General features: G+C 38.8%; 1 pseudogene; it reads left to right on the forward strand.

The window, feature by feature from the left end:
- Window positions 1–16,130: 16,130 nt before the first annotated feature.
- Window positions 16,131–19,630, forward strand: LOC123860235 (bifunctional methylenetetrahydrofolate dehydrogenase/cyclohydrolase, mitochondrial-like; annotated as a pseudogene).
- Window positions 19,631–144,179: the final 124,549 nt, after the last annotated feature.

A 144,179-nucleotide genomic window follows, 5' to 3' on the forward strand; every position in this document is an offset into this window, starting at 1 on the left:
GCTCAGCATAACACCCTCCAGTTCCATCCATGTCGTTGCAAATGGCAAGATTTCATTCCTTTTGATGGCTGCATAATATTCCATTGTATATATCTACCACATCTTCTTTATCCATTCATCTGTCGATGGACATCTTGGCTCTTTCCATAGTTTGGCTATTGAAACCCAAACATATCTTTGACAAGGGTGCCAAGAAGACATGATGGAGAAAAGATAACCTTTCTAACAAATGATATTGGGGAAACTGAGTATCCTTATCATATGAAAAAAAATGAAATTACACCATACACAAAAATTAACTCAAAATGGGTTAAAGACTTGGAGCACCTGAATGTCTCCATCACTTAAGCACCTGACTCTTGATTTTGGCCCAGGTCATGATGTCAGGGTTGTGAGATCATGCTCCACATCAGGCTCTGCACTAGATGTGGAGCCTACTTAAGATTCTCTCTCTCCCTCTCCATCTGCTTGCTCTCTCTCTCTCTCCTTCCCTCCCTCCCTAAAAAAAAGGGGGGGGGTTAAAAACTTAAATGTAAGACCTGATACCTTAAAACTCCTAAAAGAAAACATAGGTTAAAATCTTGACACTGGTTTTGGAAATGATTTTTTTGGATATGACACCAAAGCATAAGCAAAGAAAGAAAAAATAGGGGCGCCTGGGGCGCCTGGGTGGCTCAGATGGTTAAGCGTCTGCCTTCGGCTCAGGTCATGATCCCAGGGTCCTGGGATCAAGTCCCACATTGGGCTCCCTGCTCAGCGGGGAGCCTGCTTCTCCCTCTGCTTCTCTCTCTCTGTGTCTCTTATGAATAAATAAATAAAATCTTTAAAAAAAAAACAAAACAGGGGCGCCTGGGCAGCTCAGATGGTTAAGAGTCTGCCTTCACCTCAGGTCATGATCCCAGGGTCCTGGGATTGAGCCCCACATCAGGCTCCTGGCTCAGTAGGGAGCCTGCTTCTCCCGCTCCCACTGCCTCTCCCCCTGCTCATGCTCTCTCTCTCTCTCTCTCTCTCTGTATCTCTGTCTCAAATGAATAAATAAAATCTTTAAAAAAAAAAAAAAGAAACATGGGGGGTGGAGCAAGATGGTGGAGGAGTAGGAGACCTGGATTTCGTCTCCTCTCAGGAATTCAGCTGGATAGGGATCAAACCATTCTGAACACCTACAAACTCAACAGGAGATCGAAGAAAAGAAGAGCAACAACTCTCTCATCAGAAAAGTGGCCACTTTCTGGAAGATAGGACGTGTGGAGAAGTGAATCCGAGGTGATATTCGGGAGGATAGATGGCAGGGGAAGGGCCTCCGTTGGCCACTTCTGGCAAGTGATAGAGCCGTGGAGCACAAAATCGGAACTTTTAAAAGTCTGCCCCACTGAGGGACGTCACTCTGGTGGCTAAGCAGGGGGTGGAACCCTCCGGGACAGTGTGGTCTCAGGACCCTCGGGGTCACAGAAAGACCGGGGGTGCCTGAGTGTGGCAGAGCTCCCAGGTAACGGAGCAGGGAAGCTGGCTGCAGAGGCGGAGCCCAGGCGCGGGCTTTCAGCTCGGGGTTGCCATAAACCATGATCTGCGGCACAGTCAGGCCCCTGCTCCTCCAGCAGGGACCCAACAAGTGGCAGATCCGGGGAGACTCACCTTCCTCCCCGGGGAGGAGCCGCGCGGGAGTGCACCGCAGGGATCTGCTGGGTTTGGAGACTCCACCCAGGGTCGGGTGCCAGAGGTGGAGGCGCGCGGTCACAGGCCGGGTGAGCGCGGAGTGCCGCCGGAGACCAGGGAGACGGGAGTGACTGACGGCTTTTCTCTGGGGGCTCACTGAGGAGCGGGGCCCGAGTTCTTGGCTCCTCCAGGGCGGAGATTGGGAGGCCGCCATTTTCACTGTCCGCCTCCAAAGCTGTACGGGAAGCTCGCAGGGAACAAAAGCCCTGGAGAACAAACCCGAGGGGCTTAGCCGGGAGGGGGCAAGGGCGGGGCAATTCTGCCTCCGTCAAAGACATTTGGAAATCACGGCAACAGGCCCCTCCCCAGAAGATCAGCAAGAACAGCCAGCCAAGACCAAGCTTACCAATCAATGAGAATGGCAGAACTCCAGCGCTAGGGGAATACTGCGCATAGAATCCATGGCTTTTTTACCATGATTCTTTAGTCTTTCAAAGTTATTTTTTTTTTAACTGTCTTTTTTTCTTTTTTTTTCTTTTTGAATTTTTCTTTTTCCCTTTTTCAACCAACATCTTATCAATCCCTTTTTTTAAAAAAAACATTTTTATTTTTCATTTTTAGAGTCATAGTCTATCCCTTCATAGTAGTTACCCATATTTTTGGCTTATATATATATAAGTTGTTCTCTCTTTAAAATTTTGAGATAGTTTCTTCTAACAGATTAAAACATACCCTAAATCTCTAGTATATGGTGTTTTCTATTCCCCTGCCTGATCACATCCTCTCCCTTTTTTTTTTCTTTTTCTTTTTTCTTTTTCTAAATCCTCTTCTTTCTTTTTTCAAACAACTTCTTATCAATTCCTTTTATAAAATTTTTTGTAATTTCCATCTTTACAGTCGTATTCCATCCCTTCATCATATCAACCCTTATTTTTGTACATATATAAGTTTTTCTTCTTTAAAATTTTGGGAGGCACTTTCTTCTAAAAGACCAAAATACACCCCAAATCTAGTGTATGGCACTGATCTATATACCAGCCTGATCATATTTGATCACATTCTGGTTTTTTGTTGTTGTTGTTGTTTTCTTTTGTTTGTTTTTGTTTTTATCTTTATCTTTTTCTTTTTTTTCTTTTTCTTTTTTCTCTCTTTCCCTTTCTTTTCCCACTGCTTCAGGTCTTTTCTGATTTGTTTAGAGTATATTTTCTGGGGACATTGTTACTCTGCTAGCATTTTGTTCTCTCATTAATCTATTCTCCTCTGCACAAAATGACAAGATGGAAAAAATCACCTCAACAAAAAGAACAAGAGGTAGTACCGACTGCCAGTGACCTACTCAATACGGACATTAGTACAATGTCAGATCTAGAGTTCAGAATCATCACTTTAAAGATACTAGCTGGGCTTGAAAAAAATATGGAAGTTATTAGAGAAACCCTTTCTGGAGAAGTAAAAGAACTAAAATCCAACCAAGTAGAAATCAAAAAGGCTATTAATGAGGTGCAATCAAAAATGGGGGCGCTAACGGCTAGAATAAATGAGGCAGAAGAGAGAATCAGTAATATAGAAGATGAAATGATGGAAAATAAAGAAGCTGAGAAAAAGAGAGATAAACAACTACTGGATCACGAGGGCAGAATTCGAGAGATAAGCGATACGATAAGACGAAACAACATTAGAATAATTGGGATCCCAGAAGAAGAAGAAAGAGAGAGAGGGACAGAAGGTATAATGAGCAAATTATAGCAGAGAACTTCCCTAATTTGGGGAAGAAAACAGGCATGAAAATCCAGGAAGCACAGAGAACCCCTCTCAAAATCAATAAAAATAAATCAACACCCTGACATCTAATAGTAAAACTTACAAGTCTCATAGACAAAGAGAAAATCCTGAAAGCAGCTCGGGAGAAGAGATATGTAACCTACAAGGGTAGAAAAATTAGATTGCCAACAGACCTATCCACAGAGACCTGGCAGGCCAGAAAGGACTGGCAGGATATATTCAGAGCACTAAATGAGGAAAATAGGCAGCCAAGAATACTATATCCAGCTAGGCTGTCATGGAAAATTGAAGGAGAGATAAAAAGCTTCCAGGACAAACAAAAACTAAAGGAATTTGCAAACACAAAACCAGCCCTACAGGAAATCTTGAAAGGGGTCCTCTAAGCAAAGACAGACCCTAAAAGCAACATAGACCAGAAAGGAACACAGGCAATATATGGTAACACTCACCTTACAGGCAATACAATGGCACTAAATTCCTATCTTTCAATAGTTACCCTGAATGTAAATGGGCTCAATGCCCCAATCAAAAGACACAGGGTATCAGACTGGATTAAAAAACAAGACCCATCGATATGCTGTCTGCAAGAGACTCATTTTAGAGCCAAAGACACCCCCAGATTGAAAGTGAGGGGGTGGAAAACCATTTACCATGCTAATGGACACCAAAAGAAAGCTGAGGTGGCAATCCTTCTATCAGACAAATTAGATTTTAAACCAAAGACTGTAATAAGAGATGAGGAAGGACACTATATCCTACTTAAAGGCTCTATCCAACAAGAAGATCTAACAATTGTAAATATCTATGCCCCTAACAGGGGAGCAGCCAATTATATAAGGCAATTAATAACAAAAGCAAAGAAACACATCAACAACAATACAATAATAGTGGGGGACTTTAACACCCCCCTCACTGAAATGGACAGATCGTCTAAGCAAAAGATCAACAAGGAAATAAAGACTTCAAATGACACACTGGACCAAATGGACTTCACAGACCTATTCAGAACATTCCACCCCAAAGCAACAGAATACACATTCTTCTCTAGTGCCCATGGAACATTCTCCAGAATAGATCACATCCTAGGTCATAAATCAGGTCTCAACCAGTACCAAAAGATTGGGATCATTCCCTGCCTATTTTCAGACCACAATGCTTTGAAACTAGAACTCAATCACAAGAGGAAAGTCAGAAAGAACTCAAATACATGGAGGCTAAAGAGCATCCTACTGAAGAATGAATGGGTCAACCAGGAAATTAAAGAAGAATTTAAAAAAATCATGGAAACCAATGAAAATGAATACACAACTATTCAAAATCTTTGGGATGCAGCAAAGGCAGTCCTAAGAGGAAAGTATATAGCAATACAAGCCTTTCTCAAGAAACAAGAAAGGTCTCAAGTACACAACCTAACCCTACACCTAAAGGAGCTGGAGAAAGAACAGCAAATAAAGCCTAAACCCAGCAGGAGAAGAGAAATAATAAAGATCAGAGCAGAAATCAATGAAATAGAAACTAAAAGAACAGTAGAACAGATCAATGAAACTAGGAGCTGGTTCTTTGAAAGAATTAACAAGATTGATAAACCCCTGGCCAGACTTATCAAAAAGAGAAGAGAAATGACCCAAATCAACAAAATCATGAATGAAGGAGGCGAGATAACAACCAACACCAAAGAAATACAAACAATTATAAGAACATATTGTGAGCAACTCTATGCCAGCAAATTAGATAACCTGGAAGAAATGGATGCATTCCTAGAGATGTATCAACTACCAAAACTGAACCAGGATGAAATAGAAAACCTGAACAGACCTATAACCACTAAGGAAATTGAAGCAGTCATCAAAAATCTCCCAAAAAACAAAAGCCCAGGGCCAGATGTCTTCCCAGGGGAATTCTACCAAACATTTCAAGGAGAATTAATACCTATTCTTCTGAAACTGTTCCAAAAAATAGAAATGGAAGGAAAACTTCCAAACTCATTTTATGAGGCCAGCATTACCTTGATCCCCAAACCAGACAAAGACCCCATCAAAAAGGAGAATTCCAGACCAATATCCTTGATGAACATGGATGCAAAAATTCTCACCAAAATACTTGCCAATGGGATCCAACAGTACATTAAAAGGATTATTCACCACGACCAAGTGGGATTTATCCCTGGGCTGCAAGGTTGGTTCAACATCCGCACATCAATCAATGTGATACAATACATTAACAAAAAAAAGAACAAGAATCATATGATCCTCTCAATAGATGCAGAAAAGGCTTTTGACAAAGTACAGCATCCTTTCTTGATCAAAACTCTTCAGAGTATAGGGATAGAGGGTACATACCTCAATATCATAAAAGCCATCTATGAAAAACCTACAGCGAATATCATTCTCAATGGGGAAAAACTGAGAGCTTTCCCCCTAAGGTCAGGAATGTGGCAGGGATGTCCACTATCACCACTGCTATTCAACATAGTATTGGAAGTCCTAGCCCCAGCAATCAGACAACAAAAAGAAATCAAAGGCATCCAAATTGGCAAAGAAGAAGTCAAACTCTCACTCTTTGCAGATGATATGATACTTTATGTGGAAAACCCAAAAGACTCCACCCCAAAACTGCTAGAACTCACACAGGAATTCAGTAAAGTGGCAGGATATAAAATCAATACAAAGAAGTCAGCGGCATTCCTATACACCAACAACAAGTCAGAAGAAAGAGAAATTAAGGAGTCGATCCCATTTACAGTTGCACCCAAAACCATAAGATACCTAGGAATAAATCTAACCAAAGAGACAAAGGATCTGTACTCAGAAAACTATAAAATACTCAGGAAAGAAATTGAGGAAGACACAAAGAAATGGAAAAACGTTCCATGCTCATGGATTGGAAGAACAAATATTGTGAAGATGTCAATGCTACCTAGAGCAATTTACACATTCAATGCAATCCCCATCAAAATACCATCCACTTTTTTCAAAGAAATGGAACAAATAATCCTAAAATTTGTATGGAACCAGAAAAGACCCCGCATAGCCAGAGGAATGTTGAAAAAGAAAAGCAAAGCCGGCGGCATCACAATTCCGACTTCCAGCTCTATTACAAAGCTGTCATCATCAAGACAGCATGGTACTGGCACAAAAACAGACACATAGATCAATGGAACAGAATAGAGAGCCCAGAAATGGACCCTCAACTCTATGGTCAACTCATCTTTGACAAAGCAGGAAAGAATGTCCAATGGAACAAAGACAGTGTCTTCAACAAATGGTGTTGGGAAAATTGGACAGCCACATGCAGAAGATGAAACTGGACCATTTCCTTACACCACACACAAAAATAGACTCCAAATGGTTGAAAGACCTCAATGTGAGACAGGAGTCCATCAAAATCCTAAAGGAGAACACAGGCAGCAACCTCTTTGACCTCAGCCGAAGCAACTTCTTCCTAGAAACATCACGAAAGGCAAGGGAAGCAAGGGCAAAAAGGAACTATTGGGACTTCATCAAGATAAAAAGCTTTTGCAAAGCAAAGGAAACAGTCAACAAAACCAAAAGACAACCGACAGAATGGGAGAAGATATTTGCAAATGACATATCAGATAAAGGGCTAGTATCCAAAATCTATAAAGAACTCATCAAACTCAACACCCAAAGAACAAAGAATCCAATCAAGAAATGGGCAGAAGACATGAACAGACATTTTTCCAAAGAAGACATCCAAATGGCCAACAGACACATGAAAAAGTGCTCAATATCACTCGGCATCAGGGAAATCCAAATCAAAACCTCAATGAGATACCACCTCACACCAGTCAGAATGGCTAAAATTAACAAGTCAGGAAACAACAGATGTTGGCGGGGATGCGGAGAAAGGGGAACCCTCCTACACTGTTGGTGGGTTGCAAGCTGGTGCAGCCACTCTGGAAAACTGTATGGAGGTTCCTCAAAAAGTTGAAAATAGAGCTACCATATGATCCAGCAATTGCACTATTGGGTATTTACCCCAAAGATACAAAAGTAGGGATCCGAAGGGGTACGTGCACCCCGATGTTTATAGCAGCAATGTCCACAATAGCCAAACTGTGGAAAGAGCCAAGATGTCCATCGACAGATGAATGGATAAAGAAGATGTGGTATATATATACAATGGAATATTATGCAGCCATCAAAAGGAATGAGATCTTGCCATTTACAACAACGTGGATGGAACTGGAGGGTATTATGTTGAGTGAAATAAGTCAAACAGAGAAAGACATGTATCATATGATCTCACTGATATGAGGAATTCTTAATTGCAGGAAACAAACTGAGGGTTGCTGGAGTGGGGCATGTGGTGGGAGGGATGGGGTGACTGGGTGATAGACACTGGGGAGGGTATGTGCTCTGGTAAGCGCTGTGAATTGTGCAAGACTGTTGAATCTCAGATCTGTACCTCTGAAACAAATAATGCAATATATGTTAAGAAAAATAAAAGAAGAAGAAGAAGGTAGCGGGAGGGGAAGAATGAAGCGGGGGAAATCGGAGGGGTAGACGAACCATGAGAGATGATGGGCTGAAAAACAAACTAAGGGTTCTAGAGGGGAGGGGGGTGGGAGGATGGGTTAGCCTGGTGGTGGGTATTGAGGAGGGCACATTCTGCATGGAGCACTGGGTGTTGTGCACAAACAATGAATCATGGAACACTTCATCTAAAACTAATGATGTAATGTATGGGGATTAACATAAGAATAAAAATTAATTAATTAATTAATTAAAAAATAAATAAAAATAAAAAAATAAAATGGGGATTTGATTCAATTAAAAAAAAAAATGTTAGGACCACACCAAACTATAAACCTTCAAAGGAAACCACCAACAAAATGAAAAAGCAACCTACAGAATGATAGAAAATATTTGCAAACCAAATATCTGATAAAGACTTCATACCCCCAAATGAGTTGTACTCATACAACTCAACTGCAAAAAAAAAAAAAAAAAATTAAATAACCTGATTTTAAAATGAGCAAAGGTCTGAATAGACATTTTTCCAAAGAAGATATACTGATGGCCAATATGTATATGAAAATATGCTCAGCATCACTAATCATCAGGGAAATGGGCACATGGGTTCTCAACTGGTTAAGCGTCAGACTCTTGATTTTGGCTCAGGTCATGATCTCAGGGTGGTGAGATTAAACTCCACATTGGGCTCTATGCTGAGCGTGGAGCCTGCTTGGGATTCTCCCTCTCCTCCTGCCCCTTCACCCCTGCCCCTGTCTCTCTCCTTCTCTTAAAAAAAAAAAAAAGACAAAAGATAAGTACTAGCAAGGATGTGGGGAAATTTGAGAATTGAAATTGTGCAATTTGAGAATACAAACTGGTACAGCCACTATGGAAAACAATAAGGAGGTTTCTCAAAAAATCAGAAATAAAACTATGATCCAGCAATCACATTTCTGGATATAATGCCAAAGAAAAAGAAATCACTATCTCAAAGAAATAGCTGTACTTCCATGTTCATTGCAGCATCATTCACAATAACCAAGATAAGACAACCTATGTGCCCAGTAACAAATGAATTTATAACAATTGATTATGTTTTACAATCTGGTCACTTCCAGGTGACTGAAGGAAATTACTTCCTTGCCTGTAGTGGGTGGGACAATCTTTTACTCAAGACATGGGCACTTGGGACTCCTTATTTTCCTAAAATTCATAAAAGAATAAAAGGGAACTTCAATCTTGGACCTTCAGTAAATGGCATGTTGATTACCGAGAACCTGGCTAGCTTCCCATAGTCTCCATGGCCTTACTCTTCAGTTCCTCTGCTGTCTGTTCAAACAGCTAAAGCACCCATTGCAGTGCTTTCCCCCCACCCTCAGCACCAGCCTCTTGGCTTGGGCTTCACACCTTATACATTGTGTCTGGATAATTCCAGCCCATGATTCCAACTGCCAACTATATTGTTTCCTCTCTTCTTCCCTCCCAAATCTAGACCATTTTTCCTAAAATCCAGACAGCACAAATTCAAAATCAACATGTCCACAAACAAAATATAAATGCCCCATCTTTTCCTCCCCAAAACTGTCTACTGCAAGCCAGGTACATAATTTGCAGCACCCAGTAAAAAATGAGTGCAGACTACTGGGTATTTACCCCAAAGATACAAAAGTAGGGATCCGAAGGGGTACGTGCACCCCAATGTTTATAGCAGCAATGTCCACAATAGCCAAACTGTGGAAAGAGCCAAGATGTCCATCAACAAATGAATGGATAAAGAAGATGTGGTATATATATATATATATATATATATATACAATGGAATATTATGCAGCCATCAAAAGGAATGAGATCTTGCCATTTGCAACGACGTGGATGGAACTGGAGGGTATTATGTTGAGTGAAATAAGTCAAAAAGAGAAAGACATGTATCATATGATCTCACTGATATGAGGAATTCTTAATCGCAGGAATCAAACTGAGGGTTGTTGGAGTGGGGGGTGGGGTGGGAGGGATGGGGTGACTGGGTGATAGACACTGGGGAGGGTATGTGCTCTGGTAAGCGCTGTGAATTGTGCAAGACTGTTGAATCTCAGATCTGTACCTCTGAAACAAATAATGCAATATATGTTAAGAAAAAAAAAGAAGAAGAAGAAGAAGAAGGTAGCGGGAGGGGAAGAATGAAGCAGGGGAAATCGGAGGGGTAGACGAACCATGAGAGACGATGGACTCTGAAAAACAAACAGGGTTCTAGAGGGGAGGGGGGTGGGAGGATGGGTTAGCCTGGTGGTGGGTATTGAGGAGGGCACATTCTGCATGGAGCACTGGGTGTTGTGCACAAACAATGAATCATGGAACACTTCATCTAAAACTAATGATGTAATGTATGGGGATTAACATAAGAATAAAAAAAATCAAAAAAAAATGAGTGCAGAGGAAAGTGCCATTAAAGAAACCAAAATAAACAGTTTTTTCTTTTCTCCATAGTCACTCTCTCAACTTGTCATGTTGTTTATTTCCTATTTAAAGTTGTTCTAGGTTAACAAAAATCACAATTTTTAATTATTAGAATGAATTTTACTGCTCATCTTTATGTTATGGAATGCCAGTTTTAAATGCAAATACAGGAGCATTTAAGTCTTATGTGGAATCACAGAAATTACACCATTTGCATTTTGTAACTTGTATGTACACATGTATTTTATTCTTACCAAAACTGTGACAATACTACACAAAACAAACCGAACTGTTTTTATTTTTTTTTTAAGATTTTATTTATTTATTTGACAGAGAGCGACACAGCGAGAGAGGGAACACAAGCAGGGGGAGTGGGAGAGGCAGAAGCAGGCTTCCCGCGGAGCAGGGAGCCCGATGCGGGGCTTGATCCCAGGACCCTGGGATCATGACCTGAGCCAAAGGCACATGCTTAACAACTGAGCCACCCAGGCGCCCCAAACCGAACTGCTTTTAATTGTGCTTCTTGATATGTGCACATTCTACCAACACTCTACCTTACTGATGAATAAGGAAGGACTTTCTCTTTCCTTCAATACCATCATGTTCAGCAAAGACAGGGAAGAGCACAAGCAAGGGTCTGATAGAATTTCTTGGTCATTTGTGCTTCCTGGCACCTCATTGCCTTCATTCTGTGTTCTCAGCAAGTTCTGATTTATTCTGGGGCCTTGGGTCATAGACATAATGTGCTTATCATGTCCTCACTTTGAGTGGGTCCACTGAGATTCTGTATTCATAGGGCATCTCAAACACTGTATGCCAATGGGGCAGCAAGGAATAGCCCCAAACTCCTTTGCTCACAAGCACATTTCCATCATCCCATCAACAGAAAGCTATTAATTTCAGGATAATGCCAGCTTGGAGCCTGAACTCCTTCTGAAAGTGGGGCCATGTAGCCACCCTGACTTCTGTGTCTTGGTAAAGGGAAGCACTGAGCAGCCTGAGCCACCAATCTGAGGGTCACCTGACCCCTCCTCTGTCTGACCTCTCACCACACAGGAGCCCAAGCAAAGCCTGCCAGAAGTGTTTCCTCTCTTCTTCCTTCCCTTATAGTCTCTACTTTGGAGGCTCTATAACTTTCAGGTTCCCCAGTTCCACTTCTGCTCTCTGCCCATCTAGCCTCTCAACAGGAGCCAGAGATCCTTCTAAAATGCAAATTGTTGGGGCACCTGGGTGGCTCAGTAGGTTAAGCATCTGTCTTTAGCTCAGGTCATGATTGTGGGGTCCTGGGATAGAGCCCCATGTTGGGTTCCCTGCTCAGCGGAGAGTGCTTCTCCCTCTCCCTCTGTCCCTCCCCCCATTCATTCTCTCTTGTGCTCTCTCTCAAATAAATAAATAAAATCTTTAAACATAAATAAATAAATAAATAAATAAATAAATAAATAAATAAATAAATAAATAAAATGCAAATTGTTTCACATACACATACACACCAATGAAAATCCTCCATCTCCTCTAGGGTTCCATCCATACTCCTCAGGACACCTCACTCCCTCTTAGCCTCTAGCTCTTCCTGGCACATCCCTTGGTCTCTCCCTGCTGCCTCCACACCTCTGCCTCTCCTCTGCCCAAGTCATACCCCTTCTTTACCTGCCCAACTTTTCTCCAGCCTTCCAGGCTCCTGGTGACTCCAAACACACTCAGCTTTATTAAGTGGCCCTCCTCTGGACTAACAGCAATCACAGAGTTCATTAAACTGTATATCAATGATTTACTTCCTAATTTCTTCCCCAGGAAGCAATGAACAATTTGGGGACAGAGACAGCTATTTGCATGCTTTGTTTACAGCACCAAGCTTAAGGGACTTGCACAGAGCAACGCTCGTAAATGGTTTCACAGGGGAAGTGCCCAGACAACGTGGGAACCTGGGCAGGCAGGAAGGACCTCCTTTCCTCCAGGCTGCAGAAAGCTCACCCATGAAATCTTTCATTTTCACATTAAAAGTATTTTGATGTCAAAAAGACAATCATGAAAAACTTTTAATCAAAACATTTCATTTTACTTTTTCATGAGGACTTACCTAAAAGATTTGGATTGCCGAGTAGTGAAATGGGAAAAGGTACTTCTCTGAAGGTCAGGAGAAATGGGTCTGGTCTTGAGTTCTGCCATTAAATGCTGTGTGTTGTTGGGCAAATCACCTGAATTTTTTGGGCTTTGGTGCATTTATGTTTCAGATAAAAGGACTGTATTAACTGGTGATAATAATGCATGCACTCACTATAGCCACCTGCTACATTTCAGGCTTCATGCAACATATGATCTCATCCCCCCCACCACAACAACCCTATTTTCCAAACAACTAAAGTGAGACTCAAAGACGAAATATTTGTACCATCTGGTTCTGGTAAAGCAATGCTTAGGAAAGTGGCACACAGTGTTGTGCCTCACTCCTCTTCTCCGTACATCACTAAAATTCCATTTTAAAAAACTGCTGCTTTACCAATCTCCCCAAGGCTGTGAAGAGGTTGACAGTGCAGGTGTCAGCCCTCACTGGTCAAACTGCTCTGGGCTCCCTAGGTCAGTCTGACTCAGTTAATTCTGCTCCTTCCTCTCTACAACTCTGTCTAAAATGTTCTATTGTTCTTATATAACCCTTGAATAATTCTTATTCAGCCCTTTGCCCCACCCCTTCCCATTCTATCTCAAACCCCAGGATGGAGAGATGGAATGGTATGGGATGGCAATCTCCAATTTCCTGGAAACTGCACACCTCAAAAATAGCCTGAGCCAAGTGTGCATCCCAATTTTCCCAGGTGCAAGCCAGCCAGGAGGAATGGCTCAGCCTGAGAAGGAGCAAGATGAAGTGAAAATCCAACCTCCACAGCAAACTCTAAACTCTGGGGTTAAAGCAATGGTGCTATGTGAGGCAGGAGGCTTTTAGGTGGGCAAGGACAAGTGTTTGAACAAGCCTCTCCAACCTTCGAAGACCATGGTTTTGTTCTCACGCTGACCTCGATGCAAGGAAACAGAAGCTGCAGCCAGGGAAATGAAGCATCTTGGCACCCCCCATCACTGGTTTCTCAGAATTGCTGTGTCTTCTTCCAAATGAACCTCAGGAGAACCACAATTTTAAAACTTACTTCATCTGGGAAGTCAAAATTATTTTGGCAGTTCTCTGGAATGGGAAAGAAAAGACAACTAATCCCTTCCCTACTCCCTCCCCATGACAAAAAGAAAAGTTACAACATAAGGCATATTGGAGCCAGTTACAGAAATACATTTGAAGATTTGCAGGGTTGCACAATGTGCAAATTTGGAGAAGTAATTTTGAGGCTAAGTAAATGTCTGGAGACTTTATTTAAAATGTCCCTTTGTCTTTACCCAGCCAAACTGGCACCTCAGGGTCATAGAAGAGGCCTTTGTTTCCTCCATGACATTAGAATGCTCTGGGTGTAAAGAGAAACCATCAGGGAATCTTAGATGAGCAGATAGGTTATTTCTATTTTAGGGGCGTGAGGATGCACCTCTGCTCCCTGCAGTGTTAGAAGAACATTAAGCAGACTGTACCCTACAGGTTGCCTTAGTTAAATACATATATTCAGCATGATTAATATACAGGTTACTCCTTTGACAAGCCTCCCTATAATTTATCTGAAGCAACATCTCAAAGTTGCATAACATTATCATATATTTGCATCTCTAATGCCATTCATTTCATATTACTACACATTAAGAAAGGCATATCAAAACTGGAAATATCCCAAGGAAGTCAATTAAAGTGTTGGGAGGGACTTTCATATGAGAATAATTTGAAAAAATGATGACAGAGCACAAATGATTAAAATATGAAATATCACAAAGGGTAATAGGAGCCAAATGTGAACATGTTCACCAAGTTCCAGAATGCCTGGGCAGAGGGATGTACTGTGAACACCGAGGAGGTCATTTAGCATAAGTAAAAGAAGTAGATAACAAATACAGGATACACAAAGTTCAGAATCCTCAGACTGTGTTCAGACTGCTGGTCTTGCTCATTTACCTATTCATCTGTCTGTCCTTGTATTGAGTCAGCGAATATTTGTGGAGGGAGCACAGTCCCTGCCCTCAAGGAGTTCAGGATCTCAGGAGAAACAGAGTTCAAGTGAATTGTACAAACATTTGGTGGCACCTACTAACTGCCAGGAGCTCTACCAGGGAATGCCCATAGGAGAGGTGCTGTGACAGAGGTTAACACCGGGGTCATGCAAGCACATAGAAATGATCAACAGAGCCAGACGAGGTGTGCCGGGAGGGTCCAGAAGGTCTTCTGGGGGAGGGCATGTCTGAATGGAATTTCAAAGGATGATTAGAAAACAGTCCAGTGAGGGCGCAGGGAGGTGGAAGCTTCAATGGATGGAGCACTTCTGCTGACTGCTGTCCTACGACTAAACCCAGAGACTGAGCCACCCAGACTTCTCAACTACTCCCAGGAGCAAACCCTGAGTTGTGACTTTTCTCCCATCCTCCTAGACCATTGCTTCCAGCTTCTCCCCCAGTTGCACAAAGCACTCCTTACAATGAATCTTTTATTCCACATCATGGGTAGTGGGCCTGCATCTTTGATTGAACTCTGACTGACAGCAATTGTATATAATCTCTCACCTCGCCCTTCCTACCCAATGCACCCCAATAAGAATTTTGTTTTCATATCTCCATGGAAAAGCTTTTGAAGGTCACCTGCAGCCCCAAATTCTCAACCCCTGGCCTATTGTTTGTTTGCATAAAACTTGCTGTCTCAGAAGCATTTGAAACCATTGATGACTGCCCCTTCATGAAAGGTGATTTTTCTCTCAGTCTCTCCTGGCTTCTTCACTTCTTTATATTTGCTGTCCCCTCTTCTTCTGCCTAACGTCTAATTTTTTTAGTGCCCTAGGGCTTGGATCTTGGTTCTGATCCTTTCCCTGTGGACACTGTCTCCCCACCCAACCTAACCCAGTGTCCAGGCTATAAATGCCATGGTTACCAGGACCACCCAACATCTCCCATCCCCATCTCTTGCCTGAGCTCCAACTCAAATCTGGAGCCCTCTTCCTGATACCCCCAGGGTGATGTCTAATAAGCATTGGACCAACCCTTTACCCCTGCCTCTCTGCCCCTCAAAATGCACCCCTCTTCAGGTCCCCCACATCTCAGTGAACATTATTACCCACTTGCTCAGGTCACAATTCTGGGAGTTTTTCTTGGTTCTTCCTTTCCCTCACCCCACTACTCCTACATTGGGCAAGTCCTATATACTACACCCCAAAAATAACCTATGTAGAACTCCCCCCACCACATCTGATGCCTACATCCTAACCTGAATCTTCCTTTCCTCTTCAGATAACTGCACCATCCTCCTAACACCTAAAGAATCCTCACACTCAATCTCACCTCTAGCCATCCTTCATCTGTTCAAAACTCCAAATGTTTCCATTGCAGTCACCAAAATATTTACACTTCCATGCAAGTCACACCTTGTCTACCACCCCATTTCCTACCATAATAATGGGTTGCCAACCAAACATCTAGCCCCCACAGGTACTGGTTTGTTCCAATTCCCTTCTTGCCTGCTCAGGAAGGAGCACACAGCCTGGTATAGAGCCTTAGTCTGTTGAAGCTGCTATAACAAAATACCACAGACTGGGTGCCTTATAAACAGCAGAACGTTATTTCTCACAGTTCTAGAGGCTGCAAGTCCAAGATCTAGATGCCTTCTTCCAGGTCACATATTTCTTGCTGTATACTCACATGGTGCAGAAGGTGAGGGAGCTCTCTGGGATCTTTTGTAAGAACACTAATCTCATTCATGAAGGCTTCACCCTCATGACCTAATCACATCTCAAAGGCCCCCACCTCCTAATACTGGGTATTAGAATTTTAACATGCATTTGGGGAAACACATTTAGACCATGGCATATAGCAAGTGAGATTTGTGGGAAAGTCTGCTGGGGCTTTGAGAAATGTTTTCCTCAAGAGAGGTGTCCCAAGAAGATAAGCCCTCCCTTTTACCTCTGCATATTGTCATACCTGGATTTGACCCAGGTTGCTGTAACATTCATCTTGCTTCTGTCTCAGAATGAAGCAATCACCAAGGACAGCAACACAGGAAGAAAGATAGAAAGGCTCTGGATCCCTGATGATGTTGACTCTCAATCCCATGGCTTCAGAGCCCACCTATTTCTAGATTCCTAAAATAGTAAATCATAAGTTTCCTTATGGTTTATGCTGCTTGTTCTTACTTGGAGTGCTCTGTCCCTGCATACTCACCTACATTGGGATTTGTTCAAGTATCACCTAGTCAATGGGACCTCCCTGACCTCCTCATTAAAGTAGCACCCTCTTCCATACCCCAGACTCTTTCTGTTTCATTGTCCTGTTTTCTTTCTTCACAGCATTTATTACATTATATTATCTATTTGTCTACATGTTTATTTTCTGCTCCTCTGCCAGAATGTAAGCTCCATGAGGGTAGGAACATGGTCTTGTTCATTGTGCACCATGCAGATTAGAGCCTGGTTTAGTAACTGTAATTTTGTAAATGTGTTTGGAATAAATAAAATGTGGCATGAGAACATGGCAGATTAAAGAACCACAGGTATTTCTGTGTGCAATGTTGAGGGGGGTGACAAAGGTATAAAAGAGAGAACAGGATAGAATTAAAGATAGATGTGAGGTAGCTAAGCTTTGTGTTTTACCCTAAAATTAATGAAAAGCTATTTATTTTAAGAAGGAGCATAATAGGCTCCTGGCATGGACATCAGCACAGGTGATAGCTGCAGCTTCCGTTGTGTCCATGTTGGCCACCTGGCTGCTCCACCCACGCAGAGCTGCCACCTCTGTCATCACCCCTTCCACATCTCACTAGTTCAAAATGAAGCTGCTTTCATTTCTGGAAGGAAACTTGGCCAGCAGATCAAACAGGAAGTGCAGTAGGAGGTGTAAGAATGGGTGGCATGGGGCAATAAGTGGTCACACCTGGGTGTGGTTCTGGTTGCTGAGAATCCTTCAAGTCATTCCTATATCCTCAACAAAATCTGGCCAGTTGCAGAAGTGGGAATCAACAGTGAGACAACTGTGGAACCAGCTTCAATTTCAAAGGAAGAACTGTTGAATTTAATCAATAAACTAAGTAATGATGATATTACAAATTTGTGATCACCAAGAGAGCTTGGTATTGGCACAAAAACAGACACATAGATCAATGGAACAGAATAGAGAACCCAGAAATGGACCTTCAATTCTATGGTCAACTAATCTTTGACAAATCAGGAAAAAATATCCAGTGGAAAAAAGACAGTCTCTTCAATAAATGGTGCTGGGAAAATTGGACAGCTACACACAGAAGAAAGAAATACACAACTCAAAATGGATGAAAGACCTCCATGTGAGACAGGAATCCATCAAAATCCTAGAGGACAACATAGGCAGAAACTTCTTTGACCTTGGCCACAGCAGCTTCTTTCTAGACACATCTCCAAAGGCAAGGGAAACAAAGGCAAATATGAACTACTCAGACTTCATCAAGATAAAAAGCTTCTGCAAAGGAAACAGTCAACAAAACTAAGAGGCAATCCACAGAATGGGAGAAGATGTGTGCAAATGACACTACAGATAAAGGGCTGGTATCCAAGATCTATAAAGAACTTCTCTAAATCAACATCCCCCCCCCCCAAAAAAAAATAATCTAGTCAAGAAATGGGCAGCAGACATGAACAGACACTTCTCAAAAGAAGACATACAGATGGCTGACAGACATGTGAAAAAATGCTCAACATCACTAGCCATCAGGGAAATACAAATCAAAACCACATTGAGATACCACCTTACACCAGTAGAATGGCAAAAATTGACAAGACAGGAAACAACAAATGTTGGTGAGGATGTGGAGAAAGGGGAACCCTCTTATACTGTTGATGGAAATGCAAGTTGGTACAGCCAGCTTGGAAAACAGTGTGGAGGTTCCTCAAAAAGTTAAAAATAGAGCTACCCTATGACCCAGCAACTACACTGCTAGGTGTTTACCACAAAGATACAGATGTAGTGAAAAGAAGGGGCACATGCACCCCAATGTTCATAGCAACAATGTCCACAATAGTCAAACTGTGGAAGGAGCCGAGATGCCCTTCAACAGATGAATGGATAAAGAAGATGTGGTTCATATATACAACGGAATATTACTCAGCCGTCAGAAAGGATGAATACCCACGATTTGCGTCAACATGGATGGAACAGGAGGAGATTATGCTAAGTGAAATAAGTCAAGAAGAGAAAGACAATCATCATATGGTTTCACTTATTTGTGGAACATAAAGAATAGCACAGAGGACCATAGCTGGAGGGAGGGAAAATTGAAGGGGAAGAAATCAGAGAGGGAGACAAACCATGAGAGACTATGGACTCTGGGAAATAAACTGAGGGTTTCAGAAGGGAGGGGGGAGGGGGAGGGGGTAGCCAGGTGATGGGTATTAAGGAGGGCACATGTTATGATGAGCACTGGGTGTTATACACAGCCAATGAATCATTGGACATGACATCAAAAACTAATGATGTATTATATGTTGGCTAACTGAACATAATAAAAAAAATAATGATGATGATAAATAATGTAGATGGCCTTCTTGTTCAGCTGCCTCTTCCAGAGCACGTAAATGAGAGAAAGATCTGCAACTGTGTTTCTCCAAACAAAGATGTTGATGGCTTTATGTAACTAATGTAGAGTGACTGTGTTACCAGCAGTCTCACGGGATGTCTGGGAAACAATTAAGTGAACTGGCATTCCAACCCCAGGGGAAAATGTGGTTGTGGTTGTGAAGTCGAAAGATGTTGGAATGCCCATTGCAGTGCTACTACACACAGATGGGGCACATGAACACCCTGGAGGTGATGCCACTGTTACAATACACTCCCAAAGAGCAACTGAAGAAACATAGTTATTGCAGACATTGTGGTCTCTGCTACAGGCATTCCCAATCTGATCACAGCAGATGTGATCAAGGAGGGAGCTGCACTCATCAGTGCGAAAATAAAGAGTTCAAGATCCCATCATGGCTAAAGCCAAGTTGGTTGGAGATGTGGATTTTGAAAGAATCAGAGAGAAAGCTGGTTACATCACTCCAGTCCGTGGGGGTGTTGGTCCCATGACAGTGGTGATGTTAATGAAGAATACCACTATTGCTGCAAAAAAGGTGCTGAGGCTTGAAGAGCAGAAAGTATTGAAGCCTAAGGAGTGTGGAGTAGCAACTAATTAACTGCTGTGTCTTCTGTCATGAACAATACTCCAAGCCAGTTCAAGAGGCAAAGCAGGCCAAAAGAAATGCAATATTTTTTTATTTATTTTACTGAAATGGTTTAAAATGATGTTTTGTTGTATTTAAAGCTTAAATGGGTAGGTGTTTGTGCACATAACTCTGCAGAACCTCACCAGAGAGCATGCCAATATCATGCTGGGTCATGTGATCCAGCCAAGAGAAGCCATTAACCTAGTGATTAACATGGAGGACATTGTCCCATTGAGAAAAAATGCTTAACTTTGTCAAGTCACTTCATTTTTTTTAATAATTTTTTTATTATGTTATGTTAGTCACCATACAGTACACCATTAGTTTTTGATGTAGTGTTCCATGATTCATTATTTGTGTATAACACCCAGTGCTCCATGCAATACATGCCCTCCTTAATACCCATCACTCGGCTCACCCATCCCCTACCCCCCTCTAAAACCCTCAGTTTGTTTCCCAGAGTCCATAGTCTCTCATGGTTCATCTCCCCCTCTAATTCTTCCCCCTTCATTTTTCCCTTCCTTCTCCTAATGTCCTCCATGCTATTCCTTATGTTACACAAATAAGTGAAACCATATGATAATTGTCTTTCACTGTTTGACTCATTTCACTTAGTATAATCTCCTCCTGTTTCATCCATGTTGATGTAAATGGTGGGTATTCATCCTTTCTGACAGCTGAGTAATATTCCATTGTATATATGGACCACATCTTCTTTATCCATTCATCTGTTGAAGGGCATCTCAGCTCTTTCCACAGTTTGGCTATTGTGGACATTGCTGCTATGAATATTAGGGTTCATGTGCCCCTTCTTTTCACTACATCTGTATCTTTAGGGTAAATACATAGCAGTGTAATTGCTGGGTCATAAGGTAGCCTTATTTTTAACTTTTTGGGAACCTCCACACTGTTTTCCAAGCTGGCTGTACCAACTTGCATTCCCACCAACAGTGTAAGAGGGTTCCCCTTTCTCCACAACCTCTCCAACATTTGTTGTTTCCTGTCTTGTCAATTTTTGCCATTCTAACTGGCGTAAGGTGGTATTTCAATGTGGTTTTGATTTGTATTTCCCTGATGGCTAGTGATGTTGAGCATTTTTTCACGTGTCTGTTAGCCATCTGTATGTCTTCTTTTGAGAAGTGTCCGTTCGTGTCTTCTGCCCATTTCTTGACTGGATTATTTTTGGGGGCGGGGTGTTGAGTTAGAGTTCTTTATGGATCTTAGATACCAGCCCTTTGTCTGTAGTGTCATTTGCAAATATCTTCTCCCATTCCGTGTGTTGCCTCTTAGTTTTGTTGACTGTTTCCTTTGCTGTGCAGAAGCTTTTTCACTTTTGTTTCCCTTGCCTTTGGGGACATGTCAAGTCACTTCAGTTAAAATTTGCATTTTCTAGGGTTGCATTTCCCAAGTGCTATTCCAGTAAGAGTTGGTACTCACTTCAGTTTCCAAACCTTTTGCGTTCATCTGGTCAAACCAAAGGAAAAATGTTGCTAGAGAAATGGTAATTGAGTAGAAAAAAATTACTCTAATTTACATACATATTGTATGTGAAAACTAACTGTTAATGGTGTCCTGGGTTGTTGTTTTATGTCTTAGTTATTGGGAAAATATTTAGGATATTTCCACTTGCTGTTAGTCCTTGTTCCATGTGTGTTACACTTGTGAGGTTTCCCCATTTTTTCCTAGCATTGAAAGGCTTGTTTTATTTTATAGATTATTTGTTGTGTATTGTCATATTTGGCTTTTCCTTTACCCTTAAACTTCATTGTTACATCCTTGCACTGTTAGGGGTGTCTGCATGGTTTCCTTGGTATATATTGAAACTTTTTTTGAAAAACAAAATTTGAGTTTGATAATCATTAGGGAAGCTTGTATAACTATGTAACTTACATTTCCACCAAAGACTTGTCAGCAGTTGCCTGCTTTTCTTTGATGTACCTGTTGGCTTTCCCCAGTGGGTTTTTGAGAACTTGAGTTAATGTTTAATTTAATCAGACTTTCCAATTAAAAGGTTTTTCGTGTTTGTTTCACATTTTTTAAAATAAAACACTTCTGACTGGTGTGGGGAAAAAAGGAGCACAATACAACACTTACAATGTATTCAAGATAAACAAGAGGTGATGGGCATTAAGGAGGGCACTTGATGTAACGAGCACTGGGTGTTATATGCAACTGATGAATCATTAAACTCTACCTCTGAAACTAAGAGAAAGAGAAACAAGCCTGGAGGCAGAGTGATTGTTTAGAAAACTATTTCACTAGCCAAGCCCTAGAAATGTGGTCCAAACCAAGGCAATGACTTTAAGATTAGACAACACAGAATAGGTTTGGTTCATGAGACATTAGTAACAAAGACTTTGCAGGGCTTCATCTCCTACTGAGTATAAAATACAAAGTGAGAGCTTCCTGTTTTCTGAATGGACAGAAGGTGTTGCCAATCATGAAGATGGGGACTAGAGGAGGGAGGACTGATCTGGGTTTGGGAAAAATGAGTCTGATTCTGAATATGTTGAATTTGAGATGTTTATGACACCACATTGAGATGGCCAGTTGCAGCTGGAGGTATAGGTTTGGAGCTCAAAAGCACAGTTTGGGCTGGAAATATGGCATGTAGATTGGATTTAAAACACAAGAGTGAATGGGATCATGTGGGAAGACTATGAAGAACACAGAAAGTAGGAAAAGAAGTGGAAGACAAATCATAAAGAAAACTAACATCTAAGGAATAGGAAGAGAGTAACAGCAAAGAGACAGAAAACATAGCAGAGAAGTAGAAAGCCAGTATGTAGTTTCATGGAAGTTAAGAATGTTTCAAAAAAGAGAGTGGCAGACAATGATACTGCTTTAAAGTCAAGTGACAGAGAACTAACAAGTTCCCATTTAATTAAAGAGCCAGGAAGTTGTTGGCAATCTTAGCAAAACAGTTTCAGAGGATAGTGAGAACAAAATCCAGATCACAAGAGGTTGAGAAGATGAGGAAGGGAAGCAATTTCCTTTCTGTAATTCAGTAGGAACCAGCATTCTTTTTTTTTCTTAGTTTCTGAGGTAGAATTTAGTGATTCATCAGTTGCATATAACACCCAGTGATCATTACTTCAACTCCCCTCCTTAAAGCCCATCACCCAATTATCCCATCCCACCACACACCTCCTCCAGCAACCCTCAGTTTGTTTCCTAGAGTTCAGCATCTCTTATGGTTTGCCTCCCTCTCTATTTTCATCTTATTTTAGTTTTCTTTCCCTTCCTGTATGTTCCTCTTTTTTGTTTCTTAAATTCCACATATGAGTGAAATCATATGGTATTTGTCTTTCTCTGACTTATTTCACTTAGCATAATACCCTCTAGTTCTATCCATGTCATTGCAAATGGCAAGATTTCATTCTTTTTTATGACTGAATAATATTCCATTCCATATGTGTGTGTGTGTGTATATATATATATATATACATACTGTATCTTCTTTATTCATTCTTCTGTTGATGGATGTGGGCTCTTTCCATCTGCTGGCCATTGTGGACATTGCTGTTTTATGCAGTGGGGTGTATGTGCCCCTTTGAATCACTATGTTTGTATCATTTGAATAAATACCTCATAGTGCAATTAATGGGTCATAGTATAGTTCTATTCTAACTTTTTGAGGAACCTCCATACTGTTTTGCAGAGTGGTTGCACAAGCTTGCATTCCCACCAATAGTGTAAGAGGGTTCCCCTTTCTCCACATCCTCACCAACATCTGTTGTTTCCTGAGTTGTTCGTTTTAGCTAATCTGATCAGTGTGAGGTGGTATCTCATTGTGCTTTTGATTTGTATTTCCCTGGTGCCAAGTGATGTTGAGTATCTTTTCATGTGTCTGTTGGCCATGTGTAGGTGTTCTTTGGAGAAATGTCTATTCATGTCTTCTGCCCATTTCTTGACTGGATTTTTGTGGGTTTTTTTGAGTACTGATGTTGATAAGTTCTTTACAGATTTTGGATACTAGCCATTTATCTGATATGGCATTTGAAAATATCTTCTTCCATTCTATATATTGCCTTTTAGTTTTGTTGACTGTTTCCTTTGCAAAAGCTTTTTATCATGATGAGATCAAAATCATTCATTTTTGCTTTTGTTTCTCTTGACTTGGGAGACATGTCTAGCAAGAAGTTGCTGTGGCCAAGGTCAAAGAGGTTGCTGCCTGTGTTCTCCTCTAGGATTTTGATGGATTCCGGTCTCACATTTAGGTCTTTCATCGATTTTGAGTTTATTTTGTGTATGGTGTAAGAAAATGGTCCAGTTTCATTCTTCTGCATGTGGCTGTCCAATTTTCTAAACACATTTGTTGAGGAGACTGTCTTTTTTCCATCAGTTATTCTTTCCTGCTTTGTTGAAAAGTAGTTGATCAAAGAGTTGAGGGTCCATTTCTGGAATCTCTATTCTGTTCCATTGATCTATGTGTCTGTTTCTGTGCCAGTACCATACTGTCTTGATGATGACAGCTTTGTAATAGAGCTTGAAGTCTGGAATTGTGATGTCTCCAGCTTTGCTTTGCTTTTTCAACATTCTTTTGGCTATTCAGGGTCTTTTCTGATTCCATACAAATTTTAGGATTGTTTGTTCCAGCTGTATGAAAAATGTTGATGGTATCTTGATAGGAATTGCATTGAATATGTAGGTTGCTTTGGGTAGCATAGACATTTTAACAATACTTGTTCTTCCAATACGTGAGCATGGAATGTTTTTTCACTTCTTTGTGTCATTCTCAATTTCTTTCATAAGGGTTCTATAGTTTTCAGAGTATAGATCCTTTACCTATTTTGTTAGGTTTATTCCTAGGTATTTTATGGGTTTTGGTGCAATTGTAAATGGAGTCAATTCCTTGATTTCTCTTTCTTCTGCCTCATTGTTAGTGTATAGAAATGCAACTGACTTCTGTGCATTGATTTTATATCCTGCGACTTTGTTGAATTCCTGTATCCAGTTCTAGCAATTTGGGGGTGGAGTCTTTGGGTTTTCCACATAGAGTATCATGTCAGCCGTGAAGAGTGAGAGTTTGACCTCTTCTTTGCTAATTTGGATGCCTTTTATTTCTTTTTGTTGTCTGATTGCTGAGGCTAGGACTTCCAGCACAATGTTGGACAAAAGCAGTGGGAGCAGACATCCCTATCATGTTCCTGACCTTAGGGGGAAAGCTCTCAGTTTTTCCCCATTGAAGATATTTGGTGTGGGTTTTTCATATATGGCTTTTATGATATTGAGATATGAGGAACAGCATTATAACCCCAGTCCTTACATCTTTCAGGCTCACTTCCCACCAGGAGTAACAGGAATATATTTGCTGAGAAATCATTCACACCATTACATTAGGCACAAATCTTAACTGTACATTTTTTACTTTAAATTATACTTATTTGTACCCTCTCGCACCAATCATCAAATGGTGAAATATGTCCAGCATCCCAGAAAACAACCCCAGGCCCTTTCCAGTCAACAGCCCCTCTGTCACCCCACCACTGACAAATGTTGTTGGGATTTGTTTCACAAGTTACTTTTGCTTGTGTTTTAATTAACTTCATATAAATGAAAACTTACTGAATATTATACCTGTGTAATTAATTCATTTTGCTGTGCCAATAAGTACTACTTAAGTATTATAATAATAACAACAACAAAGCCATCAAAAAGACAACTTAATATTGCCACACCTAAGCAATCACCTTCACTATATAGACGGCAGTGAAATCACTCCCTTTGGAGAAGGCACAACTTCTTTAAAACTATCATGAAATAAACATGCAAACAATAGAAAGATGTATGAGGTATGATGTGTAAGTGCCCCTTTGCTCCTTTCCCAAATCCCATATCCTTCTGCCTTCCCCACAGGTGACTGCTGTGCACACTTTGCCACATCCTTCTAGAACTTTTCCTATACACTTACATATGTTTCATTCAACAAATAGTTTTTGAGTGCCTACTATCTGTGAGATCCTTTGTATTACAGATTTTTTGGTACTGTTTTTAAGAATTTCACTGAATATATATTGGAGAATTTTCTGTCTATATCTACATATCTAACTTATGTTTGCAATGCCTTACCATATTTCATAAGATATATATATGTGCTAAAAATTGTTTACTAGTCCCCTGATAATGAACATTCAGGTTGATTCCAATTTTCACTGTGTAACAATGCAGGGTATATTTAATTTTTATTTATCTTGTGTCCATATTCCAAAAATGGAATTCCTGGTCAAAATGTGCATTTTTAATTTTTCTAGATCTTGCCAGCTTGTGATGGCTATTGCAAAAATACCATCAAAATGGCTGCAATAATATGCACCACAGGAGGGCGCCTGGGTGGCTCAGATGGTTAAGCATCTGCCTTCGGCTCAGGTCATGGTCCCAGGGTCCTGGAATCGAGTCCCACATCAGGCTCCCTGCTCCTTGGGAGCCTGCTTCTCCCTCTGCCTCTCTCTCTCTCATGAATAAATAAATAAAATCTTTAAAAAAAAAAATATGCACCACAGGATATGAATGCATGTTTCCTTCTGTCCCTCACCAACTCCAGATATGATCTCTATCTTCTTAACTTTTGCCAATCTAAACAGTAAAATATGGCATCTTGCTGTTGTTTTAGTTTATGTTCCCCTGATTATTAGGGAGGTTGAACATCTTTTCAGTACTTATGGGTCATTGTTGTTTTTCCAGGAGTTAACCTCTCCTTCTGTCATTTGCCTTTTTCTTATTGATTTGTGTGAACTCTTTATTATCACTATAACTCGTTCTGTTGTATGTGCAGCAAATATTTTCTTCTGATCTTTGGCTCTTGTTTTAACTTTGTTTATCATGTCTTTCACTAATCAGAAGTGTTTTAGTGTTTTGTTTTTGTTGATCAGATCTGTCAATCAATTCCTTGATGGTGTTCAGAATTTGTGTAACTTAGTAAACTCTTAGTTGACCCCAAGGTTATGAAAAGATTCCTCTATAGGTTTTCTTTTAGCACCTTTTAAAGTTAGGCTTTCCATTTTAGAAATACATTTCATCTAGAATTTACTTTTGTATTTGGTGAAAGTCAGGACTCTAATTTTTTCCCCATCAGGTAGGCAGTTGTCTCAAAGGCCCTTATTGGATGGTCCATTCTTTCCCTATTACTCATTGCATATGCTCTTCTTCAATCCCATATATCCCCAGGAACTGATTTCCCTATGTTCAATTACAGGTGCTCAGCCACATCATTTTGAAAAAATTTTGGTGAATACAAAATTTTTCAAAATAAGTATATTTCCAAGTCTTACTAGAAGTTCACGAATGGTTTCCAGGCTCTATCAACTTCCCTGCAACCTCAAACCCCTTTCTCCTCTACTAAAAAAGCCTGGCTGGGGGAGGTGGCTTAATTGCCACATTAACCAGACCAGGATGCCTCAGAGGCTGCTGTCCTCCACAGTGGAGGGGCTCAGGGACCTATGGCACAATGACAGTCGCAAGGAAAGGCCCCATGAAATTACTGCATCTCCATAAATTTTCCTCCGAGGCAGCTTCTTTGTAAAGTCCTTTTGTTCTTTCACTGATGTTTGTGCATTATCAGGGCTTAATGTAAGAAAAAGTGTATTTCAAGACAAAAAGCCTTTCTTCTCAATAATAGTCAAGAGAGTTGGGAGAGATTAGTCAAATCATAGTATTCTGGAGATGGCATGGCTTTCATCATTTTTTCAAAAGTAAAGAATATATTTTATTACTGTGAACTGATTTGGGTAGATCAAACCAAAGTGCTGTGGTTCATTTCTGTTTTGTAATTGTCCTTAATGCATGACTGCCACCTGGCCAAGTTTCCTTCTCACAGGGAATAGAGCAAATGTTCTTTCAACAAGTATGCAAATAACTTTGTTTCAAATCTCATTGATATAGTTGATATGGATATACTTCTGTTTATTTTTATTGTAATTTTTTAATTCCTCAAATGCATGATCCATGCCATTCTTCTTGTGTGTACATGTAGTTTTTTTAATTATACCATCTTTAAGAGACCTGCCATCAACTAGACAACACACAAGAATTGGAATAAATGATTCAAAATGAGCAGTTGCATTTCAAACCTTTGACATAGCACAAATTGCCAAAATAGGCCACATGCATAAACAGTTTAAACTTCTATTGAACCAAAATGGTTAGAAACATTAAGTTCCAGATTCTAACCTGCCCACCCACTGTCTGTAGAACAGGCACTTCTGGATGATCTTGCTAGTATTGATGGTGATCCCTCACTTTCTGTTGTGACCAAGCATGAGACACTGACTGAAATAAGGAGTTAGGCTCTTCCCATATGGAGCAGAGTTTGTCTTTATGCCAAGGTGGTTTGCATCTTTACATTAACACAGGAACTTTCTCTAATCAGCTGACTAAAGTAGCTCAGAACTCAATTAACACCAGAATTCATGGGGAGACAAGCCCCTGTCCAAATCAAAGATTCAAGATAAGCTACAATCTCTAAGAGTATGATTCACTCAATTCAACTTTTTAACAAAGGCAGAGTGCCATAGATTGTAGTAACACAAATGTGCCCTTAAGAATATTTTTTCAAGATCCTCTTTCTAGGCCTATTGCTTTCAAAATTCACAGTACAAAGCTTCACATGGGGTAATTTGTGAAAATGCTGATCCAGGCTTGTCCCAGGTCTGTTAACTCAGGAGCTCAGAGCAGGCTGTAGAGCCTAGCCCAGGACCCTGCAGCCTGTGATCTGTACACTGGGCTCAGACACACACTGATACCATCATGTTAGATGAAAAGTGCAAGGCCTGAGAGAAAGGCAGACTGGACAGAGGGTGACAGCACAGGGTTGCTGCCACATAGCGTGGCACACCAGCACAACTCCAAGTGGGAGACTAAGGACCACAAGCAGTACAAGTACATTCTAGTAACACATTCCATGGTAGAGATTCCATAGTCCAAAAGGACAGCAGTCATCATTTCCTTCAGGCTGCTTTAAACCAAAAGGATAGTTTCCAACTTCCCGCCTTTGCCTTAAATTTGTTTGTGTAGATTTGTTAGTTACCAGTCAGTTTATTATACACAATGAGATGACAAACATTCTCCAGGCAGTGACAGCAACAGTGTATCAAATCCCCATTATGCTTCAAATCTCTCTGACTTGTACCACCAGCCAAAGAAAACCCTCTGTTTGTAAGGGTTACTCCAAGTATACTGGACCCACCCAGATTATCCAGTTAATCTCCTTAACTTAAGGTCAACTGTGCCCTGTAACATAAGGCAATCAAGGGAGTGAAAGCTCATCACATTCACAGGGGTGGGACAGTTTGGGGGTGCGGGATGGGGCATTTCAGAAATTTTGCTCACCACAGCTATAAACACTGCCTGTTTGCTGGTATTCTAGGTAGCCTTGTTGTGTGTCATTAAGTTCCCAAATTGGCAGTTTCCTTTCCTGAGAATTTGAGATAATTACCCTTTTTCAGGACTCAGTAGACCATGAGAATGATTGCAAATTCAAGCCAAATATTTGTTTGCAAATATTTCGTTGGTATATCAAATATCCTCAGCAGGTATAATATACTGTGTTGTCCTTAACACATAAAGACAATACTATTGATCCCCCTGCCTTTCCATTGAAAGGGGTTGTGTTCTCTTTTTTTTTAAGATTTTAATTTATTTATTTGACAGAGAGAGAGAAAGAAAGAGAGAGAGCAGCAGAGGGAGAGGGGAGAAGCAGAGTCCCCACTGACCAGGAAGCCCAATGTCAGACTCGATCCCAGGGCCATAGGATCATGACCTGAGCTGAGGGCAGATGCTTAACCAACTGAGCCACCTAGGCACCCTCAAAGGGGTTATGTTTTGAATGTTCTTCCTGGGAGTGATGGTGGCTTAATCTACTCTTTCTCACTTATTTCATCCACCCTGCAACAATGCCCATTGTACCAGTCAAGGTTTGGGGAAAACGAACAAGAGCTTAATAAAGGTAAATAATAAGATTTGACCAGATACATAACAACAGCAGAAGGCCATTACATCTGGGTCTGGAGGGCAAGAGGAAGGAGTGTTTACCAGATCACTGAGGTCTTAGGTAGAGGAACACAGACATCTTCAACCTATAGCCTGGCAAGGAAGAAGCCAGGGGATAAATACTCTGAGCTTTCTCTCCTCCCCTCTCCAATACCCTACTGGTGCCTCCCATCAGTTGAACTGAACCAGAGGCAGAAAAAAAGGAAGCATGGTGGATATAGTCAATAGAGATCAGCATCCCAGAGCACAGGGCATAGTGAGAAAATTGGAAATATAGTGACTTTAATATCAAAGAGGAAGAATGTATTAGTCATAACAAAGTTTTGCTGCAGCAACAAATGACCCACAATCCCAGTGACTTTCAATAACGGTCACAGATCCAGTTGCTACTCTGCTCCATGTCATCCTCCCTCCAGAATGGAGGCCAATGGAGCACCACCAGCTGATGTATGTCCAATCTTATAGAAAGAATAAAGGAAGCAATCCCAGTGCCAGGTACAAAAGACTCTGTCTAGAAATGGCACACATTAATTCTGTCCCCATTCCAATGGCTAAAAAACATCACATGGCCACTCTTGTCTTATTAAATATATGGTGATGTATAACTTCCCATTGTGAGGGGCATTATAGGGAAGAAAAACTGGAATATCTAACAAACAGAAACACAATGTAACATAAAAGGGATGAGCGGATATGGGTAAGCAAACAGCAGTCTACCACAGTCTACCTCTGGCTATCCAATATCCACACCTACCCTTCCAATACAGAGAATCCCTCAATCCTTCCCCATGGGAGATCAACCCTGAGGACTCACCCTGTTACTTCATCCACCTTGAAGTCTAGGAACTCTGGGTGATACCCTCATCATCAGGTCCAAATGTGGCTTCTCAAGAGCCAGCGACCTATGAACATATGACCTAAAAAGCTATCTTCCCCATTAACACACCCAATGTGCATAATTGCAATAAAAACGCATTTCCATTGGGAAAGAAGGAGAATAGGAATTACACAGCAACAAGCAACCATGAGTCTATAGTAATTATCAAACCCTAGGCAAAATTTTGTGTATATATGTGCATTTCTCTGAGGAAGCGGTCCATAACTGATAAAAATCTCAAAAAAATCCGAATTTGAAAAAAGTTAGGAACCACTGAAATAAAAAGAAAATTATATTATTGAGAACTAAAATTTTTCTGCTGTAGTAGAATTTTCTTGGAACAAAAGCACAGTTAGAATTCGTTTCTAGATTATAGAAGTTGAATATAAAAGGGAGATAACCCCTAACTTCACTGAAGTAAAATGAAAACCATTCTACACTCAGTAGAGAAGAGCTATCATGCAAATATAACTCTTTCATTTCTCAGCACCTGGATTATTTTGCACATATAATTTTGTTTCCACAAGTGGTTTAGGAATTAGGTATACTTTCTCTCAGGAGCTGGACAATTGACGTGAAATGGGATAGATAAGCAGGACATAATCACTTCATCTCAATTTAGATTTACCCCAGTTAGCTTGCAGAGCAAAGTGCTCATAATCAATTACTTCCAATAAGAAAGAAATTATTTCACAGAAGAACAGAAAAATAATTCATTATGGTAAATTCATTTTAATGAGATCCCTGAAATCAGCTCTCATCTTACATGAATCTCAGTGCATGCTGATGTCAAAGAATACTTATCAGGTGAGTTTCTGATGGAATTCCTTTCACTTTATCCTTTTCCTTTGGGCTTCTTCTTCCAGTGGAACTGGCAAGGTAAATTGACATGGTCTTCCATTTTTCTCAAAAAATACACAAATACACAAAATACACAAAATTTTGCCAGTCCCCCAATTCTTAAAAAAAAAAAAGAAAAAGACAAAGATGCCATTTAGGGAAACTGACAGGAAGAGTATGTCACTGAGAAACTACAGTGAGAGTTACAGAGAGATCTTCTAAGTCCACCATCTAAACTAATCTATATATTAGTCTCTGGAAAACTGTGACGAAACTATCTTTTTAAAGAATAATAATTATATGTGACTGAATTCTAAACTCTAGAGCAGAGATGACCAATACAAAACACATACACCACCAATACAATTACAACCAGTCAATCAGATACACTTACAATCTCTGGATATCTCTGCCCAGGAAAATTCAAAGCTATGCTTTCTTTTTTTATTATTATTATCAGTTGTGTGCTCCTTTCTCTTAAAAGAAGTAGTGATGATGATGATGATGATGATAATAAGAAAAATAATCCTTGGGGTTCAAAGGTCAAGATTCTCCCAAAATAGAGTGGGCCACTTTATGGAGCAATAATGAGAAATTCTTCTAGTAAAAATATCAACAAATGTACTTATACAAGTTGGAGATAAGGGATCTGCAGTTGAGATGATGTAGAATAAATTCTAGTTGGAAATGACAATTGTCATCCACCAGAAAATTCATAGCAGAAAGAAGAAAGAAATGAGTTGGTTGGTTGGTTTCTTCCTATAAGCAAGTCCTTAAAGAATGATGAAGCCTCCATAGAGACCTTCCTGCTTGGGAGAAATCTTGTAAATTTTATAAGAATTAATTAAATAATTCCTCAAATTTCTATAGATACCTTAGAATCCAAGAAGATGCCCCATCTATCTGATGCTATGGTAGATCTCAACAACAACAAAAAATCTACAGTGCTGTTTTTTCTTACTTCTGGGAAATAAAAATAATTCTGAGAAAAATATTCAGATATTTATTCTTTTTTTTAATGTTTCCTTATTTTTTTTAATTTTATTTATTCATTTGAGACACAGAGATACAGAGAGAGAGAGAGCATGAGCAGGGAGAGAGGCAGAGGGAGAGGGAGAAGCAGGCTCCCCGCTGAGCCAGGAGCCCGATGTGGGGCTCGATCCCAGGACCCTGGGATCATGACCTGAGCCGAAGGCAGACGCTTAACCATCTGAGCCACCCAGGCGCCCCCAGATATTTATTCTAAGAATACTAGCTACACGATCAAATATCTAATTATTTTCTGAGGTAATTCAAGTATGGCCATAGTTGTTACAAGATACAGAACCATATCTTTATAAAAGAAGTAAGCTGGACAGATGATATAAATATCTGCCATCTAAGCTAAGTGTCCATTTGTTTCTAAGCACAACTGAAAATGGTACAAACATTTGCAATTTTGATTTTTTGCAGGTTTATGTGGTGAAATCTTAGAAATTTTTATAATCAAAACTGATACAACAGGAAATAAAAACCTGATAGTACTGTTAGCATTAAAGAAATTAAAATAGTAGTTTACAATCTTCTCGTAATAAAAACACCAGCCATACAAAATTTTATCATCAAGCTCTAGCACATATTGAAGAAATAAATAATTCAAATGTTACACAAACTATTTTAGATAAAAGATGATATGGGTTTATAACCATAATGTAGGTTTGATCTATTATTAGAAAAATAATTAATGTTATTTACTACATTGACCAATAAAAACAAATAACATATGACCATCTGTATAAATGCAGGAAAAACTTTGTATGAAACCATATCCATTCATGATTTTAAAACAAAATAAAATTCTTAAAATGCTAGAAACTTCCTTAATCCAAAAATCAAAAAAAAAGTCTCTTCAAAAAACCTACACCATATGAGATAATTGATGCTTAACTGAATATCAGAAAGATCTGCCTGCTTTCTGCCACACTATACTAGAAATCTTAAACACCACAGCAAAGCTAGAAAAAGAAAAAGGTAAAAGTAGAAAGAAAGGAACAAAAAGTATTTTCCACATGTACAAATGATAGAGTTGTATACATAAAAAATTACAAAGAATCTACACATAAATAATTATAATTAATGGTAGAAGTCAACAAGACTTTTGGGCACAAATTCAATTTTTAAAAATCCATTTTGAAAACTTTCTGTTTCAAAAAGAGTAGACATACTTATTCTTATTCTTCTCATTAAGTACAGCTAAAAACCCTGGATGTCATATATAAATCAAACAAAAGGAGACTCTGACAGGTGTAGAGAAGAATGCAAACCAAGTAGGAAAACCTGGACCCAATAAACAACATGATGCTGAGTTCCTCGGGTTTTCTTTGCTTCATATATCCCACACTGGTGCTAGAGAAGCTAGCAACATGGAAATTCCAATAGGCACAGACACACAAAAAGCACCAAGAAAAGCCTGCTCTCTTTAGCCTATGGACCAGGAATTGGGCAGCCTAATAAGACAAAAACTTTTAGATGATAACCACTCTATTCCAGCTCCCATTTCTACCTCTGACAGCAAAGACTGAGTGAAGAGCATAGACTTGGTGAGTCTGAACCTTCACTAAGCTGTGATGAGGCATCCCAACTCCCATGATGAGGTGCAGTCAGAGAAGACCAAGAAGGGATGAAAAACAGATGAAAACAGAGTAAGTCTCAGCAAAGAAAAAGAAGGTATAAAGAAGAACCAAATGGATATTTTACAGTTAAGATACAATAAACAAAAATTTAAAACCCAATGAATGTATACCAACTACTGGTGAGAATGTGGAGTAACAGGAACTCTCATTCATTGCTGCTAGGAATGCAAATTTTTTGGAAGAAATTTTGACAGTTTTTTATAAAGCTAGACATAGTCTTATCATATAATCCAACAGTGATACTTCTAGGCATTTATCCAGTAGATTTTAAAACATGTCCATATGAAATTCTTCATGTAAATATTTATAACAAATTTATTCACAAAACTGTGAATAATCAAGCAACCAAGATGTCCTTCAATAGGTAAATGAAAAAATAAACTATGATACACTCATACAATAAAATACTATTATTTTCTATAAAAAAGAATGAATCATGAAGCAATGCAAAGATATGAATGAATCTTAAATGCATATTGCTACATGAAAAAACCCAGTCTAAAAAGACTACATACTTTATGATTCCACTTATATAATATTCTGGAAAAGGCAAAACTATACAGATGGGAAAGACATTAGCATTTCTCAGCATAGGGGGAGCACAGGTGATTTTTTGAAGCAATGAAATTATTCTGTATGATACTGTAATAGTGAATCCATACAACTTTACAGCAAAAAGAATAAACCTTAATGTATGTGAATTTATTTTATATACTAGAAAATTTTAGTATATAAGAGGAATTTCAAGATGGAAAACAAACTATGACAAAAGAATTCAACTGTATTACCAATATATGAAATAACCTTATTGAGAAGGGGTAAGATTGGGAAGGGTGATGACCTAAGTTATTTTGCATATTAGCAGTCTGTAAAGCTAAAGATAAAAGGAACTGCATATAAGCACCATACTCTAGTTGATAAAATTGTTTCCCATTAGGGGTATAGATTAAGAATTTTGAAGCCACAATTTATGTATACTATAATTTAACAATATATAAATCTATGGCATATGAAAAGGGGCAGGTTTTGCACCACTGAAGTGGGAGATTACAGAAAAGTAAGGGTAAGAGTCTAGAATAACCCATGTGGTAATGGATTAAAGTTTGAGACATCAGTATGAGCCCATCTTAGTTTAATATAGATGAATATGATTATACAGAGAAATGTTTATAGATTTGTGTGTATACAGGTTAATATACACACATGTATTTCTTTGCTCTGTCAGTTTAGAGGGACTAGTAGCATCGAACACAGCTAGCACCCAGATCTTAGTTCCTTAATACCCTTCTCTGATAAAAGGAATCAGGTTCTACAGTGACATGGCTGATCCTAGGACTGTGATAGGAAATATATGGGATAAGGCAGGAGAATTGTGTAGTGCCAGAAAGTAAGGAAGTGCTAAAAAGACAACAACAATAATAATACACACACTGTTGGGAGTATGTCAAAGGGACAAGGAACCAATTGAAAGGGTCCCTAATGGCCAAAGTTGGAATAATTTGAGCAAAAAATAAATAACATAGTATTGGATTAGAACACAGTGTATAAAATAAACATTCATGAACCCATACTAATATAGGTAAATGATTAGATGATTGATATGATGGATGAGGATAAATAGATGATAGATGATGATAACAGATGATAGATAATAGACGATAGGAAGGAAGGAGAGAGAGAGGAAAGGAAGGAAGGAAGGAAGGAAGGAAGGAAGGAAGGAAGGAAGGAAGGAAGGAAGGAAGGAAGGAAGAAGAAAGAAAGAAAGAAAGAAAGAAAGAAAGAAAGAAAGAAAGAAAGAAAGAAAGAAAGAAAGAAAGAAAGAAAGAAGAAAGAAAGAAAGGAGAAAGAAAGAAAGAAAGAAAGAAAGAAAGAAAGAAAGAAAGAAAGAAAGAAAGGAGAAAGAAAGAAAGAGAAAGAAGAAAGAAAGAAAGAAAGAAAGAAAGAAAGAAAGAAAGAAAGAAAGAAAGAAAGAAAGAAAGAAAGAAAGAAAGAAAAAAGGAAAGAAAGAGGCAAATCTCTCATGGAGAAGAATTTCCAATGATTTATGTAAATACTCTGTGTTCAAGGAGACGTAGCATAAATCCCCCTTCCTTAAGTACTGGCTGCAATAGTGACTTTATTCCAAAGAGCACAGGATGAATTAGGGGGGAAAGAGGAACTTTACAGTAGAGATAGCAAATGTCACCTCAGCCAAGTGATCAAGAGTAACATCAACAGTCATGTTGACAGTATATTGATAATATGTACTTTAATAGGATGTGATGAGAATGGCATTTTACCTCTGTGACGTTCCTTCCCAAAACCCACAATCCCAGTCTAATCATAAGAAAAACACCAGACAAGACCCAATTAAGGGACAAAATACAAAATATCTGGTGAGTATTCCTCAAAACCTCCAAGGTCATCAAAAACAAGGAAAGTCTGAGAAAATGTCACAACCAAAGGAACCTGAGGGGACACGGTGACTAAAGATAATGTGGTATCATGGAATGGGGTTCTGGAACATAAAAAGAACATTAGGTTAAAAACTAAGAAAGTGTATAAAGAATGGACTTCAGTTAATGTATCAATATTGGCTCATTGATAGTGACAAGTAGACCATACTGATGCAAAATGTTAATGATAGGGGTATATGGGAACTCTCTACACTATCAGCATAACTCTTCTTAAGTCTAGATCTATTCTAAAGTAGTCTATTTAAAAAGTAAGTTTAAAAATCAATGGATAGGCTTATTAGCAGAATAGAGAAAACAAAGGAAAGATTTGGTAACCCAGAAGATAGAAATCACCCAAACTGAAAAGAGATAAAAATAGATTTTTAAAAAATGAACAAAGCCTTAGGACCTGTGGAACTATAACAAAAGATCTAGCATTCATAATATCAGAGTCTCAGAAGGAAAGGCTGCAAAGAAATAATGAAAGAAATTTTTCCAAATTTGGCAAAAGACATAAACCTACAGATATAAAAAGCTGAGCAAACATAGGGTAAAAACAAAGAAATCCATGCCAAGATTTATTATAATTACCAAATTTCATGTTTCTCATCAGAAATCATGGAGGCCACCAGAAAGTGACACTATCAAATGCCTAAAAAGAAAACAAAAATTTAAGAGCTGCAAACTCAGAATTCCATATCTACGTATGTTTTTCTTCAGAAATGAATAGTATATGAAAAACTTCTCAAATCAAGGAAAACTAAGATCATTTGTTGAAAGCAAATCTACCTGGGGCACCTGGGTGGTTCAGATGGTTGGGCATCTGCCTTCGACTCAGGTCATGATCTCCAGGTCCTGGGATCGAGCCCCACATCTGGTTCCCTGCTCAGCAAGGAGCCTGCTACCTCCTCTCCTTATGCCTCTCCCCCTGCTTGCACTCTCTCTCTCTCCTTCTCTCTCAAATGAATACATAAAATCTGAAAGAAAGAAAGAAAGAAAGAAAGAAAGAAAGAAAGAAAGAAAGAAAAAGAAAGAAGATCTACCCTTAAAAAAATGGCTGAAAGAAGTTACCCAAACAAAAATTTATCAAAATAGGAAAATGGAACATCAGGAAGAGAAAAGAGAACAGTAAGAGTAAACAAAGGGGGGGGAGGGTAAACTTTCCTTCTCTTTTAGAGTTTTCTAAATTATGTTTAGACCTGAAGCAAAAATTATAACGTTGCATGATGTGGCTCTCAATGTATGCAAAAGTTAATAGTTAAGATATTGTAAATGAAAGAAGATAAAGAATGTAAAGGGAGGTAAGATTTCTACACTTTACTAATACTGATAAAATAATGACATAAGCAAACTGAGATATATATATGCTTAGAGCAATCACTAAAAAGGTAAAAAAAAATGACACACCAAAAAACACTATAGATTAAAAAAGAGAGAGAGAGAAAACAAAAAACAAAATGTCAGACTTAAGTAGTCTAACTACATTAATTAAAAGGCAGAGATTGGCAGAGTGAATTAAAAACATGACCCACTTATACTCTGTCTATAAGAAACTCACTTAAAATATAACAACATAGGTTGAAAGTAAAAGGAACCAAGATAGCCATACAGACATTAATCAAAAGAAAGCAGGAGTAGCTATATTAATAACAGAAAAAGTATACTTCTGACCAAAGAAAATTACCAGAGACAAAGAAGGACATCACCCAATGATAAAAGGGTCAATCTACCATGATGATATACAATTCAAATAATGCACAAAAAAAAGAGCTGCAAAATATATGAAGAAAAAACGACAAAAGCAAAAAAAGAAATGGATAATTCCATAACAATAGCTGGAGATTTCAATATCCTGCTCTCGAGAATTGACAGAACAATTAGACAGAAAATCAGCAAGGATATGGAACTCAACAACATATACCAAGGTGCACCATATCTTGGGTAATGAAACAAACCTCAACAAATGTAAAATAATTGAAATAATAACTTATTCTCCAACTACAATGAATTCAAACTAGAAATTAATAACATTCTTTGGTCTCAGCCATAGAAAAAAGATGACAAAGGGGACATCATCATTTGGAAAGCCTTGCAATAAGATACACATATTGTGCTGCCACTGTGGCTCTAAGATCTACCACCTTCAGAAGTCAATTTGTGGCAAGCAGAAGAGAAATTATAACTGGAGTGCCAAGGCTAAAAATGAAATACCAACTTCCAGGGAAGATGGTAGGGTAAGAGGACCATAAACACCTCATCCCACAGATACAACTAGATAACATTGGCCTCAGAACAAACAACCCAGGAGGAGGAGCAAAATGGCAGAGGAGTAGGAGACCTAAATTTTGTCTGGTCCCAGGAATTCAGCTAGATAGGGATCAAACCAGTCTGAACACCTACAAATTCAACATGAGATCAAAGAAAAGAATAGCAGCAACTCTGAACAGAAAAGTGACCACTTTCTGGAAGGTAGGACATGCAGAAAAGTGAATCCGAGGCAATATTTGGAAAGATAGACGGTGGGGGAAGGGGCCTCCATCAGCCCCTACTGGCAAGTGATAGAGCAGCAGAGCACAAAATCAGAAATTTTAGAAGTCGGCTCTGCTGAGGGACGGTGCTCCAGTGGCTAAGCGGGGGGTGGAACCCTCGCTGAGACAGTGTGGTCTCAGGACGCTTGAGGTCCTGAGACCGGGGTGCCTGAGTGCAGCAGGGCTCACAGGTATTAGAGCGGGGAAGCCAGCTGCAGAGACAGAGCCGAGGAGTGGGCTCTCAGCTCGGGGTTGCCATAAACTGTGATCCATGGCACAGTCAGGCCACTGCTCCTCCAGCAGGAACCCAACAAGAGACAGATCCAGGGAGACTCCCCTTCTTCCCCCAGGAGGAGTGGCACAGGAGTGCACCACAGGTATCTACTGGGTTTGGAGACTCCAAATGCGGTCGTGTGCCAGAGATAGAAAGTCACAGGCCGGGTGAGCACAGAGTGCAGCTAGAGACCAGGGAGATGGGAGTGATTTACTGCTTTACTCTGGGGGCACACTGAGTAGTAGGGCCCTGAGTTCTCAGCTCCTCTGGGGAGGAGATTGGGAGGCCTCCATTTTCACTCTGGTCCTCCAAAGCTGTACAGAAAGCTTGCAGGGAACAAAAGCTCCAGAGAGCAAACCCGAGCAGATTACTTAGCCCAGTCCCCGGCAAGGGCAGGGCAATTCTGCCTCTGGCAAAGACATTTGAGAACCACTACAACAGGTCACTCCCCCAGAAGATCAGCAAGAACAGCCAGCCAAAACCAAGTTTACCGATCAATGAGAATGGCAGAACTCCAACACCAATGGAATACTGCACATAGAATTCATGGCTTTTTTCCCCATGATTCTCTAGGCTTTCAAAGTTAATTTTTTAAATTTTCTTTTATTCTTTTTCTTTTTTTTTTTTTGAATTTTTCTTTTTCCCTTTTTCAACCAACATTTTATCAATCCCTTTTTTAAAAAATCTTTTTTATTTTTCATTTTTAGAGTCATACACTATCCCTTCATAGTACTTAACTTTATTTTTGGTATATATAAGTTATTCTCTCTTTAAAACTTTGGGATACAGTTTCTTCTAACAGACCAAAATATACCCTAAATCTCTAGTGTATGGCTTTGTTCTAGTCTCCTGCCTGATCACATTCTCTCCCTTTTTTTTTTTATTCCTCTTCTTTCTTTTTTTCAACCAAATTCTTATCTTATCAATTCCTTATATAAAATCTTTTACAATCTTCATCTTTAGAGTCATATTCCATCCCTTCTTCATATTTACCCTTGTTTTTGTACATATATGTTTTTCTTTCTTTAAAATTTTGGGAGGCACTTTCTCCTAACAGACCAAAATATGCCCAAAATCTAGTGTGTGGCACTGATCTATGAACCAGCCTGATCATATTTGATCATATTCTGTATTGTTTTGTTTTTTATCTTTTTCTTTTTTTTTTTTTTCTTTCTTTCCCTTTCTCTTCCCCTGGTTTCAGGTCTCTTCTGATTTGTTTAGTGTATATTTTTCTGGGGTTGTTGTTACCTGTTCGCATTTTCTTCTCTCATTCATCTATTCTCCTCTGGACAAAATGACAAGATGGAAAAAAATCACCTCAAAAAAAGAACAAGAGGCAGTACTGACTCCCAGGGACCTAATCAATAAGGGCATTAGTAAGATGTCAGAACTAGAGTTCAGAATGATGATTTTAAAGATACTAGCTAGGCTTGAAAAAAGCATGGAAGTTATTAAAGAAACCTTTTCTGGAGAAATAAAAGAACTAAAATCTAACCAAGTCGAAATCAAAAAGGCTATTAATGAGGTGCAATCAAAAATGGAGGCTCTAACTGCTAGGATAAATGAGGCAGAAGAGAGAATCAGTAATATAGAAGACCAAATGATGGAAAATAAAGAAGCTGAGAAAAAGAGAGATAAACAACTATGGGATCACGAGGGCAGAATTCGAGACATAAGTGATTATAAGATGAAACAACATTAGAATAATTAAGATCCCTGAAGAAGAAGAAAGAGAGGGGCAGAAGGTATATTGGAGCAAATTATAGCAGAGAACTTCCCTAATTTGGGGAAGGAAACAGGCATCAAAATCCAGGAGGTACAGAGAACCCCACCTCAAAATCAATAAAAATAGGTCAACACCCCAATACCTAATAGTAAAATTTACGAGTCTCAGAGACAAAGAGAAAATCCTGAAAGCAGCTTGGGACAAGAGATCTGTAATCTACAATGGTAGAAACATTAGATTGGCAACAGACCTATCCACAGAGACCTGGCAGGCCAGAAAAGACTGGCATGATATATTCAGAGCACTAAATGAGAAAAATAGGCAGCCAAGAATACTATATCCAGGTAGGTTCTCATTGAAAATGGAAAGGAGAGATGAAAAGCTTCCAGGACAAACAAAAACTAAAGGAATTTGCAAACATGAAACCAGCCCTACAAGAAATATTGAAAAGGGTCCTCTAAACAAAGAGAGAGCCTAAAAGCAACATAGACCAGAAAGGAACAGAGACAATCTACAGTAACAGTCACCTTATAGGCAATACAATGGCACTAAATTCCTATCTTTCAATAGTTACCCTGAATGTAAATGGGCTAAATGCCCCAATCAAAAGAAACAGGGTATCAGAATGGATAAAAAAACAAGACCTATCAATATGCTGTCTGCAAGAGACTCATGTTAGACCCAAAGACACCCCCAGATTGAAAGTGAAGGGGTGGAAAACCATTTCCCATGCTCATGGACACCAAAAAAAAGCTGGGATGGCAATCCTTATATCAGACAAATTAGATTTTAAACCAAAGACTGTAATAAGAGATGAGGAAGGACACTATATCCCACTTAAAGGGTCTATCCAACAAGAAGATCTAACAATTGTAAATATCTATGCCCCTAACATGGGAGCAGCCAATTATATAAGCCAATTAAGAACAAAAGCAAAGAAACACATCGACAACAATAGAGTAATAGTGGGGGACTTTAACATCCCCCTCACTGAAATGGACAGATCATCTAAGCAAAAGATCAACAAGGAAATAAAGACTTTAAATGACACACTGGACCAAATGGACTTCACAGATATATTCAGAACATTCTATCCCAAAGCAACAGAATACACATTCTTCTCTAGTACCCATTGAACATTCTCCAGAATAGATCACATCCTAGGTCATAAATCAGGTCTCAACTGTTACCAAAAGATTGGGATCATTCCCTGCATATTTTCAGATCACAATGCTTTGAAACTAGAACTCAATCATAAGAGGAAAGTTGGAAAGAACTCAAGTACATGAAGGCTAGAGAACATCCTAGTAAATAATCAATGGGTCAACCAGGAAATTAAAGAAGAATTAAAAAAATTCATGGAAACAAATGAAAATGAAAACACAACTGTTCAAAATCTTTGGGATGCAGCAAAGGCAGTCCTAAGAGGAAAGTATATAGCAATACAAGCCTTTCTCAAGAAACAAGAAAGGCCTCAAATATACAACCTAACCCTACACCTAAAGGAGCTGGAGAGAGAACAACAAATAAAGCCTAAACCCAGCAGGAGAAGAAAATTATTAAGATCAGAGCAGAAATCAATGAAATAGAAACCAAAAGAACAGTAGAACAGATCAACAAAACCAGGAGCTGGTTCTTTGAAAGAATTAACAAGATTGATAAACCCCTGGCCAGACTTATCAAAAAGAAAAGGGAAATGACCCACATAAACAAAATCATGAATGAAAGAGGAGAGATCACAACCAACACCAATGAAATACAAACAATTATAAGAACATATTATGAGCAACTCTATGGCAGCAAATTAGATAATCTGGAAGAAATGGATGCATTCCTAGAGATGTATCAACTACCAAAACTGAATCAGGAAGAAATAGAAAACCTGAACAGACCTATAACCAATAAGGAAATTGAAGCAGTCATCAAAAGTCTCCCAACAAACAAAAGCCCAGGGCCAGGTGGTTTCCCAGGGGAATTCTACCAAACATTTAAAGAAGAATTAATACCTATTCTTCTGAAACTGTTCCAAAACATACAAATGAAAGGAAAACTTCCAAACCCGTTTTATGAGGCCACCATTACCTTGATCCCCAAACCAGACAAAGACCCCATCAAAAAGGAGAATTCCAGACCAATATCCTTGATGAACATGGATGCAAAAATTCTCACCAAAATACTTGCCAGTAGGATCCCACAGTACATTAAAAAGATTATTCACCACAACCAAGTGGGATTTATCCCTGGGCTGCAAGGTTGGTTCAACATCCACAAAACAATGTGATACAATACATTAACAAAAGAAAGAACAGGAACCATATGATCCTCTCAATAGATGCAGAAAAAGCATTTGACAAAGTACAGCATCCTTTCTTGATCAAAACTTTTCAGAGTATAGAGATAGAGGGTACATACCTCAATATCATAAAAGCCATCTATGAAAAACCCAAAGCAAATATCATTCTCAATGGGGAAAAACTGAGAGCTTCCCCCTAAGGTCAGGAATGTGGCAAGGATGTCCTCTATCACCACTGCTATTCAACATAGTATTAGAGGTGCTAGCCACAGCAATCAGACAACAAAAAGAAATAAAAGGCATCCAAATGGGCAAATCACTCTTTGCAGAAGATATGATACTTTATGTGGAAAACCCAAAAGACTCCACCCCAAAATTGCTAGAACTCATACAGGAATTCAGTAAAGTGGCAGGATATAAAATCAATGCACAGAAATAAGTGGCATTCCTATACACCAACAACAAGACAGAAGAAAGAGAAATTAAGGAGTTGATCCCATTTACAATTGCACCCAAAACCATAAGATACCTAGGAATAAATCTAACCAAAGAGGCAAAGAATCTGTACTCAGAAAACTATAAAATACTCAGGAAAGAAATTGAGGAAGACACAAAGAAATGGAAAAACGTTCCATGCTCATGAATTGGAAGGACAAATATTGTGAAGATGTCAGTTCTACCTAGAGCAATCTACACATTCAATGCAATCCCCACCAAAAGACCATCCACTTTTTTCAAAGAAATGGAACAAATAATCCTAAAATTTGTATGGAACCAGAAAAGACCCTGAATAGCCAGAGGAATGTTGAAAAAGAAAAGCAAAAGCTGGCGGCATCACAATTCCGGACTTCAAGCTCTATTACAAAGCTGTCATCATCAAGACAGTATGGTACTGGCACAAAAACAGACACATAGATCAATGGAACAGAAGAGAGAGCCCAGAAATGGACCCTCAACTCTATGTCAACTAATCTTTGACAAAGCAGGAAAGAATGTCCAATGGAAAAAAGAGTCTCTTCAACAAATGGTGTTGGGAAAATTGGACAGCCACATGCAGAAGAATGAAACTGGACCATTTCCTTACACCACACACAAAAATAGACTCCAAATGGTTGAAAGACTTCAATGTGAGACAGGAGTCCATCAAAATCTTAAAGGAGAACACAGGTAGCAGCCTCTTCGACCTCAGCTGCAGCAACTTCTTCCTAGAAACATCGCCAAAGGCAAGGGAAGCAAGGGTAAAAATGAACTATTGGGAATTCATCAAGATAAAAAGCTTTTGCACAGCAAAAGAAACAGTCTACAAAACCAAAAGACAACTGACAGAATGGGAGAAGATATTTGCAAATGACATATCAGATAAAGGGCTAGTATCCAAAATCTATAAAGAACTTATGAAACTCCACACCCAAAGACAAATGATCCAATCAAGAAATGCGCAGAAGACATGAACAGACATTTTTCCAAAGAAGACGTCCAAATGTCCAACCGACACATAAAAAAGTGCTGAACATTGCTCTGCATCAGGGAAATCCAAATCAAAATCTCAATGCAATATCACCTTACACCAGTCAGAATGGCTAAAATTAACCAGTCAGGAAATAACAGATGTTGGCAGGGATGCGGAGAAAGGGGAACCCTCCTACACTGTTGGTGGGTTGCAAGCTGGTGCAACAACTCTGGAAAACAGTATGGAGGTTCCTCAAAATGTTGAAAATAGAGCTACCCTACGACCCATCAATTGCACTATTGGGTATTTACCCCAAAGATACAAATGTAGTGATCCGAAGTTGTACGTGCACCCCAATGTTTATAGCAGCAACGTCCACAATAGCCAAACTATGGAAAGAGCCAAGATATCCATCGACAGACAAATGAATAAAGAAGAGGTAGTATATATATACAATGGAATATTATGCAGCCATCAAAAGGAATGAAATCTTGCCATTCGCAACAACATGGATGGAATTGGAGGGTATTATGCTGAGCAAAATAAGTCAATCAGAGAAAGACATGTATCATATGATCTCACTGATATGAGGAAACTTAATCTCAAGAAACAAACTGAGGGTTGCTGGAGTGGTGGGGGGTGGGAGGGTTGGGGTGGCTGGGTGATAGACATGGGGGAAGGTATGTGCTATGGTGAGCACTGTGAATTGTGTAAGACTGTTGAATCACAGACCTGTACCTCTGAAACAAATAATACGTTATATGTTAAAAAAAAAAAAAAAGAAGAAGAAGAAGAAGAAGAAGAAGAAGATAGCAGAAAGAGAAAAATGAAGGGGGGGATATCGGAGGGGGAGATGAACCATGAGAGACTATGGACTCTGAGAAACAAACTGAGGGTTCTAGAGGGGTGGGAGGTGGGGGATGGGTTAGCCTGGTGATGGGTATTAAAGAGGGCACATACTGAATGGAGCACTAGGTATTATACGCAAACAATGAACCATGGAACACTACATCAAAAACTAATGATGTAATGTATGGTGATTAACATGACATAATAAAATAAAAAATTTTCAAAAAAAAAAGAACAACCCAGAAAAGGACCCAAAATTTGGCCAAGCAAATGCAATTAAATGTAGAGAAGAGGTCACATCAAAGAGGATAGGAAGGGCAAGGATTCATGAACCCAAGCTCCATGAGTCTCTCCACCAGAGTGAAGGAGACATGGGCACAGAGAGGGGCAAGAAACAGACAAGCACACCAAGGAGCCTACAAGGCAAAAGAAATACCCATAGTATTTGGCTTGGAAAATCAGAAGGGCTAAATTTCATGAGTTCTTACAACCAGCAGGAATTAAAGCCTGGAACTTTTTTTTTTTAAGATTTTATTTACTTATTTGAGAGAGAGAGAGAGAGCATAAGCAGGGGGGAGGGGCACTGGGAGAAGGAGAAGCAGACTCTTCACTGAGCATAGAGCAGGGAGCCCAAGGCAGTGCTTAATCCCAGGACCCCAAGATCATGACCTGAGCCAAAGGCAGACACCTAACTGAATGAGCCACCCAAGTGCCCCAAAGCCTGAAACTTTAAAAATCAGTGGACTCGGCTGTGAGAGAGACTAGTGGGAGATAGGGAGCTGGACCCCTGCCCTTAAAGAGACAGCACAGCAAACAGCCTGTGGAGATACAGCTTGAAAGCAGCAGTTTAAAAGGTGCCTGGGCCTTACAGGAGGGAGAATTAGTGACTAATCTCAGAGTTCACCGGGGACTTCTTCAGGAACAATGGCAGGCACCATTTCCCTCTCCCACCCCTCATCATAAACACACAGCCACCTGTGAGAACCAGCATAGCACTGGCACTCAATACTTCACTTGCTTACACCATGCCCTTCCCCCTCCAGCCAGACCTGCCTCGGTCCTGGTGATGCAGATCCCCTACCTCAGAAGACCCACACAAACCTTGCCAACATTGCAACTCCCAATCTCCTGCACAAGACTGTGCACCTTGTTAAAATTGCACCCAACCAGCACACACTTTGTGGAGTGGCCCCAATCAGCCCAGATCTCCACGATGGCTGTGAAAGGAGAACCAGTGCCACCTAGTTTAAAATGAGAGTCCCATCCACTACTTCCAAGAGCAAGAGACATAGCTGACCTTTCTAACATAGAGAAACAAACACAGAGAGCTAAGCAAAATGAGGAGACAGAGGAATATGTCCCAAATGAAAGAACAGGACAAAATCACAGCAGAAGATCTAAGCAAAACACAGTATCATAGAGATACTCACTGGACTTCAGAAAAGAGTGGAGGACATCACCGAGACCCTAAACAAAGACATAAAAAAATAACATATCAGATATTAATGACTCAATAAATGAAACTAAAAGTACACTTGGTGGAATATACCAGGCTAGAAGAAGCAGAGGTATGAATTAATGAACTAGAACACAGAGTAATGGAAAATAATCAAGCTAAATAAATGAGAGAAGAAAGAATTATGTGACATGAACAGAGACTTAGGAAACTCAGCAACTCCATCAAGCATGAAAACATTTTCATTATAAAGATACCAGAAGGAGAAGAGAGAGAGAAAATGGGGCAGAAAATTTATTTTAAGAAATAATAACTGAAAACTTCCCCAATGTGGGGAAGGAAACAAATACCCATACTCAGAAAGCACAGAGATCCCTCAAAAAATTCAACCCAAGGAGATCCACATCAAGACATATAGTAATTAAAATGGCAAAAAGTACCAATAAAGAAAAAAAAACAAAGTAGCAAGAGAAAAGACAGTTACATACAAGGGGAAACACCATAAGGCTATCAGCAGATTTTTCAGAAGAAACTTTGCAGGTCAGAGGGTAGAGAAACTATATATTTAGAGTACTAAAAGGGACAATCTACAGCCAAGAATACTCTATCTATAAGGCTACCATCCAGAATAGAAGGAGAGATAAAAGAGTTTCTCAGACAAACAAAAACTATAGGAGTTCATGACCACTAAACCAGCCCTACAAGAAATAGTAAATATTAAAGGGGACTCTGAGTGGAAAGGAAAGACCGTAAGTGAGAGTATGAAAAGTAAAAAACACAAAAGCAGTAAAAATAAATATTTCTGTAAAAATCAGTCAAGAGAGTCACAAAATAAAAGGATGTAAAATATGACACCATATACCTAAAATATGGGGGAGAAGAAGTAGAGAATTAGTTCAAACCTAAGCAACTATCAACTTAAAATAGACTGCTATATGCAGATGTCATATACAAACCAAATGATAACCGTGATGAAAATCCAGTAATAAATATGCAAAGAATAAAGAAAAAGGAATCCAAGTATATCACTAAAGAAAGTCAACAAACCATGAAAGAGAGCAAAAGAAGAAAAGATCAGAGAAAAATTTTTAGAAACAACCACAAAGCAAGTAACAAAATGGCAATAGATACATATTAACAATAATTACTTTGAATGTAAATGTACTAAATGCTCCAATCAAAAGACATAGGGTCACAGAGTGGATAAAAAAACAAGACCGTTTGTATATGACATCTGCATATAGCAGTCTATTTTAAGTTGATAGTTGCTTAGGTTTGAACTAATTCTATACTCCTTCCCCCCCATATTTTAGGTATATGGTGTCATATTTTACATCCTTTTATTTTGTGACTCTCTTGACTGATTTTTACAGAAATATTTATTTTTACTGCTTTTGTGTTTTTTACTTTTCTATATGCTGCCTACCAGAGACTCATTTCAGACCAAAAGATACCTGAAAACTGAAAGTGAGGGGATGGAGAAACATTTATCATGCAAATGGATGTCAAAAGAAAGTAATAGTTGGATCAGACAAAATAGACTTTAAAACAAAGTCTGTAATAAGAGGCAAAGAAAGACACTGTACAATAATAAAGGGAAAAATCAATGAGAATATCTAACATTTGTAAATATGCACCCAGCATGCAGGCAACCAAATACATAAAACGGTTAATAACAAACATAAAAGAACTAATAGATAGTAATACAATAATAGTAGGGGACTTTAACACCCCACTTACCTTGATGGACAGATCATCCAAAAAGAAAATCAGCAAGGAAACAGAGGCTTTCAATGTCACACTGGACCAGATGGATTTAACAGATATATTGAGAACATTCCATCCTAAAACAGCAGAATATACATTCTTTTCAAGTGCACACAGGGACATTCTCTGGATTAGATCATGTATTGGGCCACAAAACAAGTCTCAACAAATTCAAAAAACTGAAGTTGTACCATGCATCTTTTCTGACCACAACGCCATGAAATTAGAAATCAACCACAGGAAAAAATCTAGAAGAGCACACATACGTGGAAGTTAAACAACATGCTACTAAACAATGAATGGGTCAACCAAGAAATCAAAGAGGAAATAAAAAATTACATGGAAATGAAAATGAAAACACAACAGTCCAAAATCTTTGGGATGCAGCAGAAGTGGCTCTAAAGGGGAATTCGATAACAATACAGACCTACCTCGAGAAGCAAGAAAAATCTCAAATAAACAACCTAACCCTAACACTTAAAGGAGCTAGAAAAAGAACAAAAAACAATACCCAAACCCAGCAAAAAGAAGGAAATAATAAAGAATAGAGCAGAAATAAATGATATGGAAACAAACAAATAAATAAGCAAAAAACAATAGAACAGATCAATGAGTCAGTAATCTAAAAACTCCCAACAGAGAAAAGCCTAAGACCAAATGGTGTCATAGGTGAATTCTAAAAATCATTTCAAGAATTAAAGAATTAACATCAATCTTTCTCAAAACCTTTTAAAAATAGAAGAGGAGGGTGCCTAGGTGGCTCCCTCAGTTAAGTGTTGGCTCAGGTCATGATCTCAGGGTTGTGAGGTAGAGCCCCACATGGGGCTCTGCTCTGGGCTTGGAGCCTGTTTAGGATTCTCTGTCTCCCTCTTCCTCTGCCCCTCCCCCTCTCCCCTTCTCGAAAAATTAAAAATAAAAAATAAAAAACAAATATAAAATAATAGAAGAGGAGGGAAAATTCCCGCATTTTATGAGGCTAACATTACCCTGATACCAAACCCAGAAAAGGACATGACATGAAAAGAAAACTATAGGCTAATATCTCTGGAAATATATAGATGCAAAAATTTTCAACAAAACTCCAGCAAACCAAATTTAAAGCATTTTAAAAGGATAGTGTACCATGATCAAGTGGGCTTTATTCCTGGGCTACAAGAATGGTTCAACACATACAAATAAATAAATAAAATACACCACATTAACAGAGTGAAAGATAAAAATCTCTCTGATCAGTAGAATGGAGTTAAGATGGCAGAAAGTAGGGGACCCTAAATTTGTCTGGTCTCTCAAATACAGCTAGATAGTTATCAAAACATACTGAACACCTGCAAAATCAATCAGAGATCTGAGAAAAGAAATGCTGCAACTCCACAATTAGAAAAGTGACCATTTTTTAGAAGGGAGGAGGTGCGAAGACTTGAATCCAGAGAGATATACCTGAGGATATGGCAGAGGGGAAGGAGTCTGTTTAAGGAGGCTACTGCAAAGTATTATAAGTAGTGGATTGCAAAATCAGAACTTCTAGAAGTCTGCTGCAGTGAGTAAGTCCTAGCTTAAAAGTGCTCAGGTGGTGAAGCTGGGCAGAACCCCAAGTTGGACAGTGTGGTCTCAGGATCTCTGGTGTCACAAGAAGAACAGGGGTGGCAGAGTTCCCAGGCACAAAGGTGGGGAAGCCAGCCAAAAACAGCAAGCCTAGATGACAGCTTTCTGCTCTATGTTGCCATAATCAGCAAACTGCTACACGGTCATGTGACCGCTTTCCTGGCAGGGGTCCAGCAAAGGGCAGAAATGTTCTAAGACACCCTTCCCTTCCCTGGGAGGAACATCATGATCCACACCTCAGGAGTCTATAAAATTTGGAGTTCTGAAACTCAGTCTACTGCCTGAGATAAAAATGCTCAGCCACAAGTCAGGTGAACACAGAGTTCTGACAGAAACTAGAGACAAGAGTGATTGATTGCTTTTCTTGTGAGTGCTCACTGAAGAGTGGGGAGCACGAACTTTCAGCTCTGGGGCTAGAGAGTGGTGCACAGACATATTCATCTTGCACATTGGTGCTGAAAGCCTTCAGGGAGCAAAATAGTGCCACATAGTAGAATTTAGAGCCATTTACACCGAGTCCTGCCTCCCTGTGCACAGGAGGCTCATTCCCATTAGGGCAAGTGCACCTGAGAATCAGTGCAACAGGCCCCTCCCCCAGAAGACCAGCCCAAACAAATGACTTGCACTGAGTTTACTGATTAGAAGAGGATGCAAAGCTTCAGCTCTTGGGGAAAACAGTATATAATATTTATTGCTTGTTTTTTTTTATTCTATAGTCTTTCAGTATTATTTTTCAGGTATTGTATTGCTCTATTTTTTCAATTCTTTTTTAATTTTTATTTTTATATATGTTATACACATTTTTTTATTTTTTGTTTCATTTTATTTTATTTTATTTTTGTATATATATGTTTTTCTTTCTTATTTTGGAATCTAGTTTCTTTTAACAAGCAGAAAAGACACACAAGCATATCAGAATGGATTAAAAAAAAATGAGACCCATCCATATGCTGTCTATGGGAGACCCATTTTAGACCCAAAGACACCTCCAGATTGAAAGTGAGGGGGTGGAGAACCATTTATCATGCCAATAGACAACAAAAGAAAGCTGCAGTAGCATCCTTATATCAGAAAAACTAAATTTTAAACCAAAGACTGCGATAACAGATGAAGGACACTCTCTCATAATAAAAGGGTCTATCCAGCAAGAAGATATAACAACTGTAAATATTTATGCCCCCAACTTGGGAGCAACCAAATATATAAACCAATTATTAACGAAATTAAAGAAACTCATCGATAATAATACAATAATAGTAGGGGACTTTAACACCCCACTCACAGCAATGGACAGATCATCTAAGCAGAAGATCAACAAGGACACAACAGCTTTGAGTGACACACTGGACCAGATAGACTTAACAGATATATTCAGAGCATTTCATCTTAAAGCAGCAGAATACACATTCTTCTCAAGTGCACCTGGAACATTCTCCAGGATAGATCACATCCTGAGTCACAAATCAGGACTCAACCAGGACAAAAAGATTAAGATTATACCATGCATATTTTCAGACCACAATGCTTTAAAACTTGAAGTAAACCACAGGAAAAAAATTGGAAGGACCACAAATACATGAAGGTTAAAGAGTATCCTACTAAAGAATGAATAGGTACCAGAAAATTAAAGTAGAATTTTTAAAAAATACATGGAAGCAAATGAAAATGAAAACACAACAGTTCAAAATCTTTGGGATGCAACAAAGACAGTCCTAAGAGGGAAGCGTATAGCAACACAGGCCTTCCTCGAGAACCAAAGAAAGTCTCAAATACACAATCTAACTTTACACCTAAAGGAGCTGGAAAAAGAAAAGCAAATAAAGCCTAAAGCCAGCAGGAGAAGAGAAATAATAAAGATTAGAGTAGAAATCAATGATATAGAAATTTTTTTAAAACATAGATGCAGAAAAAGTATTTGACAAAATACAGTGTTCTTTCTTCATAAAAACTCTCTGCCATATACAGATAGAGGGAACATCATAAAAGTCATATACGAAAAACCCACAGCAAATATCATCAAAAACTGAGAGTTTTTCTCCTAAGGTCAAGAACACAACAGTGATGTCCACTCTCATCACTGTTGTTTAGCATAGTACTGGAAGTCCTCACCTCAGCAATCAGACAACAAAAAGAAATAAAAGGCATCCAAATCAGCAAAGAAGTCAAACTCTCACTCTTCACAGATGACATGATACTCTATGTGGAAAACCCAAAAGACTCCACCCAAAAATTGCTAGAACTGATATAGGAATTCAAAAAAGTCACAGGATATAAAATCAATGCACAGAATTCAGTTGCATTTCTATACACTATCAATGAGACAGAAGAAAGAGAAACCAAGGAATTGATCCCATTTAAAATTGCACCAAAAACCATAAGATACCTAAAAATTAACCTAACCAAAGAGGTAAAGGATCTGTAGTCTGAAACTATAGAACATTCATGAAAGAAATTGAGGATGACACAAAGAAATGGAAAAACATTCCATGCTCATGGATTGGAAGAACAAGTATTGTTAAAATGTCTATGCTACCTAGAGCAATCTATACATTCAATGCAATCACTATCAAAACACCATCAGCATTTTTCATAGAACTGGAACAAACAATCCTAAAATTTGTATGGAATCAGAAAAGACCCTGAATAGCCAAAGGAATGTTGAAAAAGAAAAGCAAAGCTGGAGGCATCACAATTCCAGATTACAAGCTCCATTACAAAGCTGTAATCATCAAGACAGTATGGTACTGGCACAAAAACAGACACATAGGTCAATGGAACAGAATAGAGAACCCAGAAATGGACCCTCAACTCTATGGTCAACTACTCTTCAACAAGGCCAGAAAGAATATCCAATGGAAAAAGGACAGTCTCCTTAACAAATTGTGTTGGGAAAACTGGATAGCCACATGCAAAAGAATGAAACTTGACCACTTTCTTACGCCATATCAGAAAAATAAACTCAAAATCAATGAAAGACCTACATGTGAGACAGTTATCCACCTAAATCCTAGAAAAGAACATGGGTAGAAATCTCTTTGACCCTAGCCACAGCAACTTCTTGTTAGACACATTTCCAACAGCAAGAGAAACAAAAGCAAAAATGAACTATCAGGACTTCATCAAGATAAAAAGCTTTTGCGTAGCAAAGGAAACAGTCAACAAAACCAAAAGACAACCAACAGACTGGAAGAAGATATTTGCAAATGACATATCAGATAAAAGGCTAATATCCAAAATCTATACAGAACTTACCAAACTCAACATCCAAAGAACAAAAAATCCAGTCAAGAAATGGGCAGAAGACATGAACAGACATATCTCCAAAAAACACCTACAAATGGCCAACAGACACATGAAAAGATGCTCAACATCACTTGGCACCAGAGAAATACAAATCAAAACCACAGTGAGATACCACCTCACCCTGATCAGAATGGCTAAGGTGAACAACTCAAGAAACAACAGATGTTGGTGAGGATGTGGAGAAAGGGGAACCCTCTTACACTGTTGGTGAGAATGCAAACTGGTGCAGCTACTCTGGAAAACAGTATGGAGGTCTCTCAAAAAACTAAAAATAGAACTACCCTATGACCCATCAATTACACTACAGGTATTCATCCAAAGGATACAACCATAGTGATTTGAAGGGACACATGCACCCCACTGCATATAGCAGCAATGTCCACAATAGCCAATAGGTGGAAAGTGCCCAGTCCATTAACAGAAGAATGGATAAAGGAGATGTGGTGTGCATATATATATATAATGGAATATTACTCAGTCATCAAAAAGAATGAAATCTTGCCATTTGCAACACGGATGGAACAAGAGGATATTATGATAAGTGAAATAAGTAAGTCAGACAAAGACTTACTTAAGATGATTTCACTCATATGTGGAATTTAAGAAACAAAACAGAGGAACATATGGGAAGGGAAGGAAAACTAAAATAAGATGAAAATAGGGAGGAAAACAATAAGAGATGCTGAACTCTAAGAAACAAACTGAGGGTTGCTGGAGGGGAGGTGGGTGGTGGGATAGGATAATTGGGTGATGGGCTTTAAGGAGGGGAGCTGATGTAATGATCACTGGGTGTTATATGCAACTGATGAATCACTAAATTCTACCCCTGAAAAAATAAAATAGTATATGTTAACTAAGTTGAAGTTAAATTAATAATATTTTTTTAATCTCTATGATCATCTCAATAGAGGCAGAACAAGCCCTTGACAAAGTTCAACAACTTTTCATGATAAAAACTCTCAATAAAGTGGGTTTACAAGGAATGTACCTCAATAGAACAAGGTCATATATGACAAGCCTACAGTTAACATCATACCCAATGGTGAAATGTTAAAAACTTTTCCTCTAAAATCAAGAACAAGAGAAGGATGCCCACTCTCATTACTCCTATTCAACATATTGCTGGAAGTCCTAGCTATAGAAATTAGGCAAGACAAAGAAATAAAAGGCATCCAAATCAGAAATGAAAAAGCAAAATTGTCTGTATTTGCAGATGACATGATATTAAATATAGAAAACCCTAAAAACCCCATCAAAAGACTATTAGAACTAATCAACAAAGTAAACAGGATACAAAATCAACATACTCAAGTCAGCTGCATTTCTGTACATTAACAATGAGCTGTCTGAAAAAGAAATAAGGAAAACAATCCTATTTATAACAGAAGAAAAGAAATAAAATACTTAGAAATAAATATAACCAAAGAGGTGAAAGATGTACATGTGATAATTATAAGACATTGATTAAAGAAAGCGAAGAAGCCCCAAATAGATAGATATCCCATGTTCATAGATCAGAGGTGTTAATATTGTTTTAATCTCCATAGTGCCCAAAGCAACCTAGATTTAGTGCAATGCCTATCAAAATTCCAATAGCATTTTTCACAGAAATAAAAAAAAAAAATTCTGAAATTCTTATGAAATTACAAAAGATCCTGAATGGCCAAAGCATTTTGAGAAAGAGCAAAGCTGAGAACTCCACATTTCCTGAGTTCAAACTATATCACAAAGCTACAGTAATCAAAAGAGCAAGGTATTGGCATTAAAACAGATACATAGACCAGTATAACAATATGGAGAGTCCAGAAATAAGCTGATGCATAAACAGCTAACTAATATTTGACAAGGGAGCCAAGAATACTTAATGGGGACAGGATATCTTCTTAATAAGTGGTGTGGGGGAACTGAATATACACAAGCAAAAGAATGCAATTAGGCTGCTTCTTACACAACTCACAAAAATTAACTGAAAATGGATTAAAGACTTAAATGCAGGGGTGGAGGAAAAGATGGTGGAGGAGTAGGGGACCCTATTCCAACTGGTCCCCTGAATTGAGCTGGATATCTACCAGACCACTCTGAACACCCACGAAATCAACCTGAGATGGAAGAAGATATATCTGGATTTCTACAAACAGAATATCACAGGTGGTTGGTTTTGAGGTATGAAGCAGGGATCCAAGATTTCACGGGCAGATATTGGAAGGTAAACTGAAAGGGGAGGGAGCCTTCGGGATCCTGTACCACCGGTGGGCAAAAGCCTCCCGAGCTGGGGATGGGCACAGACTCACAGACCAGTAGTGGCGGGGAAAGTGGCAGCCCCCTGGATGGAAACGCGGAGTGGCAGGGCGTGCATGCAAACTGGGGGTGGCTGGCGGTTTGGGAAGCACAAAGGGCAGAGAAGTGCTCCGACCTGGAAGCAAGGGCTGGGAGTGCTGCTGAGGGGCACACAACCCAGGCTGCTGCAGTTTTTAGCAGCACAGACAGAAACGGAGATAGTGTGGCCTGGAGAGTTCACTGAAGAACAGAATGTGATCTCTCTGTTCTGAAGCAGAGGGTTGGAAATGGTCTCTTCCACTCTGACTCTTGGAAAAGATGTGGAAAACTGCCAGGGAAAGCCGCCAGAAAACAAAAGCCCCAAAAAACCGGTTTTCACTGAGCCCATCCCCCCCACAGGGGGCAGGGCAACTCAGCCAAAACAGGGTTGCCTGAGTAACAGCACAGCAGGTCCCTCCCCCAGAAGACAGGCTGGGAAAACAAGAGGCCAACAACCCTAAGATCCCTATAAAGCAGGTGCATCTTGCTTGGGTTGTGGTCAATAATATGGACTCTATACATTCCCCCAACCACCCCTCAACAGAATGACTAGGAGGAGGAACCCCCCAAATAGGAAAGATCCAGAGACTGTGACTTCTACCACAGATTTACAAATGGATACAGATATAAGCAAGATGTCAGAAATGGACTTCAGGGTAACAATTATGAAGACGATAGCTAGAATGGAGAAATCAATTAACAGCAACATAGAGTCTCTAAGGGTAGAAATGAGAGCTGAACTGGCAGAACTTAAAAATGCTACCAATGAGATCCAATCTAATCTAGATACTCTTAACAGCTAGGGTAAACGAGGCAGAAGAACGAATTAGTGATCTAGAAGACAAATTGATAGAAAAGAAGGAAAAAGAGGAGGCCTGAGAGAAACAGCTTAAAATCCATGAAAACAGAATTAGAGAAATAAGTGACACCATGAAACATTCCAATGTCAGAATTATTGGGATCCCTAAGCGGGTGGAGAGAGAGGACTAGAAGATATATTTGAGCAAATCATAGCTGAGAATTTCCCTAATCTGGGGAATGAAACAAACATTCGTGTCCTAGAGGCAGAGAGGACCCCTCCCAAGATCAAGGAAAACAGACCAAAGCCCTGGCATGTAATAGTAAAACTCACAAATCTTAGAACCAAGGAAACCATCTTAAGGGCAGTTAGGGGGAAGAAATTCCTTATGTACAGAGGGAGGAATATCAGAACAATGTCACACCTATCCACAGACACCTGGCAAGACAGAAAGAGCTGGCAAGACCTATTCAGGGTACTAAATGAGAAGAACATGCAGCCAAGAATACTTTATCCAGCAAGGCTGTCATTGAGAATGGATGGAGAGATGCAGAGCTTCCAAGACTGGCAGAAACTGAAAGAATATGAGACCATTAAGATGGCCCTGCAAGAAATATTAAGGGGGGTTCTATAAAAGAAGAGAGACCCCAGGAGTGAAATAGAAGAGAAATTTACAGAGACAATCTATAGAAACAAGGGCTTCACAGGCAACATGATGACAATAAATTCATATCTTTCAATAATCACTCTCAACATGAACGGCCTAAATGTTCCCATAAAACAGCACAGGGTTGCAAATTGGATAAAAAGATAGGACCCAGCCATATGCTGTCTACAAGAGACTCACTTTGAACCTAAAGATACATCTGGACTGAAAGTGAAGGAATGGCGATCCATCTTCCATGCCAATGGACCTCAAAAGAAAGCTGGGGTAGCAATTCTCATATCAGACAAGTTAGATTTTAAGCTAAAAACTGTAGTTAGATTGCTTCTCGGCCTTTTGGCTAAGATCAAGTGAAGACTATAGTTAGAGACACAGGACACTATATCATTCTTAAAGGGTCTATCCAACAAGATCTAATAATTGTAAATATCTACGCTCCCAACATGGGAACAGCCAACTACATAAGCCAATTGTTAACCAAAATAAAGAGTCATATTGATAATAATACGTTAATTGTAGGAGACCTCAATACTCCACTCTCAGCAATAGACAGATCATCTAAGCAGAAAATCAACAAAGAAACAAGAGCTTTGAATGACACACTGGGCCAGAGGGACCTCATATATATATACAGAACATTCCACCCTAAAACAACAGAATACTCATTCTTCTCGAGCACACATGGAACTTTCTCCAGAGTAGACCACATACTGGGTCACAAATCGGGTCTCAACTGATACCAAAATACTGAGATTATTCCCTGCATATTCTCAGACCATAATGCTTTAAAACTGAAACTCAATTACAAGAAAAAATTGGGCAGAAATTCAAACACTTGGAAGCTAAAGACCACTCTGCTCAAGAATATTTGGGTCAACCAGGAAATCAAAGAAGAACTTAAACAATTCATGGAAACCAGTGAGAATGAAAACACATCAGTCCAAAACCTATGGGATACTGCAAAGGCGGTCCCAAGGGGGAAATACACAGCCATCCAAGCCTCACTCAAAAAAACAGAAAAATCCCAAATTCACCAACTAACTTTACACCTTAAAGAACTGGAGAAAAAGCAACAAATGATGCCTAAGCCATGCATTAGAAGAGAAATAATTAAGATTAGAGCAGAGATCAATGAATTAGAAACCAGAAACACAGTAGATCAGATCAATGAAACTAGAAGTTTGTTCTTTGAAAGAATTAATAAGATTGATAAACCACTGGCCAGACTTATCCAAAAGAAAAGGGAAAGGACCCAAATTAATAAAATTATGAATGAAAGGGGAGAGTTCACGACTAACACCAAGGAAATAGAAACAACTATTAGAAATTATTATCAACAGCTATATGCCAATAAATTGAGCAACCTGGAAAAAATGGATGCCTTCCTGGAAACCTATAAACTGCCAAGACTGAAACAGGAAGAAATTGACAACCTGAATTGGCCAATAACCAGTAATGAGATTGAAGCAGTGATCAAAAACCTCCCAAAAACAAAAGTCCAGGGCCTGATGGATTCCCTGGGGAATTCTACCAAACATTCAAAGAACCTATTCTCCTGAAGCTGTTTCAAAAAATGGAAACAGAAGGAAAGCTTCCAGAGTCATTCTATGAGGCCAGCATTACCTTAATCCCCAAACCAGGCAAAGACCACATCAAAAAGGAGAATGTCAGACCGATATCCCTGATGAATATGGATTCCAAAATCCTCAACAAAATCCTAGCTAATAGATCCAACAATACATTAAAAGGATCATCCACCATGACCAAGTGGGATTTATCCCTGGGAGGCACGGGTGGTTCAACATTTGCAAATCAATCAATGTGATAGAACACATTAATAAGAGGAGAGAGAAGATCTATATTGTCCTCTCAATTGATGCAGAAAAAGCATTTGACAAAATACAACATCCTTTCCTGATTAAAACTCTTCAGAGTAAGGGATAGAGGGAACATTCTTCAATTTCATAAAATCCATCTATGAAAAACCCACAGCAAATATCATTCTCAATGGGGAAAAGCTGAGAGACTTTCCCTTAAGATCAGGAACACGACAAGGATGCCCATTCTCGCCACTATTGTTCAACATAGTACTAGAAGTCCTAGCAACAGCAATCAGACAACAAAAAGAAATAAAATGTATTCAAATTGGCAAAGAAGAAGTCAAACTCTCTTTGCAGATGACATGATACTTTATGTGGAAAATCCAAAGGACTCCACCCCCAAATATGGCAGGATACAAAATCAATGCACAGAAATCAGTTGCTTTCTTATACACTAACAATGCAACTGTAGGAAGAGAAATTAGAGAATCAATTCCATTTACAAAAACCATAAGATACCTTGGAATAAACCTAACCAAAGGGATAAAGGATATACTCTAGGAACTACAGAACACTTATGAAAGAAATTGAAGAAGACACAAAAAGATGGAAAAACATTGTATGCACATGGATCAGGAGAATGAACATTGTTAAAATGTCTATGCTGCCCAGAGGAATCTATACCTTCAACACCATCCTGATCAAAATTCCAATGACATTTTTCAAAGTGCTGGAACAAACAAGTCTAAAATTTGTACGGAATTAGAAAAGACCCTGAATCACTAAGGAAATGTTGAAAAAGAAAAACAAAGCTGGAGGTATCATGTTTCCTGATTTCAAGCTATATTACAAAGCTGTGATCACCAAGAGAGCATGGTACTGGCACAAAAACAGAATAGAGAGCCCAGATATGGACCCTCAACCCTATGGTCAAATAATCTTCGACAAAGCAGGAAAAAATATGCAATAGAAAAAAGACAGTCTCTTCAATAAATGGTGCTGGGGAAATTGGGCAGCTATATACAGAAGAATGAAATTTGACCATTCACAAAGATAAACTCAAAATGGATGAAAGACCTCCATGTGAAACAGGAATCCAACAAAATCCTAGAGGAGAACATAGGCAGTAACCGCTTTGACATCGCCCACAGCAACTTCTTTCAAGATACATTGCCAAAGGCAAGTGAAACAAAAGCGAAGATGAGCTTTAGGGACTTCATCAAGATAAAAGGCTTCTGCACAGCAAAGGAAACAGTCAACAAAACAAAGAGGCAACCCACAGAATGGGAGAAGATTTTTGCAAATGACACGACAAAGGGCTGATATTCAAGATCTATAAAGAACTTCTCAAACTCAACACCAAAAAAAACAAATAATCAAGTCAAAAAATGGGCAGAAGACATGGACAGACACTTCTCTGAAGAAGACATATAAATGGCTAAGAGACACATGAAAAAATATTCATCATCATTAGCCATCAGGGAAATTCAAATCAAAACCACATTGAGATACCACCTTCCACCAGTTAAAATCGCAAAAATTAACAAGGCAAGAAACAACAAATGTTGGAGAGGTTGTGGAGAAAGGGGAACCCTCTTACACTGTTGGTGGGAATGCGAGTTGGTACAGCCACTTTGGAAAACAGTGTGGAGGTGCCTCAAAAAATTAAAGATAGAGCTACCCTATGACCCAGCAATTGCACTACTGGATATTTACCCCAAAGACACAGATGTAGTGAAAAGAAGGGCCATATGCAGTCCAATGTTCATAGCAACAATGTCAGCAATAGCAAAACTGTGGAAAGAGCCAAGATGCCCTTCAACAGATGAATGGATAAAGAAGATGTGGTCCACATATACAAGGGAATATTATTCAGCCATCAGAAAAGATGAATACCCAACTTTTCCATCAACATGGATGGGACTGGAGGAAATTATGCTAAGGAAAATAAGTCAAGCAGAGAAAGTCAATTATCATATGGTTTCGCTTATTTGTGGAACATAAGGAATAGCATGGAGGATATTAGGAGAAGAAAGGGAAAAATGAAGGGGGGGAAATCGGAGAGGGAGATGAACCATGAGAGGCTATGGACTCCGAGAAACAAACTGAGGGTTTGGGGGGTGGGCGTTAGCCTGGTGATGGGTATTAAGGAGGGCACATATTGCATAGAGCACTGGGTGTTTTTACAAAAACAATGAATCATGGAACATTATATCAAAAACTAATGATGAAATGTATGGTGACTAACATAACATAAATAAAATAAAATAAAATAGACTTAAATGCAAGAACTGAAACCATAAAACTCCTGAAAGAAAACACAGGGAAAAAGCTTCTTGATGTTGGTCTTGGCAATGATTGTTTTGGATTTGACACCAGAAGCATAAGCAGTAAAATAAAATCAACAAGTGGGACTTCCTCAAACTAAAAAGCTTCTGAATATCAAAGGAAACCATCAATAAAATGAAAAAGCAACTGTAGGAGTGCTGACAACACTGACTCCATCATTGGCCCTCCATCTTGTTCTCCCCTCTGGTACAGAGATGGCAACACACTGGATAACTACCCTATGACCTCACCCCATGCCCCTCACTCTATAAAAGCTGTGGGTTGAGGTCCAGGTTTGGTGAAGAGGGAGCAGAGAAGTGGCAAAGAATAGGGACAGAGAATAGCTGCATAGTGATCCGGATCATCCATCTACCCATCCTCCCACCTGCCCAATTGCTCCATCCAGTTACCCTGAATAAAACTCTGTGTAAATGGTATGGAATGGCTTGCTTCATTTTTTGGCATTAAAGTCCCTTCTTAGTTTGGAAGATATATTATTGACCTTCCTCCACTTCTATAGTATGGGAGAAAATATTTGCTAACCATATATATGGTAAGTGGTTAACATCCAAAATATATAAGGAACTCATACAACTCAATAGCAAAAAAACAAATAATCCAATTAAAAATGCACAAAAGATTTGAATAAACATTTTTCCAAAGAAGACATATAAATGGCCAGCAAGTACATGAAAAGGTACTCAACATCATTAATCATCAGGAAAATACAAATCAGAACCAGAATGAGTTATTACCTCACACTGATAGAATGGCTAGAAAGACAAAAGATAACAAGTGTTGGGAGGATATGGAGAAAAGGAAATCCTTGAGCACTGTTGGTGGGGATATAAATTCATAAGTCACTATGGAAAACAGTATGAAAGTTCATCAAAAAAACTAAAAATATAACCACCATATGATCCAGTAATTCCACTTCTGGATATATACCTAAAGGAAATGAAATCAGCATCTCAAAGAGTTATCTGTATCCCCATATTCATTGCAGCATTATTTACAATAGCTAAAACATGGAAAAGCCCTAAGTGTCCATCAACAGATGAATGAATAAAGAAAATGTGATAGATGAAAGATATAGATTAGATAGATGATAGATGATAGATAGATAGATAGATAATAGATAGATGATGATAGATGATAGATAGACAGATGATAGATTATAGACAGATGATAGATATGATAGATAAAAAATATATATATTACACATATATATGTATGTATAATGGATGAATTTATTTATACACACACACAATGGAATATTGTTCAGGCATAAAATAGAAGGAAATTCTGCCATTTGTGACAACATGGATGCCCTCTGAGGGCATTACACTAAATGAATATCAGATAGAGAAAGTCAAATATTATAAAATCTCACTTATATGTGGGGTCTAAAATAGCCAAACTCATAGAAACGGAGAGTAGATTGGTGGTTGCCAAAGGCTGGGGTGTGGGTAAAATGAGGAGATGTTGGTCAAAGGGTACAAACTTTTAGTTATAAAATGAACAGGTCCTGGGGAATCTAATGTAGAGCATGGTGACCATAGTTAACAATATCATAATGTAAACTTGAAAATTGCTAAGAGAGTAGATATTAAATGTTTGCCCCAGAACAACAACAACAACAAAATGGTAATTATGTGAGGTGGTGGAGGTGTTAACCTTATCACCCTTCATTTCACAATATATATGTGTTTCAAGTCATCACATTGCACCCCTTAAACTTAATGTTATAGTCAATTATATTTCCATAAAACTTGATAAAAATAATCTCAACAGTGAAAAATCAAACAATTCGATTAGAAAATGGGCAAAAGATATAAAGAGATATTTCACCAGTAAGGATATATGCATGTCAAATAGTCACATGAAATATGTTCAACATCACTAGCCATTAGAGAAATGAAAATTAGAACCACAGTGAGATATCACTACACACCTGTTATAATAGTTAAATAAAAAATAATAATACCAAATGCTGGTGAGGATACAGAAAAACTGGATCTCTTATACATGACTGGTAGAAATGTAAAATGGTAGAACCACTCTGGTAAACAGTGGGCATTCATTAAAAAATGACAGATACACTTACCATACTACTGGGCAATTGTGCACTTGGGCATTTATCTCAGAAAAATGAAAACTTATGTTGATACAAAAACTTGTGCATGGTTTGTTGTTCATAGCAACCTTACTTGTAATAGCTAAAAACTGGAAACAACAAAATGTTCTACAATAGGTGAATGTTTAAATAAATGTGGTATATTTGTATCCTGGAACACTACTCAGCAATAAAAAATAATAAACTATTGATACGTGTAAGAACTTGGATGAATCTCAAGGTCATTATTCTAAGCAAAAAAAATCTCATATTAAAGTGCCTGGGTGGCTCAGTCGGTTCAGCGACCAACTCTTGATTTGAGCTCAGGTCATGATCTCAGGGTAGTGAGACTGAGCCCCACATGAGGCTCTGCACTCAGTGCAGAGTCTGCTTGTCCCTCTCCCTCTGCTCCTCCCCCCACTCATGCTCTCTCTCTCTCTTCCTCTCTCTCTCTAAAATAAATAAAATCTTTTTTAAAATTTCATATCAGAAAGTCACATGCTGTGTGATTACACTATATAAAGTCTTTGTAATGACAGAAATACAGAAATGGAGAACAGATTAGTGGCCAAGAATGAGTGATGATGAGGTCAGAGAAGGCTACTGGAGAACCATAAAGGGGTAGCACCAGGGAGAGCTTCATTGGGATGGACTAGCTCCGTATCTTGTTTGCGGTGAGGGTTATCAAAATCTACCTTTGTGACACAATAACAGAATTATACACATATATTGTACCAGTGTCAATTTCCTGCTCTATTTACATAAGATGTAAAGACATGGAAACTCTCTGTACTATCTTCACAACTTCCTGTGGATCTATAATTATTTCAAAATAAAAAGTTTTTTAAAAATAAATTTCATTTTTATTTATCAGCAACAAATAGTTTGAAAATATGTTCCTTAAAAGAAACACACAAAAACATTTTTTTTAAAAAACCCTAGGGTTAAATCTGACAAGAGATAAACAAGAATCTTATGAGAAAAATTGTAAAATTTCATTATAAAACTTATAAAAGAATGTAAGTAATTGGAGAAATAGGCAACCATTTTGTAAATTAAAAAACTAGATGTAACAAAGATATTAGCTCCCCCTTCATGGATCTATAGATTTGGTGCAATTTCATTTGAAACCAAGTTCTTTTTTCTTAAAACTAGAGAAGCTGATTATAAAATGTATATGAAAAGCAAAAGGTAAAGAACAGCCAAGATACTTCTAATGAAGAAGAAGTTAGCAGCAATTGCCTCACAGATACCAAGAGTTATTGTAACACTACAGCAATTAGAAAAATGTATTGCTGCAGAGATAAACAAATTGATTAATAGAACAGAATAGAGGCTAGACCCAGATCAGCACATGAATAGAAACTTTCTGCATTTCTCAGCTGGCATTGCAGACTAGTGGAGAAAGATGGATTATTCAATGAATGATGCTGGGACATTGACTATACATACAGAAAAAAATGAAACTGGACCCTTAACACACATGATACACAAAAATCAATTCTGGAATATCAAAGACAAATGAGAAATATAAAACTATAAAATTTTAGAAAACAAAATCTGTGCATATTGAGACAATAAAGATTTCTTAAAACACCAAAGCAAAAGCATACGGAAAAAGACTGATGACTTCTGACTAAATTAATTTTTTTTAATTCTGTTCTATGCAAAGACCTTATAAAGGGAATGAAAAACAAAGCAAATCTCTGGGAGAAAATATTTGTTAGACTTGTAAATGAGAAAGGAATAATGTCTGGGATATAAAGAACTGTATAAGTAAGAGACAAACAATTCCAATACAAAAATGGACAAAATGTTTGAACAATACTCCACACAGAAAAATAAAACATGGCTCATAAACATAACAAAATATACTCAACCTCATTAGCAACCCCAATAAGAAACTATTTCATACTTACTAGATCAGCAAAGATTTTTAAGTCTGATGATATTAACTCTTGGGAAGGATGTAGAACATCTGCAAAGCGTGCGTGTTCCCTGGTGGAGTGTTAATTACTACAACCAATTTGGAAACCCACTTAGAATCTAGGAAGTGTGAAGAATGCATACACTCTATGACTTAGCAACCCAGCTCCTAGGCACCTTAGAAAGCTGTTGCATTTTACAAGGAGATATAAGAGAATGTTCATAACAGCTCTTTTTGTAATAGCAGAAAGCTAGACTCAAATCAAATGATCATCAACAGAAAATGGTATATTCCTTCAATTGAAACATATATGGCAATGAAAATGAATGAATTACAATTACATAAAACAACATGGATAAATCTCAGGGACCACAAAGATGAATAAAAATGAGAAATCACAGAAAAATATATAAAGAATATAAAATGATTTCATTTATTTCAAGCTCATAAATAAGAAAAAAAAAACCAAAATATTTTGTAGGACAACAAACATGTAGTAAAACTATAAAGAATATCAAAGGGAGGGCGCCTGGGTGGCTCAGTCGTTAAGCATCTGCCTTCGGCTCAGGTCATGATCCCAGGGTCCTGGGATCGAGTCCCACATCAGGCTCCCTGCTCCGCAAGAAGCCTGCTTCTCCCTGTCCCATTCCCCCTGCTTGTGTTACTGCTCTCGCTATCTCTCTCTGTCAAATAAATAAATAAAATCTTTAAAAAAAAAAAAAAAGAATATCAAAGGGAGAAAAACACAAATTTTAAATATTAGTACTTGGAAGGGACCGAAGAGGAGATGGCTCAGGAGGGGACGTAGACATCAAAGGTGGTCAAAATTTACTTAATTATGTATAATTATATATGTTCTCAAAATTACAAAAATAAAAATAAAAGAAAGTGAAAGCCTCTAGGAACCACTTCACCTTTAGAATTGATGAAAGGAAAAAGAAGGCAGAGCTTCCACAGTATGCCCGACTGACACCCTCCACTCAAGTAAGCTTCTGGTTTTCCCCAGTGATGGCTCATTGCTTAAACCTGGAAAGTTGGGGATTAAGGAGCATGGCTGCCCATCACTAGTAGAGTCAGCCAGGAAAGAGCAGTGAGGGGAGAGGAGAATGACCCTCACCTTCATCTGCAGCTGCAAGACTTCCTCACTTTGCCCTGGAGTGTGCTGTTCAGAAGACTGGGCCCAGGACCAGAGCACTTCTGTCTGCTAGCCATCTAGTTCCTACTCATGTCAAAGCAGGTATGCCCAAGCCTGCCTTGAAGGTAGGGGAGGGAGGATGTCCTGAATTCAAACTCCAGCTCCCAATCTCTTCAACTCCATACCTCTCTCCTTCTCCTTCCACATTGTTCTGCCTTTCATGCTATATCCTGACATAGAAACTGACCTCCTTGTATTTGCCATTCCACTGTAATTCCTTTTCATGTGCTCCAAGTGAAAATGTTCAGGAATATAAATAAGGATGGGGAAGAGCATGCCATAGGGAGGAATATGGAAATGACAAGTTTCAGTGACAGTCAAGCTTATACTACAGAGTCAAAAGGCTCTGAAATTAGTTTATGGCCACCATCCATCCCTTGGGCCCAGGAGATTTGTCTCTGGGTTTCTCCTGGTATCTTGTCCTCAAGTGTATCCTGCCAATCACCCTTCCCATGCTAAGATCTTTAGGAGCTAAGATCAGTTGGAATCACCTGTGTCTTTGTGTCCTAAACTCTTGTGTCTTATTAATGTCCCTGGTGCCAGGAATCTCTAGCAGGAAAATTCCTCTCTTAGGGAAGCTCATCTGAAGAAGCAGGCCTCTCCAGACCTCTCCTTATCTCCTCTGCATGGGCACAAGAATTATGGTGTCTTGTCAGGCAGCATTTCCTGGCCAAATCAAGGGAAACTGTCCATTTACTCTCCGACCTTTTGGGAAAGTAACTCCTGGGAGCCTTTCTTGTCTGGTGGAAAATTACAGCACAGCACTTCTAAAAGACAGGCTGTAAAATACTCTTCATGTCTTGTTCAAGTCTGCAAAGCTCTACAGGTGAAGCTCTAGGCTTGATAGAGTCCAGCTAACTCTGCCAATGAGTGCTCTGTGCCTTTGGGACCTGGGGGACCTTCTGCTCATGTGCAAATCTGAGCTAGAATCTCAAAGAAAGACATTTCTTAGAAGGACAGCATTCAGCTCCAGATGCCCCCACAGCCTTTCTCTCATCTCCTGCCTCTCCCTTAAGAGCTAAAAAGGGTCATGGGACAAAGTAAATCCAGGTTACATGAATGCATCTAAGAGGTTTAGTGTTTTCTAAGGCATATTTGTCCACAAATACATAAAAAGAGTTTGTAACAATTGCTTCTATTCTCCTCCGGTGGCCTCAAAGCTGACCAAACAGGAAACCAAGGAAGCTTCTGAATACTTGAAATTCAGTGTCCAAATATTCACTAAATGTGTTGAGACACTTTTTTTTTTCATTATTTAGAAGGTCAGTGAAGTTAAGTAATCAGAAAAAAACAAGACAGAGGTGTAAAAAGCTAGAACTGCACTTAGATGACATTGTGATTAAATGGTCCCACATGAGATTAGAAATGTATGGCATTTGGGGAAAATATATTAATTAAGTGTATCACTTCACACTTAATTACAACAGCAAATTTGGCAACCTCAAATACAAAAGGATCTCTCCAAAAAGAAGCTAATGAAGTAATAAGATTGAGGCAGATATGGATAAAAGGGCAAGAAAAAAAGTATGCACCAAGCAAGTGATTAAGAGCTGATACTACATTGGACTCTAATTCTATGGGTAACCCAAAAGGGCACAACTCACTATCCCCTTCTTTAAAGAACTTATATTAAAATTTCAATTCTGATATATCCAAAAGAATTGAAAACAGACACTCAGAGAAATACTTGTACACACATATTCATAGCAACTTTATTCACAATAACCAAAAGGGAGAAGGAAGCCAAATAAATGATCATCAACAGATAAATGGACAGCAAGATATGGTCTATCCACACAGTGGAATATCACTCAGCCATAAAAAGGAATGAAGTCATGATACATGTTGTGTCATGCATGAACCTTGAAAACACTATGCTCAGTGAAAGAAATCAGACACAATAGGCCTCACATTGCCTGATTCCATCTATATGAAATACCCAGAATAGGTAAATTCATGGAGGCAGACAGTAGATTGGTGATTGCCAGGGGCAAGGGAACAAGGAGAATGCAGAGTGACTGTTAATGGTACAGAATCTTCTTTAGGGGTTGCTAACATATTCTGACTACATAGAGGTGGTGGTTGCACAGCAGAGTGTACTAAATGCCACTGAACTGTACACTGAAATGTAAGTTTATATTATATAATTTCACCTCAATTTAAAAAAACACACATATTTTAGGGGCTTCTGGGTGGTTCAGTCAAATAGGCATCTAACTCTTGACTTCGGCTCAGGTGGTAATCTCAAGGTTGTGAGATCAAGCCCCGAGTCCAGCTCCATGCTGGGTGCGGAGTCAGCTTAAGATTCTCTCTCTCCTTCTCCCTTGGCCCCCTCTGCCTGCTCACACTCTCTTTCTCTCTCTCTAAATGAATGAATAAAGATCTTTTAAAAAAATTTTTTTAACTGCATTTTGATGGAATGTCAGAAATCATCTAGCAATTTTCTTTTTAGCCACAGAATATTTTCTTCAAATGAAAATATATTGGCATGCTAAAGTGTAAAGAGACAAACATGGAATTTCTCCAGCTGAAACAAAGGTAGGTGAGCCTCTGGGCCCTCAGTGCTCACCTCTGTGTCCCAGCAGCCCAGAAAGAGATGCCACTGAATCGCTAGGGTTCCAAAAAGGATATGACATAACCCATCTTCTTACATAAAAACTCTGAGGCAAAAAGGATATGTCAATTGTCTAAAAAACTCAGGCATTTTTGAAAGATTGAAGACAGATTCATTATATTTTCCATGTGAAAGATACCAATAAAAACTTAGCTAAGGGGATGCCTGGGTGGCTCAGTCAGTTAAGCACCTGCCCAGTGTCCTGGGATCGAGGCCCACATCGGGCTCCCTGCTCAGCGGGAAGCCTAATTCTCTCTCTCCCTCTGCTGCTCTCCCTGCTTGTGCTCGCTCTTTCTCTCTCTCTCTCTCTCTCTGACAAATAAATAAAATCTTAAAAAAAAAAAAAAACTTAGCTAAGTGCTAAATAAATAGTGTGGATAACACATGCAGAGGTGTGAGAAAAGTGGGCATAGGGAGGGCCAGGGTCCCCCAGAGACCATGTTACCTGGGCCAGCAGAGCAGTGCAGACACTCTGGGAGAGATGCCAACACAGAAAAATGTCAAAACAGATTACTATTACATCTGTGTACAATAAAGAGCTTAAGCAAGGGGATGTCTTGCTGGATCAGTCTGACTTCAGCTCAGGTCATGATCTCAGGGTCCTGGGCTGGAGCCCCGTGTGGGGCTCCCTGCTCAGTGGGGAGTCTGCTCCTCCCTCTCTTTCTCCCTCGGCCCCTCTCCCTGCTCATGCTCTCTTTCTCTCTCATGCGTGCAAATAAATAAAATATTTTTTTAAATGTGTGTCAATAATTACATCAATAATTAAATTATTTATTATTTATCAGTTATTAAATAATATATGAAATCATTACAAAATAATATATTAATAATTTAAATGGTAATGTTATTTATAACTTATATGTTAATAATCATAGAACATTCTTCTCCCTAATTCTCTGCCCTAAGAGCTCATTACACAGAAAAGCACAGCCCCTTCCTCTCCCTACTTCATATGAAAGAACCACCAAGTGGTAAACATCCACCCAGTATCCTCCCACAAACTCAGCCCAGGAGCCACAGGAGCTGGGACCCTGAGCCAGGATGGATCAATACTCCCAAACTCTGGAGCAACTTCTAGTTGGGAATTGTGCAACAAGGATGGCATCTGTCCTGTCCCAGTGGCATCCTCTCCTACAGGAGCTTCTCCAACACCCTCCATTACAGACTTTACCTGGCTCAAAACCCCACTGGGTGAAGTACAGCGTGCTCCTGACCCTTCTGTTTCAGATGCTAGGGAGACTGACTACAGTGGGATGAGGAGTGTCATTTGCTGCTGTTTTCCAGGCTAGTTACTGGGCCAAAAAGGAAATATTCCTGATTTCCACACTGATGAAACTCCTGGACTGTACGGTAAAGATTCTGGATGTACCGGAAACGTTTCCTCTTTTTCCAGTTCCGTGAGTCTTTCAAATGTGTGTAAAAAAGAAATGAGAAACCAGGTGAAGAATGTTATTAAGAACAGAAGTGAGTTTTAGAGCCTACTGGAAGTCAGAGCTGAAATCTGGACAGAGGGGGCATGTCAGAGATCACCACAGAGCAGACAGTTTTGTGTAAGGTGGGGCAATTTATACATGGAGCCACCTTCTGTCTCTTTCCCAGTGGATATTGCATCTCACCCAAGGACAGCGTTTGGAAAGGAGAGCGTGAACTGGACCTAAAACGTGTAAGAAGGTAAAAATTAACTGCCCATAGAACAGGCTTAAGTCCCTGGCAGTAACTTGTGTCGTAGCTTCCACCCGAGGCACTCCAACACCTGCCCACCCCCTTGACCACTTTGATTTAGATCCGTGACAGTCAGCAAGCCTGGGCAGGAAGCAGTCAGATGCCCACCCAGATCTTTGCATGTCTGAGTCACCCACGTTGATTATGAGCCATTCCCAAGCCAAGAAAATAAGATGCTTCACTTATCAGAAACATACAACTTCCAAGACCGTGCCTATTTTACTTGAAGACTATCTTCAGAAATACATTAACAGGATCCCTCTGTACATTATCCATGTTTATACTTAGAAAAACAGCAATGTCTTGCCTAAGATTTCAAATGGGTTTAGAGAGGAAAAGTCCATAAAACATAGGTATGTGTAAGTTGTAACTGCAGAATTTTTTCTGAGAAGGTAGGAAAAGCTACACCACCAGCTCTATCTAGACACATCTATGTTCACATAGAATGGGCATCCTTTCTCAGAGAACAGGTTCCTTCATTCTTTTACAAGGGTGGGCACTGCCCTCTGCTGATTACTCAAAAATGGGGGGGGGGAAGATACTTGATATATGTAAGGGCAGAAGTCTCTCTCCCTCCCAACCAGTCCCTCTGCCTGAAATGGACACTTTACAGCATCACATACCCTTATTCTCTGACCTTCAAACTGAGCAATCTCATAGCTCATTAACTGAAGCCAGAAGCCTATGACAGACTAAATCTTGGTCTCTGAGTGCCCAGAACAGACTTGGCCACAACACCTTGGTCTCATCAAAGTTCAGAGGGTCACAAAGGAGACACTTGTGCACAGATGACTCAGGGACCCTGGCTACTGAAAGGGAACCAAAACTCCATGGGCAAATGTCACCTCAAAGGCCACACCTTTACTCTTTTTTTTTAAAGATTTATTTATTTATTTTAGAGAGAGAGAGAGTAGAGGAGAGCGAGTAGGGGAAGGGCAGAGGGAGAGAATCCTTCAAGCAGATTCCCTGCCAAGCACGGAGTCTGATGTGGGTTTAATCCCACCACCCATGAGATCATGACCTGAGCTGAAACCTAGAGCTGGATGCCCAACTGGCTGAGCCACCCAGGCACCCCAAAAGGCCACAGACTTCATGACCCAGGTGTCCCTCTGCATACACCCAAGGACTGTGTCTCCCAGCAGTAGCCAAGAAGGAGCACAAGGACACAGAAGCTCAAATGCAATGCAGGAAAGAGCCAAATGGGGTCTACTGACTGTGGTTAACAGCACCAGCTCCATACAGAGGATAAAGCTCATATGGAATTCACCTAACAAAGAGTGAATTCTCTCTTCCACTCAGTCCCGGGCTAGGTACCAGGGCCACTGGCCATGAGTAACACCCAGCCCTTTGGCCAGCATGGAAACTGCAAGGAACATGAATGGAATTTAAATCGAACAGCTATTCTTTTTCTTTTCTTAAGATTTTATTTATTTGAGAGAGAGAGAGCACAAGCAGGTGGAGGGGCAGAGCTCCCTGCTGAGCACGGAGCTTGATGTGGGGCTCCATCCCAGGATCCTGAGATCATGACCTGAGCCAAAGGCAGACGCCTAACTGACTGAGCCACCCAGGCACCCCTCAAACAGCTATTCTTGAGTGAAAACAGCATAATAAACAATATAAATTGACTTTTACAAAAGGATGACAAAGCAGAGAAAGGGTTCTTGATTTCCTTATAGGTTACACCATTTGCTGAAATCTCCATTATAAAACATTTTAAAGCAGTCTAAAAACAGAATAAAAAATGAGTGAATCTGAATGCTAAAATTAGCCAATTGCATAAACAAACAAAACACTCAATCCACCTTTAAACACCTAGTTTTATTTTAACCAGCTCCTTAAGAGAACTAACAGCACCCAATGACAAAGCAGCAAATCCCTTCAGTAACACTAGACTCAATGGAGCAAAACTGAAAAAAACAAATATTTTTCTTGAGAAACACCACCCACGAGCTTTCCATATGCATTTATTTAATGTAAACTCTCTTGATGAATGTCACAAAACATGAAAGGTGTGCTGTTCTTGGAGTCTGCCCAGCACTGCAGGGAAAACATTTCTGGTTACTGGAAGAGCTGGATGGTCGGACTCTGAGGAGCCCAGGCCCAAAGCTTGTTCATAGTAATTCTGCCCGGTTTTGTCTCTGGAGGCATTAAAACAATAATCAAAACACTCTGTACGTATATAGCATCTTTCACCCAGGAATTTCAGAGCCCTTTGCAAACATTAACTTGTTCGTCCTCCCTGTGTTATGTGGTCAGCTGGGGGAGGGCACTCCTCATGCTCCTTTCAAAAAAGCAGGTCTGAATGTGTCTCCTGGAATCACCAATTTCAGACCAGATCACCAAACCTAGAGTCATTTTCACCTAAGATTTTAACGCTCAACCTCAGAAGTTTCAAAAAGATTAAGATTAGGTTTTATTCCATTCCAGTTATGTCAAGGCCAGGGGAGACTCCTGGCCAAGGGAACTGGTGGGAAGATGAGGCTCCCAGGGACTCCTTGCCAAGCTCCCAGGTCCTGTGGAAATGGCCAAGTCACAACCCTGGCTCACTGTTCAAATGACTAAGTCACCTTCTACTCCACACCCAGGTTGGCAGGGAAGCTGTTCTACAGAGTCTGTAAGGTCCCACAATTCCTTTCTTCCTGGCTGAAAAAGTCTCCCACTTCAGTTCACTGTAAAATGATGGTTTATATATTCTATTTTCTTTTCTAGTTCAGTGAAGGCAAAACAGAGCAAACAGAGTTGGAGATGTGTCCCATGCACCAGCGTTCTGTCTTGCTCAGTGATGTTAAAATAGCAAATTGTGGTGTCAGGGCCTGGTTATCACAGAGGAAAGCTGTAACTTTCTGGAATAAAACATTTTAAAAATCATTCCTCCAGTATAATATGGTCTCTGCTCTTCTTCCCACACATTAGCACCTAGGAATGAGAACATCTTAGTAAAACTCTCTGGGGAAATTTTGATATTTGCAGAGGATAGATAACTTTAAAATGTATGAGTTTGGGAGGAGTTAAGATGGCAGATGGTGTAGTAGGGGGACCCTGAACTTGCCTGGTCCTTTGAATACAGCTAGATCAACATTCAACAATTTGGAACAACTAGAAAGATGATCTGAGAATTAAGGAAACAGTCTGTACAGCTGGAGCAAGAGAACATGGCAGATGTGAGGTTTGGAGCCCTGAACTGGGGGAGAGGAAAGCCACAAGGCTACAAAGGGGACAGAGCCCACTTCTTGGAGCAAAGTCAGGGAGAAGGAGAAAGCGGGAAAATGCTGAGTGGGTTTCAACTGAACAATAAGCCACCACGAGGAGATCCCCTGGGTTGCACAAGGAGAGGTCACTCGACTTCTCAGAGGTCATTTGGAAGAGTGTATTTTGCCTCTCCAAGGACCAAAGGCCAGATGGGGCCATTGAGCAGTGCTCATCAGCAGGATCAGAGGTGTGCACAGAGGGCAGAAAACCTCATAATAACTTTTCTCTGTGAGCCACAATAGGCTTAAACCTCTGTGTATGCTGAGCAGCTGCTGCTTTTCTGTGGCAGAACTGAGTAGAAAGCAGAGACTGGGGCAGACTGAAGATAACCTGGCCGTGGTTTTTGTTGTCTGCCACAATACATTCAAGCCTCTGTGATGACTTTTCTGGGACAGAAGGGAGTAGGGGACTGAGTCAAGTGCAGACAGCTGATAACAGATTCCAGCTTTTTGCTGAGCATTACAATAAACCCTAGGCTCTGTGTGAGCACTGTTCAATGGCTTTTTGGGATGGGACAGTGCTGGGCACACTGGAGCCTCTCCTCTGGGGGACAGGAGTGGGCCTGCACCTTACCAGACCCCTTAAAACTTGGAGTTTTGAATCCCAGCCACTGACCAGAGGTAAAATACAGGAGATCTGTGGGTGTGCCAATGGCCCTGGCACAGACTGGTTAAGGGCAGGGAACTGACAGAAGCCCAGGACACAGGAGATTGTTTGCTTTTCTAAGAGGGCCTCCTGAACAGCTGTGGTAGGGAGTTCTGCTCCCCAGGGACAAGAGGGTGGGTAATGCCACATTCTACCTCCTCCACCACCAGCACAGTGGGACTTTGGAGAGAAACAGAGCACCTCCAGTAGAGGCTGGAGTCCCCTACACTAAACCCCGCCCCCCAGCACCTGGCAGGAACATCTTTACAACATCAACTCAGCTTGTCAGCCAGACCAGCAGGCCTCCCCTCAGAAGACCAACACAGGCCCCTGCATCTACCAAGTCTACTGATTAAAGAAACCTCCAAAACATCAGCTTCTGGTGGAAATAGGGTCAGGCTTGCTTCTTAATTTTTCTCCTCTTTTCTTTATTTTTAATATTTTTTTTATTTTTCTATTTCTTATTTTTTATTCTTTACCCTTTATTTTATATATATCTATTCTGTGTTTTCCTTTCCTCATCTCTTTTTTTTTTTTTGTATCAGGCTTATAAACTTTTGTTCATTTGTTGGTTCGTTTGTTTCATTCTCTTATTTTTCAGGTCAGGCTTCTTTTTTTTCTCTCTCTCTCTTTCTTCTTTCCTTACTCTTTGTTCCTTCTTTCTTTCTTATTTTTTAGAATCAGGCTTACAGTTTATTGTTCATCTGTTTGTTTGCATTTTTGTCCCGTTTCCTTTTCTCTTGTATTGGATCAGGCTTTCTTTCTGTTGTTTTTTGTTTTTATTTTTATTTTTTCTTTTCTTTTTTCTTTTACAGGCTTATCTTAAACAAATCAAAGCACACCTATTTAAAGGTCCAAACACACCCTACTACAAGCAAGAAAGAACTCTGTAGAGGAAGGGCCAGGGAGAAAGAGAAGACAAAACACAACAGCAGTGTGTACACAGCACACACCAGAAACACTTCCTAAAGTCTTTGTTGTTGTTATTATTGTTGCTGATTTTGCTGGGGGGTTTTCTTTTTTTTTTTTTTTCTTTCCTCCTTTCTTTTCTGGACACAATGACTAGATAGAGAAACTCATCCCAAAAGAAAGAACAGAAGGTAATACCCATCACTAGGGATTTAATGAATAGGAATATAAGTAAAATGTCTGAACTAGAATTTAAAACAATGATTATAAAGATACTAACTGGGCTTTAAAAAAAAGCATAGAAGCCCTAGAGAATACCTTACTGTAGAAATAAAAGAACTAAAATCTAATCAGGCTAAAACTAAAAATACTATTACAAAGATGCAGTCAAATGGAGGCTTTAACAGTGAGGATAGATGAGGCAGAAGAGAGAGTCGGTGATGTAGAATACAAAATGATAGAGAATAAGGAAGCTGATAAGAAGAAAGACAACTACTGGATCATGAAGGAAGACTTCCAGAAATCAGGGATTCCATGAAGTGAAATAATGTCCAGATAAAAGGGGTCCCAGAAGACACAGAATGGGAGAGAGGAATAGAAGGTTTATTTGAACAAATTATAGCTGAGAACTTCCCTAGCCTGGGGAAGGAAACAGGCATTCAAGTGCAAGAGGCACAGAGAACACCCCTCAAAATCAATGAAAATAGGTCAATACCTCAACATATAATAGTAAAGCTTGCAAATTTCAAAGATAAAGAGAAACACTGAAAGCAGCTTGGGACAAGAGGTTCTTAACCTACAAGGGTAGAAACATAAGGCTGGCAGCAGACCTGTCCACACAGACCCTGGTGGGCCAGAAGGAACTGGCATGATATATTCAATGTGCTAAATGAGAAAAATATGCAGCCAAGAATACTTTATCCAGCAAGGCTATCATTCAGAATAGAAGGAGAGATAAAGAGTTTCCGGGACAAAAAAAAAACTAAATGAATTTGTGAACACTAAACCAGCCCTGCAAGAAATATTAAAGGGGATCCTTTCAGTGGAGAGAGCCCAAAAGTAACAAACACCAGAAAGGAATAGAGACAGTCTACAGAAACAGTGACTTAACAGGAAATACAATGGCACTAACTTCATATTTTTCAAGAATTACTCTGAATGTAAATGGAATAAATGTTCCAATCAAAACACATAGGGTATCAGAATGGATTTAAAAAAATGAGACCCATTGATATGTTGTCTATGGGAGACCCATTTTAGACCCAAAGACACCTCCAGATTGAAAGTGAGGGGGTGGAGCACTATTTACCCTGCCAATAGACAACAAAAGAAAGCTGCAGTAGCATCCTTATATCAGACAAACTAAATTTTAAGCCAAAGACTGCAATAAGAGATGAAGAAGAACACTATCTTATAATAAAAGGGTCTATCTAGCAAGAAGATCTAACAATTGTAAATATTTATGCCCCTAACTTGGGAGCACCCAAATATGTAAATCAATTAATAAGAAACATAAAGAAACTCATTGATAATAATACAAAAATAATAGGGGACTTTAACATCCCACTCACAGAAATTGACACATCTCACAGAAATTGACACATCAACCTAAACAAGGGCTTTGAGTGACACACTGGACCAGATGAACTTCCCAGATATATTCAGAGCATCTCATCCTAAAGCAGCACAATACACATGCTTTTCAAGTGCACCTGGAACATTCTCTGGAATAGATCATATACTGGGTCACAAATAGGACTCAACTGGGACAAAAAGATTAGGATTTTACCATGCATATTTTCAAACCACAATGCTTTAAAACTTGAAGTCAACCACAGGAAAAAAATTGAAAGGACCACAAATACATGGAGGTTAAAGAGCATCCTACTAAAGAATGAATAGGTCAACCAGGAAATTAAAGAAGAATTTTAAATAAATATATGTAAGCAAATGAAAATGAAAACACGACAGTTCAGAACCTTTAGGATGCAGCAAAGGTGGTCTTAAGAGGGAAGTATGTAGCAATACAGGCCTTCCTCAAGAAACAAGAAAAGTCTGAAATACACAAGCTAAACTTACACCAAAAGAGCTGGAAAAAGAACAGCAACTAGAGCCTAAATCTAGCAAGAGTAATAATAATGATTATAGTAAAAATCAATGATTTAGAAATTGAAAAAAAAAAAAAAAAACAGTAGAACAGATCAACAAACCTAGGAGCTGGTTCTTTGAAAGAATTAATAAGATCAATAAACCCTTAGCCAGACTTATCAAAAAGAAAAAAGAAATGACCCAAATAAATAAAATCATGAACAAAAGGGAGAGGTCATAACCAACACTGAAGAAATACAATTATAATAGATTGTTATGAGAAATTATATACCAACAAATTAGGCAATCTGGAAGAAATGGATGCAACCTGGAAACACATAAACTACCAAAACTGAAACAGGAAGAAATAGAAAACCTGAACAGACCCGTAACTAGCAAAGAAATTGAATCAGCATGTGTGGTGAGCACTGGGTGTTATACACAACTAATGAATCATTGAATACTATATCAAAAACTAATGATGTACTATATAGTGGCTATCTGAACATAATAAAAAAAAAAAGAAAGAAAGAAAAGAAGAAAAAAATCTTCCAAAAAACAAGAGTGCAGGGCCATATGGTCTCCCAGTGGAATTCTACCAAACATTTAAAGAAGAATTAATACCTATTCTTCTGAAGCTGTTTCAAAAAGTAGTAATGGAAGGAAAACTTCCAAACTTGTTCTATGAGGCCAGCATTACCTTGATCCCAAAACCAAAGACCCCACCAGAAAGGAGAAATACAGACCAACATTCCTGATGAACATGGATGCAAAATTCCTCACCAAGATAATAGCTAATAGAATCCAACAGCACTTCAAAAGGATTATTCACCACAACCAAGTGGGACTTATTCCTGGGCTGCAGGGGTGATTCAACATCCACAAATCATTCAATGTGATACACCACATTAATAAAAGACAGGACAAGAACCATATGATCCTCGCAATAGATGCAAAAAAAGCATTTGACAAAATACAGTGTTCTTTCTTCATAAAAACTCTCTGCCATGTATGGATAGAGGGAACATACCTCAATATCCTAAAAGCCATACAAGAAAAACCCACAGCAAATATCATCCTCAACAGGGAAAAACTGGGAGCTTGTCCCCTAAGTCAGGAACAAGACAAGGATGTCCACTCTCACCACTGTTGTTCAACATAGTACTAGAAGTCCTAGCCTTAGCAATCAGACAACAAAAAGAAATAAAAGGCTTCCAAATCAGCGAAGAAGAAGTCAAACTATCACTCTTTGCAGATGCCATGGTACTCTATGTGGAAAACCCAAAAGACTCCACCCAAAAATTGCTAGAACTGATAGAGGAGTTCAGCAAAGTTGCAGAGTATAAAGTCAATGCACAGAAGTCAGTGGCATTTCTATGCACTAACAATGAGGCAGAAGAAAGAGAAACCAAGGAATAGATCCCATTTACAATTACACCAAAAACCATAAGATACCTAAGAATTAACCTAAGAGGTAAAGGATCTGTACTCTGAAACTATAGAACACTCATGAAAGAAATTGAGGATGACACAAAGAAATGGAAAAACATTCCATGCTCATGGATTGGAAGAACAAGTATTGTTAAAATGTCTATGCTACCTAGAGCAATCTATACATTCAATGCAATCACTATCAAAACACCATCAGCATTTTTCATAGAACTGGAACAAACAATCCTAAAATTTGTATGGAATCAGAAAAGACCCTGAATAGCCAAAGGAAAGGTGAAAAAGAAAAGCAAAGCTGGAGGCATCACAATTCCAGACTTCTATTACAAAGCTGTAATCATCAAGACAGTATGGTACTGGCACAAAAACAGACACATAGATCAATGGAACAGATTAGAGAACCCAGAAATGGACCCTCAACTCTATGGCCAACTAGTCTTCAACAAGGCCAGAAAGAATATCCAATGGAAAAAGGACAGTCTCCTTAACAAATTGTGTTGGGAAAATTGGACAGCCACATGCAGAAAAATGAAACTCCTCCACTTTCTTACACCATACACAAAAATAGACTCAAATGAATGAAAGACCTACATGTGAGACAGGAATCCATCAAAATCCTAGAGGAGAACACAGTCAACAACTTTTTTGACCTCAGCCACAGCAACTTCTTTCTAGACATGTCTGCAAAGGGAAGAAAAACATAGCAAAAATGAACTACCAGGACTTCATCAAGATAAAAAGCTTCTGCACAGCAAAGGAAACAGTCAACAAAACTAAAAGACAACTTACAGAATGGGAGAAGATATTTGCGAATGTCTTTTCAGGGAAAGAACTAGTATCCAAAATCTGTAAAGATCTCATCAAACTCAACACCCAAAAAACAAATAATCCGGTCAAGAAATGGGCAGAAGACATGAACAGACATTTCTCCAAAGAAGACATATAAATGGCCAACAGACACATGAAAAGAGGCTCAACATCACTCAGCATCAAGGAAATACAAATCAAAACCACAATGAGATACCACCTTACACCTGTCAGAATGGCTAAAATGAACAATTCACGAAATAACAAATGTCTGCGAGGATGCAGAGGAAGGGCCCCCTACACTGTGGGTGGGAATGCAAGCTGGTGCAGCCACTCTGGAAAACAGTATGGAGGTTTCCTCAAAAAGCTAAAAATAGAACTACCCTAATACCCATCAATTGCACTACAAGGTTTTATCCAAAGGATGCAAATATAGTGATTCAAGGCGTACATGCACCCCAATATGTATAGCAGCAATGTCCACAATAGCTAAAAGATGGAAAGTGTCCCAATGTCCATTGACAGATGAATGGATAAAGAAGATGTGATATATATATATATGTGTGTGTGTGTGTGTGTGTATGTATACACACACACACACACACACATATATACATATATATATATAATGGAATATTACTCAACTATCCAAAAGAATGAAATCTTGCCATTTGCAACGACATGGATGGAACTAGAGTGTATTATGCTAAATGAAATAAGTCAGTCAGAGAAAGACAAATACCATATGATTTCACTCATATGTGGAATTTAAACAAAACAGAGGACAGAGGGGAAGGGAAGGAAAAGTAAAATAAAAGGAAAAGAGGGAGGCAAACCATAAGTGACTCCTGGGGGTTTTTTGTTTGTTTTGGAGGGGGGCTTGGGGTTTGGGGGGTTTTTTAAACATTTTTTAAATTTATTTATGACAGAGAGAGAGAGCACAATCAGGAGGAGCAGCAGAGGGAGAGGGAGAAGCAGGCTCCATGCTGAGTAGGGAGCCCAATGCAGGGCTCCATCCCAGGATCCTAATATCATGACCTGAGCCAAAGGCAGAGGCTTAACCGAATGAGTCACTCAGGCGCCCCCCATAAGAGACTCTTAACTATAGGGAGCAACCTGAGGGTTGCCGGTCGGAGGTGGGGGGGGGGGGATGGGCACCTGGGTGATGGGCATTAAGGCAGCACTTAAAGGAATGAACACTGGGTATTGCATGCAACTGATGAATCACTGAAATCTACCTCTGAAATTATTAATACAGTATATGTTAATTAAATTGAAATAAAAAATTAAAAAAAATAATAAATAAAATGTATGAGTTTGTTAGATACTGTAAAATATTTCAGAAGAACACAAATACCTCTTATCTAGCTCATAAAAGAAGTCCCTGAAATCAAAAAGTCCTATATATTGATTGAGTCCTATCATATCACACAGTGCTATTTTTGATGGTAATTTAGAAAATAAGAAGTCTTATTTTTAATCACATTTAAAATATTTTAAACATATAAGAATATTGTCACTTTTCTAAACAAAAATGAATCTGTGAGTGAATACAATATCATACAAGACTTGAAAAATGATTAAATTTATTGTTCAAATTATGTCTCCTTTATCAACTATAATTGCAGTATAATACAACTTCATATAAAAGACAAACAGGACTTAATATTCATTAATACCAAATGCAGAAAAAAATCTCAAGTTACTTGTTATGCAATGAAAGTAACATTTTTCTATTTAGATATTTTTGGTTAAGTATTAAATTAAAAATGTTACAGATGACGTGAAGAATGGGGGGTGGGGAGGTTAGGGAGAATATGGAGAAATGATTGACATTCTTACCTGACAGAGCCAAGAAAAAGCACTTTATTTCAAAATTGAAAAAAAAAAAACCAAATTTCTCAAGGCATTAGTATTATTAGTGTTGCCTTAATAAAACCACACCAACATTAATGAGAGCAAGTTTTAATTCACTTTCCATCCCACCCCCTAACAAACCACTTTTATTCTCCCCATTCTCAAAATAGTTCAATCCTAAGAACCCACATAAGCTGAAATGCCAAGAACATAGAAAAAATGCACTTCCATATTTGATAAAACTCAGTTTAAAAAAATAGTATCCTAAAATATTTACAAGAACAAAGAAAGTTATTAATAAAAATGAGAAATGTTTCATTCACGTATGTTGAAACCTGTTCCTAAGACTTCTGTTTCCCTATCTTTTGAACATGCCCAAGAGGAAATGCAGAAATATTCTGGATGTGGGAAACAGGTGCCCTGAAAGCCTCTGCAACTGATCCAAATTTTAACTGATTACTAGTGAATTCTCTTACTGCTGTGGGGCTGGCCATGAGAACAGAAAGCAAAATCTCATAGCACTGTCCTCTATGGTTTCAGCACACTCTGTATTCTAGCCTCAGGGAGTTCTCACAACAAATGAAACAGTCACCCAAGGATGGAGGAAAAAATTGGAGCTAAGAATTTACCCAACTTAAAACTTACAAGTATAATTCCTGAAACTGATCAGGATTTAGGAAAACATGGACTGCTATGTTCATGCCCCTCCTAGTGACTAAACTGGGGAAAATTAAAAATCAGGTTTTCCAAAGTCACATTCATTAAATGTTTAAGTGTCCACAGTGTGAAGGATGGGACTCCACCAGTCTTCAAATAAATGTCCATACAGCCTCTCCTCTACGGAGACCACCCACCATTTCACATCCTGCCTGTAAATTCTCTGTATTTAGTAGAACATGCTGTCCTGGCTTGGGCCTTCAGCTTATAAAAAGCTTCCAAGAGAAAGACTTGTTCTGTTCTTTATTTGGCAGATGGCATTTCAGGTTTGTGCACATGCTCGACACTATAAATAACAGCTCAAGCAGCCCTCAAATAGCTCTTGCCTTCAATGACATATAGGAGGCCTTAGCTTCTATGGGCCACTGCTATTTCCTTGTCAAAGTTAACCTTGTGTCCTGACATTTTCAGGCCATATTTCTTGTGACTCCCATTAAGAAGCAAAAAGACACCAACACGGCATTTATCAATTCTAAAAAATACCACTCTTTATAAAATATACAGCACCTGGGGGGCACAGGCCTCCACAATGCAACATTAGTGATGTACATGAGCCATCTCACACTAGCAGGGCCACAAGAAAGGTGTCACTGTGGGAGCCCCAAGGTTAGGCTTCCATGGGAAATTGTTTGGGCAGCAAGTTGCTCCTACATCTTGATGATATTAACAAGGAAAAGCCAGCTATTGTTCAAACTAATCTTCAGCTCAAATACAGAATGGAATAATTTTCCACAGTCGAGAGGAAAAGCCACTTGCAAATTTCCACTGTCTGTGGCATTCCAGAGTTCTGTTTATGGCACCCTAGGACCCTAATCTTCAAGGAGATGAAATGCTAAACTAGACAGAAAAATACACAGCCTGAGTCCTGCACAATTTGGAATTGAGGAAGCGGAACCCATCTTGGTGGTAATCTCTTTCCTCAGGCATGTGAGCACAATGGTGACCCTCTCCAGGGAGGCTGCAGAGGTCTCCCCAGAACCTCACCATCTCCCTTAGTCCTGTCTTTTTTCCAACACTGCAGCCAAAGTGGTCACATTGAAATTTACTTCTATTCATGCCCTTCTTAGCTCAAGACCCTGCAATAGCTGCTCATGACACTCAGAAAAAAAACAATGTCATCCACACATATGCATAAAGATATATGTACAAAGACATTCTTTGCAGCATTGTCAGTAATGGTAGGGAAAAAAAAAACTGGCCTGAAGGTGAATCAGTCAATTGTTTGAGAGGTCAAAGTAATGTCAGTGCAGTCACCTACAGATGGGGTGCACCTATATGTACTGACCTGGAAACGTAAGTAACCCAATTTATTAGGTTAAAGAAAAAACAAAACAGAATATTACATTTAGAATAAATCCATTGATGTTTTAAAAGTGTGTAAAAGTGGGGGGCACTTGGGTGGCTCAGTCGGTTAATGGCCCAACTCTTGATTTCAGCTCAGGTCTCCATTTCAGGGTTGTGAGTTCAGCCCCTCTTTGGCCCAGCATGGAGCCTACTTAAAAATGAAATAAAGGAGTGTAAACCCTTCTCCAAGTCTCTAAGGAACCCATGTTTGGGTTTTGATTTTTTAAGTGTAGAATGGTGTTTAGAAACCATTTGCTAGTATTTAATAAATGGATTTGTTAAAATGGGTCTGATGTCTGATTACTGGGTTAAAATTAAGATTTCAGAACATGATTAAATTACTACCAATTCTTTCCTTGGAAAAATAGTACTAAAAAAAGCCCTTTTATTTTTTGAAATCCCCTGAAACCAAAGAATTCAATAGATGTAGCAATCCTTGTTCTGCATTTAATTATCTGTATCCTCCTTACTCCCACCCAAAATTATTTGTTCCACTTTTTTTTGTCCCTATTCAGAAGAAATAAAACTTCTCAGCAGGCAGCCTAAAAAACAAAAGCATTTGGGGAAGCAATTCAACACCTTTAGGTCTCATGAATATTGAAACAACCCCCAGGGCACTACTGGTCCCTTGTGAACCAGCTTTATGTCCACTCTTGTTGGCAACCTGAGTTGGTAACAAAGCGGTTTCTCTGAGATATTGGTCTAAATCATGCAGATTCACCTTGATCAGCTTCACCTCAGCTAAACTTCAGATCATGGCTGATGTGATATAATTTTGGGGTTCAAGAGTGAACGGTCAAGAAAGAATTCTTCAGTGCAAAAAGGGTGGTTTTATTAAAGCACAAGGACAGGACCCATGGCCAGAAAGAGCTGCACTGGGGTTGTGATGGGTGACTGATTATATATTTTCAAGTTGGGAGGAGGATGAGGGATAGAGTAAGTCTCTAAGGAATTTGGAAGTAGGTTTCCAGGACTTTGAGGGATCATTTACTACTGTCTAGTGAAACCTTAGTCATGAGACCCTTAAGATGTATATCAGTGGGCCATATGCTTGGAGGATGACTGCTAACATATATCTTGGGGAGGGAGGGGTGGAGATAAAGGGATTTTTATAGGTTAAAGAAGACTTACAGGATCCTGGAGGTGGGGCTTATGTCAAGCTAAGGTTGCTTTTTGCCTCTAGCAAAGTATTAACATTGAAGCAGTTGAGTCCCTGGAGGAAAGTCACTCTGCCTGTCCCAAGTACTTGTCAATGGGCTGCAAGTTGTAAGAAACTTTAATTTTTTTCTACATTTCTTTTGCATTTGTTCTCCACATCAGTGGGCATCTAAGCAGATGACCTTTCATCATCTGATAGCTCTTCTTAGAACTACAGCTTTACCATAACCCTGACTTATGCTTATACCTTCTTGCCTGTGCTTGCCCTGGTTGTACAATAAATGTGCCAAAAGAATCTGAGACTGGAAATGCCCAAGATCTTACAATGATCCGATTTGCTTTCCTATCCTCAACTCTCCCTCACTCAGGACTTACAATATTGCCTTGCATAGAGTAAGGACTCAATAAATATTTGTTGAATAAATAAATGAGGCAACAAATGGACAGATTTCTTCCTTGGACATGCAATCCTCCCCCCATTGCCATATTCACCACCACATGTCCCTCCAAGTCTCCCACCTACTCATCTTTGCCCCCACCCTCAAACTCAGTTCACCTCACATCCTCCACAAAACTCTCAGTAATCTATACATTATCATTCACCCACCAAAAAAATGCATACTTACTATTATATATACAGTGTTTAACTAAGGGTGGTGATATGCATGCATGTGTGCATTGTGTGGCATACAAATTTATTTTCACTGATCAAATCGATGATATTCTACCAAATGCTTGAGCCTTCAAACAGATAAATGTATTAACTCTAGCAAACTGAAATGTGAAGCAAGAAATTGTTTCTGAGATTTCCTCTAATAAGCTTTGAGATGTATATGTCTCTTTCTTTAGATAAAATTTTCAAGAATAAGGGGTGCCTGGGTGGCTCAGGCAGTTAAGCGTCTGCCTTAGGCTCCCGTCATGATCCCAGGGTCCTGGGATCAAGCCCTGTTTTGGGATCCCTGCCAAGCGGGGAACCCACTTCTCCCTCTCTCTCTTCCCCTCCCCACTGCTCATGCTCTCTCTTTCTATTTCTCTTTCTCTCAAATAAATAAATAAAATCTTTTAAAAAAATTTTTTTGAGAATAAAACTTTTTTTCAAGAATACATCTTTACCTGCTTTGAAATCAGGTGTCATGAAGTGGAAATTCTAACAATAATCTTTGGCACCAGAATTTTTCTTATTCCGTTCTGTTATAAGCCTTTTGGAGTCAAAGATGAGAGCTTTAAGCTGGTGTATCATCAGTGACTCAATCAACCACCAAAAATGATTAAGCTTCTTTAACTTCGTTTTTGTATTCTAGTTCTTTGCTTGTTTGGTTTGGTTTGGTTTTCCCCTGGGAGGGAGGGAGAGAAGAGGAGGCTCAGGATAAGACAAAGATAAGTGAGCAACTTGATAAGGAGCAGCCAAGACACATTTTTAGAAAGAGCATGTCTGATGTTCAATTTGTTTGCATTGCTGTGCTACAGATCCTTCTTTTATTAACCCCTTCACATTTTCTCCCACTCAAAAAAACAAAAACCTACGTGCTTAAGGATGCTTTTGTGTAAGTGACATGTAGAATAGAAACTGATCTAGAGAGTTAGTGAGGTATCTAGGTCAATGGTATTTGGAACAGAGACAGCTCTTCTGAAAGCAGGCCCCAGAGCAGAAATGACCATAAATACATAAGGACTCCGGGAATTTTCACAAATTTGTGTTCCATGGAGAACAGAAGTCAATTAGCTATGTATAATTAACTTTTGCTGAACTCAATAGCTCTAATAGTTATGTGTGTAGATTGCTCACAATTTTTTATATACAAGATCATGTCATCTGAAATAGAAATAGTTTTATTTCCTTCCTTCCAATTTCAATGCCTTTTATTTCTTTCTCTTGCCTAACTGCCCTGGCTAGACCTTCTAGTACAATGATGAAGGCAGTGGCCAGAGCCGAGATCCTTATCTTGTTCCTCATCTCAGAAAGCTGTCAGTCTTTCACCATTAAGTATAATGTTAGCTGTAGGTTTTTATAAATGCCTGTTAGCAGGCTGAGGAAATTCCCTTCTGTTCCTCATATGTTGAGTGTTTTTATCATGAAAGGATGTTGGATTGATAAATGCTGCTTCTGCTTCTATTGAGATAGGCTTTGACATTAAAAAGGTCAGGACATAGCAAAGAAGGATGAGAATATAAACTGAGGTTATTGTCCTATATTCAATTTTTTTATTAGTATAGATGTTAATGGACATACACAGTAATTACACAATCTAGCAGGAAATACTTGCAGAAGTTAAAATTATCTTCCTGTTATGAGACATGTTAACAACACAAAAATTTCCCAGATGCATAATATCTATATTTTCATAGCACTATTTTCCAATGGCTACCATACTATATGATCACCTTTATAGATCTTTTTTAGAAAAGACAAGTAAAATTGATGATGGGAGTCTATAAATTGCTTTTTTATTAGAAGTATATTCAATCTATTAAAAAAAACAACACACAAATCCCAAATGTCTGATTTCAAGAGCATTAGACCAGTAGTTTTCAAATCAACTGATCCCAATTCCTCACTGCTTCAGGAAAACAAGGTGTTCTAAAAAAATTTTTAGAGCCAATGGAAGGGCTCCAAGCTGCTCCACTCCCTCCCCTGACTCCAGTGGGATCCAAGCCACTGTTGTCTCATTTTTATACTGGGTTCTCCAGCTAATGATGTATTCAAAACCATTGGCTGAGATCATGGTATATCATTACTCTGAAATAACAAAATAACAAAATTTATAAGTTGTATTATTTCACTGATGGTTCTCTACATAGTATTCTAACACACACATGATATTTTAACACAAAATCAGCAGGAAATCCTTAGTGACTGTGTTTGGTATTCTCTAGTTGCCCCTCCAGATTCCCTCTCAACCTCTCCATCCTGCTTCCCACCCTGGGATGCTGAATGCCTGGACTATGTGAGCATAGACCACCTCAGCAAGGACTTCGTCACCACATATTACATGAGCAGTCCCACTCTAGACTTTTCGGTGGGTTCAGCCAGGCTGAACCCTGTCCTGGCAGGGGAGCCAAGGGCACAGAATGTGGCCACACCCTGAAGTCCTGGATCCTGACAGGAAGGCAGTCCTCTTGAGGCTTCTCTGCCCCCTCCTAGTTGGTAGCCATTCCCTCATATGCCCCAGCCCTGCCTTCACCTGCCTGGGCTACTATAGGAGCCCTGAGGGTTCCCAGCCTGGGTAATCAGCACCTTCATTCAGCCCTCTTTGAATTATCCTCATTCACACATGCTTTGGATTCTGACTGATAAGGTAACTTTCATACCTCATATCAATGTCAAATTTTATAGTCTATTAAGCCCTTGCACACACATGATCTAACTTAACCCTCCAAAGAACCTAAGAGGTTACAGACTTGGCTTAAATGAACAAGTATTAGCCCAACAGACTCTACAGCATAGGATTAGGTAAGCAGGGAGAGGCACATGTGACAAAGTGAGCAAAGCCAGAGCAAAGGCTGAGCTTAAGTGGGCCTGCCTAAGTCTCTAGGACCTCACACCAACCTGTCCCCTGGCCAACAACTTAGAAACAGTCTCTAAGACCTTGAAATCAATGACTCCTCTAACTTCCTTAATATCCCCCCTTTGCAGGGGAGTCAACACGTGAAGTGCTTGCAGTTCTAGAGGATCAACTGGTAGCCTCAGGTCAGTCATAGAAGCATTGAAAAAAACATTTTTTTAGATTTTATTCATTTATTTGAGAGACAGCATGAGTGGGGGTGGGGACAAAGGGAGAGGGAGAAGCAGGTTCCCCGCTGAGCAGGTAGCCCACTGTGGGACTCAATCCCAGGACCCTGAGATCATGACCTGAGCTGAAAGCAGACACTTAACCGACTGAGCCATCCAGGGGCTCTGCTTTGAAAAATTTCTTAAAACAGTTTATATCTGCTCTGTTTTTCTTTCTTAATGATGTCCATATTCCCATAGGAGTTAGTCCCCATTGTTTACATCTTTAACATAGCAGTACTACCAATTTTTTTTCCTTTAACTTAGTTGACATTTCTTCCTCAAATTACATTAAAGGTAGGTTCATATCAAAACATTATTGGTAAGGTGTCTGCAACTACTTTTCCTCAAGTTGCCCTAACATTTAAGATGTAGTTTTGCAGGACCATCACCCAAGTTTGCCCATAGCACTCCAGTATGAACTGCATTCATGACAGGAGCTCTGCTGCATCCAGGTGCTCAAAGACTGGAGGCACCCTGAGCCAGGGGTTAGGGGGACAATGAGAAAAAACCTCTTAACAATTCCTAAGCCCTCAACTCTGTGTAAACACTTGCTCTTTTTAATCAGGGATTTTACATTGACAAATAATAACAGAAAGCAAAAGGAAGAAGTGAGTTCTGCCTGTCAGTGTTGGCCCTTAGTGGCATTACTACAGTATTTTCTTCTTTCATCTAATTTTTGCCTTGTGATAAAATCAGGCATACTAAATATCAAAAATGAAATTTTCTTCTTTTTTTAATAAATGGTATACAAGCACTGTTTCATTCTAATACATAAAAATTAAGCCCCCAAATACCTTCCCAAGCTCTTGTTAAAGTTTTATGACTATCCTATGAGATTCTACAGAAGCCTAGGACACTTAAAGGAGGGAATTAAAATAATAAGTAGAAGCATATGTGTTTACTTAACCCAACTAGTGGGAGACTAAATGTACTTTCTGTTTTACTTTCTGGTTGAGGAGAAACTTCAAAACATTAAATATAAGACAAAGACTAGAAAAAGAAGAACAATAAGAACCTGAAGAAAGTAGAAGAAAAAAAAATTGGAGCAGCTATCAGTGAATTGAAAACAGGAAATTAACAGACACAATCAACAAAACCCAAAACTGACTCTTTTAAAAGATCACAAAAATTGATAAACCACAAGTCAGGCTAGCCAAAAAAAAAAGAGAGGACACAAATTACAACTATCAGAAACTAAGGAGAAGTCATCACTAATGTTCCCATGTACATTAAAAGGTTAATAAAATAATACTATAAACAATTCTGTTTGATAACTTAGATGAAATGAACCCAATTCCTTGAAAGACACAATTAATCAAAACTCACACAAGGAGAGGTGGAAAGGGTTAAGATGGCAGAGGATCAGGGCTACCCTAAGCTTGCCTCCTCCCTTGAACACAGCTAAATAAATATCAAATCATTCTGAATACCCAAGAAATCAACTGGAAGTCTTAGAGAACAAAGCTGCACATCTATAAACAGAAAAAATGACCCATGAAAGGTAAGAACTGCAGAGAATTTATTCATGGGAGAAAAGAGCAATGGGTGATGCACAAGGAGGGAGCCCTGATCACAGAGGGAGTAGCAAGAGAGAATGAGAGAGAGAAAGAGTGGGGGTGGGGGGAAGAGTGTAAACATATGTAGAGGACTGCACAAGAAAACTGCTCCCCAAAATCATTGACTGGGGAAAAGGAGAGGGTTTCAATACTGCCAGTTTTTTTCCCATCAGTTTTTTATAAACACTGGAGCACAACAGGGATGCCTGGGTGACTCAGTCAGTAAGGGTCCTGGGATCCAGTCACACATCGGGCTCCTTGCTCAGTGAGGAGTCTGCTTCTCCCTCTCCCTCTGCCTGTTGCTTCCCCTGCTTGTGGTCTCTCTCTCACACACACACACAACTAAATAAAATCTAAATAAATAAATAACAGTGGAGCACAGAATCTGAAGCTTCAGAGGTCAGCACCATAGCCAGGGTTGCGCCTGGCAGTGTTCTTGCAGGGAAGTAGGGCAGAGTCCTGAGAGCAGCAGCACAGTCTGAGGATCCCCTGGATTGCACAGGGAAAAATGGTTCCATGCTTGGAGTACCTCTGTCATTCAGAAAAGGAGAGGTAAAGAGTTTCCAGGATAAACAAAAACCCAAGGAGTTGGTAACCACTGAGCTAGTCCTGCAAGACATGTTAAATGGGACTCTTTGAGTGCGGAAAAAAAAAGACCAAAGCAACAAAAACTAGAGAGGAACAGACAACATCACCAGAAACACCAAATTTATAGGTAACACAATTGCACCAAATTCATATCTATCAAAAATCACTCTGAACATAAATGCATTAAATGTTCCAATCAAAATACATAGGGAATCAGATTGGATTAAAAAAAAACAAGACCCATCGATATGCTGCCTATAGGAGACTCATTTTTTTTTTTTTTGAGACTCATTTTAGACCTAAAAACATCTGTAGATTGAAAGTGAGGAGATGGAGAACAATCTATCATGCTAATGGATGCTAAAAGAAAGCCAGAGCAGCCATATGTATATCAAACAAACTAGATTTTAAGCCAAAGACTATAATAAGAGATGAAGAAGGGCATTATATCATAATTAAGGGGTCTATCTATCCATCAAGAAGATCTAACAATTATATAAATATTTATGCCTCTAACTTGGAAGCACCCAAATATATAAATCAATTAATAATAGACATAAAGAAACTCATGGGGAGGGGGCGTGGAACAAGATGGTGGAGGAGTAGGAGACCTGGATTTCGTCTGGTCCAAGGAATTCAGCTGGATAGGGATCAAACCATTCTGAACACCTACAAACTCAACAGGAGATTGAAGAAAAGAATAGCAACAACTCTCTCATCAGAAAAGCGGCCACTTTCTGGAAGGTAGGATGTGCAGAGAAGTGAATCCCAGGCGATATTTGAGAGAATAGACGGTGGGGGAGGGGGCCTCCGACGGCCACTTCTGGCAAGTGATAGAGCAGCAGAGCACAAAATCGGAATTTTTAGAAGTCTGCTCCGCTGAGGGATGTTGCTCTGGTGGCTTAAGGCAGGGGAGACCCTCGCTGAGACAGTGTGGTCTCAGGACCCTCAGGGTCACAGAAAGACTGGGGGTGCCTGAGTGCAGCAGAGCTCCCAGGTATTGGAGCAGGGAAACCAGCTGCAGAGATAGAGCAGAGGCATGGGCTCTCAGCTCGGGGTCGCCATAAACTGTGATCCACGGCACAGTCGAGCCACTGCTCTTCCAGCAGGGACCCAACAAGTGGCAGATCTGGGGAGACTCCCCTTCCTCCCCCCAGGGAGGAGTGGTGCGGGAGCACACTGCAGGGATCTGCTGGGTTTGGAGACTCCACATGGGGTAGTGTGCCAGAGATAGAAACGCTCAGTCACTTGCCGGATGAGCACGGAGTACGGCTTGAGACCTGGGAGACAGGAGTGATTGACTGCTTTTCTCTGGGGGCTCACTGAGGAGTGGGACCCTGAGTTCTCGGCTCCTCCAGGTGGAGATTGGGAGGCTGCCATTTTCACTCTCGTCCTCCCAAGCTGTATGGAAAGCTTCCAGGGAACAAAAGCTCCAGAGAACAACCCCAGCAGATTACTTAGCCTGGACCAGGCAAGGGCGGGGCAATTCCGCCTCTGGCAAAGACATTTGGGAGCCATGGCAACAGGCCCCTCCCCCAGAATATCAGCAAGAACAGCCAGCCAAGACCAAGTTTACTGATCAATAAGAACGGCAGAACTCCAGCGCTAGGGGAATACTGCAAATAGAATTCATGGCCTTTTATCCATGATTCTTTAGTCTTTCAAAGTCAATTTTTTTAACTGTTTTTTTTTTAATTTTCTTTTCCCCTTTTTCAACAACATCTTATCAATCCTTTTTTTAAAAAATAATTTTTATTTTTCATTTTTAGAGTCATATTCTATCCCTTTATAGTAGTTACCCTTATTTTTGGTATATATATATAAGTTGTTCTCTTTTTAAAATTTTGAGATACAGTTTCTTCTAACAGATGAAAATATACTCTAAATCTCTAGTGCATGGTTTTGTTCTAGTCTCCTGCCTGATCATATTCTCTTTTTTTTTAAATCCTCTTCTTTCTTTCAACCAACTTCTTATCTTATCAATTCCTTTTATAAAATCTTTTATAATTTTCATCTTAACGCTTATTTATATACCTATATAAGTTTTTCTTTCTTCAAAATTTTGGGAGGCACTTTCTTCTAACAAACGAAAATACACCCAAAATCTAGTGTGTGGCACTGATCTATGCACCAGCCTGATCATATTTGATCATACTCTGTTTTCTTTGTTTTGTTTCATTTTTGTTTGTTTTTATTTTTTCTTTTTCTTTTATTTTTTTTTTCATTTTCTTTTTCTTTCTTTCCCTTTCTTTTCCCCTGGTTTCAGGTCATTTCTGATTTCTTTAGTGTATATTTTCTGGGGATGTTATTACCCTATTAGCGTTTTGTTCTCTCATTCATCTATTCTCCTCTGGACAAAATGATAAGATGGAAAAAAATCACCTCAACAAAAAGAACATGAGGCAGTACTGACTCCCAGGGACCTAATCAATATGGACATTAGTAAGATGTCAGAACTAGGGTTCAGAATGATGATTTTAAAGATACTAGCTGGGCTTGAAAAAAGCATGGAAGTTATTAGAGAAACCCTTTCTGGAGAAATAAAGACCTAAAATCTAACCAAGTCGAAATGAAAAAGGCTATTAATGAGGTGCAATCAAAAATGGAGGCTCTAACTGCTAGGATAAATGAGGCAGAAGAAAGAATTAGTGACATAGAAGACCAAATGATGGAAAATAAAGAAGCTGAGAAAAAAAGAGATAAACAACTATGGGATCACGAGGGCAGAATTCGAGACATAAGTGATTATAAGATGAAACAACATTAGAATAATTAAGATCCCTGAAGAAGAAGAAAGAGAGGGGCAGAAGGTATATTGGAGCAAATTATAGCAGAGAACTTCCCTAATTTGGGGAAGGAAACAGGCATCAAAATCCAGGAGGTACAAAGAATCCCTCTCAAAATCAATAAAAATACATCAACACCCCAACATCTAATGGTAAAACTTACAAGTCTCAGAGACAAAGAGAAAATCCTGAAAGCATCTTGGGACAAGAGATCTGTAATCTACAATGGTAGAAACATTAGATTGGCAACAGACATATCCACAGAGACCTGGCAGGCCAGAAAGGACTGGCAGGATATATTCAGAGCACTAAATGAGGAAAATAGGCAGCCAAGAATACTATATCCAGGTAGGCTCTCATTGAAAATGGAAAGGAGAGATAAAAAGCTTCCAGGACAAACAAAAACTAAAGGAATTTGCAAACATGTAACCAGCCCTACAAGAAATATTGAAAGGGGTCCTCTAAGCAAAGAGAGAGCCTAAAAGCAACATAGACCAGAAAGGAACAGAGACAATCTACAGTAACAGTCACCTTATAGGCAATAGAATGGCACTAAATTCATATCTTTCAATAGTTACCCTAAATGTAAATGGGCTAAATGCCCCAATCAAAAGAAACAGGGTATCAGATTGGACTAAAAAACAAGACCCATCAATATGCTGTCTGCAAGAGACTCATTTTAGGCCCAAAGACAACACCAGATTGAAAGTGAAGGGGTGGAAAACCATTTCCCGTGCTCATGGACACCAAAAGAAAGCTGTGATGGCAATCCTTATATCAGACAAATTAGATTTTAAACCAAAGACTGTAATAAGAGATGAGGAAGGACACTATATCCCACTTAAAAGGTCTATCCAACAAGAAGATTAACAATTGTATATATCTATGCCCCTAACATGGAAGCAGCTAATTATATAAGCCAATTAAAAACAAAAGCAAAGAAATACATTGACAACAATACAATAATACTGGGGGACTTTAACACCCCCCTCACTGAAATGGACAGATCATCTAAGCAAAAGATCAACAAGGAAATAAAGACTTTAAATGACACACTGGACCAAATGGACTTCACAGATATATTCAGAACATTCCATCCCAAAGCAACAGAATACACATTCTTCTCTAGTACCCATTGAACATTCTCCAGAATAGATCACATTCTAGGTCACAAATCAGGTCTCAACTGTTACCAAAAGATTGGGATCATTCCCTGCATATTTTCAGATCACAATGCTTTGAAACTAGAACTCAATCATAAGAGGAAAGTTGGAAAGAACTCAAGTACATGGAGGCTAGAGAACATCCTAGTAAATAATGAATGGTCAACCAGGAAATTAAAGAAGAATTTAAAAAATTCATGGAAACCAATGAAAATGAAAACACAACTGTTCAAAATCTTTGGGATGCAGCAAAGGCAGTCCTAAGAGGAAAGTATATAGCAATACAAACCTTTCTCAAGAAACAAGAAAGGTCTCAAATACACACCCTAACCCTACACCTAAAGGAGCTGGAGAAAGAACAGCAAATAAAGCCTAAACCCAGCAGGAGAAGAGAAATAATAAAGATCAGAGCAGAAATCAATGAAATAGAAACCAAAAGAACAGTAGAACAGATCAATGAAACTAGGAGCTGGTTCTTTGAAAGAATTAAGAAGATTGATAAACCCCTGGCCAGACTTATCAAAAAGAAAAGAGAAATGACCCACATAAACAAAATCATGAATGAAGGAGGAGAGATCACAACCAACACCAAAGAAATACAAACAATTATAAGAACATATTATGAGCAAATATACGCCAGCAAATTAGATAATCTGGAAGAAATGGATGCATTCCTAGAGATGTATTAACTACCAAAACTGAATCAGGAAGAAATAGAAAACCTGAACAGACCTATAACCACTAAGGAAATTGAAGCAGTCATCAAAAGTCTCCCAACAAACAAAAGCCCAGGGCCAGATGGCTTCCCAGGGGAGTTCTACCAAACATTTAAGAAGAATTAATACCTATTCTTCTGAAACTGTTCCAAAAAATAGAAATGGAAGGAAAACTTCAAACCCGTTTTATGAGGCCACCATTACCTTGATCCCCAAACCAGACAAAGACCCCATCAAAAAGGAGAATTATAGACCAATATCCTTGATGAACATGGATGCAAAAATTCTCACCAAAATACTAGCCAATAGGATCCAACACTACATTAAAAGGATATTCACCACGACCAAGTGGGATTTATCCCTGGGCTGCAAGGTTGGTTCAACATCCACAAAACAATGTAATACAATACATTAACAAAAGAAAGAACAGGAACCATATGATCCTCTCAATAGATGCAGAAAAAGCATTTGACAAAGTACAGCATCCTTTCTTGATCCAAACTCTTCCGAGTATAGGGATAGGGGGTACCTACTTCAATATCATAAAAGCCACCTATGAAAAACCCACAGTGAATATCATTCTCAATGGGGAAAAACTGAGAGCTTTTCCCCGAAGGTCAGGAATGCAGCAGGGATGTCCACTATCACCACTGCTATTCAACATAGTATTAGAAGTCCTAGCCACAGCAATCAGACAACAAAAAGAAATAAAAGGCATCCAAATGGACAAAGAAGAAGTCAAACTCTCACTCTTTGCAGATGATATGATACTTTATGTGGAAAACCCAAAAGACTCCACCCCAAAACTGCTAGAACTCATACAGGAATATAGTAAAGTGGCAGGATATAAAATCAATGCACAGAAATAAGTGGCATTCCTAAACACCAACAACAAGACAGAAGAAAGAGAAATTAATGAGTTGATCCCATTTACAATTGCACCCAAAACCGTAAGATACCTAGGAATAAATCTAACCAAAGAGGCAAAGAATCTGTACTCAGAAAACTATAAAATACTCAGGAAGGGAATTGAGGAAGACAAAAAGAAACGGAAAAACGTTCCATGCTCAGGGATTGGAAGAACAAATATTGTGAAGATGTCAATGCTACCTAGAGCAATCTACACATTCAAAGCAATTCCCATCAAAATACCATCTACTTTTTTCAAAGAAATGGAACAAATCATCCTAAAATTTGTATGGAACCAGAAAAGACCCCGAATAGCCAGAGGAATGTTGAAAAAGAAAAGCAAAGCTGGCGGCATCATAATTCCGGACTTCAAACTCTATTACAAAGCTGTCATCATCAAGACAGTATGGTACTGACACAAAAACAGACACATAGATCAAAGGAACAGAATAGAGAGCCCAGAAATGGACCCTCAACTCTATGGTCAACTAATCTTCAACAAAGCAGGAAAGAATGTCCAATGGAAAAAAGAGAGTCTCTTCAACAAATGGTGTTGGGAAAATTGGACAGCCACATGCAGAAGAATGAAACTGGACCATTTCCTTACACCACACACAACAATAGACTCCAAATGGTTGAAAGACCTCAATGTGAGACAGGAGTCCATCAAAATCCTAAAAGAGAACACAGGCAGCAACCTCTTTGACCTCAGCTGCAGCAACTTCTTCCTAGAAACATTGCCAAAGGCAAGGGAAGCAAGGGTAAAAATGAAGTATTGGGACTTCATCAAGATAAAGAGCTTTTGCACAGCAAAAGAAACAGTCAACAAAACCAAAAGACAACTGACAGAATGGGAGAAGATATTTGCAAATGACATATCAGATAAAGGGCTAGTATCAAAAATCTATAAAGAACTTCTTAAACTCAACACCCAAAGAACAAATGATCCAATCAAGAAATGGGCAAAAGACATGAACAGATATTTTTCCAAAGAAGACATCCAAATGGCCAACAGACACATGAAAAAGTGCTCAATATTGCTCAGCATCAGGGAAATCCAAATCAAAACCTCAATGAGATATCACCTCACACCAGTCAGAATAGCTAAAATTAACAAGTCGGGAAATGACAGATGTTGGCAGGGATGCAAAGAAAGGGGAACCCTCCTACACTGTTGGTGGGAATGCAAGCTGGTGCAACCACTCTGGAAAACTGTATGGAGGTTCCTCAAAAAGTTGAAAATACAGCTACCATATGATCCAGCAATTGCACTACTGGGTATTTACCCCAAAGATACAAATGTAGGGATCCAAAGGGGTATGTGCACCCCGATGTTTATAGCAGCAATGTCCACAATAGCCAAACAGTGGAAAGAGCCAAGATATCCATCGACACAGTATGGAAAGAGCCAAGATGTCCATCAACAGATAAATGAATAAAGAAGATGTCATATATATATACAATGGAATATTATGCAGCCATCAAAAGGAATGAATTCTTGCCATTTGCAACAACGTGGATGGAACTGGAGGGTGTTACGTTGAGCAAAATAAGTCAATCAGAGAAAGACATGTATCATATGACCTCACTGATATGAGGAATTCTTAATCTCAGGAAACAAACTGAGGGTTTCTGGAGTGGTGGTTGGTGGGAGGGATGGGGTGGCTGGGTGATAGACATTGGAGAGGGTATGTGTTATGGTGAGTGCTGTGAACTGTGCAAAACTGTTGAATCACAGACCTGTACCTCTTAAACAAATAATACATTATATGTTAAAAAAGAAGAAGAAGAAGAAGAAGAAGAAGATAGCAGGAAGGGAAGAATGAAGGGGGGGAAATCGGAGGAGGAGATGAACCATTAGAGACGATGGACTCTGAAAAACAAACTGAGGGTTCTAGAGGGGAGGGGGGTGGGAGGATGGGTTAGCCTGGTGATGGTTATTAAAGAGGGCACATTCTGTATGGAGCACTGGATGTTATATGCAAACAATGAATCATGGAACACTACATCAAAAACTAATGATGTATGGTGATTAATATAACATAATAATTAAAAAAAAAAGAAACTCATCGGTAATAATCCAAAAATAGTAGAGGACTTTAACACCCCACTCACAGCAATGGACACATCATCTAAGGAGAAGATCAACAAGAAAACAGTGGCTTTGAATGACACACTGGACCAGATAGACCTAACAGATATATTCAGAGCATTTCATCTAAAGCAGCAGAACACACATATTTTCGAGTTCACATGGAACATCCTCCAGAATAGATCACATACTGGGTCATGGATGATTTATCCCTCAACAAGTAAAAAAAGACTGGGATCATACCATGCATATTTTCAGACCACAACACTATGAAACTTGAAGTCAACCACAAGAAAAAATTTGGAAAGACCTCAAATACATGGAGGTAAAAGAGGATCCTACTAAAGAATGAATGGGTTAACCAGGAAATTAAAGATGAAATTTAAAAGTACGTTGAAGCAAATGAAAATGAAAACACATCAGTTCAGAACCTTTGGGATGCAGCAAAGGTGGTTTTAAAAGGGAAGGATATTGCAATACAGGCCTATCTCAAGAAGCAAGAAAAGTTTCAAATAAAAAACCTAACCTTACACCTAAAGGAGCTAGAAAAGGAACAGCAAATAAAGCCTAAATCCAACAGAAGAAGAGAAATAATAAAGATTAGAGCAGGAATCGATGATATAGAAACAACAACGAAGTGGTAGAACAGACCAACAAAACCAAGACCTGGTTCTTTGAAAGAATTTCTAAAATTGATAAACCCTTAGCCAGACTTCTCAAGAAGAAAAGAGAAAGGACCCAAATAGATAAAATCACAAATGAAAGGGGAGAGATCACAACCAACACCACAGAAAAACAATTAGAATACTATGAAAAATTATATGCCAACAAATTAGGCAATCTGGAAAAAAATGGTTAAATTACTAGACAATACAAACTAGCAAAATTGAAACATGAAGAAATAGAAAATTTGAACAGACCCATAACCAGCAAAGAAATTGAAACAGTAATAAAAAAATCTCCCAACAAACAAAAGTCCAGGGCCAGATGGCTTCCCAGGGGATTTTTACCAGACATTTAAAGAACAGTTAATACCCATTCCTCTCAAACTTCTAAAAAATAAAAATGGAAGGAAAACTTCCAAACTCATTCTACGAGGCTAGCATTACCTTGATTCCAAAACCAAAAGCCCCACTAAAAAGAATTACAGACCAATATCCTTAATGAAAATGGATGCAAAAATTCTCACCAAGATACTAGCAAAATGAATTTAACAGTACATTCAAAGAATTATTCACCACAATCAAGTGGAATTTATTCCTGGGCTGCAGGGGTGGTGCAATATTCACAAATCCATCAACATGATACACCACATTGATAAAAGAAAGGATAGTAACAATATGATCCTGTCAATAGATGCAGAAAAAGCATTTGATAAAATACAGCATCCTTTCTTGATAAAAACCCTCAACAAAGTATGATAGATGGAACATACCTCAACATCATAAAGGCCACATACAAAAGACCCACAGCTAATATCATCCTCAATGGGGAAAAACTGAGAGCCTTCCCCTATGGTCAGAAACAACACAAGGATGTTCACTCTCACCATTACTATTTAACATAGTACTGAAGTCCTAGCCTCAGCAATCAGACAACAAAAAGAAATAAAAGGCATGCCAGTCATCAAGGAAGAAGGCAAACTCACATTTCACAGACAACATGATATTCTATGTAGAAAACCCAAAAGACTCCACCAAAAAATTGCTATAACTAATACATGAATTCAGCAAAGTCATAGGATATAAAGTCAATATACAGAAATCTGTTGCATTTCTATACAACAATAACAAAGCAGCAGAAAAAGAAATCAAGGAATTAATCCCATTTGCAATTGCACCAAAAACAATAAGATACCTAGGAAAGAACCTAACCAAAGAGGTAAAAGATCTGTGCTCTGAAAACTATAAAACACTGATGAAAGAAATTGATTGAAGAGGACACAAAGAAATGGAAAGATATTCCATACTCGTGGACTGGAAGAACAAATATTGTTAAAATGTCAATGCTACCCAAGGCAATCGCCACATTTAATGTAATCCCTATCAAAATACCACCAGCATTTTTCACAGAGCTGAAACAAACAATCCTAAAATTTGTATGGAACCACAAAAGAGCCTGAATAGCCAAACCAATCTTCAATCTTGAAAAAGAAGAGCAAAGCTGGAGGCATCACAATTCTGGACTTCAAGCTATATTTCAAAGCTGTATTCCTCAAGACAGTATGGCACTGGAACAAAAACAGACACATAGAACAATGGGACAGAATAGAAAACCCAGAAATGGACCTTCAGCTCGATGGTCAACCAATCTTCAACAAGGCAGGAAAGAATATCCAATGGAAAAGAGTCTCTTCAACAAGTGGTGTTAGGGAAACTGGACAGCAACATGCAGAAAAATGAAACTGGACCACTTTGCTACACCATACACTAAAAATAAATTCAAAATGGATGAAAGACAGGAAACCATCAAAATCCTAGAGGAGAACACAGGCAGCAACCTCTTTGATCTTGGCCACAGCAAGGTCTTACTAGACACATTTCTGGAGGCAAAGGAAACAAAAGCAAAAGTGAACTACTGGGACTTCAAGATAAAAAGCTTCTGCACAGCAAAGGAAACAACAAAACTAAAAGGCAGCCTATGGAATGGGAGAAGATATTTGCAAATGACAAATCTGATAAAGGGTTAGTATCCAAAATCTATAAAGAACTTACCAAAGTGAACACCCAAAGAACAAATAATCCAGTTAAGAAATGGGCAGAAGACATGAATACACACTTTTCCAAAGAAGACATCCAGATGGTTAACAGACACATGAAAAGGTGCTCAACATCACTCATCAGGGAAATACAAATCAAAACCACAATGAGATATCCCCTCACACTTGTCAAAATGGCTAAAATTAACAACAGAGGAAACAACAGATGTTGGGGAGGATGCAGAGAAAGGGGAACCCTCTTACACTGTTGGGAATGCAAGCTGATGCAGCCACTCTGGAAAACAGTATGGAAGTTTCTCAAAAAGTTAAAAATAGAGCTACCCAATGACCTAGCAATTGCGCTACTAGGTATTCATCCAAAGGATACAAAAACACTGATTGGAAGAGGCACATGCACCCTGATGTTCATAACAGCATTATCAACAATAGCTAAACTATGAAAAGAGCCCAAATGTTTATTGACTGATAAATGAATAAAGAAGTTCTGATAAATAGATATATTTTATATATTTATTATGAATATTTTGAATATTCATATTATGAATGTTTTATATATTTATTATGAATATTACTCAGCCATCAAAAAGAATGAAATTTTGTCATTTGCAATGACATGGATGGAGCTAGAGTGTATTACGCTAAGCGAAATAAGTCAGTCAGAGAAAGAAAAATACCATATGATTTCACTCATGTGTGGAATTAAGAAAAAAAACAGATGAACATAAGGGAAGGGGGAAAAGGGAAAAAAGAGAAAGGGAAACAAACTATAAGAGACTGATAGAGAACAAACTGAGGGGTGTTAGAGGAAAGTGGGTGGCAGTGGACTAGATTGGTGATGGATATTAAGGAGGGCACTTAATATGATGAGCTTTGGGAATTGATGTATGTAAGTGATGAATCACTGAATTCTACTTCTGAAACCAACATTGCATATATGTTAACTAAGTAGAATTTAAATAAAAATTTGACAAGAAAAAAAAACACAAGGAGAAATATATAATCTGAATAGACCTATATCTATTAAAGAAATTGAATCAATACTTAATAACCTTCCAAAAAACAAAACACTATACTCAGATAGTGTTACTGGTAAATTCTATCAAGTATTTAAGGAAAAATGATACCAATTCTCTATAATCTTTTCAGAAAATGGAAGTAGAAGGAACACTTCTAACTTATTCTATAAGGGCATTGCCAGCATCACCCTAATAAAGACCTTACAAGAAAAGAAAACTACAATATGGTTTCACTCATACGTGGAATATAAGAAACAGTGCAAAGGATCATAGGGGAAGGGAGGGAAAACTGAATGGGAAGTCACTAGAGAGAGAGAAAAACCATGAGAGACACTTTAACTATAGAAAACAAACTGAGGGTTGCTGGATGGGCAGTGTGTGGGTGGAATGGGGTAATTGGGTGATGGGCATTAAGGAGGCATGTGATGTGATGAACACGGGTATAATACACAACTGATAAATTATTGAACACTACATCTGAAACTAATGTACTATATGGCTAATTGAATTTAAATAATTAAAAAAGGAAAACTACGGACCAATATTTCTCATGAACATAGAAGCAAAAATCTTCAACAAAATGTTAGCAAATTGGATCCAACAATTATAAAAGAGTTATATGCTGCAACCAATTGGAATTTATCCCAAGTATACAGGTTACTTCAACATTCAAAAATCAACAAATATAATCATCATGCAAACAGGCTAAAGAAGAAAAATCACATAACCATGTCAGTGGATGCAGAAAGAGCCTTTGACAAAGTCCAATACCCAAAATTGATTAAAACTTTCAGCAAATTAGGAATAAAAGGGAACTTTCTCAACTTGATTAAAAAAAAAAAACCTTAACAAAAACCCTACAGCTTATATTATACTTAAATTATGAGAAATTAGATGCTTTCCCCCCAATATCAAGAATAAGGCAAGAATACTGCCCTCACACCAGGCCTATCCAACATTGTATTCAAAGTCCTAGCTAATGTAATAAGACAAGAAAAGCCATACAGGTTGGGAAAGAAGAAATAAAACTTTCTGTTTACCAGTGACCTATTTGTCTATAAAGAAAATCCCAAAGAATTCAGAAGAAAAAAATTCTTGGAACTAATAAGCAATTATATAGTAAGGTTGCAGGATCCAAGGTTAATGCACAAGTCAATTGCTTTCCTATTTACCAATAAGGAACAAGTGGAATTTAAATTTTAAAACACTATACATTTACAAGCAGCACCCCAAAAATGAAATGCTTATGTATAAATCTAACAAAAATATATGCAAATCTATATAAAGAAAACTATAAAACTTATGAAAGAAATAAAAGAAGTCCTGAATAAATGGAGAGATATCCCATGTTCGTGGGTAGGAAGACTCAATATTTTCAAAATATTCAATTTTTCCCAACTTGATCTATAGATTCAGTGCAACCCTAATCAAAACTCCAGCAACATCCAAAGAAGTGACCTTTAATCTAGGAAACCTGAATGATAGGTAGGACATAGGCAAGAGAGGGAGAGATAATTTCACTCTCCACGTAGAGGAAACAGGATGTATGACATCTCTGCAGCAGAAAAAAACATAGTATGTTAGTAAACAAAAAGAAGAGAGCAGATTGGAAGGTGGCACAGAGTGAGGCTGCAGAAGAAAGTAAAGAGAAATCATGCAAGGTTTTAGACCAGCTGGGAGTTTATGCTAATGGGAATGGGAAAACACTTGTAGAGTTCTAGGCATAGACAAGGCAAAAAAACAAGGCTTTTTTGCACTACCCTTTAGCCCCTGTAATCCAGATGTGCCGGCAGGCTCCTATTCAATTCCTACTCAACCCCAACTCCATGATTTTATATAATCAAATTTACGTTTTTAAATAAGACTATTCTGGTTACCCCATGGAAACTGGACTGGACAAGGACAAGGGTGTCTGTCAGGAAGAGTTAGAGAGCCACTGTGGCTGGAGGGACTCTAGAGGGGGTGGACCAAAGCATGAGGTGAAGCAGGAATAAGTGGGGAGACTTAGAGGTAGAATATGGGGACCAGATGAAAGGAAAGGAAGCACTGAAGTTGACTACTGGGTATTTGGTCTGAGCACTTGAGTAAATCATGGTGTCATTTCTAAGGGAAGGTGGGGACAGCAGAAGGCCAGCTTTGTGGCAGGCTGCCTATGATGTGAGATATACTGGGGAGGGGGTGGCCGAGGGGGTGGCAACAGGGAGAGGCCAAACCTGAGACAAGATAAGAGTCTAGAGCCACACAGGGCTCTTTGACTGAAGCTGCAGGAGTCCACAGATAGCCTGGGAAAGGAGTAATGTACAGAACTCAGAGGAAGGGGAGCATTTACCAGTTAGGATAACCAAGCAGAGGAATTGAACAACAGCAAGAGGCAGAAGGAAAACTAATACAGTTTGGTGTCAGGGAGGCTAAGGGAAGAATGTTTCGAGGAGGAAGAAATGGTTGACCATGTGCCTAGAGTCAGCTAAAAAGAGTCCTCAGAGCATGGAGACATGGAGCTCACTGGAGCTGCCATCAATGGGTGCAAGCATTGGTGGCAAAGAGAGGCTGAAACATAATGGAATGGAGGGAGACGTGATGAGGGTGAAGAACTGCAGAAAGCAAGGATGGAGGCCCAAAGTCCCCTCAGAGGACCCAGAGGGGGCTATCATTGAGAGAACAGTACACCAGAAGTGTCCATATGCAGGTATGGGTTTGGCCCTCTGGTTGCTGGCACCAAGGGTCCACAGGCTTCAGAGCATCCTTGCAGCCAATGTCTTCTCTGTGGCCAACCCCAACATGTGGCAGCATGGTCACCCCTATAACTGGATTCTCAGGACACAGGATTTCATTTGGGTACTGTGGATTCAGAGAGGTGATGGCTTTTTGAGATTTTTCTAAGTGTTCTGAAGAGTAGGAAATTAAGTGAGGAGGCTCTGGCCCTGTCTCTGGAAGGGCATGAAAAGAGAGTACTCTCCAGATTAAGAAAAGGTTCTCTGGACGTGAGGGATAAACAGAGATCTTTGGGTCTTTGGCAGCACTCAGTCAGAGGCCAATATCAGGATGCCACTGTGTGCGCTAAACCCAGGGACTTGGCGTGTCTGAGGGTGGGACCCCAGGGAGGAATAAGGCAAACTTCTCTCCAGTCTCACCTGCTAAATCCTGCTGTGATTAAGACTGACCCCTTGAGACCCAAGAGGCATGGTGTACAGCCCCAGGTGGGCACACCTGCTCACCACCCCTGTCTGGATCCTTGCCCCCATCCCCTCCCCTGCCTCTTACCTGTGTACAGGGGATGTGTCTCGGGCTCTCTGGGACACAGCAACCCCTGACTTCAGAACACTCCACTTAAGCCCTCCCTTCCAAGGCCTTCATCCTCAAGTCACTACCTCTGTAAAGCCCTAACTGGGGATGGGTGTGGATTACATTTCTCTGCCCCTTGTGCTCCCAAGCACAGGGCACCCACAGCCTGGCACACACCAGGAAACACAAGCATGGCAGTGCCTGGTCGTCACTGCCTTCTAGGCATCCCCAGAACCCACTTGCTGCCTGGCCCACCCCAGGGCCACTCCAGCTCCAGTCTTACTGGAGTGCTGTGGGTTGGCTATGCAACAACTTCAGTGGACAGAGTAGCCACCTTGGGCTCTGAGCACTCACCCTGGCTCCAACCTGCAGGTTGTGCAGTGATGCAATGTTTGCTTTAAAGACTCTGTCTGGGCGCCTGGGTGGCTCTGTCATTAAACGTCTTCCTTTCAGCTCAGGTCATGGTCCCAGGGTCCTGGGATCAAGCCCCGCATAGGGCTCCCTGCTCCATGCAGAGTCTGTTTCTCCCTCTCCCACTCCCCCTGCTTGTGTTCCCTCTCTCTGCTGTGTCTCTCTCTCTGTCAAATTAATAAATAAAATCTTTAAAAATAAATAAATAAAATAAAGACTCTATGCCTTTGTAAAATTTGCATCAAGGCTCAGGTTGGGCCTGCCTCAGCCGGGTTCCAGTTCCTTTATCCCAGCGAGGTGAAGTGAATGGATGCTCCCTAAAGACAGACCTTGCCCACCAAATTGGGCTCTAGCACAGAGTATTGCCCAATAAACATTGAAGCAAAGAAGGACAGAGGGAGGGAAGGAAGGACAGAATTCCACATAGAGCTTGCTATATTCACTGACCACAGCTCAGACTTCAAAACGTTCTGAAACGGCTCCTCAAAAACAAGGCTTTTTTGCACTACCCTTTAGCCCCTGTAATCCAGATGTGCCGGCAGGCTCCTATTCAATTCCTACTCAACCCCAACTCCATGATTTTATTAATTATTCCTCCATCTTGGAAATTCCTCTGCCTATTTCCAAACTAATTCTTCATACATAATTTCTCTCTAGTAAACTTAGATATTTTTTGTTTTCTTCATAAAATTAGATTTTAAGCATTTGCAGAGGAGCAAAAAGCACATACTTCATTTCCATCCCCCACTACAACTGGCAGACTCTTAAATATTTACTAGGTGGTGGGTATTAGGTAAATTCTTAACTGAGTAAGGCTTTTTGTTTTTAAACAAAATCTTTTTTATTGTGAAATATCACATATACAAAAGTATACAAAACAAATATTACAGTTTAATGGGTTTTCACCTCTTAGCTCAGAGTAACCCTCTCTTGACCTACTGGGTAACCACATTCATGCTTAACATGTAAGCATATATTCTTAAACAAAATGGCTCAGTTGTGTTGGGTTTTTAGAACTTAATATAAATAGAATCAAACAATAAGTGTTCTCATGTCTTGCTTCTCTTATTCAACATGTTTATAGATTCATCCAAGCTGTTTTTGTGTATGTTGAGCAACATTTGAAGGAAAGAACCATAAATTGTTTACCTTGCCCTGTTGATAAACCTCTGGGCTGTTTCCAGAGTGTAGCTATCATGCATACCTTTTGTGCATGTTTCTTGGTAGCTTTGGGGGTTGAGTGACTGGGCTATTGGATATGCATATCTTTGACTTTATTAGATGATGCCAAGCAGTTCTTCAAAGGCACTGTTTATGCCATTGTACACCGTTGATAAGAACTGGGGCAGCTGTACATTCTCAACAGTGTTCAGTATTGTCAGTCTTCTTAATTTCACCCATTCTCAGAAGGTATCAGAGACAACTCACTGAGCACCTTTTCATATAGATGTTGGCCATTTGGATATCATTTTTTGTGAACTGCTGGTTAATACCCATTTTCCTAGTGGGTTGTCTTTTTCTTATTCATTGATAAGATTTTTACTTATAGATTTGAATTCTACTTATTTGTGTTGCAAATATCCACTCTCAGAGGTTGCCTCTTCATTTTCTTAATGGTATCATTTAATAAGTTAAAATCCCAATATTAATAGAAAAAAATTTACTTCATCTTTCACCTTAAGGTTTAGTTTTTATTTCGGTTAAGTTTAAGAAATCTTTTCCTGTCTCAAGGCTTACTGCTTGGCTTTCATATTTAAATCTGCAATCTAGTGGAATTGATTTTTGTGTATGATGTGAGGTAGGTATCGAGGCTTTTTTATTTTTTTTAGAAATTTGTTCATTTTTCCTATGTTTCAATGTTGTTCATAATGCCCTCCTATCTTATTATCTTTATAATATCCACAGGGTCTCTAATGATTTCTTTTTTTTTTAAGATTTTATTTATTTATTCATGAGAGGCAGAGAGAGAGACAGAGGCAGAGGGAGAAGCAGGCTCCCCACGGAGCAGAGAGCCCGATGCGGGACTCGATCCCAGGACCCTGGGATCATGACCTGAGCCAAAGGCAGACGCTTAATCAACTGAGCCACCCAGGCATCCCTCTAATAATTTCATTTTTATTACTAATATTGATTATGTGTGCCTTTTCTTTTCTTAATAAGTCTTGATGAGGATTTGTCAATTTTAGAAATCTTAACAAAGAACAAAACTTAGATTTGTTGGTTCTCTATTATACATTTATTTTCTAATTTATTGTTCTTTATTTTTATCTTTATTTCCTCCCTTCTACTGTCTATCAGTTTAATTTTGCTTTCTCCCTATAACTTCTTCTTTTTTAATTTAATTTTATTTAAATTCAACTAATTAACATATAGTGTATTATTAGTTTCAGAGGTAGAGTTCAATGATTCATCACTTGTATATAACACACAGTGATCATTACATCATGTGCCCTCCTTAATGCCCATTACTCAGTTACCCCATCCTTCCACCCATCTCCCCTCCACCAATCCTCAGTTTGTTTCTTACTGTAGAGTCTCTTATTGGTTTCATCTTATTTTATTTTTCCCTCCCTTCCCCTATGATCCTCTGTTTTTTTCTTAAATTCCACATGAGTGAAATCATATAATTGTCTTTCTCTGATTGACTTATTTTGCTTAGCATAATACCCTCTAGTTCCATCCATGTCATTGCAAATGGTAAGATTTCTTTTTTACTGATGGTGGAGAAATATTCCATTGTATATATATAGCAGAGGTTGATAGACATCTGGGCTCTTTCCATAGTTCGGCTTTCGTGGACCTTGCTGCTATACACATTAGGGTGCACGTGTGCCTTCGGACCACTACATTTGTATTTTGGGTAAATACCAGCTAGTACAAATGCTTGGTCACAGGGAACCTCCATACCAATTTCTAGAGTGGATGCACCAGACTGCATTCCCCCCAGCAGCGTAAGAGCATTCTACTTTCTTCACATACTCACCAACATTTGTTGTCTCCTGACTTGTTTTTTAGCCATTGTGACTGGTGTGAGGTGGTATCTGATTGTGGTTTTGATTTGTATTTCCCTGATGCCAAGTGATGTTGAGCATTTTTTCATTTGTATGCCTTCTTTGGAGAAATGTCTATTAATGTCTTCTGCCCATTTCTTGACTGGATTATTTGTTCTTTGGGTGTTGACTTTGGTAAATTCCTTATAGATTTTGGATATTAACCCTTTATCAGATTTGTCATTTGCAAATATCTTCTCCCATTCTGTAGGTTGTCTTTTAGTTTTGTCAACTGTTTGCTTTGCTGTGCAAAAGCTTTTTATCCTGATGAAGACCCAATAGTTCATTTTTGCCTTTGTTTCCCTTGCCTTTGGAGATGTGTCTAGCAAAAAGTTGCTGTGGCCGAGGTCACAGTGGTTGTTGCCTGTGTTCTCCTCTAGGATTTTGATGGATTTCTGTCTCACATTTAGGTCTTTCATCCATTTGAGTCTATTTTTGTGTATGGTGTAAGAAAATGGCTGAGTTTCATTCTTCTGCATGTGGCTGTCCAATTTTCCAACACAATTTGTTGAAGAGACTGTCTTTTTGCCATTAGATATTCTTTCCTGTTTTCTTGAAGATTAGTTGACCAAAGAATTTGAGTCCATTTCTGGCCTCTCTATTCTGTTCCATCGATCTGTATGTCTGTTTTTGTGCCAGTACCATACTGTCTTGATGATGACAACTTTGAAATATAGCTTGAAGTCCGGAATTGTGATGTCAAAAGTTTTTGTTTTCTATTTCAAAATTCTGCTGGCTATTTAGGGTCTTTTTTGATTCCATACGAATTTTAGGATTATTTGTTCCATCTCTGTGAAAAATATCTATGATATTTTGATAGGGATTGCATTGAATGTGTAGATTGCTCTGGGAAGCATAGACATTTTAAAATATTTATTCTTCTAATCCATGAGCATGAATGTTTTTCCATTTCTTTGTGTCACCCTCAATTTCATTCATAGGTATTCTGTAGTTTTTGAGTACACATCCTTTACCTCTTTGGTTAGGTTTATTCCTAGGTATCTTAGGGTTTCGGGTACAATTGTAAATAGGATCGATTCCTTAATTTCTCTTCCTTCTGTCTTATTGTTAGTGTATAGAAATGCAACTGATTTTGGTGCATTTATTTTATATCCTGCCACATTGCTGAATTCCTGTATGAGTTCTAGCAATTTTGGGGTGGAGTCTTTTGGGTTTTCCACATAAAGTATTATGTCATCTGTGAAGAGTGAGCGTTTGACTTCTTCTTTGCTGATTTGGAAGCCTTTTATTTCTTTTTGTTGTCTGATTGCTGAGATTAGGACTTATAGTACTATGTTGAACAACAGTGGTGAGAGTGGGCATCCCCGTCATGTTCCTGACCTTAGGGGAAAAGCTCTGAGTTTTTCCCCATTGAGAATGATATTCACTGTGGGCTTTTCGTAAATGGCTTTTTATGATTTTGAGGTATGTTCCCTCTATCCCTACACTGTGGGAAGTTTTAATTAAGAAAGGATGCTGTACTTTGTCAGATGCTTTTTCTGCATCTATTAGACGATCATATGGTTCTTGTTCTTTTATTAATGTATTGTAGCACATTGGTTGATTTGCAGATGTTGAATAAGGAATAAAGGAGTAAGAAATAAATCCCACTTATTCATGGTGAGTAATCCTTTTAATGTAACTGTTGGATCCTATTGGCGAGTATCTTGGTGAGAATTTTGACCTCCATGTTCATCAAGGATATTGGTCTGTAATTCTCCTTTCTGATGGGGTTTTTGTCTGGTTTTGGGATCAAGATAATACTGGCCTCACAGAAGAAGTTTGGAAGTTTGCTTTCCATTTTAATTTTTTGAAACAGCTTCAGAAGAATAGGTATTAATTTTTCTTGAAATGTTTGGTAGAATTCCCTTGGGAAGCCATCTGGCCCTGGACTCATGTTTATTGGGAGATTTTTGATTACTGCTTCAATTTCCTTGCTGGTTATGGGTCTGCTCAGGTTTTCTATTTCTCCCTGCTTCAGTTTTGGTAGTTTATAAGTTTCCAGGAATGCATCCATTTCTTCCAGATTGCCTAATTTGTTGGCATATAGTTGCACATAATATGTTCTTAAAATTGTCTGTATTTCCTTGGTGTTGGTCATGATCTATCTTCTTTCATTCATAATTTTATTAATTTGGGTCCTTTCTTTTTTCTTTTTGATAAGTCTGGCTAGGGGCTTGTCAATCTTATTAATTCTTTCAAAGAACCAACTTCTAGTTTCATTGATCTGTTCTACTGTTCTTCTGGTTTCTATTTCATTGATTTCTGCTCTAATCTTTATAATTTCTCTTCTTCTGCTTGTTTAAGGCCTTATTTGCTGTTTTATCTCCAGCTGCTTTAGGTATAAGTTTAGCTTGTATATTTGAGACTTTTCTAATTTTTTGAGAAAGGCTTGTATTGCTATATACTTCCCTCTGAGGACTGCCTTTCCTGCATCCCAAAGGTTTTGAACAGCTGAGTTTTCATTTTCATTTGTTTCCATGAATTTTTTAATTCTTCTTTAATTTCCTGGTTGACCCATTCATTTTTTAGTAGGATGCTCTTTAGCTTCCAAGTATTTGAGTTCCTTCCAAATTTCCTCTTGTGATTGAGTTCAAGTTTCAAAGCATTGTGGTCTGAAAATATGCAGGAAATAATCCCAACATTTTGGTATCAGTTGAGACCTGATTTGTGAACCAGTATGTGATCTATTCTGGAAAATATTCCAGGTGCACTCAAGAAGAATGTGTATTCTGTTGCTTTAGGATGGAATACTCTGAATATACCTATGAAGTCCATCTGGTCCAGTGTGTCACTCAAAGCCCTTCTTCCTTATTGATATTCTGCTTAGATGATCTGTGCATTGCTGTGAGTGGAGTGTTGAAGTCCCCTACTATTATTGTATTATTATCAATGTGCTTCTTTAATTTGATTATTAATTGGTTTATATATTTGGCTGCTCCCAAATTAGGAGCATAAATATTTAGTTGTTAGATCTTCTTGTTGTATAGACCCTTTAAGTATGATAGTGTCCCTCTTCCTCCCTTACTACAGTCTTTGATTAAACATCTAATTTTCTAATATGAGGATTGCTACCCCAGCTTTCTTTTGAGGTCCATTAGCATGATAAATGGTTCTTCAACCCCTCACTTTCAATCTGAAAGTGCCTTTAGGTCTAAAATGAGTCTCTTGTAGACAGCATATGGAAGGGTCTTGCTTTTTTATCCAATCTAATACTCTGTGTCTTCTGATTGGAGCATTTAGCCCATTTACATTCAGAGTAACTATTGAAAGATATGAATTTAGTGCCATTGTATTACCCGTAAAGTCCCAGTTTCTGTAGATTATCTGTTTCTTTCTGGGCTATGTTACTTTTGGGTTCTCCCTTTGCTTACAGGATCCCCTTTAATATTTCTTGCAGGCCTGGTTTAGTGGTCACATATTCTTTTAGTTTCTGTTTTTCCTGGAAGCTCTTTATCTCTCCTTCCCTTCTGAATGACAGCCTTGCTGGATAAAGTATTCTTGGCTGCATGTTTTTCTCAGTTACTACCCTGAATATATAATGCCAGCACTTTATAGTCTGCCAGGTCTCTGTGGATAGATCTACTGCCAGTCTAATGTTCCTATCCCTGTAGATTAAGAACCTCTTTTCTCAAAGAAAGAGAAATTAAGGAATCAATCCCATTTATTATTGCACCCACAACTATAAGATACCTAGAAATAAACCTAACCAAAGAGGCAAAGGATCTGTACTCAGAAAACTATAGAACACTCTGAAAGAAAATGAGGAACACAAAGAAATGGAAAAACATTTCACACTCATGGACAGGAAAAATAAGTATTGTTAAAATGTCTATGCTACCCAGAGCAATCTACACGTTCAAAGCAATCCCTATCCAATGCCATCAGCATTTTTCACAAAGCTGGAAAAAATAATCCTAAAATTTGTATGGAATCAGAAAAGGCCCTGAATAGCCAAAGGAATGTTGAAAGAGAAAACCAAAGTGGGTGGCATCACAATTCCAGACTTCAAGCTCTATTACAAAGCTGTCATCATCAAGACAGTATGGTACAGGGGCGCCTGGGTGACTCAGATGGTTAAGCGTCTGCCTTCGGCTCAGGTCATGATCCCAGGGTCCCGGGATCGAGTCCCGCATCGGGCTCCCTGCTCTGCGGGGAGCCTGCTTCTCCCTCTGCCTCTCTCTCTCTCTGTCTGTCATGAATAAATAAATAAAATCTTAAAAAAAAAAAAAGACAGTATGGTACAGACACACACACACACACACACACACAAAAAAACACATAAATCAATGGAACAGAATAGAGAACCAGAAATGGACCATCAACTCTATGGTCAACTAATCTTTGACAAAGCAGGAAAGAACATCCAATGGAAAAAAGACAATGTCTTCAACAAATGGTGTTGGAAAAATTGGACAGCCACATGCAGAAAAATGGAACTCAACCATTTTCTTACACCACACACAAAAATAGACCCAAATGGATGAAAGACCTAAATGTGAGACAGAAATCCATCAAAATCCTAGAGGAGAACACAAGCAACAACTACTGTGACCTCGGCTGCAGCAACTTCTTGCTAGACACGTCTCCAAAGGCAAGGGAAACAAAGGCAAAAATGAACTATTGGGACTTCCTCAAGATAAAAAGCTTTTGCACAACAAAGGAAGCAGTCGATAAAACCAAAGACAACCTATGGAATGAGAGAAGATATTTGCAAATGACATATCAGATAAAGGGCTAGTATCCAAAATCTATAAAGAACTTATCAAACTCAACACTCAAAGAACAAATAATCCAGTCAAGAAATAGGCAGAATACATGAACAGACATTTCTCCAAAGAAAACATACAAATGGCCAACAGACACATGAAAACATGCTCCACATCATTCGGCATCAGGGAAATACAAATCAAAACCACAATGAGATACCACCTCACACCAGTTAGAATGGCTAAAATTAACAAGTCAGGAATGATAGATGTTGATGAAGACACAAAGAAAGGGGAATCCTCCTACACTGTTGGTGGGAATGCAAACTGGTACAGCCACTCTAGAAAACACTATGGAGGTTCCTCAGGAAGTTGAAAATAGAACTACCCTATGACTTAGCAATTGCACTACTGGTTATTAACCCCAAAAATCAAATGTAGTGATCTGAAGGCACACATGCACCCCAATGTTTATAGCAACAATGTCCACAATAGTCAAACTATGGAAAGAGCCCAGATGTCCATCAACAGATGACATGGATAAAGAAGATGTGGTATAGGTATATATATATAGGTATATGGGTGTATATATATATCTATATATATATATCTATATATATATACCAAGTGCTCATCTATATCATATATATAGATATATATCTAGATATATATCTCTATATATATATCTATATATATATACACCCATATACCTATATATATATAGTAGAATATTACATAGCCATCAAAAAATGAAATCTTCCATTTGCAATGATGTGGATGGAACTAGAGAATATTATACTAAGCAAAATAAGTCAATCAGAGAAAGACAATTATCATAAGATCTCACTGATATGTGGAATTTAAGAAACAAAACAGAGGAGCATAGGGGAAGAGGAAAAAATAAAACAAGACAAACCAGAGAGGGAGATAAACTGTAAAAGACTCTTAATCATAAGAAACAAACTAAGGGTTGCTGGAGGGGAATGGGGTGGAGGGATGGGCTAACTGGGTGATGGACATTAAGGAGGGCATGTGATGTAATGAGCACTTGGTATTATGTAAGACCAAGCCTGTACCTCTGAAACCAATAATACATTATATGTTAATTCATTGAATATTTTTAAAAATATTTAAAAAAAAAAGAATACTTCAACTCTGGTATAAACTGTTTTTTAATTTCTGCAAATAAATTATTTCTCTTAAATTATTACTTTAAAAAATAAAAGAAGTTTATGTGCCACAAAATCTAAAAAAATAAATAAAACTCTTGTCTCAAGCTGCTTTCAGGATTTTCTCTTTATCTCTGAAATTTGCAACCTTCACTATTACATGTTAGGGTGTTGATCTATTTTTATTGATTTCGAGATGAGTCCTCTCTACCTTTTGGACTTGTATGCCTGTTTCCTTCCCCAAATTAGGGCAGTTCTCAGCTATGATTTGTGCAAATATACCTTCTGTCCCTCTCTCTTTCTTCTTCCTCTGACACCCCAGTAATTCTAATATTGTTTTTGCTTTATGGTATTGCTGATTTCTTAAAGCCTCCCCTCATGGTCCATTAGTTGTTTTTCTCTTTACCTCAGCTTCTTTCCTTTTCATCAACTTGTCTTCTCTGTCATTATTCTCTTTTCTGCCTCATTTGCCCTAGGTGTTAGAGTGTCCAATTTAGACTGCTTCTCAGTTAAAACATCTTTAATTTTGGCCTCATTAGATTTTATTTCTGCACTAAGAGATTCTCTAGTGTATTTGATGCTTTTTTCAAGCCCAGCTAGAAACTTTATAATCATTATCCTGAATTCCAGCTCCAACATTTTACTTATATCCATATCAATTAGATCTGTGGCAGAGAGTATTACCTCTGGTTCTTTCTTTTGATGTGAATTCCTCCTTCTAGTCATTTTGCCCAGAGAAGAATGGATGAACAAGAAAGCAAAATTAAAAATATCAACCATCACCCAAGCAAAATACACACTAGACAAATCCCAAGAGGTCAGAAACAAAAACAAAAATAAAGAAAGGAAAGAAAAGGGGTGGGAATAATCTCCTAGGTGGCCAAGATCCACTTGGTCTTGGGTGTATTTTGGTCTGTTTGTTAGAAGACACTAAATCTTGACAAAGCAGGAAAAAACATGCAATGGAAAAAAGACAGTCTCTTCAATAAATGGTGCTGGGAAAATTGGACAGCCACATGCAGAAGAATGAAACTCGACCATTCTCTAACACCATTCACAAAGATAAACTCAAAGTGGATGAAAGACCTCAATGTGAGATAGGAATCCATCAAAATCCTAGAGGAGAACATAGGCAGTAACCTCTTTGACATCGCCCACAGCAACTTGTTTCAAGATACATCTCCAAAAGCTAGTGAAACAAAAGCAAAATGAACTTTTGGGACTTCATCAAGATAAAAAGCTTCTGCACAGCAAAGGAAACAGTCAACAAAACAAAGAGGCAACCCACAGAATGGGAGAAGATATTTGCAAATGACACTACAGATAAGGGGCTGGTATCCAAAATCTATAAAGGACTTCTCAAACTCAACACCCAAAAAGCAAATAATCAAGTCAAAAAGTGGGCAGAAGAGATGAACAGACACTTCTCTAAAGAAGACATACAAATGGCTAACAGACACATGAAAAAATGTTCATCATCATTAGCCATCAGGGAAATCCAAATCAAAACCACACTGAGATACCACCTTACACCAGTTAGAATGGCAAAAATGGACAGGGAAAGAAACAACAAATGTTGGAGAGGTTGTGGAGAAAGGGGAACCCTCTTGCACTGTCAGTGGGAATGCAAGTTGGTACAGCCACATTGGAAAACAGTGTGGAGGTTCCTCAAAAATTTAAAAATAGAGCTACCCTATGACCCAGCAATTGCACTACTGGGTATTTACCCCAAAGATATAGATGTAGTGAAAAGAAGGGCCATATGCACCCCAATGTTCATAGCAGCAACATCCGCAATAGCCAAACTGTGGAAAGAGCTGAGATGCCCTTCAACAGATGAATGGATAAAGAAGATGTGGTCCATATATACAATGGAATATTACTCAGCCATCAGAAAAGATGAATACCCGACTTTTACATCAACATGGATGGGACTGGAGGAGATTATGTGAAGTGAAATAAGTCAAGCAGAGAAAGTCAATTATCCTATGGTTTCACTTATTTGTGGAACATAAGGAATAACATGGAGGACATTAAGAGAAGGAAGGGAAAAATGGGCGGGGGGAATTGGAGAGAGAGATGAACCATGAGAGACTATGGACCTGAGAAACAAACAGGGTTTTAGAGGGGAGGGGGGAGGGGGGATTGGTTAGCCTGGTGATGGGTATTAAGGAGGGCATGTACTGCATGGAGCACTGGGTGTTATACGAACACAATGAATCGTGGATCACTACATCAAAAACTATTGATGTATTGTATGGTGACTAACATAACATAATAAAATTTAAAAAAAAAAAGAAGACACTAAATCCCAAAATTGTAAAGAATGCAAAAGTTTATATATATATAATTGAATACGGTGAAAGGAAGCCAAAAATGAATATATCCATAAAATGTAAATGTAGAAAATTAAAGTTAGAAAAAGACTTAAAAACAAAGAGTTGATAAAATAAGAAACTAGTTGAAAAGGAAAAAAGAAAAAGAAAAAAGTAAAGGAAAATTTTGAACTGAAAGATAACCAAATCATGAGGAAAAACTTCGAATTCAATATACTATTTTCCCTAGCACTGGAGTTTTGCAGTCCTGTGTGCTTGTGAACTTGGTGTTCACCTATTTTTTCAGTTTGTCTTCTGGGGCAGGGGACTGCTGCACTGATTCTCAGGTGTCTTTGTCTGGGCAGAGTTCCCTGGGAGCTGGTCTCAACTGCTTCTGGTTGCTCTATGGCTTTTGTTCCCTGAAGGCTTTCTGCACTTCTTTAGAGGATGAAAATAAAAATGGCCACACCCAAATTTCTAGCCCCAGAGCTGAAAGATCAGGGTACCCTCTCTTCAGTAAACCCTCAAGGATAAGCAGTCTTCACTTTTGTGTGTGCCAAACTGCAGTCTCCTGTGGTGCACACCCACACTGATCTTCCCGGGAAAAGGCATAGGGTCGCTGCTTTTTCTGTCCTTTGTAGGACCCCTACACAGAGAGCTGTCACTAGACCCAGCTGCAGTTCATTGTTTATGGCAAACTGAGCTGAGAGCCCCCTCCTTGGCTCACTGACCCTAACTGGTTTCCCTGCTCCAATGCTTGGGAACTCTGCCAGCTCAGGCACCTCCATTATTTCTGTGACCCTGGGGAATCCTGAGACCACACTGTCCCACCTAGGATTCTGCCCCACTTCTCCACATGAGCACCTTTCAGGCAGGGATGTCTCTCACTGAAGCAAATTTCCAAAGGTTCTGATTTTGTGCCCTGGGGCTGTATCACTTTCCCATAGCAGGCTTAGAGAGGCTCCCTCCCTTTTCTTATATCTCAGGTTGAATTCATCTAGCTAAATTCAAGGGACCAGATGAAATGAGGTCCTCTACTCCTCTACCAACTTGCCTCCTTCCCTAGAACCTCATTGTGGTTTTGATTTGTATTTCCCTGATGAGTGATGTTGAGCACCTTTTCATGTGTCTGTTAACCATCTGGATGTCTTCTTTGGAAAAGTGTGTATTCATGTCTTCTGCCCATTTCTTAACTGGATTATTTGTTCTTTGGGTGTTCACTTTGGTAAGTTCTTTATAGATTTTGGATACTAATCCTTTATCAGATTTGTCATTTGCAAATATCTTCTCCCATTCCATAGGCTGCCTTTTAGTTTTGTTGATTGTTTGCTGTGCAGAAGCTTTTTATCTTAAAGTCCAAGTAGTTCACTTTTGCTTTTGTTTCCCTTGCCTCCAGAAATGTGTCTAATAAGACCTTGCTGTGGCCAAGATCAAAGAGGTTGCTGCCTGTGTTCTCCTCTAGGATTTTGATGGTTTCCTGTCTTTCATCCATTTTGAATTTATTTTTAGTGTATGGTGTAGCAAAGTGGTCCAGTTTCATTTTTCTGCATGTTGCTGTCCAGTTTCCCTAACACCACTTGTTGAAGAGACTCTTTTCCATTGGATATTCTTTCCTGCCTTGTTGAAGATTGGTTGACCATCGAGCTGAAGGTCCATTTCTGGGTTTTCTATTCTGTCCCATTGTTCTATGTGTCTGTTTTTGTTCCAGTGCCATACTGTCTTGAGGAATACAGCTTTGAAATATAGCTTGAAGTCCAGAATTGTGATGCCTCCAGCTTTGCTCTTCTTTTTCAAGATTGAAGATTGGTTTGGCTATTCAGGCTCTTTTGTGGTTCCATACAAATTTTAGGATTGTTTGTTTCAGCTCTGTGAAAAATGCTGGTGGTATTTTGATAGGGATTACATTAAATGTGGCGATTGCCTTGGGTAGCATTGACATTTTAACAATATTTGTTCTTCCAGTCCACGAGTATGGAATATCTTTCCATTTCTTTGTGTCCTCTTCAATCAATTTCTTTCATCAGTGTTTTATAGTTTTCAGAGCACAGATCTTTTACCTCTTTGGTTAGGTTCTTTCCTAGGTATCTTATTGTTTTTGGTGCAATTGCAAATGGGATTAATTCCTTGATTTCTTTTTCTGCTGCTTTGTTATTGTTGTATAGAAATGCAACAGATTTCTGTATATTGACTTTATATCCTATGACTTTGCTGAATTCATGTATTAGTTATAGCAATTTTTTGGTGGAGTCTTTTGGGTTTTCTACATAGAATATCATGTTGTCTGTGAAATGTGAGTTTGCCTTCTTCCTTGATGACTGGCATGCCTTTTATTTCTTTTTGTTGTCTGATTGCTGAGGCTAGGACTTCAGTACTATGTTAAATAGTAATGGTGAGAGTGAACATCCTTGTGTTGTTTCTGACCATAGGGGAAGGCTCTCAGTTTTTCCCCATTGAGGATGATATTAGCTGTGGGTCTTTTGTATGTGGCCTTTATGATGTTGAGGTACATTCCCTTTATCCCTACTTTGTTGAGGGTTTTTATCAAGAATGGATGCAAGCAGGATTTGAATCATCTTAAATTGGTTGTTTTGTGACCTAAAATAGTTTGATAAATGTTGCATATGCAAAATGTATATTCTGTACTGGATGGAGTATTCTATAAATGCCAATTACATCAAGATGGTTGATAGTGTTATTTGAGACCTTTATATCCTTATTTTTTGTCTTCTTATCCTACTTTATTGAGAGGGTTGTTGAAATTGCTGACTGTATTTGTGGATTTGTCTATTTCCCCTTGAAGTTCTATAAGATTTTTTTTAAAGATTTTATTTATTTATGAGAGAGAGAAAGCAGGGGGAGAAACAGAGGGAGACGGACAAGCAGAGTCTACACTGAGCCACTAAGCATGGAGCCCCATGTGGGGCTCAATCTCAGGACCCTTAGATCATGACCTAGGCAAAACCAAGAGTCAGATGCTTAACCAACTGAGCCACCCAGGCACCCTAACGTTCTATCAGCTTTTGCTTCACTTTTGAAGCTATTTTATTTGGTAAAGAAATGCTTAAGGTCATTATGTCCCTATGATTAATTGATAATTTTATAATTATTAAATGACTCTCTTTATCCTTCATAATATTCTTTCCTATGAAATCAATTTTGCCTGATAATATAACTACTCCAGATTTCTTTTCATTTGAGTTTTCATGATGTATCTTTTTCCTTTCTTTTAACTTACTCGGGTCTCTTTATTAAAATTAGAATTCTTGTAGACAGCATATATTTGGGTCTCGTTTTTTAATCCAGTCTGATCATCTCTGCCTTTTAATTGAGGTGTGTAGAGCATTTACATTTGATATGAGTGATATAATTAGTATCACTGAGTATAAGTCTAAGATCTTCCTATTTTCTTTTCATTTTATTTGTCCAATTTTTTTCTCTTTTCTCCTTTTCCTCTTTTCTGCTATTTTTTGGATTTGGTGATTTTTTTTTATTGGCTTATTAGTTGCAACTCTTTGTCATGTTATTTTAGTAGTTGCCTTAAGATATCTAGTATACATATTTAATTTATTACAATCTATCTTCAAGTGATATTACGTCACTTTTCATATCATATAAGAGCATTATAACAGTATAATCCTATTTCTCTCCTCCAAGACTTTGTGCTATTATCATACATTTTACTTCTACATATATTATTAACCCTACAAGATATCAATATTATTATCACTTTATACAGTCTATCTTTTCAAGATTTAAATATGAAAAAAATGTGTATATTATCTATATCTATATATCTATATATAGATATAGATATATATAATTTTTAGTGTTCTTCATGCCTTTGTATTGATCCATATTTCTTCTGGTACAATCTTCCTTCTGCTTTAACAATTTCCTTTTATAATTCTTATACTGCAGGTCTTCTGGTGATTAATTCTTTCAACTTCAATATGTTTGAAAATGTTCTTATATCACCTTTGTTTTCTAAAGGTATTTTCAATTGGCAAAATCTAAGTTTGTTTCCCCCTTCTAGTACTTTGAAGCTGTAGCTCTACTGTGTTGTAGCTTGCATAACTAGAATACAAGAACTACAAGAAATACACTGTCATCCTTATCATCGTTCCTTTGTACCTGACACACCTTTTTCCTGCTGCTTTTAACGTCTCTATATCACTGGTTTTAAGCAATTGAGTAGACTTAATGTTGTTTTTTCATGTTTCTTGTGCTTGAAGTTTATTGATATTTTTGAATATGTGGGTTTATAGTTGTCGTCAAATTTGGAAAATATTCAGCCATTATTTCTTCCCACACCCCGGCTCTTTAGAGTCCCTTTTTTCCCCTCCAGTCTTTTTTCTCCTTGTGTTTCTTTTTGAATACTTTCTATTGTCTTTAAATTCACTACTCTCTTATTCTGCAATGTAATCTGTTATTAATCCTACTTGGTTAGGATTAATTCCTATTAGTTACTATTCCTGTCAATTCTATTTTTCATCTCAGACATTATAGTTTTATTTCTAAAAGTTCATTTTGGGTCTTTTATATCTTTCATATCTCTAGTTAACATGTTTAGTCTTTCCTCTATATTCTTAAAAATATTAAATACAATCATAACTATTTTAATGTTCTTCTTTGCTCATTCTATCATCTGTTATTTTGGGGTCAGTTTTGATTGATGGATGGATTGGATTGTTGTTCTTTTTTTTTTTTTTTTTTTCTCCTCATTATGGATCTTATTTTTCTACTTTGAGCACTGGGTAACTTTTGACCAGATGCCAGACAATGTGATTGTTGAGTGCTAGGCATTTTTGTATTCCTATATTTTGTGCTTTGTTACAGGACACAGTTCAATTTCTTAGAAACAATTTGATCCCTGGTCTTGCTTTTAAATTTCCTTGGTTAGGACCGTAACAGCATTTAGTCTAGGGTTAATTTATCCTCACTGAGTATTCTACCTAATATCTTGTGAAATACGAAGTATTCCACTTTACGTATGGGAACAGCCACTGTTCCAAGTCCTCTGATTTTTTCCCTCTAATCCTTTCAGGTAGTTCTCTTTCCTCGGCCTCAGGTGCTATTCTCTCACAGACAGGCTGATCTGTACTGACCTAAATAATAAATGGAGACCCTCTGTAAATCCCTTTCTGTGTGGCTCCCTTCTCTCCAGTACTCTGCCCTGCAAAATCTAGCCACCTCAGCTTCCCCAAGTTCCCAGCTCTGTCTTCTCAAATCAGGGAGACTGCTCAGCTCTACCTGGCTTCCCCCACCCGCCCCTGTATCTTAGGAAACTTCCTCCAGGTAATTAGCAGGGTAATTAGAGGGCTTCATTCGTTTCCTTTCTCCATTACCTGATGTTCAGTGCTTCAGAACAATGGCTTCATATATTTTGTCTGGGTTTTTCTTTTTTTGTTTTTTTTTAATAGGGAGAGTAAATATGGTCCCTTTTTTCCATCTTTTTATAAACAGGAATTTGTATCTTTATGTTATAGCTGTACAACATGTTAGCTATCATATAATTAGGTACTTTCTTTGTTTCCAACATGACAATATTTGTTTTTTATTAGAACATCTTACCATTTAAACATAATTACTGTTATATTTATGTTTGGATCTACCATCTTATCAAGCTCCTGTGTTACCTATTCTGTATTCCTTTTCCCTTCCTTCTCACCTTCTTTTGGATTATTTAAGGAAGGGAGAGTACAAGAAGCAGCTGACAACTCTCAGATGGGGCTCTCTCTGGGTAATGAGAATCACCTTAGCTGATATTATGTCCCATTTCTGGAGGCAGTCCACATGCAATGGTTGGTTGATGCAAGAATCTAAGGACCTAGTCCCCTCACCTTGATTTGCAACAACTCTGAGGAGCCTCCCACTCCAGAGCTCCCATGGAATTGGCTGGGGCTTTTGCTGTGACTGCCTCTCAGCTCAACATTGTGGTGCAGTGGCCCTGCCAGGTAGGCTATACAACTCAAGAAACTATATGCTATTATATTTGTATTTGTGGTGGGGGAAAAAAAAATACCTGTGGTATTTGCAACAAGTCCTTACAGGTGAATCACATTATAGTGCTAAGGTTCTAAAGCAAAGCCCCACCTTCTCTGGCAGACACTTATGTCTTTTGAAAAACAGCTGTTGGTACACTACTGGACCCTGAGAGAGACAGAGTGCCTGATCATAGCCAATCAGATGTCCATGCAGCCAAAAATACCTTTGATGATCTGGCTCTGTCAGACCCACCAACTCATGAGGCCAGGAGGATCCATCAGCAATCCACTATAAAAGGAAATGGCACTAAGGGATCAGGCACGAGCATGGCCACAAGGAACTTGTGAGCCTCACATGCAAGTGACCTGAACATCATGTCATCCCCATTGTTGCATCAATGCCTCTTCTTCAGCTCACACCTGTAGCCACATTGGGGCCAAAGGGATATCTGAGACCAGCTTACTGAGGAGAAACAAGGACAAGCCTGGTTTGCATGTTGGTCAGTTTTGTTTATCAGTACAAAGCCAAAAAGGGACTGCTGCCACATCACATCCCTATTTATGGCAGCCCTGAAAGGCAGCAGTGAGTGACATCCTCCTCATGACATTCTTGGGCACCACACCTCACAATCCACTTTGTGAAGCAGGAAGAAGCCTAAAGTCAGAACATACATGGACTCATGGGAGAGCACAAAACACTCAGCTTGTTGAGGAAGAATATGGCAGAAAAACAACTGGGAGGTCAGAGGAAGAGGCATGTGGATGCATCTATGGAGTGGGTACAAAGTGTGAAGATCACTGGATCAGAGGTTAATGTCCACCAGGGAACATCTACTACAAAAGAGATAGCAAACATCCAAGGGGACAGAATGTCTCAGCCAGCTGGCATCAGCTGGTCTCTCTTCACCACCTCAGGGCTCACACAATGGGTACATGAAGAGAATATCAAGGATGGCAGGGGTGGAAGTAACCAAGACCAGTCTGTCAACTGCGGCTGCTGAGTGTCCAACATGCCAATAACAGCCCGATACAACACATCCTGAGACAATCAACCAGACACTTTGGGGCAAGTTGAGTCTACTGTACCCTTTCAATCCTAGAGAAGGATGATTTAATCTTGCCTCTAATAGACATATTCTAGGGATGGATTCACTTTTCCTGCCACAGAGCCTCATGCTCTGATCCTGGGGGCAGCCTGGACCATGACGGTCAGTACAAGGATATAAAAGCCCACTCCTCTTGCCCCAAATTAGGACAACTCTGAATGGCCATGCCAGCTCCACAGCACCCCCATTGGAGTGGTTGAGGCCTTTGTTGTGACTGCATCACAGCTCACATTCTACCTCTGCCAAAACTGCTTTACTCCCATACGTATTGATTGTAAGAGCACTTCTCGATAAACTTCCTGCACAAAAGTCTCCATCTCAGAGTGTACATCCCAGGGAACCTGCTTGCAGTAGAGGACAAGGCTAGAGACAAACAGACCAGCCTAAGACAAAGTGTATTGAGTGCTCTCTTCTACATACTGTCCATTGCTGATCCAATCCAGGACTAATGGGCACATTTTAGCATTAGGTTCTCAATGACAAAACTGTTAATTCTGATTTCTGAGTTTCCAAAAAGGGATCCAGTGTTTGCAGCCTTGAAGGTTACCTAGTGTAGTTTTTCTTGCCACAAAAGCCAAGAATTACCAAAATAAAAACAAGCCCTTAAAGTCATATTAAGTACCTGAAACAAGAGGATGACTCTAACATATCTCGTCCTTGAATTTTTACAAATGCCATATTTATAAACTTCATATTAACCTGTATCTCTATTCACCTTATCAAATGAATGAGGTATCCAGCAATAAGATTTACTGTAATTATCATTTTCTCACACTTGATTAAATTATTTTTATATGTTAAAAAAATCCTGCACAGGGCGCCTGGGTGGCTCAGTCATTAAGTGTCTGCCTTTGGCTCAGGTCATGATCCCAGGGTCCTGGGATCGAGTCCCACATCGGGCTCCCTGCTCCACGGGAAGCCTGCTTCTCCCTCTCCCACCCCCCCTGCTTGTGTTCCTACTCTCGCTATGTCTCTCTCTGTCAAATAAATAAATAAATAATCTTAAAAAAAAAAAACCCTGCACATATAAATACCATAGACAAGTCCATATTGAAACATAATTAAATAATGTGCCAAAAGTGATAAAATAATAATTTGGGGCCCTAGAAAAAATAATGGTTCAAATTCAATACTGGAAATAATAGAAGTTCAGAGAGTAGATAAGAGCCCTAGTGGCATTTAGTTTTCTCAATCAATATCCTAACAATAACCAACAGATTGTATTTCCCTCCAGAAATCTTTGGTACATTCTTTGCTCATCAAGAGATCAGTGTCTGTTTATAGTGGGTCTTATTTTTTAAACTGCCTGGATCAATTGAGAAAACACCATCTATAGTTTTTTCAGGACACAGTTGCCACATGCATTAGCAGTATTTCAGTAAAAGGAGTATTTCAGTAAAAGGGACGAGGCTCCCTCTTAGATTTCTGGGCACCCCTTCCCCAACTCCCACAGCTGGGCTGGCTCCGTCACCTCAGATCTTCTGCCTGCAAACTCAAAGGAGACAGGAAGTGATTCCTGGTAACCTACGTTGTTAAGAGCCAGAGAGGAAAAGAAAGGGCTTCAGAAATATCTAGGTTTCACTTATGTGTTTCCAGCATGTTATAAAAACTAAATCTTTCAGAAGAGTCAAAAAGGAAAAACATCTAAATGATCCGCGGGCATGAATTTGGCTTCTAAAATGCAGGACATTTCGTTTTCTTTTGCACATGTTCACTTCACCCAATCTAGAGTCCCTTCCCTGGATGCAGCACTCAACCCTGTGGCTGCCCTCATTTCCATTGTTACATAATGACAGATAATTGCAATAAAACACATCCACACATTTTTACATCTACAAAGTGCCTGATACTAAACAATTCTGGTCTGGTCTTTACAAAATTCCAGCTTTTATTTAGCTAAGCCAAAAGTAAAACAAATAAACAAATATCCTATTTCTCTTAGGAAACTGCCTACTAGCAACTCTTCTGGTCAAATATATAAATTTTTGTTCCCAGGGTGCCAAGATAACACATGTGCCTATAAATAGCAGAGAAAGCTCTTCTGGAAAGTAATATGTGAAAATGGGTTATGTCAATCTCCTTTCTCTCTGAGCCTTGCGTCAGCCCTGGTGCATTTCCCCAAACGGCTGTCCTGTTGAGCCTGCTTATTCTCAAGTCAGTCTAGTCATTTTCAGCCATTACTTTTGCCAACCAGACAGAAGAAACAGAGAGAGGATTTTTGTGAGTAATCTTTTATCCTCAGCACTGCCAAGTCATTCTTCACTCAGAATAATACTTTCTTGGAATTGCCCAGGTTGTTAACCATAAATAATGGAATATTATAAAGCACTACCTTATTCATATTTTCTTTATTTAGCTTAATTTTTAGCTTGCCACTTCTCAATTCCAGAATCCAATTAGTTCCAAGTTTAGCAATAACCTCATACTCTTTCTCTGTATCCTGCCAACCAAGAAGGTCAGTTCTTATTTGGGGCTTCTGACTTGGATCAGTTGGTGACATGGACTTGAGAAGTGTGTGGAGGACCTCTCATCCCCGACAACTGCCTCAGATTGTGCCAACTTGACTGGTTCACTGCCTAGGAATTGCCAAGATGGACAAAAATGCAGATGTGCCCCACTCTGTGACTTAGAAAATTCACTCCATTCATATAAAAATTAAAATACACACAAAAAAAGATCATGTCTCTATCACTGTTTAATTTACCTGCAAAGCTCCAGCCCATACCAGTCATCAATCCCACCTATATTACAAAAATCCAGGAAGATGGTTTCTTAAAATTATTGGGTTTTGTATTTATATCTTACTATAATAAACATTTCATTTTTTTCCCCTCCAATCTTTAAAAAAAAATGTAGGGCACTTTTATGTAGAGAGAATACCCATGTACTCCCTCTCCCCACTGCACACAATTTCCCTAATTAGCATCTTGCATTAGTGGGGTACACTTGATGAACCAATATTGACACATCATTAACTAAAGTCTTTAGTTTACATTAGGGTTCACTCTTTGTATTGCACATTCTGTGGGTTTTGACAAATGTATAATGCATGTATTCATGATTACAGTATCATACTGCCCTAAAAATGTCCTGTGCTCCACCTATTCATCCCTCCCCTACCTCCCCACCACTCCCCAAACTCCTGGCAACCACTAATCTTTTTACTGTTTGCCTTTTCCAGATGTCATATAGTTGGGATCATAAGGTATGTAGCCTTTTCAAACTGACTTCCTGGACTTAACATGTATTTAAGGTTCCTCCATGTCTTTTTATGGCTTGATAGCTCATTTCTTTTTATTGAGGAATAATGTTCCACTCCTGAGAAAGCATCTTTCTCTTCCTCCTCCTCCTCCTTTATCATCATCATCACTATTGCTATATGCCAGGCATTATTCTAAGTGCTTTATACATGTTAACTTAATACTTTCAACAACCTTATAAGTACTACTAATATCTCCATTTTACAGATAAAAGAGGAAATATTTTAGAGGGGAAACAGGGCAGAGAGCCCAAGTCTGCAAAGCTAATAAATGGTGGAACAGGATTTGAACTCAGGTAGCCTGGCTCTAGGGTCTATGCCCTTAACAACTATAGTATACTGTTTCATGTAAATGTGTCTACAATATTTTTCAGAGCTTTATCTTGTTTAATTAATTCACAGAGCTATATGAATATATAATTATATATAATTGAATTAGGGGTGCTCTTTATTATTTCTCAGGAAGAGTAACTCATCTTAGTTCCTACATCTCTCTTTACTTTTATTTGAATAACTCTGTAATGTCTCATTACCCACATTCAGTAATATCTGTATGTATAAGTATAACTGGTAACAGTAACTAGACTCATCATCTAATCTTCAATTCACATTCAATTCTCATATTATGTAGTATTTCCATAATAACTTCAGATATCTTAGCCAAAATTATACTTTCCAACATCAGTTGTAAAAAGTAGGATATTAATTTTACAAGATTATGAAAATTCCAGACTGAATAACACTGGGCCCACTTATAGTCATGCTGTTGTGAGAGGTCCTTGGTTAGATATACTTCAAATCTCAACATCATGCCCTCTGGGCAACACAGTAACCTGGTTGGCAACCCTACCAGGAAAATTACTCTTGAAATATTGAGTATTTCTGCATTATGACTGCAAAACATAATGGAAGAGCAATTGGGCAAGAAAAAGAAATGAAAGACATCCACATTGGAAAAGAGTAAAATTATTTCTATTTGCAGATGGCATGACTTTATGTACAGAAAACCCTAAATAATTTACACCAAAAACTTATCAGAGCTAATAAACAAGTTCACGATTGAAGACACAATACTCTCAACAAAGAGGATACAAAGGGAATATCTCAACATAATAAAAGCCATATGTGATAAACCCACGGCTAACAAGGTATTAAATGGTGAAAAGCTGAAAGATTTTCCTCTAAGATCAGGAACAAGACAAAGATGTCCACTCTCACCAATTTTATTCATCATATTACTGGAAGTCCTAGCCACAGCAATCAGACAACAAAAAAATAAATAAGTAAATAAAAGGTATTTGGATTGGTAAGGAAAAATAAAACTATCACTATTTGCAGATGACATGATACTATCTATAGAAAATTCTAAAAATTCCATCAAAACACTATCAGAACTCATCAATGATTTAGTAAAATTGCAGGATACAAAATTAATATACAGAAATCTGTTGCTTTTCTGTACAATAACAAATCTGTTGCTTTTCTGTACAATAATAACAAATTCTTTCAAATTAAGAAACAATCCCATTTACAATGGCAAAAAAAAAAAAAAAAAAAACCTAGGAATAAATTTAGCCAAGGAGGTGAAAGCCCTATACACTGAAAACTATAAGACATTCATGAAAGAAATTGAAGACAATATAAATCAATGGGAAGCTATACGATGCTTATGGATGGGAAGAATTATTATTGTTAAAATGTCCATATTGACCAAAGCAATCTAGAGATTTAATGCAATCCCTATCAAAATACCAAAGGTATTTTTCACAGAATTAAAACAAATAATCCTAAAATTTGTATGGAACCACAAAAAAAAACAAAACAGAACAACAACAAAAATAACCAAACAATCTTGAGAAAAAAAGAACAAAGCTGGAGGTTTCACAGTCCCAGATTTCAAACTATACTACAAAACTATAATAATCAAATCACTATGGTACTGGCACAGAAACAGAGATCAATGAAATAGAATAGAGAGCCCAGAAATAAACTCATGCTTATATCGTCAATTAATCTACAACAAAGGAGGCAAGCATATGCAATGGAGAAAGGGCAGTCTCTTCCATAAATGGTGCTGGGAAAACTGGAGAGCTACATTCAAAAGAATCAAACTGAAATACTTTCTTACACTACACACAAAAATAAATTCAAAATGGATTAAAGATCTAAATGTAAGACCTGAAACCATAAAACTCCTAAAAGAAAACATAGGCAGTAAACTCTTGGACATTGTTTTAGCAACATTTTTGAATCTGTCTCAGGCAAGGACAATCAAAGCAAAAATAAACAATTGGGACTACAAAAAGTTTTTGCAAAGTAAAGGCAACTACCAACAAAATGAAAAGGCAACCTACTGAATAGAAGATATTTGCAAATGATATATCCAGTAAGGGTTTAACATCCAAAATACACAAACAACTCATACAACTCAACACCCCAAAACAAATAACCCAGTTAAAAATGGGCAGAGGTCTTGACTAGACATTTTTCCAAAGACATAAAGATGGCCAACAGACACATGAAAGGAGCTCAACATCAGGGAAACACAAATAAAAACCAAAATGAGACATCACTTCACACCTATTAAAATGGCTATCATGAAGAAGAGAAAACAAGTGGTGAGAATGTGGAGAAAAGGCAACCCTTCTGTACTGTTGGTGAGAATGTAAATTGGTGCAGCAACCACTATGGAAAACAATATGGAGGTTCCTCAAAAATTTACAAATAGAATGACCTGGGGTACCTGGGTGGCTCAGTCATTTAAGTGTCTGACTCTTGATTTCAGCTCAGGTCAGGATCTCAGGGTTGTGAGATCAAGCCCTGCACTGAGCTCTGCACTGGGCATGGAGCCTGCTTAAGATTATCTCTCTTCCTCTCCCTCTGTCCCTCCCCCAAAGCTTGCACACTTGTGCTCTCTTAAAAAAAAAAAAAAACCCTATGATTCAGTAATCACACTACTGGGTATTTACCCAAAGAAAACAAAAACACTAAATGCAAATAGATATATGTATGTGTGTCAACTATACTCAAATTTAAAAATAAAAGAGATATATTCACCTCTATGTTTATTGCAACATTATTTACAATCGCAACCTATATGTAAGCACGCTTAGTGTCCACTGATAGATGAATGAATAAAGAAGTCATGGCATAGAGGGGGGGAAAGATGGCGGTGAGTAGGGGACCTTATTTCAACTGGTCCCCGGAATTGAGCTGGATATCTACCAGACCACTCTGAGCACCCACGAAACCAGCCTGAGATGTAAGAAGATCTAGATCTCTACAAACAGAATATCGCAGGTGGTTGGTTTTGAGGTACAAAGTGGGGACCTGTGATTCTGCGGGCAGATATTGGAGGATAAACGGCAGCGGAAGGGTGCCTGGCCGTGGGGATCCTACACCGCCAGTGAACGACAGCCTTGCGCGCTGGGGATGGGGCACAGACTCGCAGACCCGTAGTGGCAGGGAAAGGACTTTAGGGCAGCCCCTGGGGTGGAAACCCAGAGCGGCGGGTCGCGCCTGCAAACTGCAGCCCCCCGGACGGAAACCCGGAGCAGCGGTGTCGTGCGACTGAACTGGGAGCAGCTGGCAGTTTTAGAAGCACAAAGGGCAGAGACATGCTCCAACCTGGAGGCAGGACTAGGAGCACTGCGGAGGGGCGCACAACCCAGGACGCTGCAATTTATAGCAGCACGGACAGAAACTGAGACAGTGTGCCCTGGAGAGCTCACTGAAGAACAGACTGTGATCTCTCTGCTCTGAGGCAGATGGTTGGAAATGATCTCTTCTGCTCTGACTCACGGAAGAGACGTGGAAAGCCACCGGGAAAGCCACCAGACAACAAAAGCCCCAAAAACTGATTCCCACTAAGCCCATCCCCCACCACAGGGGTGCGCGGCAACTCCGCCGGAATAGGGTTGCCTTTGTAACAGTGCAGCAGGCCCCTCCCACAGAAGACAGGCTGGGAAAACAAGAGGCCAGCAACCCTAAGGTCCCAAGAAAACAGGTGCATCTTGCTTGGTTACTGGTCAATAATGTGGACCCTATACATTCCCTCAAACACCCATCAACAGAATGACTAGGAGGAGGAGCCCCCAAAACAGAAAAGACTCAGAGATTATGACTTATGCTGCAGATTTACAAATGGATGCAGATATAACCAAGATGTCGGAGATGGAATTCAGGCTAGCAATTGTGAAGACAATGGCTAGAATAGAGAAATCAATTAATGGCAACATAGAATCTCTAAGGGCAGAAATGAAAGCTGAATTGGCAGAACTTAAAAATGCTATCAATGAGATCCAATCCAATCTAGATAATCTAACAGCTAGGGTAACTGAGGCAGAAGAGTGAATAAGTGACCTGGAAAACAATATAATCGATAAAAAGGGAAAAGAGGAGGACAGGGAAAAACAACTCAGAATCCATGAAAATAGAATCAGAGAAATAAATGACACCATGAAGCGTTCCAATGTCAGAATAATTGGAATCCTGGAGGGAGTGGAGAGAGAGAGGGCTAGAAGATGTATTTGAGCAAATCGTAGCTGAGAACTTCCCTAATCTGGGGAATAAAACAAACATTCGAGTCCTAGAGGCAGAGAGGACCCCTCCTAGGATCAAGGAAAACAGGCCAACACCCTGGCATGTAATAGTAAAACATGCAAATCTTAGAACTAAGGAAACTATCTTAAGGTCAATTAGGGGGAAGAGATTCCTTACGTACAGAGGGAGGAACATCGCAATAACGTCAGACCTATCCACAGAGACCTGGCAAGCCAGAAAGGCCTGGCAAGACATATTCAGGGTACTAAATGAGAAGAACATGCAGCCAAGAATACTTTATCCGGCAAGGCTGTCATTGAGAATGGATGGAGAGATGCAGAGCTTCCATGACTGGCAGAAACTGAAAGAATATGTGACCACTAAGCCAGCCCTGCAAGAAATATTAAGGGGGGTTCTATAAAAGGAGAAAGGCCCCAAGAATGATATACCACAGAAATGCACAGGGACAATTTATAAAAACAACATCTTCACAGGCAACAAGATGACAATTAATTCATATCTTTCAATAATTACTCTCAACATGAATGGCCTAAACACTCATAAAACAGCACAGGGTTGCAGATTGGATAAAAAGACAGGACCCATCCATATGCTGTCTACAAGAGACTCATTTTGAACCTAAAGATACATCCAGACTGCAAGTGAAGGGATGGAGATCCATCTTCCATGCCAGCGGACCTCAAAAGAAAGCTGGGGTAGCAATTCTTATATCAGACAAATTAGATTTTAAACTAAAGTCTGTAATAAGAGACACAGAAGGACACTATATCATTCTTAAAGGGTCTATCCAACAAGAAGATCTAACAATTGTAAATATCTATGCCCCCAACATGGGAGCAGCCATCTATATAAGCCAACTATTAGCCAAAATAAAGAGTCATATTCGTAACAATACGTTAATTGTAGGAGACCTCAATACTCCACTCTCAGCAATGGACAGATCATCTAAGCAGAAAATCAACAAGGAACCAAGAGCTTTGAATGTTACACTGGACCAGATGGACCTCATAGATATTTACAGAACATTCCACCCTAAAACAACAGAATACTCATTCTTCTTGAGCGCACATGGAACTTTCTCCAGAATAGACCATATACTGGGTCACAAATCAGGTCTCAACTGATACCAAAAGATTGAGATTATTCCCTGCATATTCTCAGACCACAGTGCTCTAAAACTGGAACTCAATCACAAGAAAAAATTGGGCAGAAATTCAAACACATGGAAGCTAAAGACCATTCTGCTCAAGAATGTTTGGGTCAACCAAGAAATCAAAGAAGAACTTAAACAATTCATGGAAATCAATGAGAATGAAAACACATCGGTCCAAAACCTATGGGATACTGCAAAGGCGGTCCTAAGGGGGAAATATATAGGCATCCAAGCCTCACTCAAAGAAATAGAAAAGTCCCGAATTCACCAACTAACTCTACACCTTAAAGAACTAGAGAAAAAGCAACAAACAATGCCTAAACCACCCATTAGAAGAGAAATAATTAAAATTAGAGCAGACATCAATGAATTAGAAACCAGAAACACAGTAGATCAGATCAATGAAACTAGAAGTTGGTTCTTTGAAAGAATTAATAAGATTGATAAACCACTGGCCAGACTTATCCAAAAGAAAAGGGAAAGGACCCAAATTAATAAAATTATGAATGAAAGGGGAGAGTTCACGACTAACACCAAGGAAATAGAAACAACTATTAGAAATTATTATCAACAGCTATATGCCAATAAATTGAGCAACCTGGAAGAAATGGATGCCTTCCTGGAAACCTATAAACTGCCAAGACTGAAACAAGAAGAAATTGACAACCTGAATAGGCCAATAACCAGTAATGAGATTGAAGCGGTGATCAAAAACCTCCCCAAAACAAGAGTCCAGGGCCTGATGGATTCCCTGGGGAATTCTACCAAACATTCAAAGAAGAAATAATACCTATTCTACTGAAACTGTTTCAAAAAATAGAAACAGAAGGAAAACTTCCAAACTCATTCTATGAGGCCAGCATTACCTTAATCCCCAAACCAGGCAAAGACCCCATCAAAAAGAATTTCAGACTGATATCACTGATGAATATAGATTCCAAAATCCTCAACAAAATCCTAGCTAATAGGATCCAACAATACATTAAAAGGATCATCCACCATGACCAAGTGGGATTTATCCCCGGGATGCAAGGGTGGTTCAACATTTGCAAATCAATCAATGTGATAGAACACATTAATAAGAGGAGGGAGAAGAACTATATGGTCCTCTCAATTGATGCAGAAAAAGCATTTGACAAAATACAACATCCTTTCCTGATTAAAACTCTCCAGAGTATAGGGATAGAGGGAACATTCCTCAAGCTCATAAAATCCATCTATGAAAAACCCAGAGTGAATACCATCCTCAGTGGGGAAAAGCTGAGAGCCTTTCCCTTAAGATCAGGAACACGTCAAGGATGCCCACTCTCACCACTGTTGTTCAACATAGTACTAGAAGTCCTAGCAACAGCAATCAGACAACAAAAAGAAATAAAAGGTATTCAAATTGGCAAAGAAGTCAAACTCTCTCTTTTCACAGACGACATGATACTTTATGTGGAAAACCCAAAAGACTCCACCCCCAAATTACTAGAACTCACCCAGCAACTCAGTAATGTGGCAGGATACAAAATCAATGCACAGAAATCAGTTGCTTTCTTATACACTAACAACGCAATTGTAGAAAGAGAAATTAGAGAAATGATTCCATTTACAAGAGCACCAAAAACCATAAGATACCTCGGAATAAACCTAACCAAAGAGGTAAAGGATCCATACTCTAGGAACTACAAAACACTCATGAAAGAAATTGAAGAAGACACAAAAAGATGGAAAAATATTCCATGCTCATGGATCAGAAGAATAAACATTGTTAAAATGTCTATGCTACCCAGAGCAATCTATACCTTCAATGCCATCACGATCAAAATTCCAATGACATTTTTCAAAGTGCTGGAACAAACAATCCTAAAATTTGTATGGAATCAGAAAAGACCCCAAATCGCCAAGGAAATGTTGTAAAAGAAAAACAAAGCTGGGGGCATCACGTTGCCTGACTTCAAGCTATATTACAAAGCTGTGATCGCCAAGACAGCATGGTACTGGCACAAAAACAGACATACAGACCAATGGAACAGAATAGAGAACCCAGATATGGACCCTCAACTTTATGGTCAAATAATCTTTGACAAAGCAGAAAAAACATGCAATGGAAAAAAGACAGTCTCTTCAATAAATGGTGCTGGGAAAATTGGACAGCCACATGCAGAAGAATGAAACTCGACCATTCTCTAACACCATTCACAAAGATAAACTCAAAGTGGATGAAAGACCTCAATGTGAGACAGGAATCCATCAAAATCGTGCAGGAGAACATAGGCAGTAACCTCTTTGACATCGCCCACAGCAACTTCTTTCAAGATACATCTCCAAAAGCTGGTGAAACAAAAGCAAAAATGAACTTCTGGGACTTCATCAAGATAAAAAGCTTCTGCACAGCAAAGGAAACAGTCAACAAAACAAAGAGGCAACCCACAGAATGGGAGAAGATATTTGCAAATGACACTACAGATAAAGGGCTGGTATCCAAAATCTATAAAGGACTTCTCAAACTCAACACCCAAAAAACAAATAATCAAGTCAAAAAGTGGGCAGAAGGGATGAACAGACACTTCTCTGAAGAAGACATACAAATGGCTAACAGACACATGAAAAAATGTTCATCATCATTAGCCATCAGGGAAATCCAAATCAAAACCACACTGAGATACCACCTTAGACCAGTTCGAATGGCAAAAATGGACAGGGAAAGAAATAACAAATGTTGGAGAGGTTGTGAAGAAAGGGGAACCCTCTTACACTGTTGGTGGGAATGCAGGTTGGTACAGACACTTTGGAAAACAGTGTGGACGTTCCTCAGAAAGTTAAAAATAGAGCTACCCTATGACCCAGCAATTGCACTACTGGGTATTTACCCCAAAGACACAGATGTAGTGAAAAGAAGGGCCATATGCACCCCAATGTTCATAGCAGCAACGTCCGCAATAGCCAATCTGTGGAAAGAGCCAAGATGCCCTTCAACAGATGAATGGACAAAGAAGATGTGGTCCATATGTACAATGGAAAATTACTCAGCCATCAGAAAGGTTGAATACCCAACTTTTACATCAACATGGATGGGACTGGAGGAGATTATGCTAAGTGAAATAAGTCAAGCAGAGAAATTCAATTATCCTATGGTTTCACTTATTTGTGGAACATAAGGAATAACATGGGGGACATTAGGAGAAGGAAGGGAAAAATGAAGAGGGGGCGAATCGGAGGGAGAGACGAATCATGAGAGACTATGGACTCTGAGAAACAAACTGAGGGTTTTGGCAGGGGGGATGGGTTAGCCGGTGATGGGTATTAAGGAGGGCGTGTACTGCATGGAGCACTGGGTGTTATACAGACACAATGAATTGTGGATCACTACATCAAAAACTAATGATGTATTGTATGGTGACGAACATAACGTAATAAAATTTTTTTTAAAAAGATAAAAAAATAAGAAGTCATGGCATATATACACAATGGAATATTACTCAGCCATAAAAAGAATGAAATCTTACCATTCACAAAAGGATAGACTTCGAGGGTATTAATGCTAAGTGAAATAAGTCATACAGAGAAAGACAAATACCATACGATTTCATGTATATGTGGAATCTAAAAAACAAACAAACAACAGAAACAGACTCATAAATACAAAGAACAAACTAGTGGTTGCATAAAGGACACAGTGGGAGGGATGGGTGAAATAGGGAAGGGGATTAAGAGGTACTGAATACCCAACTTTTAGATCAACATGGATGGGACTGGAGGAGATTATGCTAAGTGAAATAAGTCAAGCAGAGAAAGTCAATTATCATATGGTTTCACTTATTTGTGGAACATAAGGAATAGCATGGAGGACATTAGGAGAAGGAAGGGAAAAATGAGGGGGGGAATTGGAGGGAGAGATGAACCATGAGAGACTGTGGACCTGAGAAACAAACAGGGTTTTAGAGGGGAGGGGGGAGGGGGGATTGGTTAGCCTGGTGATGGGTATTAAGGAGGGCACGTACTACATGGAGCACTGGGTATTATACGAAAACAATGGATCGTGGATCACCACATCAAAAACCAATGATGTATTGTATGGTGACTAACATAACATAATAAATTAAAAAAAAAAAAAAGAGGTACAAACATCCAGTTATAAAATAATTAAGTCCAGCATAGGGAATATTGTCAATAATATTGTAATAACTTTGCATGGTGACAAATAGTAACTAAACTTATTGTGGTGAGGATTTCATTACTGCATCATACACCTGAAACTAATATAATATCGTATGTCAACTATACTTCAAGTAAAATTAATTAGGCATGCCTGGGTGGTTCAGTCCGTTAAGGGTCTGCCTTCAGCTCAGGTCATCCCAGGGTCCTGGGAGCCTTCTTTTCCCTCTCCCTCTACCACTCCCCCTACTTGTGCTTTCTCTCTCTGTCAAATAAAATCTTTAAAAATTAAATTAAATTAAAATATAAATTTGTTTTAATGGATAAAAATTTGAACATATTATCTGACACCACAAAATCCCTAGAAGAAAACATAGGTGGTAATCTCCTCAACATTAGTGTTGGCAATCAGTTTTTGTATTTGGTTCCAAAAGCTAAGACAACAAAAGCAAAAATAAGCAGGTAAGACTAAATCATACTAAAAAGCTTCTGCACAGCAAAGTACCCATTAACAAAATGAAAAGGCAACCTATGGAATAGGAGAAAATATTTGCAAATCATGTATCTGGTAAGGGGTTAACATCCCAAATATATAAACAACTCATACAACTCAATACCAAAAATAATAATAAAAACATCCAGTTAAAAATGGGCAGAGGATTTGAACAGAAATTTTTCCAAAGAAGACATACAGATGGCCAACAGACACATGAAAAGATGCTCAATATCACTTAATCATTAGGAAAATGCAAATCAAAACCACAGTGAGGTAACAACTCCTACCTTTTAAAATGGCTAACATTAAGAAGACAAGATAAAACAAGTGTTGGCAAGAATGTGGAGAAAAAGGAACCCTCAGTGGGAATGCAAACTGGTGCAGTCATTATGGAAAACAGTATGGAGGTTCCTCAAAAAATTAAAAATAGAATTATCATATGATCTAGGAATTCCATTCAAAGGAAACAAAAACATTAATTCAAAAAGATATCTGCACCCCCATGCTCTTCAAAGCATTATTTACAAAATCCAAGACACAGAAACAACTTAAGTACCATCAATAAATGAATTGCTAAAATGGGGTGGGGGGGAAAGAAATATATATATACTCACATAGACACAATGGAATATTATTCAGCCATAAAAAAGGAAATCCTGCCATTTCCAACAACATGGATAGACCTAGAAGGTTACATGCTAAGTAAAATAAGTCAGACAGAGAAAGACAGATACCTTATGATCTCACTTTTTGTGGAATCATAAAAACAAAAAACTTTATATACAAAGAACAGATTGATGGTTTGCCAAAATGGGGTGAAGATGATAAAAAGGTGCAAATTTCCGGTTACAAAATAAACAAATTGTGGGGATGTAGTATACAGTGGAGACTAAAGTTAATAATACTATATTGTATATTTGAATGTTGCTAAAAGAGTAGATCTGAAAGTTCTCACAAGAAAAAAAATGTCTTGTAATTATGTGTGGAGATGGATATTAAGTAGACACTGTGGTGACCATTACACAATATATACGTATGTTGAATCATTATGTTGTACACCTGAAACAATGTTACATGTCAATTATATCTCAATTATTAAAAATTATCGGTTATGTTAGTTTTGATAATAACTTGACTATGTAGGACCCATGTTATTTTTAAGAAGTATTTAGAGGTAAATGTTAGAATGTCTGTATCTTTAAAAATACTTCAATATAAACATAGAGTTTTCAAAAAGGACGGTCAGTTGCAAAAACAAGTGTAAAAATGTGAGTATAAATGGTCCAAGTTTCAAAAATCATGCTCCAGTGTCATGAATTATACTTAACTGGACAAAATGATGCATGGACACAGAAGCTTTAATCTCAAGAGGCCTCCCTATAACCATCCCCTCACCCCCACACAAAATGCTAAATAAAAATTTCTCTAAAGTAAAATATCAACTTTAAGTGTTCCCCTAATATAATTTTAGAGAAACTTTTAGGTTTGTCATACCAATGTTCAGAATCACTAAAGACAGGGATTAGAAGATCTGAAATTATAACGAAGTATTCCAGAATAATCACTACTCAGGCAACATGGAATGTTGATTTTCATACTGTCGTCTTTATTGCACGTGCTTTATTTTCACACCCTACCCTGGAATTATTTCCTTTGTACAGTAACAAACATCCTTTGTCCTAAGCACATATCTAACAAGGAAGCAAAGATCAATGTTTGGGAGAGAGGAATTAAACTCCAGTTAATGCTAACAACTAACTCATTTCATCGTATGACTTGATAAGCTGCTGTGGCTGACAGTGCTGGTCATTACTTGGGAATAATGTAAAGGCAACTAATGAAAAATAGTAAAGGGCTTAGATTCTTTGGGATATAACATCAATCTAATTAAGATACAAATGGGTTAGACCTACAGAGTACACATAATTTCTCTTCAGGGAGCCTACTGCAGAGGAAAAAAATATTGCAGACACATGATCAATATACAAAAATTAGTTGTAGCAATTAATCATCTGAAAATGAAATTAAGAGAACAATTCCATTTACAGTAGCATCAAAAATAATAACATACATAGGTATAAACTTAAAAAAGTACAAGACTTGTCTACTACAAAGACAACTATGAAGCATTGTTGAAAGAAATCAAAGATGTAGATAAATAAAGTCATCCCATGTTCACTGGTTGGAAGATTTAATATTGTTAAAATGGAAATACTTCCCAAAGCAATCTACAGATTCAATGCAATCTCTATAGAAATTTCTATTTTTTTTCCCACAAGAATGAACAAGCTGGTGTTAAAAGTCATATGGAAATGCAAAGGACCAGAATAGTCCAATCTTGAAAAGAACAAAACTGGAGGACTCACAATCCTTGATTTCAAAACCTACTGCAGTTACAGGAATCAAGACAGTGAGGTACTAGCATTAAGGCTAGACTTACAGCAGATTGATGGAATAGAATTGGAAGTCCAGAAATAAACCCATACATATATGGTAAACTGATTTTTGACAAGGGTTCCAAGACCTTTCAACAAATGGTGCCAAGATAACTGGATATCACCATCCAAAAGAATTTGGACCCCTCCCTCACACTATATTCAAAAATTAACTCAAACCAACCAAAGACCTCAATGTGAAAGCTAAAAATATAAAATTTGTAGAAGAAAACATAGATGTAAATCTTTGTTACTCTATCGGACCAATAGATCAATTGATCAATAGATATAGGTAGACACAACATAGAGATAGACAAATTTATTACAAGGAACTGGTTCAAGTGACTATGGGGGCTGGCCAGTCTGAAATGTGTAGGGCAGGCTGGCAGGCTGGAAATTCGGGTAGGACTTGATGCAGAATTTATTCGGAAACCTCAGTTGTTTCTCTTAAGGCCTTCAACTGACTGGAAGAGGTCTACTCCCATTATTGAGAGTGGTTCCCTTTACTTAAAGTCAGCTGATTTTAGATGTTGCCTGTATCTGTGTCTACATCTATAAAGTATCTTAAGAGGAACATCCAGATTAGTGACTGATTAAATAACTGGTTACTATAGCCTAGCCAAGTTGACACATAAAACCAACCATCATAATGACCTTGGACTAGGCAATGATTTCTTAGATGCATGAAAGTATAAGCAGCCAAAGAAAAAAAAATAGAAAAACTGGACTGCATAAAAATTAAAAAATTTTGTGCACCAAAGAATAGCGTCAAGAGAGTGAAAAGATAATACAAAGAATGGGTTGCAAACCATGTATCTGATAAGGATCTAGTATCCAAAATATATAAGAACTCTTACAACTCAACAATAAAACAACAAAGAACCCAATTTTAACAAGGGGCAAAGGACTTGAATAGATATTTCTTTAAATAAAATATACACATCTTGTAAAAAAAAAAATGCTCAGCTTCATTAGTGATTAGTAAAAACCACACTGAATTACCACTTTATGTCCATTAGGATTGCTAGAATCAAAAACAAATAAGCGTTGAGAAGGATGTGGAGAAATGAGGACCCCCATACATTGCTGGTAGGGATGTAAAATGACACAGCCACTGTAGAAAATATCCAGGCAGTTCCTCAAAATGATTAAACAGAGCTGCCATATGACTCAACAATTTTACTCCTAGGTATCTATCCAAGAGAAATGAAAACATTTGTCCATGCAAAAACTTGTACACAAATGTTTGTAATAGTGTTATAGCCAAAAAAAATGGAAACAGCTCAAATGCCCATCATTCTGGAAATGTTCTAGAATTAGATAGTGGTGATAGTTGCACAATCTTGAGGATGTATTTAAAAACACTGAATTTACACTGCTAAATGGTGAATTATATGGTATGTAATGTATATCTCAATTTAAAAAGAAATAGAAATGAAACGCTCAGGAAATGTAGATATGACATCACTCCCAGCTATCCTGGCCTCAGGGCTAGTACTGTCAGGGCTGGAATGGAGTGGAGTAGCAAACCAACACTGCAGCACTGTCCAACATAGCTTCAACTCCAGGGAGCACCTTCATCGGGTGCATGAACCAATCATGCTTAGGAGAGGACCTGACCAGGTTGTCAGTCAGCACATTCTAATAGAGAACACTACTGGGCAGTGTTCCATACCATGTTAGCTCAAAGGTAGACTGGCTTCATCAATATGTCCAACCTCTACATGGTTAACTTTGAGAGGCAGGTCAAATGTATTTCAGGTAAGCCAGTGAAGTGTACGCCAATACCTGTGTTGGATCAATGAACTACACCAGCAATACCAGTTCAATTTGTAACTTATCTTACAACAGAAAAAGAAGGCAAACCATCATAAATATCTATTAATGGTCACATGACCATGAAAAGGGCAGGTGGAAAGGGCAGAAGTGGAGCTGGGTTTTAGAGGCAACAGGAACCAGAATTGAATACCACACCATCCTTTCTGTCCATCTCGTATGTCTGTCTCTGAGGGCCAACCTGTCCTGACTGGCTGCACCCTCACAGTGAGAATAGCAGTCCACACCACCTCCTCTCCCTCAGCCCACACACATCTGCCCCCAGAGGGAAAATGAGCAGTGTCCACATCTCAAATGAAAGGAAAGAGGTGGACAATGGTTGTCTACCACATTGCCTTTCAAAATTTGTTTCAAATTATACATAGTTCATTAAAATTTCAATCCAGACTAGAATATAAATATTTAGAAAGTGAGTTGATGACAAAGTTCTGGAAATCATGGGGTTTTTATTTGCACTTTTACTCTTTGCTTAGAGACAACAATTCAGAAAACTAGTATATTTGGTAACAACAACAGGAGTAATTTTCAGTGATGAAAATATTTTCTAACATGAAGGTGGCTCATGATGTCACTGCTCCCCATCTTTGATTCTAGCAAGATACCCCTTCAACATCGCTAACTCTTGACAAGTACCTGACTTTTCCCTTGTCCAAGGAACACATCTAAACTCAGTGGTAATCATATTTAAGAGCCATCATTATTACATGAGTAATGTTTCTCAAAAGAAATGGTCTCAAAATTATAGTCATATTCACCCACAAGTGCTAACAGGGAGGCTGTAGATAAAATAGCAATACAACCTTAGGAAGAGAAATGTCTGTAGTGCTTGGAATGTTTTAAGAGCCATCCTACCTAACTCTACAACATTATGTGCTGAAGTTCGGAACTAGAAAGGAATTAAAATAAAGATCATCCAATACACAACATTGCAGGTAACCTTAAAATCACACTTTACATAGTAAACTATTAAATCAACAAGTATCTATTACATAATTATCTGTAACTATTATGTTATCAATTTGCCCTGGTCAATTAAAAACGTTTGAGAAATAGAGTTTAAAAAAAAAAAAAACCCTCAACAGTTCTAGTAGTAACTGAGGAGGCCCCTCTTTTCACTTATCTCCCTCTTCCACTGCAAGCTGGCATTTCTGTGACCTCAAGCAGCAAAGTTTGCTTCTTACTACCCTGATCCTTTCACTCAATGGTTATGCCAACACCAGACAGGCGAGGCTGGCCATGCTGGTGGGGGACTGCACTTACATCACAGCAAGCCACTTTGTTGCTCCCTCCAGGAAAATAATGCCTCCACCTACAAGTTTTTTCTTTATATACAGTTTGGGAGAAGAAGAAAGTAGTATGAGGTAACATTTTAATTGAGATAAGATTTGAACTTAGCCATAACAGAATACTTGAAAGAAATCTCGTTTTGCAAAAGTAAATGGCCATGTGTCTGGAACAGGGGTGAGGAGCTTCCCAGGGTTGGTAAAAGAACTAGTATTAACAGGGGATGA

The sequence above is a fragment of the Mirounga angustirostris genome, unplaced genomic scaffold, assembly GCF_029215605.1.
Source record: "Mirounga angustirostris isolate CCGP_5_RB_7025 unplaced genomic scaffold, mMirAng1.0.hap1 SCAF_4, whole genome shotgun sequence".
In the NCBI taxonomy this organism is placed as follows: Eukaryota; Metazoa; Chordata; class Mammalia; order Carnivora; family Phocidae; genus Mirounga; species Mirounga angustirostris.